Source organism: Lissotriton vulgaris, chromosome 5, assembly GCF_964263255.1.
Source record: "Lissotriton vulgaris chromosome 5, aLisVul1.2, whole genome shotgun sequence".
NCBI classification, from domain to species: domain Eukaryota; kingdom Metazoa; phylum Chordata; class Amphibia; order Caudata; family Salamandridae; genus Lissotriton; species Lissotriton vulgaris.
Window position 1 is genome coordinate 1,993,354,863 of NC_141693.1, and position 114,218 is coordinate 1,993,469,080.

General features: G+C 52.0%; 2 protein-coding genes and 1 pseudogene across 4 annotated transcripts; 2 read left to right on the top strand and 1 right to left on the bottom strand.

Moving 5' to 3' along the window:
• The first annotated feature begins 1,529 nt into the window (after positions 1-1,529).
• LOC147717973 (U6 snRNA phosphodiesterase 1 pseudogene) lies at positions 1,530-2,601 on the top strand (annotated as a pseudogene).
• Positions 2,602-14,854: 12,253 nt separating this feature from the next.
• On the bottom strand, positions 14,855-106,404 carry SPACA9 (sperm acrosome associated 9). Of its 3 annotated transcripts, XM_086924756.1 has the most exons (5): positions 106,304-106,404; positions 74,707-74,860; positions 61,660-61,862; positions 27,025-27,307; positions 14,855-14,922 (listed from the first exon to the last, which is right to left on the bottom strand). In XM_086924756.1, exons 2-5 carry the CDS (start codon positions 74,848-74,850, stop codon positions 14,911-14,913), a joined length of 642 nt encoding a protein of 213 aa, XP_086780882.1. In that variant the 5' UTR covers positions 74,851-74,860; positions 106,304-106,404; the 3' UTR covers positions 14,855-14,910. The 3 variants fall into 3 exon arrangements, with proteins under 3 accessions (XP_086780882.1, XP_086780880.1, XP_086780881.1); XM_086924754.1 differs by lacking the exon at positions 14,855-14,922 and having other exon boundaries at positions 26,831-27,307; XM_086924755.1 differs by lacking the exon at positions 14,855-14,922 and having other exon boundaries at positions 26,831-27,307; positions 74,707-74,874; positions 106,304-106,364.
• Positions 106,405-106,917: 513 nt separating this feature from the next.
• On the top strand, positions 106,918-110,701 carry CEP97 (centrosomal protein 97). Its single transcript, XM_086924757.1, has 2 exons — positions 106,918-107,016; positions 107,846-110,701. Exon 2 carries the CDS (start codon positions 107,894-107,896, stop codon positions 110,357-110,359), a length of 2,466 nt encoding a protein of 821 aa, XP_086780883.1. The 5' UTR covers positions 106,918-107,016; positions 107,846-107,893; the 3' UTR covers positions 110,360-110,701.
• The last annotated feature ends 3,517 nt before the right edge of the window (positions 110,702-114,218 follow it).

Below are 114,218 nucleotides of genomic sequence, written 5' to 3' on the forward strand. Positions count from 1 at the left end.
CCACTGCAGCCGAAGTCTCCAAGTATTTGAAGGCCATGAAAAACGACAGTGCTCCTCGGCCCAATGACCTGCCAGCAGGGGCATTCAAATGCGCTCTGGAAGAGTGGGCCGAACTTTTGGCCGCGATATATAACAACGTGTTTACGACCTGTCAGCTACCAGATTCATGGCTAAGTTCGATCTTATGCCCCATATTTAAGAAAGGAAACCCCACGCTCCCAGCTAACTATCGACTTTTTGCCCTACTAGATCTTGAGGCGAAGGCATATGCCCGGTGTCGTCTTAAGTTTTTAGAAAAATGGGTAGCAGAAAACAACATTCTGCCATACTTCCAAACAGGGTTTCAATCTTCGGCCTCCACCATAGATAACATCACAACCTTGGCCATTCTGAGTCAACAAGCAGCACAAAAAAATCATCTTCCACTCTACTGCTGCTTTATAGACTTCAGCGCGGCCTTTGACAAAGTGTCTCGCAACATTCTATGGAGGAAACTGGATAAATGGGGGATTCCACAGAGCCTGCTAGGAGCCCTTTCTCCTTGCACAAGAACACCTGGGTGCAAATTAAAACTGGCCCAAAGACAGTCTCCAGAAAAATTGCAATTGGAGACTGTTTAAAGCAAGGCTGTGTTCTTGCGCCTCTTTTGTTTAATCTCTACACTGCTGACTTGGGGACATTTCTGGAGAAAAGCAATCTTCTTCCGCCAAAATTGGGCCTTGCTAAAAGGAATCTGCATATTCTACAATATGCTGACGATATTGTCATAATGGACCAGGCAAAATCGGGGCTCCAACGAGCGCTAAGCAAGCTCCATACATATAACACCGCCAACGCCTTAAAAATCAATCCGGATAAGACCAAGGTTCTGATATTCGGCAGCTGTAAGAACAAGAGAAGTCTAAGGTGGCACATTGGGCCTGCAAAGATCAATTCAACTACAAAATATAATTATTTGGGAGTTTGGTTTTGCGAGTCTTCTAGACCATCAGCTCACCTAGCTGCCTTGAAAAAAAGAGCAGGTGCAATAACATACTCCCTGACCCGACTAAACCAGACCCTGAGCAGCCCCTCCGCAGAACCCATTTTGAAGGTGATCAAAGCTACACTACTCCCTGCCTTAAACTATGGGCATCAGGCCTTCCCTGGTGCATGCTCTGCTAGTCTTGACCTCGCCCAAGTTTCCACCTACAAAAACATCTTTCATCTTTCGAAATTCATTCAGAGGGCAAGACTACGTCTGGAGCTGGGCCTACAAAGACAACCCATTTATTGCAAGGCAGATACTCTGAAATATTTTATAAGGTCATTTAAAACTGCAGATACGCCAGTCCATGGCGATGCTCTGTGCTTGTTCAGCCTTCGCATTATTTGATGTTCGCCCTGAAAAGTGCCGCAAGTTGATGCCAAATGTCGCCTTCTAAAAGATTCTCAACAAAAATTAGGCTGTATTTACGAACTGTACATTTGAGAAGGGAATAGCTGGGCACCTTATTCATGAGTATCTGCGTGGGGACTCCAGCGTACCCATGAGTGCTGAGGTACTGGTGGACTACAGTAGCAGTAGTTCAGAGGATGAGTCGTCCTTGACAGAGACCCCAAGTTTTCTTGGTTTTTTAAGGGGCAGCAGCTCTAAAGGTGATAATGGGAACCCTGCAAAAACTTCCCCCGTGGAGGGCGTCCAAGTGCGGTCAAGCGGGGCCCTGCTGCCACCGAGAGAGCTTCCTCGGCTCCCTGTTCCAGAAAGTGTGTTGCGCATGTTCCAAGATAACCCAGAAGATCAGGCCCCCGAAGACATTCACAAACATGGCGGACGAGTGCGCAGCTTCCCTCACGAACGAGGCAACTGGGCAACATATGTCTATGCACCGTATGAACCTGTAGAGGAATTCCCTGACCTTGTGGACATGCTCTTATCTAATGCTCACAAATATGGTGTTGTACTGACTAAGATGGTGGAGTTTCACATCAGCCTGTCACGAACTGTGGTTCTTCGACATCACTGGATAAGCTTGTTTGTCCAATCCCTCAGAGATAGACTTTTGCCCACCCACGGGTTCTTTTGCATTGCCAACAAACTGAAGGTTTACACAAATGAAGAGCAAAACAGGACTTTTATTGGGTTAGAGGTCTCGTCTGGCTATTCTGAGCTGCAGGACCTCATCTGTGAGGTCAACTGAGTCCTGCAAGATTTTGATCTGGAAACCTTCTATGAGGATCCCTCCTTCCATCTTAGCCTGGGCTGGTGTGTCGGGGACGCAACTGGAAAACTGAATGTGAAGTGCCTACAGGAACTTCAGGAAGCAGTTGATGGGTTTGAGGACTCTGCAATCCTGCTAAGGCTTCAGGTTGAAGAGGTCCGCTGCAAAGCTGGCAACAAGATCGTCTACATCCCCCTGCAGTGAATATATGCCCTGTCACCGTGCCAACTTCTTTGATCAGATGTGACCTCACCGCTGTGTTCAGTGACTTTGCATGGTTTATGTTCCTTCCTTATGGATTGGGTGCAGCCTGAACATTGGCAACCGTGGGCAGGTGTTGTATTTGCCTATTCTGCTGTTGAAGAAATTCAGATACTGAGATCTTGCTATTTCATACGTAACTCTGATACTTCAAAAGGGTGAATCTAAAATATCTTTTAATACAAATAAAAACAAATATTTAAAAAAAAAAAGCTGCAGATACTACCTTAAAATCCCGGCTAAAAGAAACCTTTGCCAGTCCTGGAAATCCATGGAATCGTCGGATTACAAAGGCCATAAAAACGCTAGAGATCGACAACTCACTACTAACTTCAGACACTATTCCATATCCAGTCTGGAAAAAAGTTATCAATAAGCAGGTGAAACTAATCTCCCATCGGATGGCCCTCCAGGCTTTAAAAACACCTATTGTCTTGCTCCCCCTGAATATCTCATACCATCCTGGGGTACCGCAATCTTATTTGCTGGAAAATCTAAATGCAGTGGCTCGGAAGAACATAATGTTCATGCGCCTCCTAGGCCTGCGCTCTACGGCCTTTTACAGATGGGCGCCTTCAAAGGAGGGGGGGGGGGGGGCTGCAGACTGTGCACCTATCACACTGAATCATGGTTGCATCTTTTGTGCTGTGTCCCTGTCATGGATGCCCCTAGAAGATTACTCTTAAAACCCGTATTTTTAAAATGGGGCATTAGGTCATGCTGGGAGGCAACGGCCCTGTGTTTTACTTCTTCAGACATTCAAGCGCTCGCAAGGATTGGAAAGTTTGTAAGACTCCTGGGCAATCTTCTTTCACCCTCTTTGGCCCCAGTGCTTCCAGCTCCCCCCCACCCCCTCCAAAAAACTCATTACAGATTATTATTTTTTTGTCCCCTGGTTTAGCACCTCCTGTTTTAATCTATTTTATTTCTGGACTAGCTCAGTAGTGTGATCACACTGGTAACTATAAGACTGCTTTTATATGCATAGACTTGTTAATCCTGATAGTGTGTTTTTCCAGTTTCACTTTTTAATAGAACTGTGCTAATGCTGATATTTTATAGCAATGGTTTTAATTAACTGCGCTAATCAAATAAACTTGAAACTTGGCTAAAAAGGGTGTGGTATGCAGATCTTTGGAGCTTCTTCCTCAGTCTTGTGCTTAGATTGCTGTCCGGGGTGGACCATCATTCTCAGTCCAAGGGGCTGGTACCACCTTAGTCTCAAAGGCATCCACCTTGATGATTGGAGGTTGAGCTCCTTTATCTGCCAGACGGGGTGGTGGGCGTCATCCTGTCAGCTCGTAGCCGCGCGACAAAATCCACTTATTCTGGAAGATGGAACAATTTTGTTTCATGGTGCACAGTCAACATTGTGGACCATTTATGGGCCCGACTGAGGCAGTTCCTCATGTTTTCGCACTATAACTACGAGAGGCTGTGCAGTGGTCAGTGTGTAAGAGTAACTTCTAGACTTCTGCCTGCAGATTCCTTATCTTAGAATATTCCCCAGGTGTCAGACTGAGTCTGGAAAATTTTGAGCAATCTCCGTGCGTGCCGGTAGGATGTAATTTATGTTCAACATAGTATAATATGTGCTGGAAGTGACACGCGCGGTGCCTATATAGGTGCTGACCTCCGTTCCTCCTTTTACGAGACATTAGTGCAGATCTGAACGAGCTCTCCACAGTAATTATTTGACTGGCTTTTATGACCTTTTGTTGAAGTCTAGTCTGCTTTTTTTTTTTCTTACTGTTTTTTTGGGGTGACGTCCCCTAAGAAACCTACTGGGTTCAGTCCTTGTGGTGTCTGTCACAGACTGATGTCGGACGGATCCCCACTTGGTGTGACTGGTGCTTGGGGCAGGACCACAACTGCAGTCTGTGCTGATTGTAAGACCATGAACCCCAAGGCTTTCTGCAAGCGGGCCATGAAACATTTGGCTGCTTGTCACAAGACTGTGCTGCTCCTGGTCCTGTTGATGGGAGGTCTTGGGATGCTCCTAGAATCTATCTTCATTGCGATCTCGGACTTCTTCAGGTAAGTCTCACAAGAAGTTGTCCAAGAAGCCGAAGCGCTATTAGGCTTCTTCATGTTGTGCCCATTCTTCGAACGACATGAGGGACATTGGGTCCGCTTCACACTTCCTGGAGCTGGAGCGACCTCCACCCAACTATGAGAATTTCCGGAGCCTCATTTTTGGGCAGCAAAACCCCTCTGCAGGACCTTCCAAATACCATGGCTTTGAAAGGGTCTCCGACTGGGTCTACCCATGGAGCCAGTTGGGCCCTCAAGATTTGTTTGTGAATTCGGATCGGCTCCGGCTGCGACTTCGCAACATCCCCTGGGAACTGGTCCAGTGGTGCTGTTTCCTGTGGCGCTGAGCCCATTGTAAATCTTAACTCTGATACAAAGCTGGACTGCCATTGCTAACTCAGTCTCCAGCACTGACTGGCAGAGTCCATGGGCAATGGCACCTGGTACGAGGACTTGGATGACACAAGTGTTCTGAACACCTTAGCAGACACTAGCTTCCTCACTCCTCTCACTGTAGGTACAGTGGAAGGAACTTATTTTTTGATGGTAGTCTGGAGGGCAGTTGAGGTCCTGGACCTGCAGCTACCTATGGTTGACAACCAGGGTCTTGACAGAGGTACTTCAGCCTGGGATATCCTTATCAGCACTCTTACTTCCCTTTAAATGAAGCCCTCCCATATGTGCTTCCCTTTGGCTTTACCGCCGCCCCTCGGGTGTTCACAAAAGTGATGATGGTGGTTGCGGCTCATCTGTGGTAGTCAGGGGTCCCAGTCTTCCCCTACCTTGATGACTGGCTGTTGAAGGCGGGCTCGACCCATACAGTAGTCTCCCACTTTCAGACTATGGCAGACCTTTTGCTGGGGTTCATGATGAGCATGCCAAAGTCACTCCGACTCCTTCCCTGATGCTCCCTTTCATTCGAGCAGTTCTGGATACAGTGCAGTTTCTGGCTTATTCGCCAGAACAGTAAGTCTAAGATGTTAAGGCTATGAGTCAGATGTTTCTGCCTCTGTCTTGGATTTTGCTAAGGCTGACGCTGAGGCTGCTGGGTCTCATGGCCTCCTGCTGGTAAAGAATGCCCATTGACAGGTGGGCCCTGAGGTGGGATCTGAAGTCCCTGTGATAACAGCATCAGGGCAATCTCTCTGTTCTGGTCCAGAAACCAAAGGGAAGTGCAAAAGATATGCAGCGGTGGCTAACAGCCCACGATTGGGTCGACAGCAAATCCCGCTTTCTTCCCTACCCAGAGCTCACAGTAGAGATGTATGCATCACTTCTGGTCTGTGGCGGAGTCTCAGCTCCACATCACCTTATTGGAACAGAGAGCAGTTTTCTTGGCTTTGAACGCCCTTCTTCCATCAAAAGAAGGCTGGTTCATGTGTCCACGGACAAAACCACTGCTATGAGTTATTGGAACAAGCAGGGTAGAGTGGGGTCGTGGATTCTGTGTCTAGAGGCTCTGCATCTCTGGATGAAAAATCAGGACATATTCCTGGTGGTTAAACATCTGGTGGGCTTACTGAACACCAGAGAAGACTAACACCACCACCATCTGTGTTTTGCAGATTAAGACTGGCTTCTTCGTCCAGAGGTGGTGTAAGTTCTCTTCAGATACTGGGGAGCACCTTGGTTAGATCTATTCGGCTCCACCGAGCACACGCAATGTCAGCACTTCTGCGTGCTGGAGTTTCCAAGGCGGCTCATGCTCTGAGTTGCATTTCATCCCTAGTGACGTTTGGGAACAGGCCTTTTCTTCAATGCCACTATGGTCCAGAGTTCTCAAGAAGATCAAGACCCGAAAGGAGTGCTGTCGTTTTACATCAATGATTCAGAAAAGGGGGTGGTGATGGACAGAGTTTCTGAATTAAGCAGAATACTCCTACCCAGTCAACAGATCAGGGCTTGATCCATCACCGTTTTTTTAGCTCACTGCACCATCCCAGCTCAGAACCTGGCTACATGCAAATTAGTCTGTCCCTGTCCCAGTGCATCATGGGAACAGGGCAAACCAAACTACCAAGCCAATTCTTTCACTGGGAAGGAAACAAGCTTCCGGGGACCGGTTTCTGGCATTACAGCCGTCATCGGCCCGGCTTGCTTGAATCCTGATGGTGCAATGAGCAAGGGACTCACATCTGAGTGTACCCTTCCACGCTTATGGTGGCCAAAAAAGATTCAGAAAAGGGGGTCCCCGGAAGCTTGTCTCCTTTCTGGTGAAGAATTGGCTTGGCTGTTTAGTCTGCCCTGTTCCCATGATGCACTGGGCCAGGGACAGACTGATTTGCATATAGCCAGGTTCTGAGCTGGGATGGTGCAGTGAGCTAAATAACGGTGATGGATCAAGCCCTGATCTTTGGACTGGGTAAGAGTGGTCTGCTTAATTCAGACACTCTGTTCATCACCACCCCCTTTTCTGAATCGTCGTTTTACATCAGTCATACCATCGACTTCCGGGTGGACGATCCACTCTTTGTTGGTTTTACAGTTGTGAAGAAAGGCAAAGGAGTACAAAAAAATCCCAGTTGTAGTTGCGGCTGTATTAACATCTGCTACGCAATGGCTTGAAATAAGCCCCTTTAGGGCATAAGAGGTCATCCACCAGAGCTAAAGCTGCAACCCTTGGAGGAGGGGAGGTAACGGGATGGGGGGGGCGCGGGGGGAGTTATGGATGTTGTCAGGCAGTTAGATGGGCATTGCTGCACATGTTTGCCAAACATTACTGCTTAGACAGTTCTGGCGCAGTGGGCACTTTGCCTGTTTGCTTCAGCCGGGCGTCTTAGGTTACCACAGTTTCTTCTCTGGGGAGTGATTGCTTTGGTATCTATTCTAAGGTAAGGAATCTGTGGCTAGAAGTCTCCCTCTGATGTGTTGGAATGGGTAAATACGATGAGTTCATGTCATGCTGAGTCCTGCATGAGAGGTCTGTGGTGTTAATGCCGTGGAGTGGTTTAGAGGAGTTCATGTCATCCTGAGTCCTGCATGAGAGGTCGGCCAGTCTCCTAGGAGGATGACACCAATAGGCAGCCAGCCTCCGGAGAAGAGCGAGCGTTCGAAGACTAATCCACGGCCGGACCTATGTGTGGAGCCGTCGAGTCCGCCGCCTGAGGCAGGACGTCGATCCCATCCGGCGCCGAGGGAGACGCCGGACAGGGCTCCCCGGAGTCACACCGTGTCAGGGACCGGAGTGGGGCCGGTGCCTAACTGGCCCGGGGCGGCGCGGGAACGACGCTGACTCGACCTCTGCCGAGGTAGCCTTCCGCTTGGAGGATCGAGAAGGGCCTGGGGAGTGAGACGAAGCCCTCAGTCAGCCGCGTCCCAGAATGTAGCGGAGGTCACCCGGCAACCCATGTGGCGGTGCCAGGGATGATTCCACCTACGAACTCACTCTCCGAGGCAGCCGCCTGTGGAGAGAAAGGGACGAGAGGGGCCCGGAAAGAGACGAGGAGTCCCCACCCAGCCTCGACCTGGAGCGGGACGAGGAGGGTCCATTGACCCCTGTGGCTAGGCACGGTCCAGCCGCTACCGGCGCCGTAGCGGCGTCACCTCTGCCTTAAACAGGACCACCCTGCCCAAGGAATGAGAGAGGCTCGAAGAATGCGACCCGAGCCCCGGCGACACCACAGGGACCACTGCTGGAGTTTGGGCGAGGCAGAGGTGCCGTGGTCTGAAGGAGGGACCCCAGAGGGGATACACTCCAGCAGTACCACATCCTCCAAGCCTGGATCCGAGCCAGTTGGTGCCGGGCCGGAGCCGCAGGCAGCGCTGTGGAGGGCCCCGCGCAAGACCAGAGATCCGCTGACGCCCCAGGAAGAGGAGGAGGAGGAGGAGGAGACGCCAGCGAGGCCTAAAAAGCCGCTGTGTATGTCTCCATCTGGACTCTCTACGTCCCATCACCGGGAAACGGTGGATAGTGCGACATGCGGGCCGCATCACTCGCGGAGATCCCACGCCCCCGGTAGGCTGAAAAACAGCCCCCAGGGACAAACTGCGACACTTACCCACCGGGGAGCGACGCTCACTTGACATCGGAGAAGGGCGATGACAACGACGGCGGCTGTACCTGAAGCCGTCCGCCAAAGCTGAACGAGGGGAGGACGTCGACCTGGAGAGAAACGCCGGGAGAAGTTTCATCCGGTGCTCCCGCTGCGACTTTGGCTTAAACTGTTGGCACGCTTCACAATCTGTGGTGCCGTGATCCTCCCCCAAACACCACATACAAATGAGGTGAGGGTCTGTCGCCAACATAAGACGCCCACACGACGTGCAAGTCTTGAAGCCCGAAGGCATTTGCACACTGTTCCACCAAGGAAGAGACAAGGGGAAGAAAAAAGGGCCCACAATAGGCCCGTAGCAAGGCCCGGATCCGCGTTGCACGTGGAAAAGGAAAATAAACTGACCTCGGCGTGGCAGGGCGGGTCTTATGCGACCTTGCTGATGTAACTTGCGCGGACGACGCCTGGGTGGAGTCTCGTGATGCCGCCCCGCCCCCGGCGCGCAGGGATGCTGTGGAAAAAAGTTTTCCGGATCCAGTCTCACGCCTGGGGATAATTCTACGTGAAGGAATCTGCGGCTAGTAGTCTCTATCAGATACTTTGTACACCCAGAGACTTTCTACAGATGCATTCTGTTTAGACTCCCAGCAACTGTGCTTAATTAAACCAACTTTTCCTGTTTTGCCAAAAAACCTCTTGTCTCTTCATTTTTTTAAGGTAATTCATATCTGAGCAACAGATGAACAAATTACTTACCGCATTATTTGGTAGAGAGACTAACTGCAGATTACTCCCCCTCCCCCTTCTGCGAACATTATTTCCTTTACAACTAAAGAGATCCTTCAGGATACCACTCTGGCACACTAGTCATTCCTCCTCAGTTTGGCTCCAGTCTTTCTGGTGTGGAAAAGCCATCAAGAACTGAAGTCAGTGTGCTGGGGTGGCGCTTTAATAGGCTCTGCCCATGTTACTTCTAGTGCAGACAACACGATCTACCAGCATGGAAGAGAGTTGCTCAAAAATTTCTAGATCCAGTCTGATTCCTGGGGAATATTCGAAGATAAGGTACCTGCGGCTAGATAGTCTCTACCAGATAAGGTGCAACCAAAGGTATGCAACGGGTTTGTTTGGCTACAATGTCTGCATTCTCCCGGTCTCCCATACCAGCCTTCTCCCGTCGAGTTCTCTATTGTGATGAAGTTCTTTATGGAGTTGGCACGTCTATACCCCTTAACTCCTTTTGTTGTTCCCCAGTGGAAACTAAATCCTGTTTTACGGTTTTTGGTGGGGGTCTTCGTTTGGGCCCACTTTATGCTGTCAGGTGCGTTTGTCGACCATCAAAACTGTCCGCTTGGTGGCCATCGCATTGGCAAAGTGGGTTAGTGAACTGCAGGCCTGAACGCCGGTTCCAACTTTTTTTCCCTGACAAACTGGTGTTGCCAACCAAGGCTGTTTTCCTTCTGAAAGTGGTTACTCCCTTCCACCTGGGTCTGTCCATTACCCTCCCATCCTTCTCTCCTCTGTCCCACAAAGGAAGAGGAACGGCTGCATCGCCTGGACCCAGGCAGGTGGTCAGTTTTGTTATTAAATCTCTACCATACTAGAGACTTTGTGAGCTCCTACACTGGTGTTTCCAAAATGCTACTTATTTCAGATTTTTCCAAGATGGATTTTCCAATGGCCCCTTGCATGTTACTCTTTGGGTCTGTAGCCCTGAGCAGGCTTGCATGCTAGTTGTTGGGCCCAAAAGGTGTGCCTCTCTGGGTGGCACCCTGGATGTTGCTCTTGTCACTCTGTAAGATTGGCGGATATGTATATTGTGGCATTTATTAGGGCTCTCAGCCGAGTACCATGAAACTCTATCACTCTTCCATTCAAGAAAGAATACAAGGAAACACTGCCACGGTTCCATTCAGCTGGACTATGCTGTTTTGTCAAGTAACGCATAGGTCAATTTTATTTTGTTAGAAAAGAAAATCCTTAAAAATATAAATGTGATCACACTCTGCATCCATCTTGGGATTTGATCATGTTTACATATACAAAATATTCAAAATTAGACAATAATTTAAACGGTTTTCCTTAAGAGACTGCATTCATAAGATTCTGTTCAATGTACAATTCTGTTAAAATTGAGGTAAAATGTTCATGCAATATGTCCATTTAGAAATGCTCCTGTTAAAAAAAGGTGCACCTTTCTCAGGTGTTGAGGATGTAGTCTTCTGCTCTAACCAAGTTAATAATTTAAGAAGCAAGTTACTTGTAATGTCATCGTTGTGCCCCCACACCAGTGAAAATAATTAAATGCAACAGGGACAGCCCTAATTCTACTTGTAGACCGGTAAATATGTAAAACAAAAGTTTTGTGTGGAATGAAGAGTCAATCACAAAATTAATTTGTCAAAGGCAACAATTAATGATCATTTCATGATGATATAAGTAAACCTGACCCCTTATAACATTATATTTGCAACTTCGATGAAATGTGTCCAGTTCTTAGGGGATCGCACAGTGAAGTATAAACAACCACTGTAATAGTGCATATAAAAGAGCAGACAAACAATAGAACATTCCACTGAATTCGCCAACTTCAGCAAATAAATTTAGAAACACACCTAATCCAAATTGGATGGTGTCCTCTTCCAGGTAAGCCTTGGAGTGGAGACATTAACTTAGGTGAACTGCTGCATCAGGAAGACCGGAGCCAACTTGCAAGATAAGGTAGGATTTTTCATTGGCACACACAAGTGCTGTCCTCCTTGGGGGGGGTGGGGGGGGGGGGTGAGGCTTGGATGGCTCAGGACACAAAGCCCCTTGGGGATATAACCAGTGTAATAGGAGACTGGGAGCCTCAGGTTGGATAGGTGGGTGAGCAGGAAGTAGAATGGAAACAGCAGATGTACTTCAGAACACCTACCACAAGACAGACTTGGCCTGACCCCTCACCTAACCTAATAGAAAGAGAGAGGCCCCTGAGTGGCACAGACAGTCTGCATGTTCCCAAGTGTAGCTGATTTTTCCCTGTGCCTCCAAAACACATTGTTACTTGTACAACACCACTTAGTCCCCCTACATCATCATTGGAATATGTATTATTAAAATATATATATGTATGTGTATATATATATGTCCCAGGCTCATAAATGTATGGAAACATCACAGTCCTCAACCTTAGCATTTGAATTTACGTGTTCACAATAGCAGTAGCTTCCTGGAAGAGCTCTCACACAATACTTTGGTCCTGGCACGTCAGGCTGAGTTTGGCATCTGGCCTGCTGTTTGTTGCAGAACCTCTGGTTATGCAAGATAATCATGGTATCTAGCAAGCTGTGTGTGACTGCCCCTCAGCCAAGGGACATGGTGCGGCTGCAGAGTGCTGAATGAGACCTTACCTACTGCTTGCATGGTGTAGTGCCCTGGGAGTCTATCCACATGTTCAGCACAGCTTGAAAGGCTGTGCTTCATACTCGAGTAATACAAAGCCCCCCCCCCCCCCCCCGTTCTTCACTCCCAGGGACTCAGTATTATTCCATCCCAAACTCCCACAGGAATTTCCACAACCGCTTGCACAGTCTCCAAAGCAGATCTGCTGGACAGAACTCTGAGGCACAAACTGCCTTCAATGGCCCCCTTCGATCCATAGGGTCGGTATATTTCTCATTGGGGTGTAGCGCATGGGGTCGGTATATTTCTCATTGGGGTGCGGTGGATGGCTACAGAGGCTGGGATACTTAGCCTCATCACAAGATGATAGGGCCCAGAGACTCTGGTTTGTGCAATAAACTGAGCACCGGTAGCCGGCGCTCAAGCTGCTCCTGCAGGGCAATGTTCAGCATTTCCATATCCTGTGCTCCAATCCTGCGTACTAGAAACAACCTTTCTCTCCTCGTTCCCTTGTGGTGTATTTTTCTTGGAGAAATATATATGCTTCAGATCTGTGGGCTGGGTGTAATCACACAATAGGATGAGAAGTAGGAAACCTTCTAGGGGACATTCCATTACACCTCCTGCATTTTAATCTGATGGCCATTCTTTGAGCAAACAGCCCTATACGTCAAACCTAATTCCCTCATTTGTCGTCATATTATGCATATGTTCCATGTAAAATTAAAGTGTGGAATGAATTAAATAATTTCTGTAGGAGGTTTGCTCTTCCTGCAGGACCATTCCAGATTTATGTACCCATTTTGTTGAACCCTATATTTTTGCTGGCTGTAGAACTCTATATTTTACCCTGGCTAACCAGTGATAAAGTGCATGTGCTCTCCTTTTCAATACAGTGAAATTGGCATATTCAACTCACCTATAACTCTCTAGCATGTGGCACAAAGTGTAACCAGGGCCTGTAAATTCACAAGTGGATTACAGCACCCATTACAGTGCTGCTGCAAACGACTGGGGGCCTACCATTTGTAGCCTGGCTGTTTCATGTTTAAACTGCAAATTCGTCCTGTCAAAATAACCACTTTTGAAAGTTCAAAACCTTCCTTCTAAACATTTGTCGCTCTTATGTAGGCCCTATTGCCCCTAAGGCAGGGCATGATATTTAATACTAGGACATTTATGAATTTAATATTAAACATGGCTTTACGGTGAAAAAGCCCCAAAAGATATTGTCACTATAATAAGGCTAGCAGTTCTGTAGGAAACCAATAGTTTACATTAGTACATTTAATAATTTGAATTTCAGTTAAGAAACGGCTAGAAAAATAATGATGCAACTATTTGGAATAGCTGTTAAAAATCCAATTCAATGGTGTAGTGTGATTTTTTGATAAATATTAAAGAAAATGTACTTTTAGAAAGTTACTTTTCCCTCTGCCTAAAGCCTATTGCGGCCCATTTGCTCTCCCACTAACTTTACAAACCAGACACTTTCTTTTATGGCCTGCAAATCGGGTACGACTGAAATAAAAGGACTGAAAGGTTCACAGCGCTAACCCTGTCGTGACAGTCATTGCCATGTGTTTATGGTGTAAATGGACCTTCAATATCGATCATTTGCATTTGATGTTCTCTGTGCATAACATTGTATCTAGCTTCTTATGTTATTGAAAAGAAAGGCCATGATTACAAGTTTCAAGGTAATGGGGTAAGGATGAAACCACATTGGCTTTGTAGGCTCAGCCTGATAAAAAAAAAACATGGAGATTGAGACTTGGCTGCTGCCACCAAAGTTTGTACTATTTTTGTTCCACCCTGTTTTCCTGACCAGAAGCATATTATTTTGTCCCCCCAACCCCCGCCCAGAACTTTTAATCAGGTGGAGCAAAATAAAAGCATGCAGTAATTTCAGTCCATCCAGGTTATAATCGGGGCCTGTGTGGAAGAGGGTATAATTACAGTCCTACTTTTATGTCGGTGAAATTGCCCAGTTTTGTATGGGAAGTCTGGCCACCCTACATAGACCCCCCCCCCCTTCATCCCTCTTCAGGCAAGTGCAGTCACTCCCTGCACCTGATTGCAAGGGGCTATCTCTACCCTCTTTAAAGTGCCGGCGGCTGCTGCCCAAACTGTGAAATACGGACGGCTTGTAAACAGCCACTTCATACTCCAACGGAATGCATTCAAGTAACCAAATATTTACTCTTAAGTCTGGACACTGCTTCCAATTAACGTGATTGATCTAACACTAAAACTGTTTTAGGAGTAAAGGTCAGACATTAGTAATAAGGTAAATGTTTAGGGGAGTGGGGTTGAGATAATGGTAAAAGTAATGTTGAATGTAGGTTGACAAGGGAAAGAAAGACGTGATTAAAGTGTGGAAGTATTGGTTTGTATCCCCCTGCTAATAAAACTGCATAGTTTGGTCCTCCTATAGCGCCTGGGGTGCAACCATCCAACTGCATGCAGTCCTGAATTTGTAAAAAGAAAGTGCCAGGGCATTCTCAGGAGACCCCTGCCGCACTCGGCCCTGCCAGTGCTCCCAACTATGGAATCAATACAAGTACTAACCATCGCACTGTGAGAAGAACCTATCCCAGGCCACCCAAAGCTATAATGATGGTGTGAGGGGCAGATGTTATTCAGCTTTAATGTATATTAGCTTATTAAATACTGTTGTGCTTATCTCAAAATTTGATAGACAGTGCCACCATGTGGTGGACTGCCACTAGAGTCAGTGCTGACAGTTAAGTGCTGGTGCTGAGCACCAGAAACCACCAGCTTAAATTAAGCACTGGCTGCAGGGCTCTCACTACACTCGCCCTCCACCCTGAGTGCCTGAAAAGATGCCCTAATGGAGGAGTGGTCCATTTCACCCCCCAGGAGGAGGGTTTCGGAGCAGAAAGTTCTGGTTATCTGTGAGTTAGAGAGCATCACATCCATTATTGGCGAGAACAGATTCACTGAAACACTGCAATGGCCAGATGTTGCAGACAGGTTTATTCTGGAGGACGTTCCCATATTGGAGACCGAGGCACTCAGATCAGAATCTGCCGGGGAGGGAAACACAGCATGAGCAAGGAGGCAGCTGGCAACATCTTATAAGTGCATTATTATTACATATAGATCTAAATTGCAGCACGTATACACACACATGGGGCCCGGACGTGTAAGTGGGACTGTACCATAGTGTAGAACAGAGAGGGGAAACTCTGCTTTTCACACAGACTGTACCATGGTACACAGCAAATAGAGGGAAATCTGAACATGTTAGGAGCTTTGTATATGGGGCTATACCATATGCAGTGCAGTAGGGATGGCCAAGTACAGAGAGGGCAATAAAGACAATACGGATCTTTACATACTATACCATGGTGTATAGTACAGACGGAGATAGCAGCACATGATACCGCTTTGTAGATGGGAGTGTACCGCGGCGTAGACAGAGGTGGGGTCTTACCAAGTTATGGAGCTTTGCAAATGGATGGGACTGTACCATGATGTTCAGGACAGATGGGAGAATCTTAGCCTATGCTACTTTGCAGATAGGACTGTACCATGGTGTGCAATACAGAGAGGGGAGTCCACCCCTGTTTTGTAGCTTAGCACATGGCCAATGCCATGGTGTAAAGATTGGAGAGAGGAATCCGAGAATGTCATGCAGCCTTCGACATCACACTTTACCAGGGTACAGGGCACGAGGAGGAACCGGCTTGTTTTACTGCAGTGAATGTGGGTTGGGGCCACTCATCACAAAGTGGAGCAATCTAAGCACACTATTCAGCGCCGGAGGAGGACTATATACACCATGGTATAGTGCACATTTACAAAGCTATGGAATATATTAGAGAGAGGGAATATGAGCAGGACTGTACCATTTGAATGCCACATAGGGACATTCAAAAGGTACTGTACATTGAAGGCTTGCATAGCTCACAGGAAACCCATGAAATCCATATACTTGTATAGAAGGTTGTACCAATGTAAGGTGCAAAAAGGGGAATCGTGGCATGGGATAGGACTGCCCTACGCTGCGTGTACTGTAATCTGCGGAGGTGTGTCAGTCAGCACTGCACTGCTCTACATTGGGTTTATTTATTTATTTACAGAGTTTTATATAGCGCAAAGTTGACCTGGTTTCGGATATCAGAGCGCTTTACATAGCACCAGTTGCATCACTGATTTGCCCAGAATCACAGGATGTTCAGTATCATTGCCCAGACTCTAACCTGGTTTCCTAGATTTAAGGTCTACCGCCCTAGCCGTTAGGCCACCTCCTCTCCCTTGATTTGTGTTGGAATGCACCACTGTGTGGTTTTCTTGCCTCTTCATAACTTTTCGGTCTTAGAATAGGGCCCCACTAGGCGGTTCCCTCTAAGGTACGTGGGACACGGTGATAGACTGCAAAGTCTCTAACCTGATCTTTGGGAGAGAGTCACATGGGGTCCTATGAACAGCAGGATGTGCCCACCTATCTTGTAGCGTAGGATTTGTTGCTGTTTTGATAGGCACCAAGGCTCTATCAACACCGGCTGAATGCTGGGAATTTCAAACGTCCTGGCAGCGTCATCTTAGGATTCTCTGGAGTCGTGGATATATATTTGGGAGGCGTGGAGTAAACAATGTTGCAATAAGGCAGCCTCAGTAGTACTAGCGGCTGGGGGCCATGATCCGGTTGTTCCATGTAAGGGAGCAGGAAGACTCTTGACGTCATTAGCTGATAGTTCCTGTTATTGTGAATACTATAGTGTGTCTTTTGCAGGATAGCTTTGGGTTGAAATGGACTTGAAAGCCTTTGACTTCTTTTGCAGGAGTTTGGTTTGCTACAGATTATGAGCCCTGTGATCTTCCGCCAATGTTTCACATTGTCACCTAGTTGTTGCTAGAAAGGCCTATCATTCATATACATTTGAACTTACAAACTTCGCTGTTCAATTACCTTTGCCAGCGGCTGCATACAACTACTGGCGACAAGGAGACCTGTGGGACATCCCAGGCATCCTGTGGAACCACTGATTGGGATCTCTTAGTTTGAACTCCAATAGAGACTTCCGCATCCCTGTAGGACCACACCAGAGACCCCAGGCCACCGTCCTGTGTGCTCCAGCAGTGCTTTGTGGACCTCTATATCACTACCTGATGAGCAGGACCTATGCTTGTCCTGCATCAAGAGCCTGAAGCAGGTTCTCCCCAAGATCATCTGAAGTAGGTTTGAGACCCTCTGAACCCGACTATTGGTCGTGGAGGATATTCTTCACTTCTGCATGGTATGGGCGTGGACGCCAGGACCTTCATTGGGAATGAAGCTCAGAGACTGGTGCTGTGCTCCCCCAGCTCTCTGAAGGTCTGCCCTGAGCTTCCTCAGCACCAGAGATATTGTAACCTCCTTGAGAGCGCAGGAAGCCGAGCTCTGTTGAATGCATTGATTAATGACTGGAATGATGAGAGGAGCCATAGCTTTGTTTTGGGTGGCAAAGCTGGGCCTGGCTGAATAGGTAGGTGGAATACTTTTTTTTTCCCACCCTTGCTGAGTCCTTGAGTGATGGGACCTTGGTAGAGGACATTTGTAAAGTAAATGTAAATTGATACTTGTATAGCGCACTACTCACCCGCAAGGGTCTCAAGGCGCTTGTACGAACACCGCTGTGGAACCCATCCTGGCTTTCCCTGTGAGGCGTCCACTCCTGGGCACCCCCAAGGTGGAGGCCAGGCATCCTTAGCGTTGTGGGGGCCGTTGTGGAGATTAAGCAAGCTATTGCCCAGAGTTGCAGAGTGGGACTCCATGATTGGAATAGGCACTGAGACGAGAATTATCAGATCCGTGGAATTTTGAGCCCAAGACCTGCCGAGGCGGGGAATTGAACCCTGGTCCCGGGCTAGACCTCTGCACACTTCTCCACTGTGCAGTGTAAAGTGCAATCTAGCGAGGGGGCAGCAGTGTGTTGAAGGGGGTGGTGTAGCCCTGCAATACGATTGATGATCGTTTAAACGAGTCTGCATATTCCCTGGGAGCTAGACTCCTATTCTATGGGCCGGTAGCCCTTTCTGAAGCACTGCATTCAGTCCCTTTATGAACTGAAGAAGAAAGGAAGTAGTTCTAATATTGGTAGAGATGACGTTCCAGCTTCTATGTGTATCACTGGAGTAGGCCTTTTCATGTTTTTTATTTATAATATGTGCACTGAATACCCAAGATGGTTATTTTGCTGGCTAGGTATGCAGGCGTACCGTTTCTGGTGGCTTTGCACGTAATGTATCTTTTCTTACTTGTTAAAATATGATGCAGGATCAGAGCGGCCGATAATGGACTTGCCTGTCTGTTGGGGTGATGTGGTCCAGCTTCTTCAGGCCTTTGATGAAACCTGCAGCAGCACGCAGCTTTCAGGAGCCAAACTGGTGTCTGCAAGCTGTTGAGCTGAGTACAGTGTTGATCCAGAGATGTTTACACAGATATAGGAACCAAAAATATCGTGGGACTAAATATCGTATCTGAAGAAACAGGTTGTGATAGATTCCTCACCTTAGAATTACCCTCCGGCGTCAGACTGGATCCGGAAAGATTTTGTCAGCAGTACCCCTGCGCGTCGGCAGGCATCGTGGTGCAGCTCCACATGCATCGTTGGCGTCGTCGCCGGGATGACATCGCTGGAGCTACTTAGACATGCCCACGTGCGCTGACGTCTGTTCTTTATTTTTCCAGGCCAGCAAGCACAGATCCGGGAAGAGCAAGTACCCCCCCAGTCACTTTTTGACTGAGTTTTTTCGAGGCCTTTTAACTAATTTCTTCTGAGTTGATCGACTCCTGGTGTCGGAGGGATGCCCGGTTTTAAGAACTGCGGGGACTGTCACTGCATGTGTCTCTACCGCACCGCATGTGTCTCTACTACCTGGGGTGCGACCACAACTCCAAGTCATGCCCTGACTCCCGGGCCAGGGTGCCAAAGACTTTGTGGGAGCAATCCCGAAAGTTGCTGGAAGTCCGGCAGTCGGCTCCGCGCCGCTCAAGGTCCCCGTCCCGTGGAAGGTCGAAAGACCGGTCGCGGAGCCGTCCCCATCGTTCGTCTGGATCTAAGTCTTCACACTCTGGGTCAGGTAAGTCGAAGCATTCCAAAAAGAAGTTGATGAAGCGGCGTCGCTCTTCGACTTCCCGTCGCAACTGAGGGTGCGGGTGTTGCCATGACTGCGGCTCCGGTATTGCTACCCCCACGGCTTTGGCGGAGCCTGCGATGTCGCCCCCGGCCTACCCACCTTTTCCGGGTCCATCGGCGATGCCTGCTCAGGTGCAAGAGTATCTTGCTACCATGGCCTGACTCTTTGGGCGGTCTGGTCCCGCTGGTGCATCTTTGGGCCCCACGGGCCCGACTGCGGGCCCTGTCCTTCTGTCGCCGGTGTCTCCGGCCTCTGCGCTGCTGTCGGCTTTGGCCCCGATGCCGCAGGACCACCCTGGATCTGGGCTCGGATCCCGAGCGACACCGGTCCACCTCAGAACACCTCCACCATTATCGAATCCCCCTCCGGCACCACCTCCAACGTCGTCCGGTGTGGACGTTGACCCCGGTTTCCGCCCTGAACAGGAGGTGGCGCCGGATCGGCATTGCTCGACGCCAATGAGGCCTTTCTACCCCTACGTCCGTCCTCCTTATTTTCAGCCTGTTTCACAGACTTCGGAGGAAGGGGAGGACTGGGAGGAGTCTGAGGACCCTCACACAACAGTGTGACTAAGATCCGGACTGGGCAGAGGACTTGGGGGATGCCCGCGGTCTCAACACCTCACCTGACCTTGGCATGCTGTCTCCTTCTTCCGTGGCTATGGAGGAGGGAGCAAGTTATGCAATGGTGTTGCGTAGTGTGGCCGAGACCCTTCACCTCAAACTCCCTACAGTGGCCGTCAGGACTAACCTCCTGACAGAAGTGCCTCAGCCGGCGGCAACCTCTTCTGAGCCCTTGCTGCCTTTCAATGACGTGCTTTCAGACGTTCTTTTGGGCATTTGCTCAAGGCCCAACACAGGGGATCCTGTGGAGAGGAACATGGCCTGACTCCATCGCCCAGCTCCGGGCGACCCCCTCTTCCTCTCCCAACACCCCACTCCTCAGAGCTTGGTTGTCCAAGCCTCTGCTTCCCAGAGTGCGTTCCCTTTCGCACCTCCGGATAGGGAATCCAAGAAGCTGGAGCAGCTTGGGAAAAGACTGTTTTCGTCTGCCAACTTAGGGCTGCGGTCGGTGAACATCGCATGCCTCTTGGACCGTTATTCCCACTCTGAGTGGGACAAGGTTGCGCAGGGGTTGCCCACTGTCCGGAGGAGGCCTGACAGTACTCTCCCAAGCTATAGCATCTGGGAGAGATGCAGCTAAGTTCACCATTTGTTGTGGGCTTGACACTGCCAACTCGCTGGGCAGGGGGATTTCCACGATTGTGGCGCTTCGGCGCCACAACTGTCTGAGGACAACTGTCTTCTCGGGGGATGTCCAGAACACTCTGATGGACATGCCCTTTGATGGCATTCACCTTTTTGGCTGTTAGGCAGATAGTGCATTGGTGCACTTTAAGGACTCACGGGCTACGCCCAAGTCCTGGGGCCTGTTGGTCACTCTGCCTCCTCCGGCTTCTTCTTTTCGCTCCTTTCGCGGCCGTGGTAGGGGTGCCCCAACATGTTCATTTCAGAGCCACAGGCCCGCGAAACAACAACCTCAGCACGGCTGAGGACGTGGAAACCGCTAAGGCGGCTCTGGGGGCCAGAGGGGTGGGTCAGTCCACCTCCACCCCGCAGCATCCACTTCCAAGCCTTCCTAGTCCGTCCTTTCAGGCCCATCAGACGCCAGTGGGCGGCAGGATTCGCCATCATCTCCCCCACTGGTGCAACATCACCTCGGACAAGTGGGTGCTGCAAATAATCCAAAGGGGCTACTCCCTCCCCTTCGAGACTACCCCTCCAGCCATGCCACCTCAATACCACCGCATGTTGCGGGACCATCTTGCCCTTCTTCAGCAGAAAGTCACGGCCCTCTTGGCGAAGAGGGCAATTGAGCGCATTCCTGGGCCAGAAGTAGGTTGTGGTTGTTATTCCTGCAACTTTCTGGTCCCCAAGAGGGACAAAGGCCAGCGTCCTATCTTAGACCTCAGGAAGGTCAACTGCTTCCTCCGGAAGGAGAAGTTCAAGATGTTGATGCTAGCTCAGGTCTTGTCTGCCCTCGACCCTGGAGACTGGTAGCGCTGGACTTGCAGGACCCATATTTCCACATCCCGGACCCACCGGCATGACCTGCGGCTCACGGTAGGCCACAAGCACTTTCAGTTTACCGTGCTCCCTTTCAGCCTTACCAGTACCCCTTGGGTGTTCACGAAAGTGATGGCAGTGGTCGCAGCTCATCTGCGTAGATCAGGGGTTCCAGTCTTCCCCCTATCTTGACGACTGGTTGTTGAAGGCAGGCTCGCCCCAGGCAGTTGTCTCCCACCTCCAGACTACGGCCGACCTCCTACATTTGCTGGGATCTCCATCAACGTGCCGAAGTCGCACCTGATTCCCTCTCAAAAGCTCCTCTTCATCGGAGCGGTTCTGGACTCAGCGCAGTTTTGGGTTTATCCTCCCGAGCAGTGAGTCCGGGATATTCTGGTTATGATTCGGATCTTTCAGCCTCTATCTCAAGAGTGCTCCCTTTGAGCCACTTCACAACTGTTCTCTTCGCCTTCTCACTTTAAAGACAGCTTTCCAGGTGGCCATCACCTCTGCCAGAAGAGTGAGTGAGCTCCAGGCTTTCTTCTAAACCTCCTTTTCTCTCTGTCCACCCGGACAAAGTGGTTCTCAGGACTCGTCTATCTTTTCTGTGAAAAGTCGTCACTGCCTTTCACATCGGGCAGACCATCACTTTGCCCACCTTCTTTCCGCCTCTGCATCCCTCAAAAGAGGAAGAGAGCCTCCATCATTTGGACCCAAAACGTGTGCTCTCCAGTTCCGGGTGGATGACCAGCTCTTTGTTGGCTACCTGAGCGCCAAGAAAGATTGGGCCGTGCACAAATGGACCATCTCTCGATGGGTTGTTCTGTGCATAAAGGCTTGTTATTCTTTGGATAAAAAGGAGCCTCTGCTGGGACTGCGTGCACATTATACCAGGGCGACGGCAGCCACTACTGCTTTGGGATGGGGAGTTCCCTTGCATGACATCTGTCAGGCAGCTGTTTACCAAGCATTACTGCCTGGACAGCCAAGTCCGAAGAGACCGCTTCTTTGGCCGTTCTGTTCTCCAGGACTTTCTGGTGTGATCTTGGTTCGCAGACCCACCACCGGGGTTGGTATTTCTGGGGTATCTATTCTAAGGTAAGGAATCTATCACTAAGTGTTTCTTTTTAGATGCCCAAGTTACTTACCTTACATTAGTGATAGATTCCTTTACACCCCACCCATCCTCCCCCTTCTGCAAACTGATTTCTAAGGTTAAGGTCATCCCTTTCAGGGCCTTAGTTTCAAGGCACCAAGGGTCAGTTTCTTGCATGGCTATGCGTTTCTGGTGCGGAAAGTCGTGTACAGAACTGACGTCAGTGCGCGTGTGGGCACGTCTAAGTAGCTCCAGCGACGTCATCTAGGTGCCAATGACTCACGCGGAGCCGTACGAAGACGCCTACCAATGAGCAGGGGTACTGCTGACAAAACTTTCCAGATCCAGTCTGACGCCTGGGGGTAATTCTATCACTACTATTGTTTCTTACAGATATATTGTTACCTAAGGTAACTTGTGCGTCAAGAATATTGAGGACAAAATATCATGAAGGTAAGTTTTTCTAGGTAAGCAACGTTTTACTATATGTAACTCCACTTATATATTTATAAGTATACTCGTCACAGTACATATATTTTCAAGGTGCTTAGATGTGGTGTTAAGAATAGTAAATCTATACTTACCCATTTGCACTTGCCTTCTTGATATTTTGGCCCTCTGTATTTTTGATATGATATTCTGTGCGCACAATATTTTTGGTTCAGATATTCTGTCAGTGAGCCCATCCAGGTGAGACGTGAAAGGCTTACTCCGTTCTTCTGCAGTTAGCTTCATATAAGAAGAGATTCACTGTTCAGGATGGAGCAGGTGCTCCATCTTGGTCGTTTTGGCACTGTGTTCTTTGAAGAAGATGTCAATGTTAAAGGTCAAACCAAGTGACTTTGCTCTGGCTGTCAAGTGGTCAGGAGGAGGGTGGAGGAGCAGCAGTCCAGGTGTGTTGTGGAAACACAGGCTTCAGACTGGTTGTTAGGTGCTGTTGGCAAGCAGGAGGAATTTAGTTTTGGTTGGGTCGAGATTTTGGCAGTCGCTTCACATCAAACTCTGGATGAGATTGAGGCAGGTTTGTAGTCACTGGATATGGGTAGTCAGGCAAGAGTTAGGGAGACAGTGCACACGTTAATCTGAAATGTATGCATATGTGGCTTTGAAAGAGGCTAGCAGGTTCATGTAGTGTTGAATAATGAGGGAGTTTTTTATGTTTAATACGTCTGTCTGACTCTTCGAACATTGTATGTGTTCCTTCTATAGCATGAACCTAGACAAAAGACAGCAGAACGCTGTTCCGGGTCGAAAACGAACTTCAAGTCAACGAGTGATACGAGAGGTATCCACTTTGTTGTCTGGTATTGCATTGTGATGCAGTGTTCGTTTAAGAGGCGAACGCTTAACTCCTTGCCAAATTGTAATCATCTCTATAATTGATTAGTCATCTAACCCATGTGGGACATGTAGTGGGTGGTGTTTTTTTTTTCAGGGTTGCCTTCCAAGTGCATGGTCACATGACCTTTACAAACAACTTTTTCAGAAAAGGCCATGGTCTTTTTCAATTGCGGGTTAGTTTGCCACCTCCCCCCTCTTTTTAGGTTGCGCCTAGCGCAGCGCACGTGCGCTGCTCTAGGAAATCGGCCTTTTGGAATCACTCTGGACCTTCCACAAGCTCGTGCTTGTCGCTTTTTTTCCAGCATTATTCCTACTGGGCTTTGCTTGCGTCTTTCTAAAAAGACAGCATGCAATTGGGCAAAGGCAGTTCATGTCCCACCTTTCCCAGTAAATTTATCCGCCCACGGCCTACAGCTTGCGTGAGCGAGCAGTGGTGCCAACTGGTCAGGATCATGTTTATGATTAGCGCAGTCGCCAAGCGGCCGCGCTTGTTTATTTTTCTCTGTCACCCAAATCGTTTATTTCAAGTGAACATTCATACAAACGGCCGTTTCAACACTAGCACATGATCATCACCGCTTGAAATTTCAAGTGTCTGCATTTGTAAAGTATAAAATAAATACTTGGCTACTGTAAAACGTAAAAACAGCGCTCCAGAGACACCACCGTAATCTTTAAATAAGCCCCTGGAATTCATCAGAAGCCCTCCTGCCTTTGCAAAACGTTCTAAAACTAGTGCCTGGGAGGCTATTAGTGGCCTAACAGCTAGAGCAGTCGACTGGAGAATCGTGTTTGAGTCTCGGAAGAGAAGCTCATCATCCAGTGATTCTATGCAAATCACTTGATCTTCCCGTGCCTCCGGCCGTGCTTGTTTGTTTTTCTGTACGTCACCCAAATAGTTTATTTCAAGTAAACCGTCATCCAAATGGCGGTTTCAACACCAGCACATGATCATCACCGCTTGAAGAAATTTTGTGTAGCTGCATTTGTAAAGTATAAAATAAATACTTGACTACCGTAAAACCTTAAAAAAGCACTACAAAGACACCGCCGTAATCTTTACATAAGCCCTGGAATTCATCTGAAGCCCTACGGACGTTAGAATGTAATTTTTGGTGAAAAACTGCTCTGCAGGGTGCGTGCGTGCAAACTTCTGCCAGTTTAATTTGCTACCCTGGTATTAGTATTGTTAATAGGTATCCTGCAGTTTAGGTGTACAAAATAACACTTTAAATAAGTACTTCTCAATCCAGGTCTACAATATGCCAAATAAATGTGTTAAAGCTTCCACACACAATAATGTAAAGCATAACTACAAACATACAAGGTCCCTAAGGTGACACCTATTGGCTCTGCCAATACTTGTTTGATGTTAGTGTCAAGGTGTAACGGTCTGCACCTAACCCTATATTGAGAGAGTGGTCGAATGGTTTTAAGATATTCAATTGCTCCTCTGCTATCGTGTGAAGTTGAGTTGATGTCGTATGCTCTCGAGTAGTTCTCCCAGCCTTAATGGAAGGTGGTGGAGCGCTCTTGCGATGCTGCAAGGGGGTTTATTCCCTCTCTGCCTGCACAGGTAGCCCTGGTAGGACCAAAGCATCACAGCCCACGCTAAGCGGAGAGATTCAATATAGATCCAATCAGGATCTATATTAACGTTTAGAGGACTGCCTGTGAGTACCTGGCTCGAGGGGCGCCCTGCTCTATCAGTCTGGAGGAGTGACTGCTTCTTCAGCTTACTTGTTCTGTCCTTTTTCAAACATGGATTAAACGCTCTTCATCCTCCGAACAGCAGAACTTTTTCTGGTGAGGATTGGAAGGGCTACACAAGGTCTGCCTGAGTAAGGTGGAAGAGGTGTAGCGCAGCAACCAGGGTGCCTGACTCCAGACTACGGGGTTTACGGTACGATCCCCGGCGGCAGGTTAGTCCAGCACCATGTGACTCTGGGCAATAGCTTCCTTAATCTTCCCCGATGGCCCCCAGCGCCAGGACACCACTTTGGAGGTAGCTGTGCACTTTACAAATACTGTTATTTCATTTAAGGTGGACCTCTATCCTGGTTTCCGACACACTACTGCTGCTAAGCCCGATGACGCTGGGCTCGAGGAACAATGCTAGACTATGTGAAATGGTGGCTAAGAGCCAGCATCCTCCAGCTGAGGTCAATATACTTTCTGAATAGATTGGGGGAATGTGGGCATGTTAATACATACATGGTGGATTGTACCGTGGTGCATAGGGCAGAGGGCTCAGGCAAGTTTGTAGCATTGCATGTGCGAGTGTACCATGGTGTATAGTGTGTTGACATGTCAGATTGAACCATGGTTTTTTGAGGCACTTGCTAGTTGTACATCATTACAGGTGGGATTATACGAAGATGTGAACCACCATCTAGAATCTTAAGCGAGCTTTACCATTGTGCGATGTATTCAACTGAGGGGTGTCTTACCTTGCTCAGTAGCACATCATTTGTAAAGCGTACACTATAAACTAAATTATCTTGCTCAATCCTTCTTTCAGTTTAACAAGTCTGGAAGGAAGATAGTCAAGCCACCCCTGTTTAGATATGAACCTGTCACCTGCAAGTTGCACAGACTTCTACAGCAAATGCTTGAGTTGACGAGGTACAAATACTGCCCTGGCAGACATTTGGCAGACAGTATAGTGACACCGCCAGTGATGTCCAGAGCCTTGGGTATGTTTTATGAGCCAATTATTAATGTGCCAATATTTCTTTCCCAGTGGGACCTGCTGCCTGTTAACATTATGGGCCCGATTCACAGAACTAACTTAAGACAAAATCCTAAACTTACTACCATTTTGGTATTCACAGAAGGCACTTATTCATTTCGGTATTCACAGAAGTTAGGAGTCCTAACTTTAGGACTCGTAAATGCCTCCTGTGAATACCGAAAGTCTTAAAGTTAGAATTTTTCTCGATTTAGGAGTAGTAAAGTTAGGAGTCCTAACTTTACTACTCCTAACCTGAGAAAAATCCTAACTTTAAGACTTTCGGTATTCACAGGAGGCATTTACGAGTCCTAAAGTTAGGACTCCTAACTTCTGTGAATATCGAAATGAGTAAGTGCCTTCTGTGAATACCAAAATGGTAGTATGTTTTGGATTTTGTCTTAAGCTAGTTCTGTGAATCAGGCCCTATGTTATTGGGGGGCACCAGCTGGGAACAGGAAGCGGCCAAAGAGCTGAGAGTACTGTGGGTCCACAGCCTCGGTTTCTTCCAGGGTCGCCTTTCATGATGAAATAGGACTCCACGTTGAGTGTAGCTCGATGTTGAGTCATGCTTCATCATCGCTCATGAACCTCTCAAGATACCATGGCTGGAGAACTACAGCAGCATCTAGGCAAGTGACCTTTCCTTTGAGCATTTGCCTGTTTCCCCAAGTGCCATGCCATTGCTCAAGCTGATGGAATGAGGGTTATGTCATCAGAAGTGGTAGCGGCTGTTGGGTTTCCAGACTGGCCTAAAGCGTTTCCTCACCCCGCCAGTTGGCACGCAGGGCTTGGTGGGCGACTTGGTTGTTGTAACACCAGTTTGTACGCCTGTGCTGTGGCATTCCATGAAGTCTGGAGTATTCGCTTTCTTCGGGACAGGACAGGTTCCATTGGAGCTCTTCTCCAAGTGAGCTGTCGGCTTGGGTTTCTCGAGTGTGGCAATGGCACGCTTCAGGTTGTCCACTACGGTGGGGACCAGACTCACAATGCCTCCATACCAGTTCTTGGCCTCATCGACGCTCAGGTGGTTCACCTCATCATGGGGAAACCTGCAGGAAAGAAGTGAGAAGAACGAACAAGTCATATATTGGAAATAAAGGTCCTCACATGCAGGAGTCGCAAAATGTGTGACCGTGAAGGCACTTATAAGTGACCAGAGAGATTAAGTGTGCATGACAGTAAAGATCTCTACAGATTGTCACAACTGCTCAAGAGCTGGGACTTCCCCAGAGTAGCATGCCTGCCCAAGTGTCGAGGTTTCCCCAGGGTGAAACAACTGTCTAGGAGCTGAGCCTTCCCCAGAGTAGCATACCTGCCTGAGAGCCGAGGCTTCCCCAGAGTTAAACAACTGCCAAAGCGCTGAGACTTCCACAATGTAGAATACCTGCCCAAAAGCTGAGGCTTCCCAAGAGCTACGGTTCCCCCTAAATAGGACAACTATAAAAGACTCTGGGAATTTCCCAGAGTAAACTAATAGCCCAAGAGCTGGGGCGGCCCCAGACTGTAACAACTGCCCAAGAGCTCAAACTTCAGAAGAGCAGATAAACTGCTCATGAGCTGGGGCTTCCTGCAGAGTGAACTAACTGCTCAGGGGCCAAGACTTCCCCAAAGTAGTGGAGCAACTACTCAGTAGCTGAGTCTTCTACAGAGTAGTGCAACAGCTCAAGACCTGAAACTTCCCCTGAGTGCAACAACTACCCAAAAGCTGAGGCTTCCCAGAGTGAAACATTTCCACAGAAGGGAACCACTGGCCAAGACCCGATGCTTCCTTAGAGTGGAACAAATGCCCCAGAGCTGAGACTGCCGACGAGTAGTGGAACAACTGCCCCAAGTGTTGCATCTTTTCTAGAGTAGAAGAACTGCTGAAAGGCGGAGATGTCCCCAGAGTGGAACAAATGCCCAAGAGTAGATGCTTTGCGAGAGTAGCAGAACAACTGCCCAAGAGGCGAGGCTTCTCCAGAGTGGAACAACTGTCCAAGAGCCGAGGCTTCTCCAGAGTGGAACAACTGTCCAAGAGCCGAGGCTTCCCCAGAGTGGAACAACTGCCCAAGAGCAGAGGCTCCCCAGAGTGGAACAACTGCCCAAGAGCAGAGACTTCCCCAAAGTAGAATACCTGCCCAAGAGCGGAGGCTTCCCCAGAGTGGAACAACTGCCCAAGAGCTGAGACTTCCCCGAAGTAGAATACCCGCCTAAGAGCCGAGGCCTCCCCTGAGTGGAACAACTGCCCAAGAGCTGAGACTTCCCCGAAGTAGAATACCTGCCTGAGAGCCGAGGCTTCCCCAGAGTGGAACAACTGCCCAAGAGATGAGACTTCCCCGAAGTAGAATACCTGCCCAAGAGCCGAGGCTTCCCCAGAGTGGAACAACTGCCCAAGAGCCGAGGCTCCCCAGAGTGGAACAATTGCCCAAGAGCTGAGACTTCCCCGAAGTAGAATACCTGCCCAAGAGCCGAGGCTTCCCCAGAGTGGAACAACTGCCCAAGAGCTGAGACTTCCCCGAAGTAGAATACCTGCCCAAGAGCGGAGGCTTCTCCAGAGTGGAACAACTGCCCAAGAGCTGAGACTTCCACGAAGTAGAATACCTGCCCAAGAGCGGAGGCTTCCCCAGAGTGGAACAACTGCCCAAGAGCTGAGACTTCCCCGAAGTAGAATACCTGCCTGAGAGCCAAGGCTTCTCCAGAGTGGAACAACTGCCCAAGAGCAGAGCTTCCCCAGAAGTAGAATACCTGCCCAAGGGCGGAGGCTTCTCCAGAGTGGAACAACTGCCCAAGAGCTGAGACTTCCCCCGAAGTAGAATACCTGCCTAAGAGCCGAGGCTTCCCCAGAGTGGAACAACTGCTCAAGAACTGAGACTTCCCCCGAAGTAGAATACCTGCCTAAGAGCCAAGGCTTCCCCAGAGTGGAACAACTGCCCAAGAGCTGAGACTTCCCCCGAAGTAGAATATCTGCCTAAGAGCCGAGGCTTCCCCAGAGTGGAACAAGTGCCCAAGAGCTGAAACTTCCCCGAAGTAGAATACCTGCCTGAGAGCCGAAGCTTCCCCAGAGTGGAACAACTGCCCAAGAGCTGAAACTTCCCCAAAGTAGAATACCTGCCTGAGAGCCGAGGCTTCCCCAGAGTGGAACAACTGCTCAAGAGCTGAGACTTCCCCCGAAGTAGAATACCTGCCCAAGAGCCGAGGCTTCCCCAGAGTGTAACAACTGCCCAAGAGCTGAGACTTCCGCCGAAGTAGAATACCTGCCTAAGAGCCGAGGCTTCCCCAGAGTGGAACAACTGCTCAAGAACTGAGACTTCTCCCGAAGTAGAATACCTGCCTAAGAGCCAAGGCTTCCCCAGAGTGGAACAACTGCCCAAGAGCTGAGACTTCCCTGAAGTAGAATACCTGCCTAAGAGCCGAGGCTTCCCCAGAGTGGAACAACTGCCCAAGAGCTGAAACTTCCCCAAAGTAGAATACCTGCCTAGGAGCCGAGGCTTCCCCAGAGTGGAACAACTGCCCAAGAGCTGAGACTTCCCCGAAGTAGAATACCTGCCCAAGAGCGGAGGCTTCTCCAGAGTGGAACAACTGCCCAAGAGCTGAGACTTCCCCAAAGTAGAATACCTGCCCAACAGCGGAGACTTCCCTGAAGTAGAATACCTGCCCAAGAGCTGAGACTTCCCCAAAGTAGAATACCTGCCCAAGAGCGAAGGCTTCTTAAGAGTGGAACAACTGCCCAAGAGCAGAGGTTACCCAGAGTGGAACAACTGCCCAAGAGCCGAGGCTCCCCAGAGTGGAACAACTGCCCAAGAGCCGAGGCTCCCCAGAGTGGAACAACTGCTCAAGAGCTGAGACTTCCCCCGAAGTAGAATACCTGCCTAAGAGCCGAGGCTTCCCCAGAGTGGAACAACTGCTCAAGAACTGAGACTTCCCCCGAAGTAGAATACCTGCCTGAGAGCCGAGGCTTCCCCAGAGTGGAACAACTGCTCAAGAACTGAGACTTCCCCCGAAGTAGAATACCTGCCTAAGAGCCAAGGCTTCCCCAGAGTGGAACAACTGCCCAAGAGCTGAGACTTCCCTGAAGTAGAATACCTGCCTAAGAGCCGAGGCTTCCCCAGAGTGGAACAACTGCCCAAGAGCTGAAACTTCCCCAAAGTAGAATACCTGCCTAAGAGCCGAGGCTTCCCCAGAGTGGAACAACTGCCCAAGAGCTGAGACTTCCCCGAAGTAGAATACCTGCCCAAGAGCGGAGGCTTCTCCAGAGTGGAACAACTGCCCAAGAGCTGAGACTTCCCCAAAGTAGAATACCTGCCCAAGAGCGGAGGCTTCTTCAGAGTGGAACAACTGCCCAAGAGCTGAGACTTCCCCAAAGTAGAATACCTGCCCAAGAGCCGAGGCCTCCCCTGAGTGGAACAACTGCCCAAGAGCTGAGACTTCCCCGAAGTAGAATACCTGCCTGAGAGCCGAGGCTTCCCCAGAGTGGAACAACTGCCCAAGAGATGAGACTTCCCCCGAAGTAGAATACCTGCCTGAGAGCCGAGGCTTCCCCAGAGTGGAACAACTGCCCAAGAGCTGAGACTTCCCCAAAGTAGAATACCTGCCCGAGAGCGGAGGCTTCTCCAGAGTGGAACAACTGCCCAAGAGCTGAGACTTCCCCAAAGTAGAATACCTGCCCAAGAGCCGAGGCTTCCCCAGAGTGGAACAACTGCCCAAGAGCTGAGACTTCCCCGAAGTAGAATACCTGCCTGAGAGCCGAGGCTTCCCCAGAGTGGAACAACTGCTCAAGAACTGAGACTTCCCCCGAAGTAGAATACCTGCCTGAGAGCCGAGGCTTCCCCAGAGTGGAACAACTGCCCAAGAGCTGAGACTTCCCCGAAGTAGAATACCTGCCCAAGAGCCGAGGCTTCCCCAGAGTGGAACAACTGCCCAAGAGCTGAGACTTCCCCAAAGTAGAATACCTGCCCAAGAGCGGAGGCTTCTCCAGAGTGGAACAACTGCCCAAGAGCTGAGACTTCCCCGAAGTAGAATACCTGCCCAAGAGCGGAGGCTTCTCATGAGTGGAACAACTGCCCAAGAGCTGAGACTTCCCCAAAGTAGAATACCTGCCCAAGAGCGGAGGCTTCTCCAGAGTGGAACAACTGCCCAAGAGCTGAGACTTCCCCCGAAGTAGAATACCTGCCTAAGAGCCGAGGCTTCCCCAGAGTGGAACAACTGCCCAAGAGCTGAAACTTCCCCGAAGTAGAATACCTGCCTGAGAGCCGAGGCTTCCCCAGAGTGGAACAACTGCCCAAGAGCTGAAACTTCCCCAAAGTAGAATACCTGCCTGAGAGCCGAGGCTTCCCCAGAGTGGAACAACTGCCCAAGAGCTGAGACTTCCCCGAAGTAGAATACCTGCCCAAGAGCGGAGGCTTCTCCAGAGTGGAACAACTGCCCAAGAGCTGAGACTTCCCCAAAGTAGAATACCTGCCCAACAGCGGAGACTTCCCTGAAGTAGAATACCTGCCCAAGAGCTGAGACTTCCCCAAAGTAGAATACCTGCCCAAGAGCGAAGGCTTCTTAAGAGTGGAACAACTGCCCAAGAGCCGAGGCTCCCCAGAGTGGAACAACTGCCCAAGAGCCGAGGCTCCCCAGAGTGGAACAACTGCCCAAGAGCTGAGACTTCCCCCGAAGTAGAATACCTGCCTAAGAGCCGAGGCTTCCCCAGAGTGGAACAACTGCTCAAGAACTGAGACTTCCCCCGAAGTAGAATACCTGCCTGAGAGCCGAGGCTTCCCCAGAGTGGAACAACTGCTCAAGAACTGAGACTTCCCCCGAAGTAGAATACCTGCCTAAGAGCCAAGGCTTCCCCAGAGTGGAACAACTGCCCAAGAGCTGAGACTTCCCCGAAGTAGAATACCTGCCTGAGAGCCAAGGCTTCTCCAGAGTGTAACAACTGCCCAAGAGCTGAGACTTCCCCCGAAGTAGAATACCTGCCTAAGAGCCGAGGCTTCCCCAGAGTGGAACAACTGCTCAAGAACTGAGACTTCCCCCGAAGTAGAATACCTGCCTAAGAGCCAAGGCTTCCCCAGAGTGGAACAACTGCCCAAGAGCTGAGACTTCCCTGAAGTAGAATACCTGCCCAAGAGCGGAGGCTTCTCCAGAGTGGAACAACTGCCCAAGAGCAGAGCTTCCCCAGAAGTAGAATACCTGCCCAAGAGCGGAGGCTTCTCCAGAGTGGAACAACTGCCCAAGAGCTGAGACTTCCCCCGAAGTAGAATACCTGCCTAAGAGCCGAGGCTTCCCCAGAGTGGAACAACTGCCCAAGAGCTGAAACTTCCCCGAAGTAGAATACCTGCCTGAGAGCCGAGGCTTCCCCAGAGTGGAACAACTGCCCAAGAGCTGAAACTTCCCCAAAGTAGAATACCTGCCTGAGAGCCGAGGCTTCCCCAGAGTGGAACAACTGCCCAAGAGCTGAGACTTCCCCGAAGTAGAATACCTGCCCAAGAGCGGAGGCTTCTCCAGAGTGGAACAACTGCCCAAGAGCTGAGACTTCCCCAAAGTAGAATACCTGCCCAACAGCGGAGACTTCCCTGAAGTAGAATACCTGCCCAAGAGCTGAGACTTCCCCAAAGTAGAATACCTGCCCAAGAGCGAAGGCTTCTTAAGAGTGGAACAACTGCCCAAGAGCCGAGGCTCCCCAGAGTGGAACAACTGCCCAAGAGCCGAGGCTCCCCAGAGTGGAACAACTGCCCAAGAGCTGAGACTTCCCCCGAAGTAGAATACCTGCCTAAGAGCCGAGGCTTCCCCAGAGTGGAACAACTGCTCAAGAACTGAGACTTCCCCCGAAGTAGAATACCTGCCTGAGAGCCGAGGCTTCCCCAGAGTGGAACAACTGCTCAAGAACTGAGACTTCCCCCGAAGTAGAATACCTGCCTAAGAGCCAAGGCTTCCCCAGAGTGGAACAACTGCCCAAGAGCTGAGACTTCCCTGAAGTAGAATACCTGCCTAAGAGCCGAGGCTTCCCCAGAGTGGAACAACTGCCCAAGAGCTGAAACTTCCCCAAAGTAGAATACCTGCCTAAGAGCCGAGGCTTCCCCAGAGTGGAACAACTGCCCAAGAGCTGAGACTTCCCCGAAGTAGAATACCTGCCCAAGAGCGGAGGCTTCTCCAGAGTGGAACAACTGCCCAAGAGCTGAGACTTCCCCAAAGTAGAATACCTGCCCAAGAGCGGAGGCTTCTCCAGAGTGGAACAACTGCCTAAGAGCTGAGACTTCCCCAAAGTAGAATACCTGCCCAAGAGCCGAGGCCTCCCCTGAGTGGAACAACTGCCCAAGAGCTGAGACTTCCCCGAAGTAGAATACCTGCCTGAGAGCCGAGGCTTCCCCAGAGTGGAACAACTGCCCAAGAGATGAGACTTCCCCCGAAGTAGAATACCTGCCTGAGAGCCGAGGCTTCCCCAGAGTGGAACAACTGCCCAAGAGCTGAGACTTCTCCAAAGTAGAATACCTGCCCAAGAGCGGAGGCTTCTCCAGAGTGGAACAACTGCCCAAGAGCTGAGACTTCCCCAAAGTAGAATACCTGCCCAAGAGCCGAGGCTTCCCCAGAGTGGAACAACTGCCCAAGAGCTGAGACTTCCCCGAAGTAGAATACCTGCCTGAGAGCCGAGGCTTCCCCAGAGTGGAACAACTGCTCAAGAACTGAGACTTCCCTCGAAGTAGAATACCTGCCTGAGAGCCGAGGCTTCCCCAGAGTGGAACAACTGCCCAAGAGCTGAGACTTCCCCGAAGTAGAATACCTGCCCAAGAGCCGAGGCTTCCCCAGAGTGGAACAACTGCCCAAGAGCTGAGACTTCCCCAAAGTAGAATACCTGCCCAAGAGCGGAGGCTTCTCCAGAGTGGAACAACTGCCCAAGAGCTGAGACTTCCCCCGAAGTAGAATACCTGCCTAAGAGCCGAGGCCTCCCCTGAGTGGAACAACTGCCCAAGAGCTGAGACTTCCCCAAAGTAGAATACCTGCCTAAGAGCCGAGGCTTCCCCAGAGTGGAACAACTGCCCAAGAGCTGAGACTTCCCCAAAGTAGAATACCTGCCCAAGAGCGGAGGCTTCTCCAGAGTGGAACAACTGCCCAAGAGCTGAGACTTCCCCAAAGTAGAATACCTGCCCAAGAGCCAGGCCTCCCCTGAGTGGAACAACTGCCCAAGAGCTGAGACTTCCCCGAAGTAGAATACCTGCCTGAGAGCCAAGGCTTCCCCAGAGTGGAACAACTGCTCAAGAACTGAGATTTCCCCAAAGTAGTATACCTGCCCAAGAGCGGAGGCTTCTCCAGAGTGGAACAACTGCCCAAGAGATGAGACTTCCCCCGAAGTAGAATACCTGCCTAAGAGCCGAGGCTTCCCCAGAGTGGAACAACTGCCCAAGAACTGAGACTTCCCCAAAGTAGAATACCTGCCCAAGAGCGGAGGCTTCTCCAGAGTGGAACAACTGCCCAAGAGCTGAGACTTCCCCAAAGTAGAATACCTGCCCAAGATCCGAGGCTTCCCCAGAGTGGAACAACTGCCCAAGAGCTGAGACTTCCCCGAAGTAGAATACCTGCCTGAGAGCCGAGGCTTCCCCAGAGTGGAACAACTGCTCAAGAACTGAGACTTCCCCCGAAGTAGAATACCTGCCTGAGAGCCGAGGCTTCCCCAGAGTGGAACAACTGCCCAAGAGCTGAGACTTCCCCGAAGTAGAATACCTGCCCAAGAGCCGAGGCTTCCCCAGAGTGTAACAACTGCCCAAGAGCTGAGACTTCCCTGAAGTAGAATACCTGCCTAAGAGCCGAGGCTCCCCAGAGTGGAACATTTGCACAGAATGGAAAAACTGCCCAGTGGAAGGAATGCTCCCAGCACTAACGCTCCTCCAGAGTTGAGCTGCCCAAGACCTGATGTTTCAAAGTAGAACAATTTCCCCCAGACAGAGGCTTCCAAAAGAGTTGGACTTACTATCTGCCAAGTGGACTGCTCAAGTGGTCTCCCAAGCAGTCGGCTTTCTTGAGCATAAAACAACTGCAGCCAGAGGTAAGCCTTCTCCAGCCTGGAACTTTCCTCCACACAAGTAAGCCTTTTCCAGTGATTGCCTTGAATTACGAAACTTCTCCCATATAGAAAAGCTACCCCCCATCCCCACAGTGAGTCTTCTCCCACATAGACCCTTCTCCACAGTGGAACAAGTGCCTCCAGCGGTAAGCCTTCTCCCACGTAGAACAACTGACCCCAGTGGTAAGCCTTCTCCCACGTAGAACTGACCCCAGTGGAAAGCCTTCTCCTACGTAGAACAACTGACCCCAGTGGTAAGCCTTCTCCCACATAGAACATCTGACCCCAGTGGTAAGCCCTCTCCCACATACAACTGATCGCAGTGGTAAGCCTTCTCCCATGTAGAACAACTCACCCCAGTGGTAAGCCTTCTCCCATGTACAACTGACCCCAGAGGTGAGCCTTCTCCCACGTAGAACTACCGACCCCACTGGTGAGCCTTCTCCCACGTAGAATTACCGACCCCAGTGGTGAGCCTTCTCCCACGTAGAATTACCGACCCCAGTGGTGAGCCTTCTCCCACGTACAACTGACCGCAGTGGTAAGCCTTCTCCCACATAGAACAACTCACCCCAGTGGTAAGCCTTCTCCCATGTACTACTGACCCCAGTGGTGAGCCTTCTCCCACGTAGAACAACTGACCACAGTAGTGAGCCTTCTCCCATGTAGAACTGACCCCAGTGGTAAGCCTTCTCCCATGTAGAACAACTGACGCCAGTGGTAAGCCTTCTCCCACGTAGAACAACTGACCCCAGTGGTAAGCCTTCTCCCATGTAGAACAACTGACGCCAGTGGTAAGCCTTCTCCCACATAGCACAACTGACCCCAGTGGTAAGCCTTCTCCCACATAGAACATCTGACCCCAGTGGTAAGCCTTCTCCCACATAGCACAACTGACCCCAGTGGTAAGCCTTCTCCCACATAGCACACTGACCCCAGTTGTAAGCCTTCTCCCACATAGCACAACTGACCCCAGTGGTAAGCCTTCTCCCACATAGAACATCTGACCCGAGTGGTAAGCTTTCTCCCATGTACAACTGACCCCAGTGGTAAACCTTCTCCAATGTAGAACAACTGACTACAGTAGTGAGCCTTCTCCCATGTAGAACAACTGACGCCAGTGGTAAGCCTTCTCCCACGTAGAACAACTGACCCCAGTGGTAAGCCTTCTCCCACGTACAACTGACCCCAGTGGTGAGCCTTCTCCCACATACAACTGACCCCAGTGGTGAGCCTTCTCCCACATACAACTGACCCCAGTGGTGAGCCTTCTCCCACATACAACTGACCCCAGTGGTGAGCCTTCTCCCACATACAACTGACCCCAGTGGTAAGGCTTATTCCACGTAGAACTACCGACCCCACTGGTGAGCCTTCTCCCACGTAGAATTACCGACCCCAGTGGTGAGCCTTCTCCCACGTAGAATTACCGACCCCAGTGGTGAGCCTTCTCCCACGTACAACTGACCGCAGTGGTAAGCCTTCTCCCACATAGAACAACTCACCCCAGTGGTAAGCCTTCTCCCATGTACTACTGACCCCAGTGGTGAGCCTTCTCCCACGTAGAACAACTGACCACAGTAGTGAGCCTTCTCCCATGTAGAACTGACCCCAGTGGTAAGCCTTCTCCCATGTAGAACAACTGACGCCAGTGGTAAGCCTTCTCCCACGTAGAACAACTGACCCCAGTGGTAAGCCTTCTCCCATGTAGAACAACTGACGCCAGTGGTAAGCCTTCTCCCACATAGCACAACTGACCCCAGTGGTAAGCCTTCTCCCACATAGAACATCTGACCCCAGTGGTAAGCCTTCTCCCACATAGCACAACTGACCCCAGTGGTAAGCCTTCTCCCACATAGCACACTGACCCCAGTTGTAAGCCTTCTCCCACATAGCACAACTGACCCCAGTGGTAAGCCTTCTCCCACATAGAACATCTGACCCGAGTGGTAAGCTTTCTCCCATGTACAACTGACCCCAGTGGTAAACCTTCTCCAATGTAGAACAACTGACTACAGTAGTGAGCCTTCTCCCATGTAGAACAACTGACGCCAGTGGTAAGCCTTCTCCCACGTAGAACAACTGACCCCAGTGGTAAGCCTTCTCCCACGTACAACTGACCCCAGTGGTGAGCCTTCTCCCACATACAACTGACCCCAGTGGTGAGCCTTCTCCCACATACAACTGACCCCAGTGGTGAGCCTTCTCCCACATACAACTGACCCCAGTGGTGAGCCTTCTCCCACATACAACTGACCCCAGTGGTGAGCCTTCTCCCACATACAACTGACCCCAGTGGTGAGCCTTCTCCCACATACAACTGACCCCAGTGGTAAGGCTTATTCCACGTAGAACAACTGACCCCAGTGGTAAGCCTTCTCTCATGTAGAACAACTGACCCCAGTAGTGAGCCTTCTCCCACATAGCACAACTGACCCCAGTGGTAAGCCTTCTCCCACATAGAACATCTGACCCGAGTGGTAAGCTTTCTCCCATGTACAACTGACCCCAGTGGTAAACCTTCTCCAATGTAGAACAACTGACTACAGTAGTGAGCCTTCTCCCATGTAGAACAACTGACGCCAGTGGTAAGCCTTCTCCCACGTAGAACAACTGACCCCAGTGGTAAGCCTTCTCTCATGTAGAACAACTGACCCCAGTAGTGAGCCTTCTCCCTCATGGAATAATTTCCCCCAGTGAGACTCTTCCCCAGTGTGGGACAACTGCTCCCAGCTGTAAGCGTTCTCCCTCACCAAGTGCCAATCCATATATGGCAATCGGTCAATTAGGATTTATAAAGTGCGGCAAATCACCGGTGAGTGTCTCAAGGCACTGGAGTTGCTAGCTGCTTCGCCGAGAAAGCTGTGAAAAACGAGGAAAAAGCAGGAGAAAGCAGTCAGAAAACAAGGGAGGAAGAAGAGCAGTGGAAGCAGCACAGGATAGCTGGGCCAGGGCTCAGTCCCCTTAACCTGTTTGCGAGCATGGGCACTTTGCAGCTATAATAACCATGACTGGACAGTCATGTTTATTGTGTATCTAACAATTGTTGTCAACAACCCCAACACATGGGGAGCGTGTCCGGCAGCCGAATAAAATGGCCGATGCCTAGGGAAGCTCTGGACCGCCACAACCTTCCCCACCCATCCAATCACTCATCCGAGGCGGTGAGCGATAATAAACATTAGCCAATGCGACGGAAAGCGGCAAGCACCGATTCAGCCTGTTTTGATGTTCGCAGCCTTGGAATTGCCTGAGATCGATCGTCTGCAACGTCTGCGGCCTGCCCTTTGAACAGAAGCAGGGGCCTCGAGTGATCTGCTGGCCCGGGGGCATGGCGACTCCTCCTGCGCCTCTCCGGGCAAAACGAGGTGGTGTCGGCGCCCGGAGCAGGGTCCGCACTGGTGAGCTCTTGTGGGAGATACCAGAACACCTGATTGCTGGAGTCACCCCTGGTGGAGTGATCGGCGAAGCCTGATGGCTGGATCCAGAGTTCCCGCGAGGGAGGAAGAAAGAGGGCACCTCATCGTGCCGGGACAAGGACCATACGTGGCATGCTCGTACATGCCTGAAGGCACTATACAGTACCTCCTCTGTGTCCCTGCACGACTAATGGTGGCATCGCCGCCTCTGAGGCAGCCGTCCCCTACACCCTGCTGAGTCACAAGTGCAGTCGCAGACCCAGTGGGGGCCCTGCATTGTGAGGCCTCGCTCAGCCCCTGAATTAATGAAAGCTTCATCCGTGGTACTACAGGGGAGGATAGAACTGACGCAGACCGCAAAACCAAACCTCCTGGGAGACGAGAGTGACCCAATTTGCCTTATCCATTTGTGCTGACTTTAGCGCTCTGGGCCCCTCCCCCCTCCCTCCCTGGTCTGCCGCTTACTTTTTTACTTTTGCCGCGTGGGCCTCAGCATATGCTTCATCTGGGTCTACAGCGCCCTTGCCGCCACTGGATTAAAGATGGCCCCTAACAGGTTTCTCAAACCCTAGTGTGCGTTGTCCATCCTGGGCGGACTGGAAGACCTCTTGTTGCGGCTCCAAGACTCCTTCACATCAAGGCGCAATATTTATCGACACAAGCCCCCCCCCCCCCCCCCCCCCCCCCCCTTCTTGACACAACCGGCTAGCCGGCCGAAGAACAATAAGCAGCCTGCTTGGGGGGGAGGAAACCAGACACACTGGCAGGTGGCGGTGAGTACTACCGCCTGAGTTGTCACAAAACCAACCGCTCAACTATTATCTGGTACCATGGGAGGCCGGGGTCAGCGTGGCGTGCACCAGACAAAACTGGACAAATACGCCTGTGCCAAGTGGAAACCTGGACCAACCGGAACATGCGGCGGTGCCAACCTGGGACCACGCAGGAAAACCAAACGAAGAAGCCACGTTGCAGGAGATCATACCAACGCTTAATAAGGTGCACTGCTCCCTCGAGTCAAGGATAGACACTGTGGCTACAGAACTCACGCTGATATGGGCAAATTTCTGCAAACTGAGCACAAAGGTATCGGAGGTAGAAACGGCAACGGCTGGCCTCTCTGTGGACACGGCTGCCCTCAAGAGACAAGTGATGCACTTAGAAACCGAAAACAAAACCATGGCAGCAAAACTAGATGATTTTGAAGGCCACTCCAGGTGCAACAATGTGCGCATTTTGGGCGTGCCAGAGGAAATGGGTGGCCCTGCGGTTGACCTTTTTGTAGAAGACCTAATCAAAAACCACTTGCTGCCTTGAGGTCTTTCGCAATACTTCTCTGTTGAGAGAGCCCACCGAGTCCCATGGGGCTGACCCATCCGGGTGCACCCAGACACATTTTTGCCCGTATCTTCAATTTTAGGGGTCGTGACCTCATTCTGCAGACGGCCCAAATAGATCCTCCGGTGCAGTACAAACACAGCACAATCTTGTTCTTTCCCGACTACACAGCTGTCGTAGCTAAACAAAGGCAAACGTTTGTGGCAATCAAGAAAGAACTTTGTGCTTGTGACCTCAAATACTCCATGATATTCCCCTCGAGGTTAAGGATGGTGGCTGACGGGAAGGTGTGGTTCTTCACGTCCCCAGAGGACGCCCAAGATTGGCTTGATGGGTGACGGCAGGTCGCCATTCGTTGAAGATCCGGAAGAGATAACTAGCATGAATGGCAGATGCACCTCAGTCAAAGCAGCAGGAGGAGAGACTCCTACGCGACAGCACCAATAATGTCAAATAACTGGCAAACATGCTAGAATTTCTCTCAGGGTCAGAGCCTCAGACACTCTCTCACGAACTACGAAGTTTCTCAGAGGGATATCTAGATGGAGGCAAGAATCCCCTGATTGACGTTCAAGACTGAAAATAAGGGACCGCCAGACCACTCTCTCCGAATGGTCCCTCAGATGCCCACAGCTAACAATGCCATTTGCTGTACTGCCTTTGAACACTGTGCTGGGGCTCTGAGAGACTTATGATCGTTCCAGACGACCCACGTACAACCGATAGACACACCGCAACAGAAAAGAAATGTGGACTGGGGTGGGTTACCGGGGTGGATCCTTCCCCCACTAAGGTTTTGAACAATGGGAACCAGGCACTCTGCAAGGTTGGGGAGGCGGGTAGTTTTTAAAACGTCATGCAGGGAGTGGGGTGGGGCAACTGTTTTTTGTTCTCAGTTTTGGTTTGTTTTCTTTTGTGGTTCTTGTTCAGATTTATGGTATGACAATTTCATCTCAGTGGGAGACCGCACCTTATACGTCAGAAGCACTGCTATGGCTTCCACAGTCCTAATGTCACATGCAACCACACACCCTAACCTGGTTACTCTCCAGTCAACACAGGCTCAAAACTTGCCATTCATTTCCTGGAATGTGAATGGCCTCCGAGATAAAGTGACGAGAGGCTTAGGGTTCCAATTTCTTAAGCGCGGAGCCCTTGCGGTAGTACTCCTGCAGGAAACCCACCTGGTAGGCACCACCTGTAAGGCCCCCGATAGATGGGGTTTCAAATTAATAGTGCATTTAGAATTTTCCACGGGCTCCACATGCTGGGATACAATCACCCCTCCTGATTAAACGTACATACACAGATGGCCAAGGCCGCTTCGCAGCTGCAGCATGCCAATGGGAGGGACATTTGCTCAACATAGTTGCGGCCTATATTCCCCCGTGCTTCACTCAGTAGCACTCCCGGCACTTGAAGCGTTTCTGCTCAGTCTCCTGGAAGGAGAGCTAATACTGGGAGCTGACTTCAATGCGACCCTCAATGATGATCTTGACAGCACGCCTCCGCGTCCACAACACCATTCCCACTCCATCTGCACGGACTTCCTGGAGACAATTGGCCTCGTGGATGTCTGGCGATCTCACTTCCCACATGCATGCCAATACACGTACCACTCTGGAGCACACAACAGTCTTTCTAGGATAGATCTTGTCTTGTCATCCGCAGATAATGTAGGGAGCTTTGTGGAAATAACACATTTACCGCGACAAATCTCGGATCACTCGCCCATGTCAGCTAAATTCCCACAAAACACATCCACACACCGTTGCATATTCCCAATCTACCCAGGCTCAAAAATCCCAAAATTTGGAAAGGCCTGTTCAAAGCCACAAAACACTCAACCAAAATGTGTCATCTGTTTCCTCACCCCTCACTCTCTGGGAAGCCTTCAAAACGGTCCTACAGGGACAAGCCATCCCCCTAATTACAGACTATGAAAGGGAGAAGACGCACACGACCTCAATGCTCGAACACGAGCTACAAGCACTAGAAATTCAACACTCTCACGATTGTTCCGACCTCAATACACATCTACTCCAGCTCTGGTATACAAAGAATATTTATGGGAGGATGCTAACACCCGATTAGCAGCCACGCGCCACACCATGTATGAAGTAGGAGATAAAGCCGGCCAGCTACTGGCATGACAAACAGGAACGTGTGAGCTGCTGGCTAGCAGAGCTACGCCTGTGCCAGGTGTGCTGGTGACGGACCCCAAAGTCATAGCAGAAATATTAGCGTGCCACTACACCAAGGTTTACTCCCCAGCACTTTCGATAGAACAAGAGGAGGCAGAGATGTTTCTCAAAGAGATCCGCCTTCCCACGCTAGCGGAAGACGACTCCAAACTATTAGTCAGAGCTCACTACAGAGGAGTTAACGTTGGCAATAGGGAGCATACAGTCAGGGAAAGCCCTGGGACTGAATGGCATTCCTATCGAACTATTTAAGAAAAGCGCAACTACTCTCATCCCCGATTTGTTTGCAAAGTATAACGCCAGCTTAGACAGAGGTGAACTGCCTAAAGATCAAAGAACTGCAACTATTGTGGCCATACATAAACCTGGTAAGCCAGCCCAGGACTGTGCTTCCTACAGACCCATCTCCCTCATCAACGCAGAAGCTAAGATCTTGGCAAACGTTTTAGCAAATAGACTCACATCTCACCTCACTACCCTGGTTCACCCTGACCAGTCAGGATAGATCCCTCGCAGGAACACAGCCCAAAATTTAAGGCGACTCAACAGCGTACTAGGCTGTAAACATACGATACAGGAAGAAGCTGTGATATTGTCCATAGATGCCCATATGACCTTTGATACAGTGGAGTGACTGTTCCTATTTGCAGTCCTCACGCGGTTTGGTTTCGGACCTGTATTCGGCTCATGGGTAAGACTGCTCTACACGAAACCTCTGGCGCATGTAGTGGCGAACGGGCACATTTCGAAAGAATTCCCTTTAGGGCGAGGCACAAGACGGGGATGCCCGCTATCGCCGCTGCTTTTTGCACTGGTTTTAGAGCTACTCACGGCATTGATACGACAAGACACGGATACTCGCGGCCTTCGCTGGACGGAGGGCTGCGAGGATCGCATATCCCTATACACCGTCCTTCCAGAGGCTTCCCCCTTGGAAGACAGGCTATTGACTGAACACATGCACAAAAAAGCCACGTCCCTAACATATCGGACACGCACAGCCAGGAGCCCCTGTGCATCAGTCTTCGACCCACGCACAGTCAGGAGATCCTGGACCTCCGTGTTGGGTACACGCACAGCCACAAGCCCCTGAACATAAGTGTTGGGCACATGCACAGCGAAGGAGCTCCTGGACATCAGTGTTGCACACATGCACAGCCAGTACTACCTGAACATCAGTGTTGGACACACACACAGCCAGTAGCACATGAACATCATTGTTGTGCACACGCAGAGCCAGGAGACCCTGTGCATCAGTTTTGTGCGCACACAGAGCCAGGAGATCCTGTGCATCAGTGTTGGGCAGACATACAGCCAGGAGCCCAAGAGTATCAGTGGTGGGCACACGCACAGATTGGAGTCTCTGCTTCAGTGTTGGGCACATGCACAGACAGGAGGTCCTGGACATCAGTGTTGGATCCACGCACAGAAAGGAACCCCTGAACATTAGTGTTGGCCACACGCACCGCCAGGAGCTCCTGGACATCAGTGTTAGGCACACGCACAGCCAGGAGCTGCTGCACATCAGTGTTAGGCACACGCACAGCCAGGAGCTGCTGCACATCAGTGTTAGGCACACGCACAGCCAGGAGCTGCTGTACATCAGTGTTAGGCACATGCACAGCCAGGAGCTGCTGCACATCAGTGTTAGGCACACGCACAGCCAGGAGCTGCTGTACATCAGTGTTGGCCACACACACCGCCAGGAGCTCATGGACATCAGTGTTGGCCACACGCACCGCCAGGAGCTGCTGCACATCAGTGTTAGGCACACGCACAGCCAGGAGCTGCTGTACATCAGTGTTAGGCACACGCACAGCCAGGAGCTGCTGCACATCAGTGTTAGGCACACGCACAGCCAGGAGCTGCTGCACATCAGTGTTGGCCACACGCACAGCCAGGAGCTGCTGCACATCAGTGTTAGGCACACGCACAGCCAGGAGCTGCTGTACATCAGAGTTGGCCACACACACCGCCAGGAGCTCATGGACATCAGTGTTGGCCACACGCACCGCCAGGAGCTGCTGCACATCAGTGTTGGCCACACGCACAGCCAGGACCCCTAAGCATTAGTGTTGGGCACACGCACCGCCAGGAGCTGCTGCACATCAGTGTTAGGCACACGCACAGCCAGGAGCTGCTGTACATCAGTGTTGGCCACACACACCGCCAGGAGCTCATGGACATCAGTGTTGGCCACACGCACCGCCAGGAGCTGCTGCACATCAGTGTTGGCCACACGCACAGCCAGGACCCCTAAGCATTAGTGTTGGGCACACGCACCGCCAGGAGCTGCTGCACATCAGTGTTAGGCACACGCACAGCCAGGTTCTGAAACTGGGATGGTGCAGTGAGCTAAAAAACGGTGTTGGATCTAGCCCTGATCTCTTGACTGGGTGAGAGCTTTCTGCTGAATTCAGAGACTCTGTCCCTCACCACCCCTTGTTGTAAATATTTTTGTCCACCCTAAGCGTGGAAGGGTATTCTCAGATGTGAGACCCTTGCTCATTGCACCATCAGGATTCAAGCAAACCGGGCCGAAGACGGCTGTAATGCCAGAAACCGGTCCCCGGGAGCTTGTTTCCTTCCCAGTGTAAGAATTGGCTTTTGTAGTTTGGTTTGCCCTGTTCCCATCATGCACTGGGACAGGAACAGACTAATTTGCATACAGCCAGGTTCTGAAACTGGGATGGTGCAGTGAGCTAAAAAACGGTGTTGGATCTAGCCCTGATCTCTTGACTGGGTGAGAGCTTTCTGCTGAATTCAGAGACTCTGTCCCTCACCACCCCTTGTTGTAAATATTTTTGTCCACCCTAAGCGTGGAAGGGTATTCTCAGATGTGAGACCCTTGCTCATTGCACCATCAGGATTCAAGCAAACCGGGCCGAAGACGGCTGTAATGCCAGAAACCGGTCCCCGGGAGCTTGTTTCCTTCCCAGTGTAAGAATTGGCTTTTGTAGTTTGGTTTGCCCTGTTCCCATCATGCACTGGGACAGGAACAGACTAATTTGCATACAGCCAGGTTCTGAAACTGGGATGGTGCAGTGAGCTAAAAAACGGTGTTGGATCTAGCCCTGATCTCTTGACTGGGTGAGAGCTTTCTGCTGAATTCAGAGACTCTGTCCCTCACCACCCCTTGTTGTAAATATTTTTGTCCACCCTAAGCGTGGAAGGGTATTCTCAGATGTGAGACCCTTGCTCATTGCACCATCAGGATTCAAGCAAACCGGGCCGAAGACGGCTGTAATGCCAGAAACCGGTCCCCGGGAGCTTGTTTCCTTCCCAGTGTAAGAATTGGCTTTTGTAGTTTGGTTTGCCCTGTTCCCATCATGCACTGGGACAGGAACAGACTAATTTGCATACAGCCAGGTTCTGAAACTGGGATGGTGCAGTGAGCTAAAAAACGGTGTTGGATCTAGCCCTGATCTCTTGACTGGGTGAGAGCTTTCTGCTGAATTCAGAGACTCTGTCCCTCACCACCCCTTGTTGTAAATATTTTTGTCCACCCTAAGCGTGGAAGGGTATTCTCAGATGTGAGACCCTTGCTCATTGCACCATCAGGATTCAAGCAAACCGGGCCGAAGACGGCTGTAATGCCAGAAACCGGTCCCCGGGAGCTTGTTTCCTTCCCAGTGTAAGAATTGGCTTTTGTAGTTTGGTTTGCCCTGTTCCCATCATGCACTGGGACAGGAACAGACTAATTTGCATACAGCCAGGTTCTGAAACTGGGATGGTGCAGTGAGCTAAAAAACGGTGTTGGATCTAGCCCTGATCTCTTGACTGGGTGAGAGCTTTCTGCTGAATTCAGAGACTCTGTCCCTCACCACCCCTTGTTGTAAATATTTTTGTCCACCCTAAGCGTGGAAGGGTATTCTCAGATGTGAGACCCTTGCTCATTGCACCATCAGGATTCAAGCAAACCGGGCCGAAGACGGCTGTAATGCCAGAAACCGGTCCCCGGGAGCTTGTTTCCTTCCCAGTGTAAGAATTGGCTTTTGTAGTTTGGTTTGCCCTGTTCCCATCATGCACTGGGACAGGAACAGACTAATTTGCATACAGCCAGGTTCTGAAACTGGGATGGTGCAGTGAGCTAAAAAACGGTGTTGGATCTAGCCCTGATCTCTTGACTGGGTGAGAGCTTTCTGCTGAATTCAGAGACTCTGTCCCTCACCACCCCTTGTTGTAAATATTTTTGTCCACCCTAAGCGTGGAAGGGTATTCTCAGATGTGAGACCCTTGCTCATTGCACCATCAGGATTCAAGCAAACCGGGCCGAAGACGGCTGTAATGCCAGAAACCGGTCCCCGGGAGCTTGTTTCCTTCCCAGTGTAAGAATTGGCTTTTGTAGTTTGGTTTGCCCTGTTCCCATCATGCACTGGGACAGGAACAGACTAATTTGCATACAGCCAGGTTCTGAAACTGGGATGGTGCAGTGAGCTAAAAAACGGTGTTGGATCTAGCCCTGATCTCTTGACTGGGTGAGAGCTTTCTGCTGAATTCAGAGACTCTGTCCCTCACCACCCCTTGTTGTAAGTACATCAGTGTTAGGCACATGCACAGCCAGGAGCTGCTGCACATCAGTGTTAGGCACACGCACAGCCAGGAGCTGCTGTACATCAGTGTTGGCCACACACACCGCCAGGAGCTCATGGACATCAGTGTTGGCCACACGCACCGCCAGGAGCTGCTGCACATCAGTGTTAGGCACACGCACAGCCAGGAGCTGCTGTACATCAGTGTTAGGCACACGCACAGCCAGGAGCTGCTGCACATCAGTGTTAGGCACACGCACAGCCAGGAGCTGCTGCACATCAGTGTTGGCCACACGCACAGCCAGGAGCTGCTGCACATCAGTGTTAGGCACACGCACAGCCAGGAGCTGCTGTACATCAGTGTTGGCCACACACACCGCCAGGAGCTCATGGACATCAGTGTTGGCCACACGCACCGCCAGGAGCTGCTGCACATCAGTGTTGGCCACACGCACAGCCAGGACCCCTAAGCATTAGTGTTGGGCACACGCACCGCCAGGAGCTGCTGCACATCAGTGTTAGGCACACGCACAGCCAGGAGCTGCTGTACATCAGTGTTGGCCACACACACCGCCAGGAGCTCATGGACATCAGTGTTGGCCACACGCACCGCCAGGAGCTGCTGCACATCAGTGTTGGCCACACGCACAGCCAGGACCCCTAAGCATTAGTGTTGGGCACACGCACCGCCAGGAGCTGCTGCACATCAGTGTTAGGCACACACACAGCCAGGAGCTGCTGTACATCAGTGTTGGCCACACACACCGCCAGGAGCTCATGGACATCAGTGTTGGCCACACGCACCGCCAGGAGCTGCTGCACATCAGTGTTGGCCACACGCACAGCCAAGACCCCTAAGCATTAGTGTTGGGCACATGCACAGCGATGAGCTCCTGGATATCAGTATTGAGTACACGCAAAGCCAGGAGGCCCTGAACATACATACTGGGCGCACATACAGCCAAGATAGGAGCCCCTGGACATCAGTGTTGGGCCCTTGCACAGTCAGAAGCCCCTGGACATCAGTGTTGGGCACACGCACAGCCAGGAGCCCCTGAAGTCACAGCAGGCAGGTGCAGTGCTGCAAGAGTGTAGCAGCTGAAGAAGCACACACTGATGCTTCAGCAGGCAGCAGTGTGTTCTTGAAACAGCAAGGTGCACTGGAGGCAGGAATGTGCACTGGGGTGCAGTGTGTACTGGAGGTAGCAGTGTGCACTGGAGTCACAGCAGGCAGGTGCAGTGTTTTTGCAGGAGTGCAGCTAAAGAAACACACAGACGCTTCAGCAGGCTGCTTGATGTACTAAAACAGGCAGTTATGTATGCATGTTACAAACTGGAGCCAGCAGTGGGCACAGGAGGCAGGAGTGGGCACAGGAGGCAGGAGTGGGCACAGGAGGCAGGAGTGGGCACAGGAGGCAGGAGTGTTAACAGGAAGCAGGAGTGCACCCCGGAGGCAGCACTGTGCACTGGAGGCAGCAGACAGGCGCAGTGTTGTTGCAGGAGTGTGCACTGGAGGCAGCAGTGCGCACTGGAGGCAGCAGACAGGCGCAGTGTTGTTGCAGGAGTGTGCACTGGAGGCAGCAGTGCCCACTGGAGGCAGCAGACAGGTGCAGTGTTGTTGCAGGAGTGTGCACTGGAGGCAGCAGACAGGCGCAGTGTTGTTGCAGGAGTGTGCACTGGAGGCAGCAGTGCGCACTGGAGGCAGCAGACAGGCGCAGTGTTGCAGGAGTGTGCACTGGAGGCAGCAGTGCGCACTGGAGGCAGCAGACAGGCGCAGTGTTGTTGCAGGAGTGTGCACTGGAGGCAGCAGTGCCCACTGGAGGCAGCAGACAGGCGCAGTGTTGTTGCAGGAGTGTGCACTGGAGGCAGCAGACAGGCGCAGTGTTGTTGCAGGAGTGCAGCTGTTGAAGAAGCACACATTGACGCCTCAGCAGGCAGGGAGCTGCATGTGCGAACAGTAGGCAGCAGTCATCTACAAGGATGTTACCGCAGTCAGGTGTATGCACTGATGCTGCAAGGGACAAGCAGAAGAAGTTACAGGCGGCAAGTAACAATCTTGTACTGCGAAGGCAGCCCAAGCAAGTTTGATTAGGTGAATTTCTATTTCAATAACCTCCTCATGTTTACCCCTATTTTGGGGGGAGAGAGAGACTCCAGGACTGTGCCTTGTAGCGGCTGTTGTTGGTACTGCAGCCAGATCACGTGGGAGCTCACAATCTCATGTAAAACATGGGAAATATGTTTCCCTAAAGCAAGAATTCGTTTTATGATCGCCATGAACTAGTGGCCGGAACACTGTGTGGCTATGAATGATTCCACCGCCACCGAAAGCAACCACGCTTCGTTATTGGCCTAAAACTAACAGACTCCTGTATGCGAACCTTGACAAGATAGCATGCGTATTTCCATCACTGCTGAACCGAAACACTCTCATGCAGCTCAGGGTGGACCACGAGTATTCCAAGGAGCCAAGCCAGCAGCATTTATTGAAGCAGGAGGCGCAGTGCTGCAGGCTTCAATACATCAGGATTAGCAAAGGGCTGCTCTGAAGGAATCCCACTACACACCGGGATCAGTGCAGCAGGTTTTAGGATATTTTGCATCCAGTATTTTTTCTAATTTATTTTGAGGTACACTCATCATAAGTTGGCTAATAGTAAAATCTGATTGCGACAGTGCTTAGAAATAGAAGATTAATGTAAATTTCTACATAAAACAAGTGTTAGAAATGGGATTTCCGGTTGGCTAAGGCTTGCGCCAAAGCCAGGCAGAAACCACCACTCTAGTCAGGGCAAGGGAGTTACACGCCAAAGATAACCCCTGCTCACCCTCTAGGCAACGTGACGCGAGCAGTAAGGCTTATCCCGGAGGCAATGTAAGTTAAGTATTTGCGCACGCACCCCAACAACAACACCCAAGGCCCACCACAAAGGAAACTCCACACAAGGTTATATACAAAAATAGCCTTTGTATTATATCAAACACATTAGATAAGAAACATACACTTTACAATGTGCCATAGGCACGGGCGGAATTTAAAGGGGATATGTGTACAGGACAGGGCCACATGGACCACTGCCAGGAATAAGCACTTTCAGAACTAGCACTTGGCAGAATTAGCACTTTGTAGGAATAATAATTAGCACATAGAACATATAATTGTAGCACCAAATAACAAATTTAGCACACAACCAGTTACTACTGGCAAGAGGTAAGTACCACCTACGCAATCCTAACTGCCTTAGGAAAATATCACGCAGGGAATCATGAACTCACTAGTAGGACCTATATTAGGAAAAACAACCTCCCAAGTATCGCATACATTCAGAGGTATAAAGCATTACACATGATGAAGGAATCACATTAGGCAGGTATCACATTTGCGCCAGAATCACAGTAGGCAAGAACTTGTACCCCACGCAAGGGCACAACACATGAAAAGGTCCCCAGGCCAACTTGGCCTCTTAGGGGCTGAAACGCCCTGTGTCCAGCAAAGTCAGGGCAGGCTGCGTAGGCAGCCAAAGAAGAATTTGCAAGGCCTAAACAAAGCACCTGCCCATTAAGTGCTGGGCAGCTGGAGGACTGAGCCTGGCACCAGTATGCCTCCTGGCTCTCCTGTGGGGGCTCTGAACAAACAATAGGGCCCAAGAACATGGGGAGCATCAGGGCTCAAGGCTCAAGACACAAAATGCCCCCAGGAGCCTCTCAGGCTCCGATTACACTGTTGCCCCTCATGTTGGAGCCTCTCGGTCTCGGAATAACAAGAGGCTCCTGTCGTTAGTGGGGCCCCGTTGGCTCTAGACAAGAATGCCCCAGAGACCCAATTCCGTTGGAGTACCCCCTCTGGGGACTCTGAAGCAAATTATGCCCCCGGAGCCCTCGTGGGCTCTAAACAAAATGTCCCCTTCGTTGGAGTCCCACTCGGGGGACTCGAAGTGGCCAAATACCCCCTGAGCCTTGTGGGCAATAAACCACAATGAGCCCAGGAACCACGTGGGCTCACCACAACAATGCCCCAGGATCGCCAGAAGAAATGCCCTGCACAGGTGGAGCCTCATGGGCTCTGAAGAAATGCCCCTGCAATCGGTGGAGCCCGACAGGCTCAGAATAAACAAACATCATATAAAGTAAAGGAGGCCCCCTTATCTTGTTAATCTGGGACAGGGGAGTAATAATAAGGAACAAGAAGAGTCCCCTTGGCAAACCATAAAGATGGTTATTGAACGCTGAACTCCGGAAACGCCGCCGGAATAGGAGCAGGGAGGCCGAATCCAAAGAAACAGACAATGTGAGAAAAACCCCATGCTTAACAGATATATGAGCAAAGAAAGCCAATTAAAAGGGCGTTTGTCAACTATGTGCCAGTCAATTAAATCTGGCAAATTTTACTAAACAATATCGGTGGCTCCTATTACCAGAGTGTGAGCCCCATTACCAATAAGCAGAAGATACCAGAATTCCTTCAAATATATTGAGAATTCTTAAAGGAAGCAGTACACCTAAACCCGGATCATACAATCGGGCCCCTGTTCTTCCCTGATTAATCTGGAGGAAACATATAATCTCAGAACTGGTTCTGAAGAAGGTTGTTCATTAGTTTCTTCAAACCGAAACGCTGCGTCGACCCCTGTTCTTGTGAACATTTTAAACAAAATTGTCTTTTTTGTGTATATGTTTTGACTTTATATGGTTTCAATCAACTGAAAAGGTTTTTAAAATTCATGTAAGAAAATTTCTCTTTTGAATAAACGCACATATGTATTTTTGATAACACCTCTGCCTGTCTTGTCTCGTTAATAATGAGTAATTCTATGTGATATCTATTAATTGCTTTACTGTGTGGGTATATATTGAGTTGGATGTCTCTGTAAATTGTGAGGTTTTGATCCATTGTGAGATTGGTATTCTCAAAAACAGGTTGGGGGCACTACCAGATTAACAATAATCATCTTTATGGTTAGCCGAGGGGACTCTTCTTGTTCCTCAGAATAAACTAATACCCCAGCACTGCAAAAACGGAGCCTCACTCACCGGCTGTCTAGGCCGGACGCCTCCTCCAGTGCGGGCGTGGGGCTCTCCCTCACAACACGAGAGCCCCGCCAGTCACTGAGGCACTCCTCCGGTTCTTCGGGCGCCGTCCAGTGCGGGCGGGCTCTCGCCTGGACTCTCCTTCTTGGCCCCCTCTGGCTGAGTGCACCAGAGCGTGGGGTGAGCTCCCGTCAAGCTTCCGGCTTCCCCTGGGTAGTGCGTGCGGCCGACGCCCCAACCGCGATCAAGTTGCCATTTTCCTACGACCATGAGGACGCTCCTTCAGTTGCCGGGCAACTCCCAGCGCGAGCACCAATCCATGCGCGGCTCCCCTCTGACGTCAGCGGGGAGCCAGTGTGGTGCTCCGGGGACTCTTGGGCCGGCAGCGGTAAACGGGGCACATGAGGGGTGGGCTCCCTCTAATTAAAGATACACAAAAGCGGGGTGGGCACCCGCGTATTACCAAACAGGCAGCAGCCAGTAAAACCGTGAAGCACTTTCCTTCACAGAGCGCATGGTGGGCTCCTGCTTCACCAGCGGAGCACGGGGGAATCATTAGACAGTGGCCCAGAGCTGCAAAGGCACAAATAGGGGCGCTCATATAAGCGCGAGGGCAAAAGTCACCAGCCTTCTCCTTAAAAAGCGCTCCCAGGGGTAAGAAAAGTGCTCCTGCGCCGGAAATGAAGCGCCTTCAGGGCACTAGGGCTGAAGGTCCCACCAAGTCCAAAGAAGAGTTCTCTAGGAAGGTGAGGGTGGGGGGCAAAGGCTGGGCCCAGGGGCCAGCTCACAGGGCCCTACAGGCAGGGAGGCAGCACCCAGTGGCGGTCCTCCTGGTGCCCAGCAGCAGGCCCCCTCCAAGATAGGATCAGGTAGAGAACACCTTGTATAAGGTCACAGCCCCTTCTTATACCAAGAAATCCTACAAGGGTGCAGCAAGGGGCGAACCAGATACAACTGGTTCCTGAGCACTTTGTTTTGCTCAGCCCCTCTGCCTATTCACAGGATGGGTAGGGTCATCAGTCGCACCACAGGGGGAGGAGCCAGCATTATGTGGGGGGAAAACCCAGCCCTATTCAGGTCCCAGGTGCACTCCTCCCTCACATCAATCATGCAGATCTCTCCACTCACCACCAGGGCAGATCCATCCTGACTCCTGGAGCCAGGCTCACCAGCCAGCTCCAGCCAATCCCAAGCCAGACAGGCAATTCACATAAATTGCACAGACATGCCAACTTCTAGAAGTGGCACTTCCACACTAGACACAATAACGCCACACACATCATTGCGCAGCATTCAATCACACGAGTCCACACATACCAAACTGGAGCCTGCACTCCCCACGCATCAGGAACTAACATGGACACATACATTCCCCATGCATTCCTACGGGAGGGCAGGCCAACCTTACCACACGCATGCACTTTACCCTGGGACACAGTGGTAAAGTGTGCAGAAGCAAAAAAATCACTAACACCATGTCACAATTAAAAGCAAAACGTGAACCTGCCAGAAGGGCCAAGTCCAACAAGTTATCTACTTTTGTTAGGATATCAGATTGTGTGCCTGTAAAATTCATCAGAAGTTTTACATGCATCACCATAACAATGTGCCTGGTTCCTGGAAGCTCAGCTAGTAAGAGTGCAGAACAGGGAGGTCTTCAGGAGGATATAAAAGTGTTAGAGTTGAACTGTAAATGAGGTAGCTTTCGGTAGAGAGCTGGTTATGATGTTTGCTGCTACAGTTCCTGCATTCAATGGTGGAGGTTGCCTCCAAGACTTCTTTCCATGCTGAACTGCTGAGGGCATCACTGAGAGGCTTCTACTGCCCAGGCCAGCATCCGCAAAGTTTGAAAGACTGTCAGGTGTGCAATGTCTTAGTGTCTGGTCTTCACACAATCCAAGGACAGAAGGAAGATGACCTGAACGAGGCTACCTGCCTGGACTGCACGCCGCAAACTGAGGGCGCGAACTATAAAAACCAGTGGTCCAGGTAAACACAGCTCGATTTGCAAGTGGTGGAGTTTTTGTGTCCTAAAGAGTGTGACTCCGGGGCAGGAATAAAAGACACATGCCTGATTTTCTTTTCTCAGATCGGTCCTCGTTTTGTTTGAAGCTCATGAAATCTAATGCCTGCGACACCGAAGATCACACCTGACGGACTACCTCGAGCATCTTTTTTTTGTTTACGTTAATCTCAGGGAGACCACCTCCTAATGACGTAAATTGGCAAAAAGTACAACAATTTAGGTATAATGGAGGGGAATATGAGGACCAACTAAATGGTGCAGAGTCAGGCTTGGCGACATAAGAGAAACTGTCTCTAAAGAAGGGCAAAGCGACTGCAGTGGAGCAGATCATGCAACAATCTAGGAGGAATACACTACCTTCCCAAACTGAACCAAAGCTTCCATCTCTTTCCTAGAAAACTGAAGACAACAGCTTAAGAGTCAACGGCTTGCTAAGATCATCAGAGTGTTGGGATATTCCCCAGCTCTGGGCAAATCTGATGTACCGTCAGCGCTATAAACCAACTTTAGTATATTTATTTATCCTACAGAAAACAAATGCTAGTCATTAGTGTAGCTAGAGTGTATATGCAAATTGTAAGGTTGAAGCAACACCGCCTCAGGTTTCGGATTGACATTTCAAGCACTTGTATTTGTCTTGTGAGGGACTTCTGGTAACTACCTATGAACTCTAAAATCAGGAAATTATCTGCTTTGTATTGGTCGTCTACACCAGTTCTTGTTTCATTCGTATTTTTTCATTCAAAAACATAGTTTATTTGAACAATGTTTATAGTAAATAATTTTTATTTGTTTAGCAAATGTTTTCAAATTTGTAGACAATATGTATAGATTCTTTAACTTTTTCATACAATTTTACATTCATTGGATGTTTCACATTAACACCAACTTTTCATTCTTTTTATTTATGAATAATACAAATATTATACTTTTTCAATATTTGTTAATGTAAAACATTTCTAAAAACATTACAATCTTTAAGCTTTTTGTACATTTTTTACAAAATATAATTATCAGTTGTATTTATTTATTGCACAGCTTTTTATGATTGAACAATCCTTTTTATTTCAATTATTCATCCACTTTTTACCATTTCCTTTATTTTGAGGTCCGTTTTGTATAATGATGACTCTGCAGAGTAGCAGTTTCTCATTGCTGTTCTCTGGTACAAGTAAATCAATTTCTTTTTGGATCTCTAAGGTTAGTTTGCGTCGAGCAAGGTGGTTGATTGTTAATGAGTTTAGTATTTGTATGTTAATGTAATTTTCTGTATGTAGTTAGTGTAAGGCCAGTGTAGTTGTTCATAGTGCATGTGGTAGGCCTAATTATATTTATTTGATATGTATTTTTATTGTAAGAAAACATGTTGTATAGTAACTATTTTTAGGCATTTTGACGTGTTACTATTTGTGTGTGGAATGTTTGTTTCGAGGGTGGGTTTTTGTGTTTTCCTATACCAGGTATTTTTTTGGGAAGGTGCTGAGGTTTTTTTGAATTTATTTTTACAAAGAAAAGCAGTGCAGAGTGATAAGAATGAAGTAATAATGTATTATTTATAGAAATGTTTCGGCTGCTCTCATTTAAATTTTCTAACTTAGTTTTTAGTTTGAGTCATTTTCTGGTGATATTTTTATATTACTATTCTGGCAGTTATGTCAAGGTAGGGTAGGCAATTGTTATTAGTATATAATGACATTTTGCATGGTAGTATTTTGTTTAGTTTGTTTAGATATTTATGGTTTTAGTTGTGTTGGGGATTGTTCTAGCCTTAGCACTTATAGCTAAATTAACCCCTTCCATGCGTCGGACGGCGTGTGTGTTGGACGGCCGGGGGCCATCCAAATCACGCACGCATCATTTTTTTCAGCACAAAGGTCCTATTTTTCCATTATTTTTAGAAATTGGTGGTGTGACTTCTTCCACCTTTTCCTACAAAGGATCTGTGCCACTCTTCCACTGCATGTTAGTTTTTGCTTCTTGAGGGATGATGCTATCATAGACAATCCACCATGGAACATTACATTTGAGTTGGTGCCTGTGTTCTGTTCAGTGCAGGCAGTCAACCTACTGGCCTTCAAAATAGTCACTTAGTGGTGATTGTTTGATTTAATTACTTTGGTAGTATGGGGATTCTATGGACATGATATGGTGTTTGGTTACTTCCGTGACCGGGATGTAGGCTAAAATAATGTTTTTTGATAAACACATTTTTACTGATTTTAATGATTTGACAAAAAAGACACCAGCCAGTCATCACGACACCATGAAAGTCCAGGAGTACATACGAGGTTTTGTGTGACCCAGTATACAGACATTAATAAATAGAAAGCAACATGGATTTGGACATTCCCTTCGGGACTAAACCATACCCCCCAATCATTTCACCCAGACCCTACGATATTTCTTGGGACACCCGCGTGCCTCATACATGATTTTTTTCTTGCGTGGCACACCAATCAACCCTAGTCCACCAGCGTCCAACACTCAGGGGTTCAGGGCATTTCCAGGAGGCCGCTATGTCCCTTTTGGCTACCACCATAGCTGTAGTGAAAAACAACTTCTCGTTCCGAAACCCATTCAACCCGTCAGTAATACCCAGGATTGTGTTTAGGGTTGTGAAGAATCTCCCACCCCAGTATCTCGGTAAGTTCTTCCTCGATATCCCCTCCAGAACCGCGTCAGGTGGGGGCATGCCCACACCATGTTGAGAAAATCAGCTTAATCGTGACCGCACCTAGTACAACCAGAGGTCGGGCGAAATCGTGCTCGGTGAAGGCGCCCCTGTAGTGAGGTAGGCTGCATGTAAATAATAGAGCTGTACCAAGCGTAACGTGGCGGAGGCGGGGACCGTCCTAGGGGCCATAAGGGCATCGCGCCAGTCCTCCTCCTACCCATTCCTCCAATTGAGCTCGCAGTAGTTCCAGGGAAGTAGGGGTATTATTGATCAGTGTGCGAGAGATGCTACCCTTCCCCAGGTCCCCCATGATCTGTGCCTGTTGTGAGGTGTGTATGTTGCAATTATAGGTACCTGTAGAACTGCAATTGATGCAGGGAATATCTACTTTAAAAGGTCTTCGAAGGAACGCATGTGATTCACCCACCCATACATCGCCTACTTGTGAGATACCTATGAGATCCCATGCCCGGAAGCCCACTAACCTCTTTGATCCAGGTCCCCTGCCACAAGGCTGTACATTGAGTCAGTGTGTGTCCGGCCACTTGATGTGTCGCAATGTGGCCCGCCAGGCCAATAACTATGAGCGCATAACCTGTGGTAAGTGGAATGGGATAGGATCCCCATACAACATGGAATGAACCTTGGTTAGGCCCAGTTCAAGCCTGTAAGCTGTGTCAGACCATCCCCCGTCGAACTAGTCATGTATACAGAGTAGGCACGTGGCGAGATAGTAAAGATATAAGTGAGTCATCCCCAGACCCGGTCAAACGATGGGATCCTACAGACATTCCGCGTCAGTCGGGCTCTACCTTTCGCCCAAAGGAACTTATTTGCCATGCTATCCAATTCGCTGAACCAGGTCCTGGGGAAACACAGGGGGGTATTTTGAAGAATGTAAAGGAACAGGGAGAGTACCATCATTTTAAAGAGGGCGACCCTCCCCATGGGGTTCAGGGGCAATGTTTGCCACTTCTGGAGGTCCGCCTTGGCCCGTCTCACCAGGGGAGCGACATTGAGGGCCCAGCTAAGCTCGGGGAGTAAAGTCATCCATGTCTCCATGTGTTTGAATGATTGACGGCGAAGCGGTATAGTGGACTGCCAGTCGAAGCATTCTCGGGACAGGTGGAGGGGAACTAGGACAGATTTATCTGGATTCAACCGAAGGCCAGAGGCTCGTTTAAAGGCGTGCAGGATGCGGAGACAGTGGGGACCTGACCGGGCGAGGTCAGCTAAGTAGATGAGGACATCGTCCGCATAAAGGGCGATTTTGTCAGTTTCGGTGTTGGGCCAATCCCATCCCCGCATGTGTTCGCATGATCGTATCAAGGATGCCAAGGGCTCCATTACCAAAGCAAAAAGCAGGGGGGAAGGGGACAACCCTGCCTTGTTCCGCTGCAGACCAAAAAGGGCTCCGATAGGACCCCATTCACCAGGAACCGAGCCAGTGGATGAGCGTTAAGAACCCTGACCATGGAGGGAAAGGGGACAACCCTGCCTTGTTCCCCTGCAGACCAAAAAGGGCTCCGATAGGACCCAATTCACCAGGAACCGAGCCCGTGGATGAGTGTAAAGAACGCTGACCATGGCACAAAAGCGGGACTGAATCCCAACTTCTCAAGAACATCCACCAGAAACCCCCAGTACACTGAATCAAAAGCCTTCTCATAGTCTACAAGAAGAATAGCTAGATATGGGGTAAGGAGGTGGTTGTGGGCCGAGGCCAATTGCAGTCTACGGAGGCAGTGCCGGGTACCTCATGAGGGCATGAACCCGCAATGGTCGGGATAAACCAGCACGGATAGATGGGGTTTGAGCCGCTGGACGAGGACCGTGGCAAACAGTTTTACATCGGTATTGATGAGGGAGATAGGGTGGTAATCCGCACAATGTGGTGAGGGCAGCTGAGACTTGGGAAGAACCACAATAGTCACCATGTCCATTTCTTGGGGGAATGAACCATTTTCAACAGCCTCTCGAAACAATTCAGCAAGAGGAGTATTGAGAGTGTCCTGGTCATGAGCATAATATTCTTGAGGGAGGCCGTCTGGGCCTGAAGCCTTGCCAGAGGAAATAAGGGTGATCGCCTCCCCAATTTCTTCGTGGGTGATGGGGCGGTATAGGTCGTCCTGGATGATGGGGTCAAGGTGGCCGTTCCCGACCTCACATTATTTCGATTTTACAACTCAGGAGAGAAGTGGCATATAAAGTATATAGTATTTTTTTGGGGGGGGACGGGGACTTCTTATGCAAATTATGCATTTATTGTATATTCCATACCAAGGGCCAGATTACGATGCTGGTCAGAACGACTGCTGTGGTCCTGTTGGATGCAGTCGGACCACCGCAGTCTGGTATGAATCAGTCTGTCCAACCGGCGGATTACCATGAATGCATTGTGTACTCCGACCGACTGCTGACAGACTGTCGACTCAGATAGCCTTTCTCCGACCACCGAGATGTCTGTTGGAGAAAACAGCAGCCATAGGGCAGTAGAGGGATCTCCGACCACCAGCCGGATTACGATGTGGGTTTCTGACGACCCAACGGTGGCAGTCCAACAGACTGCCTCGAGCCGTTGTAGACATAGGTTCTGGGGTGCATACTCACCCAAATCAGCTTCTCCCCAGCAGTCTCCAATGCAGATCCCTTTCTCCAGGTACCCCTAAACCTGAGCAGCTGAACCCCGATGACTACGACCTTGTGGGAGCTGGAGTCCAGGTAAGTCCTTCTGCGGTATGTACTCCATTAACTGGACTGTGCACATTTCACCACACTCCAGCATTGGGTTACCTGGGGCACAAGGCATATCACCAAATATGCCATGCATGTGTGTATAAGTCACATGTTTTCTGTGATTTTGTACGCATTTGCAGCGACATATTCGGGGATATTTGCACCGTTGTAGATTTGACCGCCGCGTTAGCAGCGGTTGCATCGTAATACAGTGGGGGGCACTTCCCGGCATCGGCGTTCAGAAAGGGCTCACATAGACGCCGATCATAATCAGGCCCAAGTGTTGATTTGTGACGGGGTCTCTAAAAACCTTGATAAAAATGGTGGTTGACCCTTGTATGGCTGTGTGGGTGCACTTTCAGATTTGTTCAAATGATAGATTGTTCTAAATCAATGATCTTTAGGGGGATTGAAATAGTTTTTACATTTGATTACTGTTGCGAGGTACTTAGCTTGTATGGTGGTAATGCTTGTATTAAAAGAGGCATTTGTGTTACGATTTTGCCCGTTTATAGTGTATGTTTCTGTAAATGGCCCTTGGGAACTGTTTAAATGTCCTGTTCACCATCTAAGTTTTGCACTGTGTTTCGGATTAGGAAATTATTCTTAGTTGTACAGATAAGGAAGCTTTGTTTTATATTTGCATTGACATGCAGAATTATTGGTTAATATGTGCTATTGTTGAAATTTGGGGGTTGGGTGGCTTCTACTTCTCTGTATGTTTCTGGTGCTCTTGGTGTTTCTGTAGCAACCCCCCTTGTCCTAGTTATTGGTTTTCAGTGGAAGAAATTTGCCCAGTTGCTTCTTCAGGAACTTATGGATTTATATTTTAGTAGAGTTCCTGTGATCTCTTGTGAGCTTGTGCTCGCTTCTCAAGTCCTGTTGGACATTTCAAACTTGACTTTTAGACCCTTTGGGAGGGTGACTGTGTTCAATTACACTTTCAACAATACCTTTTTTATGGTGGGCATACCGAAGCAAGCATTGGAGTAATATTTTGTGCACTTCAATGTGTTCTTTCACTAGAAGTGCTTTCTTTATTATATGTTTATCCGTTATAACTTACCAGTTGATTGCCCTTTTGTGATTTGATATAAATTGAGTTTCTTGCATTTTATTTGTGGATTACAGAATTATTATTATAAATGTTATTTCTATGTACATTAGAAGTTATGATGGCATTTTCATACCATGTTTTACATTATTTACTTACATTTTTGAAGTATACTCTTTTTTCAGGCTAATAGGCATTGTGTTTGTTCGGTAGCTCTTATATTTCTTTTGGCTAATCATTTTTTTTATTGTTCAGAAGGAAAAATGTACAGTTACATCCATACCATAAGCCGTCTACTTCCTCCATCCCTGCATGCTGCTGCTGTCGTCCTGTATCGGTACATACTCCAGCTCCTTCAGTACAGTTACATCCATACCATAGGCCGTCTGCTTACTATATCCCTGCATCCTGCTTCCATCCTCCTGTACCATCAGTACATACTCCAACTGCCTTCAGTGCAGAGACATCCATACCATAAGCCGTCTACTTCATGGAGAAGTGTGGCTCAATGGTTAGAGCGGCAGACCCAGATGCAGAGGTCTGGCCCGGACCAGGGTTCAATTCCCGTCCTGGCGGGTCTTAGGCTCAATTTCCCCGGACCTGATTTTCTCGCCTTGGTGCCTATTCTAATCATGGGTCCCACTCTGCAACTCTGGGCAATAGCTTGCTTAATCTCCACAATGACCCCAACAGCGCTAGGATGCCTGGCTTCACCTTGGGGGTGCCCAGGAGTGGGTACTTCACGGGGATAGGCCAGGAAGGGTTCCACAGCGGTATGTGTACAGTGCCTTGAGACTCCTTTGGGGGTGATACATGCGCTATATAAGCACTACATTTACATTACATTACTTCCTCTATCGCTGCATGCTGCTGACGTCGGATGTAACTGTACTGAAGGCAGCCTGAGTATGTACTGATGATACAGGATGACAGCAGAAGGATGCAGGGATAGAGGAAGTAGATGGCATTGGGTACAATGCTACAGTACTGATGGCAGGCCAGACTATGTGAGGAATGAGTACAACTGGTGCGAGGGGGAGCAGCAGAAGGTACCGGCGGTGATAACGAATGCTATCTGCGTTGGGTGCTGAGGTTACAGAAGGCAGGAATGAGTACGCACTGATGCAAGGTGGAGCAGCAGTAGGTACCGGCGGCGACAAGTGACGCGGTTAATGTTGGGTGCGGATGTATGTTACTAAAGGCAGGCAGGTGTTGATGCTGCAGGAGACACACATCTAAAAGTACTCATTTCACAGGCAGCAGTATGCACTTACCGTACAGCCCAGACCAGGGCAGTGGCCTGTGAAGTACAAGCATTTCCTTACTTTACAAACCAAGACAACATTAACCTGGTTATAGAGCTCCTACCTGGCACGGATGCAGGTTAGGTCATTTTGCAGGCTGAGGAGGGTCTTGACGATGGTAAGCGCACCCCCCGCAGTCCTCACTTCGGTCTCCATCTTTTCCAGTGCCAGGGCAAAGTCCAGCAGGTCTCGGCACAGGTCCAGGAACTGTTTTATGATCCGCTGGTCGGTGGTGTGAAAGCAGTGGTTCTCCAGATAGTAATGTACCTGGGGGTGTGAAACCACAACAAGTGAGCACCAGCTACCTGCAGCTCATTGACTATCAGGTGGAGAACAACTGGCCAATTACATCATCACCTCTGGGAGATTGTAACTACACATTCTGGTACCAGCTTACAGTTCAAAGTCCCTGGCTGTGAAAAATGTGAAATAAACCACAAGCCCAAGTATGTGCAGTGATAATGCCCCTCCTCGCCCTGCACAATTTCACCTGGGCTAACCACCTCAAATACATACTATAGTGACACAACTCATTGGGTGGAAAGTGATAGTGGTGCCACCATGCCTATGATTGACTTTATAAACTGCCCACAGGTCCTCTCTTACCTCTCCCTGGTGAGTCTTAAAATTATTTATAACGTGCAACAAATGCCCAAGGGTGTCTTGGCACTAGCATATACAAGGTTAGCGACAAAGGTAGATTGTAAGTGAATTAAAAGCCAATAATGCAAGCAAAACCTGAGCGAATACTGCAGTGCAAAAGGCAAAGAATTCAGTTGTTTCCTGAAGCAAGTCAGATTGGTCTGATTTTTTTAACTGGCAGGCAGTTTATTCCAGAGTTTGCACATATGCCTGGTAGCTTGAACAGCTGGACAGCAAGCCCTTTAAACTTTCACCATCATTTCTTCATGGACCATAATACTCCCCAGCAGCGGATTCTGGGCAAGGGTGTTGGGGCTATGCCCCTTTAACATTCACAGTAAAAACAAAAGCAATCATAGCAATGCTAAATGAGTTTTCATTTAAAAAAAGACACACTTGTAAGTTGCTAGAATGGGGGGCACTGCCCCACTCACCAGCGTTGTTGCTGTGATCAATAACATATTAATAACACCAATAGCAGACACGTGACTCACAGTGCTTTCACTGCTTGCTCTTGCTCCCCTGGGTGAGCCCAAATTCTAAGTATTTGCCAGGCTGACAATCCCACAGCCCAGTCGAACGGCTTTTAATGCTGGATATGGTATTAAAAATGCACAGCAGCCCAAGTCCTGTATGTATCAGGAGAGTAGGTTTCAATTGTGCAGCAGGGCCACTGCAGTTTCACCGTGTCCGGGAGTGCCATAGGGTGCTACATGACTGCCTTTAGCCTTACATACGCTTCCACCACACACCCCTGCATCAATGTACATGAAACCTTTTTGAAAGCATTTTACCCTTTATTTTTAATAGTATTCACATGTGAGTGAGTACCGATGTTTCATATGAGCAACTGGGGTCATCCCTGAAAGCATCATTAAGACTGGTAGGCACAACATCATGGCAGCAACTACCAACAGAAAGAGTCCACCCCAGGTTCCAGACAGAGAACTCAGAACCCCAGAATCCCCTACATTGTATCCCTACTCACCCCCTTCCTTCACAAAAATAAAATAAAGATAACCGAATAAAGAGTAAAACATTAAAATGAACATAAATTTAAAATATGCAAAATGAACTGTACAAAACATATAATATTACACATTCAGCACTTATAACAAGCTAACAAAAACACAAAATGTATGACAAACATCTACAGCATTAACATAGTATTTAGGTAGTGCATTTCGTAATCCTAAACTTCACAGCACTGGACCTTGTTCTACATGAAACTCTCTTCTCGCCGTCGAGCCCATCATCTGTTCGTGCCCCCATTTTCCTACCAACATACTCAGTTTTGGATTAGGGCACTACTGAAACAAAATTGTAAATTGATACTTGTATAGCGCACTACTCACCCGCAAGGGTCTGAAGGCGCTTGTATGAATACTGCTGTGGAACCCATCCTGGCTTTCCCTGTGAGGCGTCCACTCCTGGGCACCCCCAAGGTGGAGGCCAGGCATCCTTAGCGTTGTGGGGGCCGTTGTGGAGATTAAGCAAGCTATTGCCCAGAGTTGCAGAGTGGGACTCCATGATTGAAATAGGCACTGAGGCGAGAATTATCAGGTCCGTGGAATTTTTGAGGCCAAGACCCGCCGAGGCGGGGAATTGAACCCTGGTCCCAGGCTAGACCTCTGCATCAGGGTCTGCCGCTCTAATCATTGAGCCACACTTCTCCACTTGTTCCACGTTTTACCGATTTCCAACACTACTATGTGATCCTTCACTTCCTACACTCGGATAGGTGCAGAAAAGCCTGATAAGCACTTGTCGACAAACCAGGCCTCTTAACCCCTTCCATGCTCATGACGAGCTCAGCTCAGTGGAGCTGTGCTCATGACGAGCTGAGCTCGTCATAACGGCTGCGGCCCGTCCACGTGCGGTTAATTCCCCGCCTGTGCGGGAGGATTAATCAGTGGGCGGGTCTATGACGAGCCCAGCTCGTCATGAGCACGGCTCCACTGTGAGTCAGGATGAGCTGGGCTCGTCACGAGCACAGCGGCTCCGCAGACCCCCACTCCCACTCACCCTCACCGTGGGGGGAATTACCCCCGCTGCGAAGGTGTTAATCCTTACGAAGTCTCCGACCGGAGTTGTCAAAGTCCTATGACAATCGTTCTTTGTACTATATTTCTCCAGTACTGCAATCCTTACTTCCACCACACTTGCCATTTGTACCATATCGACAGCTTTCCTAGACATCCAAGCATTGCTTAATTTAGACCCTGCAACCCTGCCTCTCAACAAGGAAAAAGGAGATATGTGTTGGGTAGTTCATATTGTCCATAAGAAATCATCAATTGCCTCTTTCCAATGCAACCCATTGATGAGCGCAAGTGGTAACTGGATATAAGTTGGGCACCATTATCGGTCACTAATTTCACGGGGAAACCCTCTCTCAGAAACACTCCCCTGAAGAATCTAATGACAGCATCAGAATTTATATGGTCCAAAAATTTCACTTCAGGCCATTTAGTCATGTAATCTACCAAAACCAAAGCATATTTTGGTTTACTACCTGTAACCCCAAAAATCCCAGACATAGAAAATGCCACTTTACTCCAAGGTGTATTTTGAACTAGGATAGGGTTGACAGAGAGGGGTATGTCACCTGCGATTTATCACTGAGGACACACATGCAACAATCTCGAACATGTTCAATAGCTTTCAGGCCACTAAAAATCCTCCCTAACTCTCCGCTTCATGGCAAGAATCCCAAGATGCCCTTCAAGGGCTAAATCCAAAATTGTTTTGCATAGACACCCCAGGAAAATCAACTGTTCACTCCTGTGCACAATGTTCCCATCAATAGACAACTTCTCCTCCACTCTTTTGTAAGGAATTAATGCCTCTGGAGTATTCTTGATAATAGGTCAACCATTCACCACAAAATGTGTCACTGCTTGTAACTCCTTATCATTCAACCCAGCTTCCAACCACTCCTGACCAGACAAAGCCCCCTTCAGAGTGGCATTAACTGAACTCATAAAACATACAATCTCAAGACCATCAATCACTTCCTGTGATTCTTCACTCCACCCAATGGCAATCTAGAGAGACAATCAGCTACATAATGCTTAGCCCCATTTGTAATGATTCTTGCAATCTGTTTTGCCATTTGGCAATACGCGGGGTAGCCCTTCCTCCTAGTTTTGTGGTGAAAACATCCATCAAGGGTTTGTGGTCCATCCTTAAAACAAATTCCTTCCCCTAAAAGAGGTTTTTGAAATGTTACACACCTCACCACATAGTCAAAACTTATTTTTCTGTGTGGAATATGGGACTTCAGGTCCCCTTAAAGTTCTTGAAGTGAAAGCAATGGTTTCTTCCCATCCATTACCCCTTTTTTGCATAAGCACTGCACTAGGTCCTACATTACCAGCATTGGTGGAGATGACGCACAAATCATTGATGTCAAAAGGTTTAAGAGGGTGAGCGCTCACTATTTCCTTCTTGATTGATTCGAAAATCACTTCACATTCTTTGTTTCACAAATATTTCACTTTTTTTTGGAGCTTATGCAAACTTGCGGTTTTATCTGAAAAATTGTTACATTTGGTATAGTATTCTACCAGCCTGAAGAATGAGCGAAGCTGGTCTTTTTCTCTTGGTTTAAGCGCGCCACAAATAGCATCTAAAAGCTTCACTTTTGGTTCAACCCCTCCCCCCAATACATGATGACCCAAATAATCCACACCTACCTGGAAAAATGTACATTTGTCTTTTTTTTAGGGGTAAATCCACTACCTTTAATGATCTCTACCACACCCCTTACTCTGTCGTCGTGTTCTCCACTCTGTTGCACCAAATATCAACATGTCATCTTGGAAAAACAGGACTCCTTTGGTGTTCTTAAATTAACTGTTCATCCGCCATTGGAACACGGCTGATGCAGAAGCCAAGCCAAATGGCATACGGACGGACATAGCTATATGCTCCTTCAGACGTAATGAACAATGTTCGGTGCCTAGAATCCGTACTCAACTTGATTTGATGATAAGCTGAGGATACATCTACAAAAGTGAGGAATCTAGCACCACCCAAAGTTGCCAGCATTTCATTAATGTTGGGTAAAGAGTGGTGATCCACCCAAATGTTAGAATTTACATCTCTCCGATCCATACAACGTCTTGAAGACTTATCAGCTTTATGCACTAGCACTATGAGGTCCAACCATTCTGCCCTTCAATGGGTTCAACTATGCCTAAAGAACGCAATCTTTCTAATTTGAATCTCAATTCCTCATGCAAATTTAATGGCACTTTGCGTACCTTGTGGGTCTTCACCCGTGCATTGTCTTTTACAATTATGCAATGCTAGAAATCCTTGAGCTTTCCAAATTTCTCATCAAGAACCTCATGGTAATCCTTGCTCCACTCCTTTGCATTTACATGACTGTCCTGACTTGAATTGTGGCGACTTGGCAGTAGTTGTGCACAATACATTCTACTCATTTTTTGCTTAGATAATATCATTTCAGGATTATTGGGGTCCAAAATAATTCCCCTTGCTCATCCTAACCCTACAAATTTGCAAAATCCTTGACAATGTAGACCAGTCCCACAGCACATTTTAAATCCAATTAGAATCAAGTTTACCCACAACCTCCACTCTTTTGCCACTCTTTTGCCCCATATGAAAATATTTGTATGCAAGATTGATGCACTGCAATGTCCCCAAATTCACCAATATCCCTCACATTCAATAATGTGAAAGGAGAACCAGAGTCTGCCAAAAATGTAACACCTATTATTCACAGAGATTACGCGGGATGGGGAGCTTTCCTTTTGCGTGCCCCCTCTATGGGTGATATTTCAACAACCCCACTCCCTTCCTGGCTCGATGAAGATTACATTAGTTCAACATTGCTATCCTCATCGGAGTTAATACCATTTTCCTCAATACTTTTGACAGCCTTCAAAGGAGCGGTTCTTTGTCCAGAATTTGCTACGCATGTGTGCAAAGTGCCCTTTCTCGCCACATTTAAAACAGGTTCCATTTACAGCAGAACACAATTTAGCATTTCCTTGATGGGACTTGCTGCTACAGCGGAAATCTGAATATTCATTCTTCTCACTCTTTGTCATGGATGTTAAAACTTCAGAATTACGGAGAATACTAGCACCCGCTCCTTTTCTGGTTTGTTCCGAATTGGGTTTCACATTCAGTAGTTACACTTCATGGATATTTTCATCTCGGATTTCTCTACAGTTGCCTGTAGCAGCCAGTGTTCTGAGTGCAGCAGCAAAATCATCAATTGACACTCCAGAAATTTGGGAGCGTTGAAGAAACTTGTGCCGTTCTACTATAATGTTTTTCATAGGATTAAATCTTGTCTCCAATGTGTTGATAAGGATCCATATTCATCAATCACAGTTGAGAAATCACCCTCTTCTACTCCGACTGGGAGGACACTAACTATTTCCAAAGGCAGAGCTTTCAATAGGTTTCTTCTTCCTAACCAAAATATATATCAGAAGCGGGTTTTTTTCTTCTTTTTTTATGTAAATGTGTCTCCATCAATTGCTTCTAAATAAGCTTCATAGGTTTCTTTCCACTGTTGCCCGAGAGGAGTACCAGGTACTTGAAGAAATGGTGGTGGTGCCAATATTCTTTCCATGAGGTGACCGTACGTGGGTGAGTTGTTGCCACCTCGTACATAAGATGAGACTTTGCGCAAGTTTCACCATTTTCCTTTTTAAAACTTTTCCAGGAAGCACTCCAAATCCAGTTGTGGAAACAGTGTGGAGTTAATAACACTGATAATAATATGTAGTATTAACTTAAATTAAGGTATGCCCGTCACCGACTGTTGATGCAGATTAGTATTTTGCACAAACCAGGGTGTACATGGCAACAATAGTGAATGTAAGCCTCCTCCTAAATTCACAGGTGTGCCTGTCACCGTAAGTCAGTGCAAGCCTTTTATCAATTTCACATATACAGGTGTGCCTGTTACTGTCAATGCAGGCTTTTCAATGATGTAATGCGCATAAGGTTTAATGAATTGTCCCCCAATTAAAGATGGATGCCACGATGCACTCTGTACATGTGTTTCTATCAGAAATAGGGCACACTTTGGGAGAGTTCCCAACTCCCTGAAATGGATGTTATGTTATGTTATTAGTTTGTATGAGCGCGACAGCTGCCCCAGCAAAGAGGCGTCCCGGCGCTAGCGATCAATAAAGGTGGTATAGATGGAGCGGGCCAAACCGGGCACGAAGCCCTAAGAAGAGGAGAACAGGAAGGTCTTCACAGCTTTACGAAAAGCAAGCAGATTCTCAATACCGCGGATGGCAACCGGAAGGGAATTCCTGAGCCTGGCTCACAGCACCCGAAAAGAGCGTCCACCCATACGGCAGAGCCTGCTCCTAGGGACAATTGCAAGGTTCTGACCAAGGGAGCGTAGATTGCTTTGCGGGACATAAGGAGCCAAAAGAGGGCGCAAAATGGCCGGGCTCTGAAGCTTGAGAATTTTGAATGCCAGACAAAGTGCCTTAAATTTAATACGAGATTCCACTGGGAGCCAGTGCAATTTTTTAATCGTAGTTCTGGCAGAGCATCTCCGGGGAAGACCAACCAGGGTCCTTGCAGCAGAATTCTGAACTCTCTGTAAACAGGCTACTTCAGTTTTGTTGGCACCTAACAGTAAAATGCTGGGTTAGTCTAAGCGTGACAAGATGATAGCTTGAACCACAAGCTGACGCATAGCGGGTTCAAAGAAGCCCAAGATGGGGAGGAGGCTCCTTAACAGGCCTACACAAGTCGCAGCCACTCTCTTGGTGTGGGTCTGGAGGCCCAGTGAGGAATCCATCCAGACACCCAAGTTTTTCACTGAAGCCTTAGAACAGGCATCAGACCCAAAGAGGGAGGCCACCAGTGCTCGTACCACAAGGCCGTATTCTTCCCCAACAGCAGAATCTCCATTTTAACGGCATTCAGGTGGACACAGTTGTTGGTCATCCAGTGAGCAGCTGCAGCTATTCCGTCCCTAAATCTTATAGCAGCGACAGATGGACTCTCAGAGAGTGTGACGACCAGCTGAGTATCATCAGCATATGATACCAACGTCAAGCCCCACTCTCTGGCAATCGCTGCAAGTGGCTGCACATAAAGATTAAAAAGGGACGGGCTAAGTGCTGAGCCCTGGGGGACACCCTGACCGATATGGTGAGACTTGGACAGGAAAGGAGGGGCAGTAACCCGAAAAGATCTGTCCTGAAGGAATGACCGGAACCATTCTAGGGCTCAACCCCTAATACCAAATTCCTCCAGGCGGCAGAGCAGGATCCCGTGCAACACCGTGTCAAAGGCAGCGCTGAGATCAAACAGGATCAGCGCTGCACTCTGACCGGCGTCGAGGATCTCTCTGAGGTATTCAGTAGTAGCCAACAATGTAGATTCTGTGCTGTGGCCCGGTCTGAACCCATTTTGAGATGGGTCCAGGATATCATTTTGGTGCACAAATTGTTCAAGCACAGAGTTGGCATGGGCTTCAGCGAGTTTACCCACCTAAGGGAGGAGGGATATTGGCCTAAAATTCTCCGGTTTGGATGGATCTAGCGTCGTTTTTTTTTTTATAATCGGGGAGACCCAAGCCTGTTTCCAAGCATCAGGAACTGTTGCCGTGGAAAAGGACAGGTTAAGAAGAGATCTAAGGGGTAACAGAAAAAAATTCAGGGAATCAACAAATTGGACAGGCCGCATAGGATCTGCCGGGCTCCCAGATTTAACTTTTTTGCAGATTATAGCCAATTCATCGGCAGTAATCTCAGGGATACAGGCCAGGACCGCCCCCTCAGTACTAAGGCTAGTAAAAGTACAGGACTCAGAAGAGTGCTGCGGAAAGGAGCTATATATGGTGTTTACCTTCTCTACAAAGAAAGTGGCCAGATCCTCACACTGCTGTGCCGAGGTGATATTGGAAGATGGAGCTCTACTATTTTGAAGCTCTTGTACAAGTTTGAACAGACATTTGGTGGGGTTGGGGCTGACCTTAATTTCTTCAGAATAAAAAGCGGCACGCACGGAACAGATGGCCTTATGATAAAGTTTCAGCTTGGCCAAGTACAGCCGTTTATGCTCATCCCTATATTCACACCTCCATAGGCGTTCAGCTCTCTTACACTCTTTCCTCAAGGCTCTAAGGCAATCATTATACCGAGGGTGGGATGGGGACCTACGCCCTTTGGTCCATTCGGCAGGGGCAAGGTCATCAAGTCCCTTCACAATCCAATCCTGGAAAATGGAATAAGCGGCGTTGACATCTGGCTCATCCCCACCAGGAAACATCCCCAATGTAGACTGGAGACCGTCAGATTTAAGTTTGTGCCACGGTCTTTTGAGGACCCGGTTCAACCCCATGGTTTTGAAAGGTTCCCTGACCTGCATGGTAGCTTTAATCAGGAAGTGATCCGTCCAACCCATAGATTTAGGGACGTCCACCCTAAGCTCCAAGATATTTGAAAAGAGAGGGTCGAGTATGTGCCCCGCCACATGTGTGGGAGTGTGTATAAAAGATTCCAATTGCAGGGCCGCTAAATCACTTAAAAGATTCCTGATGGTAACGTCATGATTCTGGTCAAAATGGAGATTTAAGTCTCCTAGGACAGTAAAATTGGACGGTCCTATTACTAGGGAACTCGCTACCGCTAGTAAAGTTTGAATGAACTTTGAGGCAGGTCCCGGGGGGCGATAAATATAAAGTCCAGAGAACGTAAACTGCGGACTAAAAGCTATCTGGAATCTGTCGCATTCGCAGTCACAGATGTCAGCTCTAATAAAGGAGCAGGTATATTGCTCCTTGAAAATAACAGCGATCCCACCACCTCATGTCTCTCTATTAATTAGTTTGATCAAATAGCCATCAGGGAGAGTGAGGTTGGGCAGGCTAGTATCAGCGTCATGTAACCAGGTCTCGCAAACAAAAAGAACATCAGGTGTTTCCTCAAGCAGGAGTGCCTGAATATCTAAATAATGCTTGGCGAGGGACCTCATATTCAGCTGCAGGACGGTCAGCTGAGTAAGCTTATCTGCCCCCGCTCTCTGTCCGACCAAGCCGGGCCGAGGTAGGGCAAAACAACATGAATCACAAGCAAAGCTCGAATCCCCAACACAAGTCGGCGAGTTATCACAAACCTGGCCGTTATTCAATGAGCGTAGTGTCTGAGTATCGGACTCCCATAGGGTCAGAACCAGGGATTCTGGCGAGAGGCGATGACTTGGCGCGGACGGGCTTGCCTTTGGCGCGCCTTCGGTGCGCCGCCGGCGCGCCCGCTGCGCCGTCGGGGAATGCCTCATCTTATAGGTAGAGGAGGGTGGGAGGCAGCCGCAACTAGAGCGCCAACCCAGTCTTCCCGGAAAATGGCATCCACCCGACCCTCGCACCAGCTCCAAATCGGCTGTGCGGGGCAGAATATCGGGTAAGGACGGTGTCAGAGTGCCTAATAATTCTAGTCTGGGCAAACACACAGTGCAAATAAGCAGTATTTAAAATAAGCAATGAGCGAGGAGGTCGCTATAAAAAGTGCAAATATAAAAAATTAAGCAGCAGAGAAATACTACAGCTCCTGAATAGCTCGCAGCCCCTGGAAACGCTACAGGGGAGAACCAAACAACCACACAATTGATATCAGAAATACATGGGAAAACGTCAGCTTCATAAGGAGGGGGGCTTAACTAGACTGTTGGAAGAATAGGAGCCCTTTACGATGGCAACTGGAGTGTACGCACAAGTGCCCGGCGGGGCACCAAACTGGATAGCGATTAAGCTACGGTGCATACACCCACCTGAATAGGTCATAAACTGGTCCTCACAAGTAGAACAAGGCTCACAAAGGTGAGCAGGAACTCCAATGATCAAAGCAGCACTCAGAGACGCTGCAGTCTATGAGAATGCAGTATGATGCGCAAACAGGTCCTGGCACAGACGAGGACAGAGGCACTGCAAAGAGGAATGTTGGAGCGGACAAATTGTTGTCACTGAAAGGATGCTCCAGATACAGTGATGAGAGCAGGTACTCCATTACCCTAACAGCTCAACGTTCCGCAGCAACTGCCAACAGAAGGAACCCACCCTAGGTTCCATGCAAGGGACTCAGAACCCCAGAATCCCCTACCTTCCATCCCTACTGATAAGCAGTGTCTGGAAGCTGCCAGCTGGAATTGAGAGCACATTCTGGGTACAAAGTGTAAAGTCAGAGTGCAAAGTTGCAGGAGTTGTTGGGGCAGAGTGCACAATTAAGGAGAAGACTGAAGGGCGAGGGATTGAGGCAGAGTGACCAGTTGGGGGGGGTGGTGAAGAAGCGGTCAAAGTACCTGCAGAGGAGTGAGCAGGGGTCAACTGAAGAACTGCTAAAAGATGCACTGCAGAGGGTTCGGGTAGGCTAATATGAAAGGGCATGAAAAGTGGGAGGGCATGAAAAGAGTCAGGGTGGCATGAAAAGCAGTAACTTAAGACCTGCACATCACTCTGAAAGGACATGTACCTATTGCTTTTTGTTTTTTTTTATTTTAAAAAATTGGGCTGAAAATGCAGCTTTTTATCCCATTTTTGTTAAATAAGATTTGCACAAGAAATGGCGACTATCATCCTAAAAAATTGCTGTGCTCCCCCCATGGACCAAGCACAGCCACACCACTCACAACCCTCACCAGCTGCCACTGACATTTCCATAATACTCTCTAGTCTCAATTCAGAATAAGGCCTTCCACTGACCAACTCTCGTCACCTTCCCCAGTTTTGTCATATTCTGCAGTCTTGTAAAATGTAATCTATTTTGCAGAATGCTCTGTTGCTTTGTATTTAGGTTTGTGCTCAATGAATCCCATCGATGCATCTGACCTTGGATCCTCTCTTCTGGGTTACGGGTTTTTAGGTTTTGTGATTCAGGTCACTTTTTTGATGAAAAATGAGCCACTGTGGCCCAGAGCCAGAGAGTTGCCCTCTACAGGAACTAAGAAAGAGGGCAGATTTACCAGGCTCGGCGTGATGCCATGATGCATCCAGTCTAGCACATCTGTAAACAAAGTCTGGTAAGCCCAAAACTTCACATGAATTGCCTGGATCAGCCAAACTCTTTACCACAGACGATCATTGACCACAGAACTAGCACCTTAGTAGGAAGCCCCATATTTGCATTAGTTTGGATGTGTGCATCACAATTGGGAGGAGATGGGTGAGGTTAGCCAGGCAGTGCCCAATGTCCATACCCCTGCATTTCCTTCCACACATTGGGCAAATGTGCCAGGTCTCATTTGGTGGCCCTACACATCGCAACTCGGGTCACCAAATCCCGAGTGCCCCTTATGGCACCAGTTCTTTGGGAAGGTGGAACAAGAAGTGAGGGATCAAATCTTTGACGTCATGTCCAGGTAGCAATGCAAGGATTAGGCGAGTAGCCAATTCGTCCTGTAGAACGTTTGCAGCTGGTCCCCTGCCTCCGGGCCATCGCAGGCCATCCTCCTTCCTCTGATCTGGGGCTAGGTTCAGTGTAACAAAAGGTCCTTCCTTCTTCCTGTGTGTGCCTCCAATGTCCTCTAGATGTTCTTTGCTTCACAATGGTTCCAGAGGAATAGGGGAAGCAGAGGAGTAATGCAGGAGGACATTCTATAACAGGAGAGACAGCAGTCACTAACTGCCACTAAATGCTACCACCTTAGGAGCTAGTACCATAGAGAGTGGAAACCCCAAACTCTGTACCTTCATCTCACATGTAACCAAACCATTGCACTTGTCAACCATACCTACAGTCCCCACCTCTGGTGCCTCGCTGAGGATCACAAACAGGAAACCTTATAATTGAGTCAAATTATCATCAGACGATGTTCTTCGAAAGATCTGCAAAAGGACACTGAAAGTGGCAGACAACCCACAACACAAAACTCAGTAACATATCAGCAGATGCCGGACAGGTATCTGCTCCACCTTCAGGTGTTCTTCAACTCTTCTTATGGATAATTTCAAGGTGCGAAGAGGGCTATCTGAGTGGCACAGTTGTTTCTACTCTGAAGACAGGATGAAGCCAATAGGTTCAGATTAGGAGGTGACAATCTATTAGATCAGGCTCAATGTTTACTACAGGAGTTCAGCGCTAGAGAAGGTTTCTATGATTACTGTTCTAGGTGAGAATGTGCAATCCATGCATCCCCCAACACCTCCCAGGTTGTACCCCTTTTGGGAAGGGATGTCCCTTTCTATATCCATGGAAGCGCAGACTCACCAATGAAGGAGGTTCCCACAGGAACACTAGGGCCCACATAGGGGATTTTACTGGAAAGCCTTGGACACGAGAGGTCTCTGGGGCTCCCTAAAGAAGGGACGCCTGCACACCATGCACTCCTGTTCTTGCTGTAAATGCTATGCAGCACCCTGGTCATTTAAATGGTGTGGGATCATCATATGGTACATGGGAGTGGTTGGTTCTTCTGCCTACTGTGAGTGAACTTGGAAAGTGTAGAAAGCCCTCCTCACCTGTGCTAGGTTGACCACGGGTTTGATCATCTCTCGTGCACTCTCACGACAGCGGTCAAGAGCGGCGATGAAAATAAACTGCTGCTGATGGAAGATCTTGCAGCGCTGCTCCAGGTTCTTCAGGTTCTGCTTCACCTCACACATGGTGCCAGATCTACAGAGAAGGAACTGAAGCTAAAGTAAGGCCTTGAGGAATTATACATAATGCCATGACCCACACAGACCAGCATGCAACCCTACAGACAAGCACAGGACCTTAAAGAGGAGCCGGGACTATACAGATAAGAACTGAGCCGTAAAGAGAAGGCTGAAGCAAACAGACAAGCACAGAACCTTAAAGAGGAGCCTGGAGTAAACAAACATAGAACCTTAAGGAGGAGCCTGGAGTAAACAAACATAGAACCTTAAGGAGGAGCCTGGAGTAAACAAACATAGAACCTTAAAGAGGAGCCTGGATTACACAGATAAGAACTGAGCCGTAAAGAGAAGGCTGAAGCAAACAGACAAGCACAGAACCTTAAAGAGGAGCCTGGAGTAAACAAACATAGAACCTTAAGGAGGAGCCTGGAGTAAACAAACATAGAACCTTAAGGAGGAGCCTGGAGTAAACAAACATAGAACCTTAAAGAGGAGCCTGGATTACACAGATAAGAACTGAGCCGTAAAGAGAAGGCTGAAGCAAACAGACAAGCACAGGACCTTAAAGAGGAGCCTGGATTACACAGATAAGAACCGAGTTGTAAAGAGAAGGCTGAAGCAAACAGACAAGTACAGAACCTTAAAGAGGAGCCTGGAGTAAACAAACACAGAACCTTACAGAGGAGCCCAGAGTAAACAAACACAGAACCTCAAAGAGGAGCCTGGAGTAAACAAACACAGAACCTTAAAGAGGAGCCCAGAGTAAACAAACACAGAACCTCAAAGAGGAGCCCGGAGTAAACAAACACAGAACCTTAAAGAGGAGCCCGGAGTAAACAAACACAGAACCTTAAAGAGGAGCCTGGAGTAAAAAACAGAACCTTAAAGAGGAGCCCGGAGTAAACAACCATAGAACCTTAAAGAGGAGCCTGGAGTAAACAAACACAGAACCTTAAAGAGGAGCCTGGAGTAAAAAACAGAACCTTAAAGAGGAGCCTGGAGTAAAAAACAGAACCTAAAAAACAGAACCTTAAAGAGGAGCCCCGAGTAAACAACCATAGAACCTTAAAGAGGAGCCTGGAGTAAACAAACACAGAACCTTAAAGAGGAGCCTGGAGTAAACAAACATAGAACCTTAAAGAGGAGCCTGGAGTAAAAAACAGAACCTTAAAGAGGAGCCCGGAGTAAACAACCATAGAACCTTAAAGAGGAGCCTGGAGTAAACAAACACAGAACCTTAAAGAGGAGCCTGGAGTAAAAAACAGAACCTTAAAGAGGAGCCTGGAGTAAAAAACAGAACCTTAAAGAGGAGCCGGGAGTAAACAACCATAGAACCTTAAAGAGGAGCCTGGAGTAAACAAACACAGAACCTTAAAGAGGAGCCAGGAGTAAAAAACAGAACCTTAAAGAGGAGCCCGGAGTAAACAAACATAGAACCTTAAAGAGGAGCCTGGAGTATACAAACATAGAACCTTAAAGAGGAGCCAGGAGTATACAAACACAGAACCTTAAAGAGGAGCCTGGAGTAAACAAACATAGAACCTTAAAGGGAGAGCCTGGAGTAAACAAACATAGAACCTTAAAGAGGAGCCTGGAGTAAACAAACATAGAACCTTAACCCCTCCCCTGCTGATGACGGAACCGCTCCGTCATCAGCTACAGTTGAGCTGTGCTGATGACGGAGCGGTTCTGTCATGGCCCGGCCGCCGCGCCTGCGCGGCGCTGATTTCGCGCCTGCACGGCAGGTTTAATGAGCGGGGCGGATCATGACGGAACCGCTCCGTCACCAGCAGAGCTCAACTGTAGCTGGTGACGGAGCGGTTCTGTCACCAGCATGCGGCGGCCGCGCGGCCGCCCCGCCCCTTTAGCGCTGCGGCGGAATAGCCACCGCAGCGAAAGGGTTAAAGAGGAGCCTGGGGTAAACAAACATAGAACCTTAAAGAGGAGCCTGGAGTAAACAAACACAGAACCTTAAAGAGGAGCCTGGAGTAAACAAACATAGAACCTTAAAGAGGAGCCTGGGGTAAACAAACATAGAACCTTAAAGAGGAGCCTGGAGTAAACAAACACAGAACCTTAAAGAGGAGCCTGGAGTCAACAAACATAGAACCTTAAAGAGGAGCCTGGAGTATACAAACATAGAACCTTAAAGAGGAGCCAGGAGTATACAAACACAGAACCTTAAAGAGGAGCCTGGAGTAAACAAACATAGAACCTTAAAGGGAGAGCCTGGAGTAAACAAACATAGAACCTTAAAGAGGAGCCTGGAGTAAACAAACATAGAACCTTAACCCCTCCCCTGCTGATGACGGAACCGCTCCGTCATCAGCTACAGTTGAGCTGTGCTGATGACGGAGCGGTTCTGTCATGGCCCGGCCGCCGCGCCTGCGCGGCGCTGATTTCGCGCCTGCACGGCAGGTTTAATGAGCGGGGCGGATCATGACGGAACCGCTCCGTCACCAGCAGAGCTCAACTGTAGCTGGTGACGGAGCGGTTCTGTCACCAGCATGCGGCGGCCGCGCGGCCGCCCCGCCCCTTTAGCGCTGCGGCGGAATAGCCGCCGCAGCGAAAGGGTTAAAGAGGAGCCTGGGGTAAACAAACATAGAACCTTAAAGAGGAGCCTGGAGTAAACAAACACAGAACCTTAAAGAGGAGCCTGGAGTAAACAAACATAGAACCTTAAAGAGGAGCCTGGGGTAAACAAACATAGAACCTTAAAGAGGAGCCTGGAGTAAACAAACACAGAACCTTAAAGAGGAGCCTGGAGTCAACAAACATAGAACCTTAAAGAGGAGCCTGGAGTAAACAAACAACCTTAAAGAGGAGCCTGGAGTAAACAAACACAGAACCTTAAAGAGGAGTCTGGAGTAAAAAACAGAACCTTAAAGAGGAGCCTGGAGTAAAAAACAGAACCTTAAAGAGGAGCCCGGAGTAAACAACCATAGAACCTTAAAGAGGAGCCTGGAGTAAACAAACACAGAACCTTAAAGAGGAGCCAGGAGTAAAAAACAGAACCTTATAGAGGAGCCCGGAGTAAACAAACATAGAACCTTAAAGAGGAGCCTGGAGTAAACAAACACAGAACCTTAAAGAGGAGCCAGGAGTATACAAACACAGAACCTTAAAGAGGAGCCTGGAGTAAACAAACATAGAACCTTAAAGAGGAGCCTGGAGTATACAAACATAGAACCTTAAAGAGGAGCCAGGAGTATACAAACACAGAACCTTAAAGAGGAGCCTGGAGTAAACAAACATAGAACCTTAAAGAGGAGCCTGGAGTAAAAAACAGAACCTTAAAGAGGAGCCCGGAGTAAACAAACATAGAACTTTAAAGAGGAGCCTGGAGTATACAAACATAGAACCTTAAAGAGGAGCCAGGAGTAAACAAACACAGAACCTTAAAGAGGAGCCTGGGGTAAACAAACATAGAACCTTAAAGGGAGAGCCTGGAGTAAACAAACATAGAACCTTAAAGAGGAGCCTGGAGTAAACAAACATAGAACCTTAACCCCTCCCCTGCTGATGACGGAACCGCTCCGTCATCAGCTACAGTTGAGCTGTGCTGATGACGGAGCGGTTCCGTCATGGCCCGGCCGCCGCGCCTGCGCGGCGCTGATTTCGCGCCTGCACGGCAGGTTTAATGAGCGGGGCGGGTCATGACGGAACCGCTCCGTCACCAGCACAGCTCAACTGTAGCTGGTGACGGAGCGGTTCTATCACCAGCATGCGGCGGCCGCGCGGCCGCCCCGCCCCTTTAGCGCTGCGGCGGAATAGCCACCGCAGCGAAAGGGTTAAAGAGGAGCCTGGGGTAAACAAACATAGAACCTTAAAGAGGAGCCTGGAGTAAACAAACACAGAACCTTAAAGAGGAGCCTGGAGTAAACAAACATAGAACCTTAAAGAGGAGCCTGGGGTAAACAAACATAGAACCTTAAAGAGGAGCCTGGAGTAAACAAACACAGAACCTTAAAGAGGAGCCTGGAGTAAACAAACATAGAACCTTAAAGAGGAGCCTGGGGTAAACAAACATAGATCCTTAAAGAGGAGCCTGGGGTAAACAAACATAGAACCTTACAGAGGAGCCGGGAGTAAACAAACATAGAACCTTAAAGAGGAGCCTGGAGTAAACAAATATAGAACCTTACAGAGGAGCCGGGAGTAAACAAACATAGAACCTTACAGAGGAGCCGGGAGTAAACAAACATAGAACCTTAAAGAGGAGCCTGGAGTAAACAAACATAGAACATTAAAGAGGAGCCTGGAGTAAACAAACATAGAACCTTAAAGAGGAGCCTGGGGTAAACAAACATAGAACCTTACAGAGGAGCCGGGAGTAAACAAACATAAAACCTTAAAGAGGAGCCTGGGGTAAACAAACATAGAACCTTACAGAGGAGCCGGGAGTAAACAAACATAGAACCTTAAAGAGGAGCCTGGAGTAAACAAATATAGAACCTTACAGAGGAGCCGGGAGTAAACAAACATAGAACCTTACAGAGGAGCCGGGAGTAAACAAACATAGAACCTTACAGAGGAGCCGGGAGTAAACAAACATAGAACCTTAAAGAGGAGCCGGGAGTAAACAAACATAGAACCTTACAGAGGAGCCTGGTGTAAACAAACATAGAACCTTAAGGAGGAGCCTGGAGTAAACAAACATAGAACCTTACAGAGGAGCCGGGAATAAACAAACATAGAACCTTAAAGAGGAGCCGGGAGTAAACAAACATAGAACCTTACAGAGGAGCCTGGTGTAAACAAACATAGAACCTTAAGGAGGAGCCTGGAGTAAACAAACATAGAACCTTACAGAGGAGCCGGGAGTAAACAAACATAGAACCTTAAAGAGGAGCCTGGAGTAAACAAACATAGAACATTAAAGAGGAGCCTGGGCCACACAGACAAATACGGAACTTTAAAGAAGAGCGTGTAGCATACACACAAGCACAGTATGTTAAAGACTGGTCTGGAGCGTATCAACACAGAACCTAAAAAGAGGAGCCTGGAGCACACCTACAAGCCCAGAACCTTAAAGACGAGTCTGGGTCATAAACAAGCATAGAATATTGAATACAAGCCTGGAGCATAGACAAGCACGAAACATTAAAGACAAGCCTTGAGCATACAAACAAACAAACACAGAAACCTAACGAGAAGCATAGAGCATAGAGACACGCACATACCTTTAAAGATGAGCCTGGAGCAAAGAGACAACCACAGAACCTTGAAGACTACTCTGGAGCATAGAGACAAACACAGAACCTTGAAGACTGCTCTACTCTGGAGCATAGAGACAAACACAGAACCTTGAAGACTACTCTGGAGCATAGAGACAAACACAGAACCTTGAAGACTACTCTGGAGCATAGAGACAAACACAGAACCTTGAAGACTAGTCTGGAGCATAGAGACAAGCACAGAACCTTAAAGACAAGGCTGGGCCATACTGACAAGCACACAAACTTAAAGACAAGTCTGGGGCATATACCAAAGAACTGAACCTTAAAGACGAGTCTGGAGCATAGAGACAAGCACAGAACCTTAAAGACAAGGCTGGGCCATACTGACAAGCACACAAACTTAAAGACAAGTCTGGGGCATATACAAAAGAACTGAACCTTAAAGACGAGTCTGGAGCACAGAGACAAGCACAGAACCTTAAAGACAAGGCTGGGCCATACTGACAAGCACACAAACTTAAAGACAAGTCTGGGGCATATACAAAAGAACTGAACCTTAAAGACGAGTCTGGAGCATAGAGACAAGCACAGAACCTTAAAGACAAGGCTGGGCCATACTGACAAGCACACAACCTTAAAGACAAGTCTGGAGCTGACACAAAAGAACTGAACCTTAAAGACGAGCCTGAAGCACAGAGACGAGCACAAAAGCTTAAAGATTAGTCTGAAGAATACACACAAGAACAGAACCATAAAAAGAAGCCTGGAGCATACAAACTAACACAGAACTTTCAAGACAAGCCTAGAGCATAAGGATAAGAGCTGAACCTTATAGACGAGTCTGGGGCATACAGACAAGCATGGGACCTTAAAGCAAAGCCTAGAGCCTACAGATAAGCATAGTACCTTAAAGACACGTCGGGAGCATACAGACCAGCAAAGAACCTTAAAGACGAGACTAGAGCATACCGCCAATCACAGTACCTTAAAGACGAGTCTGGAGCATAACGACAAGCACAGAATTTAAAAGATGACCCTGTAGTATAACAACAAGCACAGTACCTTAAAGATTAATCTGGAGCATAGAGACAATTATAGAACTTTAAAGACGAGTCTGGAGCACAGAGACAAGCAAAAAAGCTTAAAGACGAGTCTGGGGCATACACACAGAACAGAACCATAAAACAAGCCTGGAGCGTACAAACAAGCACAGAACCTCAAACAAGAGCCTGGAGCGTACAGACAAGCAAGGACCTTAAAGACAAGCCTAGAGCATTTAGACAAGCAGCAAACCTTAACGAGGATCCTAGAGCATACATATAAGCATAGTACTTTAAAGATTAATCAGGAGCATAGAGACTACCACGGAACCTTAAAGACAAGTCTGGAGCATACATACAAGAACAGAACCATAAAACCAGCCTGGAGCATACAGACAAGAGCAAACCTTAAAGAGGAGCCTAGAGCCTACAGATAAGCATAGTACCTTAAAGACGCGTCTGGAGCATACAGCCAAACAAAGAACCTTAAAGACGAGCCTAGAGCATAACGACAAGCACAGAATTTAAAAGATGAACCTGTAGTATAACAACAAGCACAGTACCTTAAAGATTAATCTGGAGCATAGAGACAATTATAGAACCTTAAAGCATAGAGACAAGCACAAAAGCTTAAAGACGAGTCTGGAGCATACACACAGAGCAGAAACATAAAGAGAAGCACAGAACCTTAAAAATGAGCCTGGAGCACACAGACATGCACAGAGCCTTAAACAAGCCTGGAGCATACTGATATGCATTGACCCTTAAAGGCGAACCTGACGCACAAAGTCAAGCACAGAAACTTAAAGAAAAGCCTAGAGCATGCCGACAAGCACAGAAACTTAAAGACAAGTTTTGGATCATATAGATAAGCATTGAATCTTGAAGGCAAGCTTGGAGTATACAGACAAGTACAGAACCTTAAAGACGAGCCTAGAGCATACAGACAAGCATAGGCCTATAAAAATGAGTCTGGAACATAGAGACACGCACGGTCCCTTAAAGAGGAGTCTGGAGCATATAGACAAGCACAGAACATTAAAGAAGATCCTGGAGCACACAGAAAAGCACAGAACATTAAAGGTGAGTCTGAAGCATAAAGACAAACACAGAACCTTAAAGACAAATTCTGGAGTGTACAGGCAAGCTCAGAATCTTAAAGGCAAGCCTGGAGCATACCATCAAGCATTGTAACTTAAAGATGAGCATGGAGCATACTGACAAGTACAGAACCTCAAAGGTAAGCCTGTAGCATAAAACCAAGCACAGAATCTTTTAAAGACGAGTCTGGAGCATATAGACAAAAACATAATCGTAAGTTTGAGCCTGAAGCGTAAAGACAAGCACAGAACCGTAAAGTCGTGCTTAGGAGCCTAGAACATACAGACATTGACAGAACCTCAAAGACGAGTCTGGAGCATAGAAACAAGCACAGCACCTTAAAGATGAAACTACAGCATAGAGACAAATACAGTATCTTAAAGATAAGTCTGGAGCACACAGACAAGACCGGAACACTTAAAGGTAAGTCTGGAGCATACAGACAAGAACAGAACCTTACAGACGAGCCTGGAGCATACTGACAAAAAACAAGCACAGTACCTTAAAGACCAGTCTGGAGCATAAATACATAGTATCTGAAAGAGGAACCTGGAGCACATTGACAAACAATGAACCTTAAAGGCAAGTTCTGGAGTATACAGGCAAGCTCAGAATCTTAAAGGCAAGCCTGGAGCATAGAGACAAGCGTAGAACCTTAAAGACGAACCCGGAGCATAGAGACAAGCACAGAACCTTAAAGATGAGCCTGGAGCATAAACATAAGCAGAGAGCCATAAATATTAGTCTGGAACAAAGACAAGCACAGAACGTTTGACGTGAGCTTGGATGGTAAAGATCTCCACAGACTCACACAGGCCAGCCAGGAAAATAACAATGTAGTGTGAGACAAATCAGAGAGGTCTGGTGGCTTCGCGGACTAATGCCTCCACTGTAGGGGCCTGTCTTCGACTTCATGGTCACAGGTTCGTATCCCAAAAGGTCTGCTCACCCTTTTATCCTTCTGAGGTCAATAAAATGAGTACCATTGAATTGAGTAAAAAAAAACATTGTTATTCAGCACCAGGATGCTTATGGGTGAACGTGTGCATTACAAATACACGTCTTATGTTAGGTCATCTGGAACCATAATTAACCGTCCAGAACCCTACAGACCTGGCCATGAATGTCATTTAGCGGCCACAGCTGCGACCTCGGGCTTTCCACTTGCGGACCCTGGCATTGCCTTTGTGACCCCTGGACTCAGAGGTGGCAAAATCACTTCAGGAACATAGTCCTTATGGACTTCGGCTGGGGCTTCACTTTCCTCGTTTTCAGTCCGGTTTTTATTACACTAATAGTGAATGTTATCATTGTATTCACTATAAGTGTAATAAAATATGGATTACTATTAGCTGGAATAAGAGCCTAGCTGGCAGCTGAGGTAAGTAAAAAAGCTTTTTAATATAAGTTGTGTGCATGCTTGCTGGTTACAGTGAGTTTATGTAAGAGTGTGCATATGAGTGAATGTGTAAGAGTGTGTGTGTGTGTGTGTGTGAATGCAAAGGTCAAATGGCGTGTGATGTCACTTCCACTACCCCTAGCATTTTGGTGAATTGACATCCATGGGTCAGGCAAGAACAATATATGTCATTTCTGACACCCCCAACTATATTATCCTTGATCTGGTAGGGCTGTCCATAGTCATACCGGTCAGCCCAGAACCATACAGGACATCTCGGAAACACAGATACTAGCCCGAAACCAGATAACCCAGAGGCACACTAGCAGCTCAGTATGACACCGACCACCACGAGACCAAGAAGAACAACCCGGAAGCATGTAGAGTTATCTGGAACTAAACAAACGGCCCCGGTCATTACAGACTAGTCTCAAACCATAAGGATCAGTCCTGGGCACGACCCGCACGACCCAAATAAACCCAACCATGCTGGTGACCAAGAGTCCCACTGCAGAGCTCATCTGACATCCTACACCTAATCCAACCAATCTGACAAATGTCAGCAAAAGCTAGGACTGTCACACACCCTGAAAGATGCCCCTGTCCTGGGCAAACCTGTCCGGACGTTCCTGTTCGCCCGGATACAAAATAATGCTTTGTTTTTATCATGTGCTTGTTTCCAGCGCCTTTAAGTTTTGCAGAGCTATGAAAAAATAAACATCAAGGCTTTTCCAACCTATGGTACTCATTGAATCGTCCTCGGAAGGATGAGATGCTGAATGGCCGCTGGCATTCAAATCTGTGATCTGCAAGTTACATATAAATCTCTGCGGCAGTGGCATTAACCCAATAAGCTATCTCACCAGTGCGGTTATTACTGCGCACTTTCCCACCCAAACTCTAGTCCTGTCGGGATGTATAACGGTCCCCTTGTCAGGAGACACTCAGACCCTTTTTCACCTCCATCCCATGCCGACATTGTGGTTTGGGGCTGCAGCCCGACGATGCCACTCTGCAGATGTCTCGGATCCCTGTCTAACACCATCTGATTGAGGCCACGGGCTGTGCCCCTACAATATCCTTTAGTGCTCGTAGAAGATACAGGGTAGTCAAGCCACTCTCTCTGCTGACCCTGCATGCGTCCTGCTAAGTCATCCTGGGCACAGTTCGGGTAGTCTCTCAGTACAAGCAGTGACACTAGATTCGATGTGGCGGATGCACTGACCATCAGTGCAGCCCCTCAGTGCATTAGGCCACCTATCTACTCGCCTTCCCTGCAGACACCCCGTGCGCTCCTGGGCAGCCTCCCCTGCAGACACCCCGTGTGCTCTTGGGCTGCTTCCCCTGCAGACACCCCGCGCGCTCCTGGGCTGCCTCCCCTGCAGACACCCCGTGCGCTCTTGGGCTGCCTCCCCTGCAGACACCCCGTGCGCTCTTGGGCTGCCTCCCCTGCAGACACCCCGTGCGCTCTTGGGCTGCCTCCCCCTGCAGACACCCCGTGCGCTCCTGGGCAGCCTCCCCTGCAGACACCCCGTGCGCTCTTGGGCAGCCTCCCCTGCAGACACCCGTGCGCTCTTGGGCAGCCTCCCCTGCAGACTCCCCGTGCGCTCTTGGGCAGCCTCCCCTGCAGACACCCCGTGCGCTCTTGGGCTGCCTCCCCTGCAGACACCCCGTGCGCTCCTGGGCAGCCTCCCCTGCAGACACCCCTGTGCGCTCTTGGGCTGCCTCCCCTGCAGACACCCCGTGCGCTCTTGGGCTGCCTCCCCCTGCAGACACCCCGTGCGCTCCTGGGCTGCCTCCCCTGCAGACACCCCGTGCGCTCCTGGGCAGCCTCCCCTGCAGACTCCCCGTGGGCTCCTGGGCTGCCTCCCCTGAAGACACCCCGTGCGCTCTTGGGCTGCCTCCCCTGCAGACACACCGTGCGCTCCTGGGCTGCCTCCCCTGCAGACACCCCGTGCGCTCCTGGGCAGCCTCCCCTGCAGACACCCCGTGCGCTCTTGGGCAGCCTCCCCTGCAGACACCCCGTGCGCTCCTGGGCTGCCTCCCCTGCAGACACCCCGTGCGCTCCTGGGCTGCCTCCCCTGCAGACTCCCCGTGCGCTCTTGGGCTGCCTCCCCTGCAGACACCCCGTGGGCTCATTGGCTGCCTCCCCTGCAGACACCCCGTGCGCTCCTGGGCTGCCTCCCCTGCAGACACCCCTCCCCTGCAGACACCCCGTGCGCTCTTGGGCTGCCTCCCCTGCAGACACCCCGTGCGCTCTTGGGCTGCCTCCCCTGCTGACACCCCGTGCGCTCTTGGGCTGCCTCCCCTGCAGACACCCCGTGCGCTCTTGGGCTGCCTCCCCTGCAGACACCCCGTGCGCTCTTGGGCTGCCTCCCCTGCAGACACCCCGTGCGCTCCTGGGCTGCCTCCCCTGCAGACACCCCGTGCGCTCCTGGGCAGCCTCCCCTGCAGTCATCCCGTGCGCTCTTGGGCAGCCTCCCCTGCAGACACCCCTCCCCTGCAGACACCCCGTGCCTCTCCTGGGCTGCCTCCCCTGCAGACACCCCTCCCCTGCAGACACCCCGTGCGCTCCTGGGCTGCCTCCCCAGCAGACACCCTGTGCGCTCCTGGGCTGCCTCCCCTGCAGACACCCCTCCCCTGCAGACACCCCGTGCGCTCCTGGGCAGCCTCCCTTGCAGACACCCCTCCCCTGCAGACACCCCGTGCGCTCCTGGGCTGCCTCCCCTGCAGACACCCCGTGCGCTCTTGGGCTGCCTCCCCTGCAGACACCCCGTGCGCTCCTGGGCTGCCTCCCCTGCAGACACCCCGTGCGCTCCTGGGCTGCCTCCCCTGCAGACACCCCGTGCGCTCCTGGGCTGCCTCCCTTGCAGACACCCCGTGCGCTCTTGGGCTGCCTCCCCTGCAGACACTCCGTGCGCTCTTGGGCAGCCTCCCCTGCAGACACCCCCGTGCGCTCCTGGGCTGCCTCCCCTGCAGACACCCCGTGCGCTCCTGGGCTGCCTCCCCCTGCAGACACCCCGTGCGCTCTTGGGCTGCCTCCCCTGCAGACACCCCGTGCGCTCCTGGGCAGCCTCACCTGCAGACACCCCGTGCGCTCCTGGGCTGCCTCCCCTGCAGACACCCTGTGGGCTCTTTGGCTGCCTCCCCCTGCAGACACCCCGTGCGCTCCTGGGCAGCCTCCCCTGCAGACACCCCATGCGCTCCTGGGCAGCCTCCCCTGCAGACACCCCATGCGCTCCTGGGCAGCCTCCCCTGCAGACACCCGCGCGCTCCTGGGCAGCCTCCCCTGCAGACACCCCATGCGCTCCTGGGCAGCCTCCCCTGCAGACACCTGCGCGCTCCTGGGCTGCCTCCCCTGCAGACACCCCCCGTGCGCTCTTGGGCTGCCTCCCCTGCAGACACCCCGTGCGCTCCTGGGCTGCCTCCGCTGCAGACACCCCGTGCGCTCCTGGGCTGCCTCTCCTGCAGACACCCCATGTGCTCCTGGGCAGCCTCCCCTGCAGACACCCCATGCGCTCTTGGGCAGCCTCCCCTGCAGACACCCCTCCCCTGCAGACACCCCGTGCGCTCCTGGGCAGCCTCCCCTGCAGACACCCCGTGCGCTCCTGGGCTGCCTCCCCTGCAGACACCCCGTGCGCTCCTGGGCTGGCTCCGCTGCAGACACCCCGTGCGCTCCTGGGCTGCCTCCCCTGCAGACAACCCGTGCGCTCCTGGGCTGCCTCCCCTGCAGACACCCCATGCGCTCCTGGGCAGCCTCCCCTGCAGACACCCCATGCGCTCTTGGGAAGCCTCCCCTGCAGACACCCCTCCCCTGCAGACACCCCGTGCGCTCCTGGGCTGCCTCCCCTGCAGACACCCCGTGCGCTCTTGGGCTGGCTCCGCTGCAGACACCCCGTGCGCTCCTGGGCAGCCTCCCCTGCAGACACCCCGTGCGCTCTTGGGCTGGCTCCGCTGCAGACACCCCGCGCGCTCCTGGGCTGCATCCCCTGCAGACACCCCGTGCACTCCTGGGCAGCCTTCCCTGCAGACACCCCGAGCGCTCCTGGGCAGCCTCCCCTGCAGACACCCCATGCGCTCCTGGGCAGCCTCCCCTGCAGACACCCCATGCGCTCTTGGGCTGCCTCCTCCTGCAGACACCCCGTGCGCTCCTGGGCTGCCTCCCCTGCAGACACCCCGTGCGCTCCTGGGCAGCCTCCCCTGCAGACACCCCGTGCGCTCCTGGGCTGCCTCCCCTGCAGACACCCCGTGCGCTCCTGGGCAGCCTCCCCTGCAGACACCCCGTGCGCTCCTGGGCAGCCTCCCCTGCAGACACCCCATGCGCTCCTGGGCAGCCTCCCCTGCAGACACCCCATGCGCTCCTGGGCAGCCTCCCCTGCAGACACCCACGCGCTCCTGGGCTGCATCCCCTGCAGACACCCCGTGCGCTCTTGGGCTGCCTCCCCTGCAGACACCCCGTGCGCTCTTGGGCAGCCTCCCCTGCAGACACCCCGTGCGCTCCTGGGCTGCCTCCCCTGCAGACACCCCGTGCGCTCCTGGGCAGCCTCCCCTGCAGACACCCCGTGCGCTCCTGGGCTGCCTCCCCCTGCAGACTCCCCGTGCGCTCCTGGGCAGCCTCCCCTGCAGACACCCCGTGCGCTCCTGGGCAGCCTCCCCTGCAGACTCCCTGTGCGCTCCTGGGCTGCCTCCCTTGCAGACACCCCGTGCGCTCCTGGGCTGCCTCCCCTACAGACTCCCCGTGCGCTCTTGGGCTGCCTCCCCTGCAGACACCCCGTGCGCTCCTGGGCTGCCTCCCCTGCAGACATCCCGTGCGCTCCTGGGCTGCCTCCCCTGCAGACACCCCGTGCGCTCCTGGGCTGCCTCCCCTGCAGACACCCCGTGCGCTCCTGGGCTGCCTCCCCCTGCAGACTCCCCGTGCGCTCTTGGGCTGCCTCCCCTGCAGACACCCCGTGCGCTCCTGGGCAGCCTCCCCTGCAGACACCCCTGTGCGCTCCTGGGCTGCCTCCCCTGCAGACTCCCCGTGCGCTCCTGGGCTGCCTCCCCTGCAGACACCCCGTGCGCTCCTGGGCTGCCTCCCCTGCAGACTCCCCGTGCGCTCTTGGGCTGCCTCCCCTGCAGACACCCCGTGGGCTCTTTGGCTGCCTCCCCTGCAGACACCCCGTGCGCTCTTGGGCAGCCCCCCCCCTGCAGACTCCCCATGCGCTCCTGGGCTGCCTCCCCTGCAGACACCCCGTGCGCTCCTGGGCTGCCTCCCCTGCAGACTCCCCGTGCGCTCCTGGGCTGCCTCCTCTGCAGACACCCCGGGGGCTCCTGGGCTGCCTCCTCTGCAGACACCCCGTGCGCTCTTGGGCAGCCTCCCCTGCAGACACCCCGTGCGCTCTTGGGCTGCCTCCCCTGCAGACACCCCGTGCGCTCCTGGGCTGCCTCCCCTGCAGACACCCCGTGCGCTCCTGGGCTGCCTCCCCTGCAGACACCCCGTGCGCTCTTGGGCTGCCTCCCCCTGCAGACACCCCGTGCGCTCCTGGGCTGCCTCCCCTGCAGACACCCCGTGCGCTCCTGGGCTGCCTCCCCTGCAGACACCCCGTGCGCTCCTGGGCTGCCTCCCCTGCAGACACCCCGTGCGCTCTTGGGCTGCCTCCCCTGCAGACACCCCGTGCGCTCCTGGGCTGCCTCCCCTGCAGACTCCCCGTGCGCTCTTGGGCTGCCTCCCCTGCAGACACCCCGTGGGCTCATTGGCTGCCTCCCCTGCAGACACCCCGTGGGCTCATTGGCTGCCTCCCCTGCAGACACCCCGTGCGCTCCTGGGCTGCCTCCCCTGCAGACTCCCCGTGCGCTCTTGGGCTGCCTCCCCTGCAGACACCCCGTGGGCTCATTGGCTGCCTCCCCTGCAGACACCCCGTGCGCTCTTGGGCAGCCTCCCCTGCAGACACCCCGTGCGCTCCTGGGCTGCCTCCCCTGCAGACACCCCGTGCGCTCCTGGGCAGCCTCCCCTGCAGACTCCCCGTGCGCTCCTGGGCTGCCTCCCCTGCAGACACCCCGTGCGCTCCTGGGCAGCCTCCCCTGCAGACTCCCCGTGCGCTCCTGGGCTGCCTCCCTTGCAGACACCCCGTGCGCTCCTGGGCTGCCTCCCCTGCCGACTCCCCGTGCGCTCTTGGGCTGCCTCCCCTGCAGACACCCCGTGCGCTCCTGGGCTGCCTCCCCTGCAGACACCCCGTGCGCTCCTGGGCTGCCTCCCCCTGCAGACTCCCCGTGCGCTCTTGGGCTGCCTCCCCTGCAGACTCCCTGTGCGCTCCTGGGCTGCCTCCCCTGCGCTCCTGGGCTGCCTCCCCTGCAGACTCCCCGTGCGCTCTTGGGCTGCCTCCCCTGCAGACACCCCGTGGGCTCTTTGGCTGCCTCCCCTGCAGACACCCCGTGCGCTCTTGGGCAGCCCCCCCCCTGCAGACTCCCCGTGCGCTCCTGGGCTGCCTCCCCTGCAGACACCCCGTGCGCTCCTGGGCAGCCTCCCCTGCAGACTCCCCGTGCGCTCCTGGGCTGCCTCCTCTGCAGACACCCCGTGCGCTCCTGGGCTGCCTCCTCTGCAGACACCCCGTGCGCTCTTGGGCAGCCTCCCCTGCAGACACCCCGTGCGCTCTTGGGCTGCCTCCCCTGCAGACACCCCGTGCGCTCCTGGGCTGCCTCCCCTGCAAACACCCCGTGCGCTCCTGGGCTGCCTCCCCTGCAGACACCCCGTGCGCTCCTGGGCTGCCTCCCCTGCAGACACCCCGTGCGCTCTTGGGCTGCCTCCCCTGCAGACACCCCGTGCGCTCCTGGGCTGCCTCCCCTGCAGACACCCCGTGCGCTCCTGGGCAGCCTCCCCTGCAGACACCCCGTGCGCTCCTGGGCTGCCTCCCCCTGCAGACTCCCCGTGCGCTCCTGGGCTGCCTCCCCTGCAGACTCCCCGTGCGCTCCTGGGCTGCCTCCCCTGCAGACACCCCGTGCGCTCTTGGGCTGCCTCCCCTGCAGACACCCCATGCGCTCCTGGGCAGCCTCCGCTGCAGACACCCCGTGCGACTGCGCTGCCTCCCCTGCAGACACCCCGTGCGCTCCTGGGCTGCCTCCCCTGCAGACACCCCGTGCGCTCTTGGGCTGCCTCCCCTGCAGACACCTTGTGCGCTCTTGGGCTGCCTCCCCTCCTAATTCTAGGGCTGCCCAGGAGCGCATGGGGTGTCTGCAGGGGAGGCTGCCCAGGAGCGCACAGGGTGTCTGCAGGGGAGGCAGCCCAAGAGCGCACGGGGTGTCTGCAGGGGAGGCAGCCCAGGAGCGCACGGGGTGTCTGCAGGGGAGGCAGCGCAGTCGAACGGGGTGTCTGCAGGGGAGGCTGCCCAGGAGCGCATGGGGTGTCTGCAGGGGAGGCAGTCCAGGAGCGCACGGGGTGTCTGCAGGGGAGGCACCCCGTGCGCTCTTGGGCTGCCTCCTCCTGCAGACACCCCGTGCGCTCCTGGGCTGCCTCCCCTGCAGACACCCCGCGCGCTCCTGGGCTGCCTCCCCTGCAGACACCCCGTGCGCTCCTGGGCAGCCTCCCCTGCAGACACCCCATGCGCTCCTGGGCAGCCTCCGCTGCAGACACCCCGTGCGACTGCGCTGCCTCCCCTGCAGACACCCCGTGCGCTCCTGGGCAGCCTCCCCTGCAGACACCCCATGCGCTCCTGGGCAGCCTCCCCTGCAGACACCCCATGCGCTCCTGGGCAGCCTCCCCTGCAGACACCCGCGCGCTCCTGGGCTGCATCCCCTGCAGACACCCGGTGCGCTTTTGGGCTGCCTCCCCTGCAGACACCCCGTGCGCTCTTGGGCAGCCTCCCCTGCAGACACCCCGTGCGCTCCTGGGCTGCCTCCCCTGCAGACACCCCGTGCGCTCCTGGGCAGCCTCCCCTGCAGACACCCCGTGCGCTCCTGGGCTGCCTCCCCCTGCAGACTCCCCGTGCGCTCCTGGGCTGCCTCCCCTGCAGACACCCCGTGCGCTCCTGGGCAGCCTCCCCTGCAGACTCCCCGTGCGCTCCTGGGCTGCCTCCCTTGCAGACACCCCGTGCGCTCCTGGGCTGCCTCCCCTGCAGACTCCCCGTGCGCTCTTGGGCTGCCTCCCCTGCAGACACCCCGTGCGCTCCTGGGCTGCCTCCCCTGCAGACACCCCGTGCGCTCCTGGGCTGCCTCCCCCTGCAGACTCCCCGAGCGCTCTTGGGCTGCCTCCCCTGCAGACTCCCCGTGCGCTCCTGGGCTGCCTCCCCTGCGCTCCTGGGCTGCCTCCCCTGCAGACTCCCCGTGCGCTCTTGGGCTGCCTCCCCTGCAGACACCCCGTGGGCTCTTTGGCTGCCTCCCCTGCAGACACCCCGTGCGCTCTTGGGCAGCCCCCCCCCTGCAGACTCCCCGTGCGCTCCTGGGCTGCCTCCCCTGCAGACACCCCGTGCGCTCCTGGGCAGCCTCCCCTGCAGACTCCCCGTGCGCTCCTGGGCTGCCTCCTCTGCAGACACCCCGTGCGCTCCTGGGCTGCCTCCTCTGCAGACACCCCGTGCGCTCTTGGGCAGCCTCCCCTGCAGACACCCCGTGCGCTCTTGGGCTGCCTCCCCTGCAGACACCCCGTGCGCTCCTGGGCTGCCTCCCCTGCAAACACCCCGTGCGCTCCTGGGCTGCCTCCCCTGCAGACACCCCGTGCGCTCCTGGGCTGCCTCTCTGCAGACACCCCGTGCGCTCTTGGGCTGCCTCCCCTGCAGACACCCCGTGCGCTCCTGGGCTGCCTCCCCTGCAGACACCCCGTGCGCTCCTGGGCAGCCTCCCCTGCAGACACCCCGTGCGCTCCTGGGCTGCCTCCCCTGCAGACACCCCGTGCGCTCTTGGGCTGCCTCCCCCTGCAGACACCCCGTGCGCTCCTGGGCTGCCTCCCCTGCAGACACCCCGTGCGCTCCTGGGCTGCCTCCCCTGCGCTCCTGGGCTGCCTCCCCTGCAGACACCCCGTGCGCTCCTGGGCTGCCTCCCCTGCAGACACCCCGTGCGCTCCTGGGCTGCCTCCCCTGCAGACACCCCGTGCGCTCTTGGGCTGCCTCCCCTGCAGACACCCCGTGCGCTCCTGGGCTGCCTCCCCTGCAGACTCCCCGTGCGCTCTTGGGCTGCCTCCCCTGCAGACACCCCGTGGGCTCATTGGCTGCCTCCCCTGCAGACACCCCGTGGGCTCATTGGCTGCCTCCCCTGCAGACACCCCGTGCGCTCCTGGGCTGCCTCCCCTGCAGACTCCCCGTGCGCTCTTGGGCTGCCTCCCCTGCAGACACCCCGTGGGCTCATTGGCTGCCTCCCCTGCAGACACCCCGTGCGCTCTTGGGCAGCCTCCCCTGCAGACACCCCGTGCGCTCCTGGGCTGCCTCCCCTGCAGACACCCCGTGCGCTCCTGGGCAGCCTCCCCTGCAGACTCCCCGTGCGCTCCTGGGCTGCCTCCCCTGCAGACACCCCGTGCGCTCCTGGGCAGCCTCCCCTGCAGACTCCCCGTGCGCTCCTGGGCTGCCTCCCTTGCAGACACCCCGTGCGCTCCTGGGCTGCCTCCCCTGCCGACTCCCCGTGCGCTCTTGGGCTGCCTCCCCTGCAGACACCCCGTGCGCTCCTGGGCTGCCTCCCCTGCAGACACCCCGTGCGCTCCTGGGCTGCCTCCCCCTGCAGACTCCCCGTGCGCTCTTGGGCTGCCTCCCCTGCAGACTCCCTGTGCGCTCCTGGGCTGCCTCCCCTGCGCTCCTGGGCTGCCTCCCCTGCAGACTCCCCGTGCGCTCTTGGGCTGCCTCCCCTGCAGACACCCCGTGGGCTCTTTGGCTGCCTCCCCTGCAGACACCCCGTGCGCTCTTGGGCAGCCCCCCCCCTGCAGACTCCCCGTGCGCTCCTGGGCTGCCTCCCCTGCAGACACCCCGTGCGCTCCTGGGCAGCCTCCCCTGCAGACTCCCCGTGCGCTCCTGGGCTGCCTCCTCTGCAGACACCCTGTGCGCTCCTGGGCTGCCTCCTCTGCAGACACCCCGTGCGCTCTTGGGCAGCCTCCCCTGCAGACACCCCGTGCGCTCTTGGGCTGCCTCCCCTGCAGACACCCCGTGCGCTCCTGGGCTGCCTCCCCTGCAAACACCCCGTGCGCTCCTGGGCTGCCTCCCCTGCAGACACCCCGTGCGCTCCTGGGCTGCCTCCCCTGCAGACACCCGTGCGCTCTTGGGCTGCCTCCCCTGCAGACACCCCGTGCGCTCCTGGGCTGCCTCCCCTGCAGACACCCCGTGCGCTCCTGGGCAGCCTCCCCTGCAGACACCCCGTGCGCTCCTGGGCTGCCTCCCCCTGCAGACTCCCCGTGCGCTCCTGGGCTGCCTCCCCTGCAGACTCCCCGTGCGCTCCTGGGCTGCCTCCCCTGCAGACACCCCGTGCGCTCTTGGGCTGCCTCCCCTGCAGACACCCCATGCGCTCCTGGGCAGCCTCCGCTGCAGACACCCCGTGCGACTGCGCTGCCTCCCCTGCAGACACCCCGTGCGCTCCTGGGCTGCCTCCCCTGCAGACACCCCGTGCGCTCTTGGGCTGCCTCCCCTGCAGACACCCCGTGCGCTCTTGGGCTGCCTCCCCTCCTAATTCTAGGGCTGCCCAGGAGCGCATGGGGTGTCTGCAGGGGAGGCTGCCCAGGAGCGCACGGGGTGTCTGCAGGGGAGGCAGCGCAGTCGAACGGGGTGTCTGCAGGGGAGGCTGCCCAGGAGCGCATGGGGTGTCTGCAGGGGAGGCAGCCCAAGAGCGCACGGGGTGTCTGCAGGGGAGGCAGTCCAGGAGCGCACGGGGTGTCTGCAGGGGAGGCACCCCGTGCGCTCTTGGGCTGCCTCCTCCTGCAGACACCCCGTGCGCTCCTGGGCTGCCTCCCCTGCAGACACCCCGCGCGCTCCTGGGCTGCCTCCCCTGCAGACACCCCGTGCGCTCCTGGGCAGCCTCCCCTGCAGACACCCCATGCGCTCCTGGGCAGCCTCCGCTGCAGACACCCCGTGCGACTGCGCTGCCTCCCCTGCAGACACCCCGTGCGCTCCTGGGCAGCCTCCCCTGCAGACACCCCATGCGCTCCTGGGCAGCCTCCCCTGCAGACACCCCATGCGCTCCTGGGCAGCCTCCCCTGCAGACACCCGCGCGCTCCTGGGCTGCATCCCCTGCAGACACCCGGTGCGCTCTTGGGCTGCCTCCCCTGCAGACACCCCGTGCGCTCTTGGGCAGCCTCCCCTGCAGACACCCCGTGCGCTCCTGGGCTGCCTCCCCTGCAGACACCCCGTGCGCTCCTGGGCAGCCTCCCCTGCAGACACCCCGTGCGCTCCTGGGCTGCCTCCCCCTGCAGACTCCCCGTGCGCTCCTGGGCTGCCTCCCCTGCAGACACCCCGTGCGCTCCTGGGCAGCCTCCCCTGCAGACTCCCCGTGCGCTCCTGGGCTGCCTCCCTTGCAGACACCCCGTGCGCTCCTGGGCTGCCTCCCCTGCAGACTCCCCGTGCGCTCTTGGGCTGCCTCCCCTGCAGACACCCCGTGCGCTCCTGGGCTGCCTCCCCTGCAGACACCCCGTGCGCTCCTGGGCTGCCTCCCCCTGCAGACTCCCCGTGCGCTCTTGGGCTGCCTCCCCTGCAGACTCCCCGTGCGCTCCTGGGCTGCCTCCCCTGCGCTCCTGGGCTGCCTCCCCTGCAGACTCCCCGTGCGCTCTTGGGCTGCCTCCCCTGCAGACACCCCGTGGGCTCTTTGGCTGCCTCCCCTGCAGACACCCCGTGCGCTCTTGGGCAGCCCCCCCCCTGCAGACTCCCCGTGCGCTCCTGGGCTGCCTCCCCTGCAGACACCCCGTGCGCTCCTGGGCAGCCTCCCCTGCAGACTCCCCGTGCGCTCCTGGGCTGCCTCCTCTGCAGACACCCCGTGCGCTCCTGGGCTGCCTCCTCTGCAGACACCCCGTGCGCTCTTGGGCAGCCTCCCCTGCAGACACCCCGTGCGCTCTTGGGCTGCCTCCCCTGCAGACACCCCGTGCGCTCCTGGGCTGCCTCCCCTGCAAACACCCCGTGCGCTCCTGGGCTGCCTCCCCTGCAGACACCCCGTGCGCTCCTGGGCTGCCTCTCTGCAGACACCCCGTGCGCTCTTGGGCTGCCTCCCCTGCAGACACCCCGTGCGCTCCTGGGCTGCCTCCCCTGCAGACACCCCGTGCGCTCCTGGGCAGCCTCCCCTGCAGACACCCCGTGCGCTCCTGGGCTGCCTCCCCCTGCAGACTCCCCGTGCGCTCCTGGGCTGCCTCCCCTGCAGACTCCCCGTGCGCTCCTGGGCTGCCTCCCCTGCAGACACCCCGTGCGCTCCTGGGCAGCCTCCCCTGCAGACTCCCCGTGCGCTCCTGGGCTGCCTCCCCTGCAGACACCCCGTGCGCTCCTGGGCTGCCTCCCCTGCAGACTCCCCGTGCGCTCTTGGGCTGCCTCCCCTGCAGACACCCCGTGCGCTCTTGGGCAGCCCCCCCCCTGCAGACTCCCCGTGCGCTCCTGGGCTGCCTCCCCTGCAGACACCCCGTGCGCTCCTGGGCAGCCTCCCCTGCAGACACCCCGTGCGCTCCTGGGCTGCCTCCTCTGCAGACACCCCGTGCGCTCCTGGGCTGCCTCCTCTGCAGACACTCCGTGCGCTCTTGGGCAGCCTCCCCTGCAGACACCCCGTGCGCTCTTGGGCTGCCTCCCCTGCAGACACCCCGTGCGCTCCTGGGCTGCCTCCCCTGCAGACACCCCGTGGGCTCTTTGGCTGCCTCCCCTGCAGACACCCCGTGCGCTCTTGGGCAGCCCCCCCCCCTGCAGACTCCCCGTGCGCTCCTGGGCTGCCTCCCCTGCAGACACCCCGTGCGCTCCTGGGCAGCCTCCCCTGCAGACTCCCCGTGCGCTCCTGGGCTGCCTCCTCTGCAGACACCCCGTGCGCTCCTGGGCTGCCTCCTCTGCAGACACCCCGTGCGCTCCTGGGCTGCCTCCCCTGCAGACACCCCGTGCGCTCCTGGGCTGCCTCCCCTGCAGACACCCCGTGCGCTCCTGGGCTGCCTCCCCTGCAGACACCCCGTGCGCTCCTGGGCAGCCTCCCCTGCAGACTCCCCGTGCGCTCCTGGGCTGCCTCCTCTGCAGACACCCCGTGCGCTCCTGGGCAGCCTCCCCTGCAGACTCCCCGTGCGCTCCTGGGCTGCCTCCTCTGCAGACACCCCGTGCGCTCCTGGGCTGCCTCCCCTGCAGACACCCCGTGCGCTCCTGGGCAGCCTCCCCTGCAGACTCCCCGTGCGCTCCTGGGCTGCCTCCTCTGCAGACACCCCGTGCGCTCCTGGGCTGCCTCCTCTGCAGACACCCCGTGCGCTCTTGGGCAGCCTCCCCTGCAGACACCCCGTGCGCTCTTGGGCTGCCTCCCCTGCAGACACCCCGTGCGCTCCTGGGCTGCCTCCCCTGCAAACACCCCGTGCGCTCCTGGGCTGCCTCCCCTGCAGACACCCCGTGCGCTCCTGGGCTGCCTCTCTGCAGACACCCCGTGCGCTCTTGGGCTGCCTCCCCTGCAGACACCCCGTGCGCTCCTGGGCTGCCTCCCCTGCAGACACCCCGTGCGCTCCTGGGCAGCCTCCCCTGCAGACACCCCGTGCGCTCCTGGGCTGCCTCCCCCTGCAGACTCCCCGTGCGCTCCTGGGCTGCCTCCCCTGCAGACTCCCCGTGCGCTCCTGGGCTGCCTCCCCTGCAGACACCCCGTGCGCTCCTGGGCAGCCTCCCCTGCAGACTCCCCGTGCGCTCCTGGGCTGCCTCCCCTGCAGACACCCCGTGCGCTCCTGGGCTGCCTCCCCTGCAGACACCCCATGCGCTCCTGGGCTGCCTCCCCTGCAGACTCCCCGTGCGCTCTTGGGCTGCCTCCCCTGCAGACACCCCGTGCGCTCTTGGGCAGCCCCCCCCCTGCAGACTCCCCGTGCGCTCCTGGGCTGCCTCCCCTGCAGACACCCCGTGCGCTCCTGGGCAGCCTCCTGTTAGACGGACCGGGAGGGTCGGCCGAGATTACGGGGAGAGGTCTCCAGGGAGAGCCGTCTCCAACGACTGTACAGATAAGTAACTTCCCCCCCCACAGACGGACACCACACAAGATTGAAGGTTAACGAGACTTTATATGCACTTCTTAGGTTACGTTGATATAATACAAGGAGGTCTGGACTCAGGGGTCCCCTCGGTTCTGATCTCTGGTTGAGGAAAAGGGTAGCGGGACAGTCTTAGTTACCAATGAGTTCAATAGCTCTCAATCCTCGAGCTCGGCGTGGTTGCTGATCGGGCCGTGGGGGAGCCAAGCAGGTCCCGAGATGGATGAAGGGTGGTCGACGGGCCGTGGAGAAGCCAAGCAGATCCCGAGATGGATGAAGGATGGTCGACGGGCCGTGGAGAAGCCAAGCAGATCCCGAGATGGATGAAGGATGGTCGACGGGCCGTGGAGAAGCCAAGCAGGTCCCGATGCAGATGACAGTTACAACGGTCCGCGGCCTCGCCAGCAGATCCGGACGACGGTGAAGGATGAAGGTTACGACGGCTGTGGCAGCGCCACCAGGCAGGATGATGGTGCACAGGACAGAGCTACGGCAGCGCCAGTAGTCCGTCCAGGATGAGTTCTTCTTTCGTCTCTCGACTCCAAGATACAACTGCCTTCCTGTTCTGGAGCTGCCCCAGTTATAGGGCTGGCGTGCTTTGATGTCCGGACCCTCGCACTTGGAGGTCGGGAGGTCCGGGATGAGGGAGTCCAGACACCCAGCAGGGGGGTGGAGCCAGCGCCCGGGGAGGCGATGGGCGAGCGGCACTGGCCGGGGGAGAACCATCGACACCTCTTTCTCCCATTGACTGGCCAAGTAGCTCGCTCACCTCCTGGGTGGAGGGTGGTGCCGGAATGTCTGAGGCCGGCTAGGCCCAGGGTTGAGGTCGATCGGGGGCCAGGCGGCCTCGTGGCGAAGTGTCCAAGATGGCGGCCCGGGCTGGGCGCGTGGGTCGGCCGTGGATCGGACCCACGAGGTTATCATGCTCGGGGGCAGGTGTCCCTGAGGGGACGTAGGACGTGCAATGGTGGTGTGTGGTGCTTGTATGACTGGCTCGGGCTTGGTCGAGCCGGGGGAGAGCGGCCCGTCACGTGGCCTGTCCAACATGCGTCCCCCCCAGCTGAAGGCGGGGAGAGTTACCCATCCTCTTGGGGACTCTCTTCGTCGAGGCGGAAAAACCGGGACAGGCCATCCGCGTTGGCGTGGTCAGACCCAGGCCGGTGTTCAACGGTAAAGTCCATACCTTGCAAGGAGATGGACCAGCGTAGCAGTTTTGGGTTTTCCCCCCGCATATGCATCAACCACTGCAGGGGTCGGTGGTCAGTCTGCACCCGGAAGTGGGTGCCAAAAAGGTAGGGTCGGAGCTTCTTGAGGGCCCATACCACAGCGAAGGCTTCCCTCTCTATGGTGCTCCAGCGTTGCTCCCGTGGTAGGAGTCTCCGGCTGATGAAGGCCACCGGTTGATCAAGGCCTTCGGTGTTCACCTGGGACAGGACCGCCCCAATGCCCTGGTCGGAGGCGTCCGTCTGGACGACGAACTCCCGGCTGTAGTCTGGGGCCTGGAGTACAGGAGCGGAACACATGGCGGCCTTTAGCTGTTCGAAGGCCGCTTGACACTCTGGGGTCCAGTTCACCTTCTTGGGCTGATTTTTCGACGTGAGTTCGGTGAGAGGCCCCACGATGGTACCATAGTCTTTCACGAACCTTCGGTAGTAGCCCGTGAGGCCCAGGAAGGCTCGCACCTCAGTTTGAGTGTTAGGGGGTTGCCAGTTCTGGATGGCGGCAATTTTCAGTTGAAGAGGGGCCACTAGACCGCTTCCCACTTGGTGTCCGAGGTAGGTCACTGACCCTTGTCCAATTTGACATTTGCTGGCCTTGATCGTGAGGCCAGCTCGCTGAAGGGCTTGCAACACTGCTTGGAGGTGGTGGAGGTGCTCGGTCCAGTGGTGGCTGTACACAGCGATGTCATCCAGGTAGGCGGCGCTGAACTCTTCGAGCCCCGCCAGGACCTGATTGACGAGCCGTTGGAAAGTCGCTGGGGCATTTTTCATGCCGAAGGGCATGACCGTGAAGTGATAGTGGCCATCGGGGGTGGAGAAGGCAGAACGTTCTTGTGCTCGGGGTGTGAGGCCGATCTGCCAATAGCCTGCCGTTAGATCGAAGATGCTGAGGTAGCGGGCAGCGCCCATTCGGTCGACCAGTTCATCTGCCCGGGGGATGGGGTGTGCGTCCGTTCTGGTGACTTCATTCAGGCCCCGGTAGTCGACACAGAACCGGAGTTCGGGTGTGGTTCCGGGGGCGGCTGCTTTGGGGACCAGTACGACCGGGCTGGCCCATGGACTGTCGGAGGGCTCGATGACCCCGAGCGTGAGCATCTTAGTTACTTCCGTCTGGATGCAGGCCCGTACCCGATCAGGTACGCGGTAGGCCCGGTGGCGGATAGGAGGGCTGTCTCCGGTGTCCACATCGTGCACACACCAGGAAGTGACACCTGGGGTGAGGGAGAACAGGCTGGCAAATCGTGATAGGAGGGCTTGGCACTCTTGGCGTTGTTCCTGGGTGAGGGTCTCCGAGAGTCGGACCCCATCCACGGAGCCGTCTTGCTCCTGGGTCCGCAAGAGGTCAGGGAGAGGCTCGGAGTCGTCCTCAACCCCGTTGTCTGTGGCCATCAAGAGGCTGAGTTCTGTTCGTGCAAAGTGGGGTTTCAGTCTGTTGGTGTGGAGGACTCGGAGCGGATTCCGGGCAGACTCCATATCGATCAGATAGGTGGCGGGTCCCTTGCGCTCGATTACCTTGAAGGGTCCCGTCCATTTGTCTTGGAGAGCGCACGGTTCTGTGGGGGACATTACCCAGACCTGTTGCCCCGGCTCGAATTCAATAGATGAGGCGTTCTGGTCATACCATCTCTTCATGTCCTCTTGACTGGCCTCTAGGTTGGCTTTCGCTAGGTCTCTGAACCGCTGGGACTGGTTGCGGAGGGTGAGGAGGTACCGGAAGACATCTGGAGGACTCTTGGCCGGAGGCAACTCCCAGCCTTCTTTGATCAGGCTGAGTGGCCCCCGTACTGGGTGCCCATAGAGCAGCTCGAATGGGCTGAAGCCTAGGGACTTCTGTGGGACCTCCCGGTAGGCGAAGAGGAGGCACGGCAGCAGCACGTCCCACTGGCGACGGAGGGGTTCTTCCAATCCCCCGATCATCCCTTTTAGTGTGCGATTGAACCGCTCAACAAGTCCGTTTCCTTGGGGGTGATAGGGGGTCGTGAAGCGGTAGGTGACCCCACACTGTTGCCAGAGGGACTTCATGTATTTGGAAATAAAGTTCGTGCCTCTGTCACTGACGACTTCTCGGGGGAACCCCACACGGGAGAAGATCCCCATCAGGGCCCTGCCGACCACTGGGGCTGTGACGGTCCGGAGAGGAATAGCCTCAGGGTAGCGGGTGGCGTGGTCCACTAGTACTAGGATGAAGCGATGGCCTTGTCTTGTACGTGGGTCTAGGGGTCCCACAATGTCTATTCCGACCCTCTCAAATGGGGTCGTGACTACGGGAAAGGGTTGTAGGGGGGCCTTTAATTTGCGGCCGCTCTTCCCACTGGCTTGGCACGTGGGGCAAGATCGGCAATGCTGGTGCACATCGTTTCTCATTTTTGGCCAGAAGAAGTGGGTCACTAGGCGGCTGTAGGTTTTATCTTGTCCCAGGTGCCCTGCCAGGGGGACATCGTGGGCCAGATTTAGCAGGAAGTCTCTAAAGCGGAGTGGCACCACTAGTACTCGGTTGGCCCCCAGCTCGGCGATTCGTTGCTCGCTGTACAGTAGGTCATTGTCCCAGTAGACCCAATGAGTTCCGGAGGTATCCCCTGCGCTTTGGGCGAGCGCTTGTTGTCGGAGTCCCTCAAGGGAGGGACAGGTCTTCTGCTCCTGACGAAATTGTTCTTGTGTGGGCCCCCCTTCTTGAGCCCACTGGTCGAGATTAGCAAGGTCGGAAGGTTGAGCAGGCTCGAGGGGGATGCCCTGGTCGGGGGTCTCGGCGGGGGCGACCGGAGGCGGAGGCGCCGGCCATTCTGGTTCTTCCGGGTGATGGTTGGCACGGGCGGCCATAGACCGGGTGGTGACGCACGCCCAGTCTGGGACGCCCAACATCCCCAAGTGTTCTTTTCGCTCCACGGCTGCCCACGGGGAGCTTTCCAGGTCATTTCCGAGGAGGCAGTCCACGGGGGCGTCGTCTCGGACCGTTACTTTCAACATGCCGGAGACCCCTCCCCACTCAAAGGGGACGCAGGCCATCCGACACAGACTCTCCGAGTTGTCGGCTGATCGTACAGGGCAGAGAATGTTCGGTAGATATTGCTCTGGGGTCACCAGATGACAGCGGACGGCTGTCACACTGGCCCCGGTGTCTCGGAGGGCTTCGGCCCGTTGTCCATTGATGCTCACCCATTGGCCGTACTTTTGGGTGTTAGCGGGTAGGGGGACCCGCGGGACCATGTCTCTTCCTCCTAAGCACGCGAGAGTCATGGCGGCTGGCTCCCACCCTTGATACTCTTGCTCGTCTGTTTCTTGTTCCTCGGAGATCTGTTCTTCCCCTAGTGCCGCGGCGGCCACCTGGCGGGGTCTTGGGCTCTGATACTGCGGGCAGCTTGGGTCATTTGCATAGTGGCCGACTCGTTGGCATCGGTGACATGTAACATTGGCTCTGTATCCCGGTCGCGCCGGGGTGCTGCCCCGGTTGGCCGGGGGGGTGGTGCTGGTAGTGGGGGCGGCCGGAGTGTTGTCTCTTCCTCGTCCTTGGCCCCCTCCTCCTCCTCTGGATCGGTGGTGACCATTGTTGTTCCTGTTCTGCTCGTAGGACCCATTCCGGCCCACTCGGGTGATCTCCCACCGGTCAGCTTCGGCTGCGAGCTGCCGGGGATCGGTTAACTTGCTGTCGAGGAGGTGTTGGCGTAGTTCAATGAAGCAGTTGTTGGACAGATGCTCCCATACCATCAGATTGAACAACTGCTCGTAGGTCGTGACGTTGTTCCCTCTGATCCAGCCTTCGAAGGCTCGGCTAAAGTACGTTACATAGTCCACCCAAGTTGTACCTGGAATGCGTGTGCAGTCTCGGAACCTCTGACGGTACATCTCGGGCGTGAGGCCATAGCGAGTGAGGAGGGCCGCTTTCATATGGTCGTAGGAGGTCATCTGGTGGTCTGGGAGCTGTAACAGAGTATCGCGGCCCTCATTGAGGAATTTGCCCCATAGGCCGGCTCCCCAGTCGGCTCTATCGATCCGGTGCGCAGTCATCGCGATTTCATATGCTTTAAACCATTGCTGGATGTCGTCTTCTCGAAAATATTCTCGGACCACATCCTTGGGGATGTGCACTTTTTTGTCCGTGGTCCCGGGGGTGGACGGTCTGTCGGGCACCCCTAATTCTTTATTCTGTTTGCGCAGGTTGATCTCGGCTAGGTTCCGCTCGTGCTCGTACGTTAGTCTTTTTTCCTCGAGCTCCCTTTGCCTCTGTTTCTCCTCTCTTTCTTCTCGGAGGCGAAGGTGCTCTAAGTTTATTTTTTGCTCGGCCAATTTGAGTTCTATGTCCATCTTGAGTCGGGCCATTTCAAGTTCGTGTAGTCGGGCTTTTTCTCTTTCTTGGATCTCGTCTTGCGAGAGACCCGTTCTTTGCTCTTCAGGGGCCGTGTTGGTCTTTTTCGCGGTGCTTTGCTCCGGGGCTTCGACCTCCCCGGTCTCTGCCCAAGATTCTAGGGCATGCTTAAAATCGTCCTTGGTACTTAGTCCGGTGGTAGCGATACCTAGTTCGATGCAGAACTGCTTTAGTTCACGATGGCTGTATTCCTCTAGCTTTTCCATTTGGAACTTCTCAGTTGATCCGCTCTCTTTAGTCGACATTGTTGTTCGTTGTGGGGTGAGCTACTCTCTGTACGTTATGCGGTGATTCGGATCGCGCCGCTGGCCACCAATGTTAGACGGACCGGGAGGGTCGGCCGAGATTACGGGGAGAGGTCTCCAGGGAGAGCCGTCTCCAACGACTGTACAGATAAGTAACTTCCCCCCCCACAGACGGACACCACACAAGATTGAAGGTTAACGAGACTTTATATGCACTTCTTAGGTTACGTTGATATAATACAAGGAGGTCTGGACTCAGGGGTCCCCTCGGTTCTGATCTCTGGTTGAGGAAAAGGGTAGCGGGACAGTCTTAGTTACCAATGAGTTCAATAGCTCTCAATCCTCGAGCTCGGCGTGGTTGCTGATCGGGCCGTGGGGGAGCCAAGCAGGTCCCGAGATGGATGAAGGGTGGTCGACGGGCCGTGGAGAAGCCAAGCAGATCCCGAGATGGATGAAGGATGGTCGACGGGCCGTGGAGAAGCCAAGCAGATCCCGAGATGGATGAAGGATGGTCGACGGGCCGTGGAGAAGCCAAGCAGGTCCCGATGCAGATGACAGTTACAACGGTCCGCGGCCTCGCCAGCAGATCCGGACGACGGTGAAGGATGAAGGTTACGACGGCTGTGGCAGCGCCACCAGGCAGGATGATGGTGCACAGGACAGAGCTACGGCAGCGCCAGTAGTCCGTCCAGGATGAGTTCTTCTTTCGTCTCTCGACTCCAAGATACAACTGCCTTCCTGTTCTGGAGCTGCCCCAGTTATAGGGCTGGCGTGCTTTGATGTCCGGACCCTCGCACTTGGAGGTCGGGAGGTCCGGGATGAGGGAGTCCAGACACCCAGCAGGGGGGTGGAGCCAGCGCCCGGGGAGGCGATGGGCGAGCGGCACTGGCCGGGGGAGAACCATCGACACCTCTTTCTCCCATTGACTGGCCAAGTAGCTCGCTCACCTCCTGGGTGGAGGGTGGTGCCGGAATGTCTGAGGCCGGCTAGGCCCAGGGTTGAGGTCGATCGGGGGCCAGGCGGCCTCGTGGCGAAGTGTCCAAGATGGCGGCCCGGGCTGGGCGCGTGGGTCGGCCGTGGATCGGACCCACGAGGTTATCATGCTCGGGGGCAGGTGTCCCTGAGGGGACGTAGGACGTGCAATGGTGGTGTGTGGTGCTTGTATGACTGGCTCGGGCTTGGTCGAGCCGGGGGAGAGCGGCCCGTCACGTGGCCTGTCCAACACCTCCCCTGCAGACACCCCGTGCGCTCCTGGGCTGCCTCCTCTGCAGACACTCCGTGCGCTCTTGGGCAGCCTCCCCTGCAGACACCCCGTGCGCTCTTGGGCAGCCCCCCCCCCTGCAGACTCCCCGTGCGCTCCTGGGCTGCCTCCCCTGCAGACACCCCGTGCGCTCCTGGGCAGCCTCCCCTGCAGACTCCCCGTGCGCTCCTGGGCTGCCTCCTCTGCAGACACCCCGTGCGCTCCTGGGCAGCCTCCCCTGCAGACTCCCCGTGCGCTCCTGGGCTGCCTCCCCTGCAGACACCCCGTGCGCTCCTGGGCTGCCTCCCCTGCAGACACCCCGTGCGCTCCTGGGCAGCCTCCCCTGCAGACTCCCCGTGCGCTCCTGGGCTGCCTCCTCTGCAGACACCCCGTGCGCTCCTGGGCAGCCTCCCCTGCAGACTCCCCGTGCGCTCCTGGGCTGCCTCCTCTGCAGACACCCCGTGCGCTCCTGGGCTGCCTCCTCTGCAGACACCCCGTGCGCTCCTGGGCTGCCTCCTCTGCAGACACCCGGTGCGCTCTTGGGCAGCCTCCCCTGCAGACACCCCGTGCGCTCTTGGGCTGCCTCCCCTGCAGACACCCCGCGCGCTCCTGGGCAGCCTCCCCTGCAGACACCCCTCCCCTGCAGACACCCCTCCCCTGCAGACACCCCGTGCGCTCCTGGGCTGCCTCCCCTGCAGACACCCCGTGCGCTCCTGGGCAGCCTCCCCTGCAGACACCCCGTGCGCTCCTGGGCTGCCTCCCCCTGCAGACTCCCCGTGCGCTCTTGGGCTGTCTCCCCTCCTAATTCTAGGCTCTCGCGCGGGGCAGGGCCAGCTACGGCAGTCCATAGCCTGGGCTTTAAATGGACAGGTACTGTAGGGTAGTGCGTTCCTGCCCTTATTTAAAGTTGCAAACGGGTACTCTGCAAAGTGAGCACCAGCACTTCCATATTTCCATTTAAACCACTGTGACCATGTGGCGCCCCACCTGTATGGGTTCTCCCCTGGTTCATTTACAAGGTACTCGTGGGCAGCCCCGGAAAGTGCCACAAACAACATGCATGTCGTTTGACGTTCAGTGAACCACCCACCCCCATCCCCATCCCCAACCTGTGGGTGTGTATATCGTGGACTCTCCTTTTCGGGTTTAATACTCTTTGTACCTGTATTCTCCTTCCTCCCTTTTTAACCTCCCTTCCTTCCTCTGCTTTTTTCCCCTATATGAATTTGTTTGCATTCTTACTGATGTATATACCTTATCTTAATGCTGTTATATCTTATATTTATGTCCAATAAGTTCTCTTTTAAAACTTAAAAAAATATATATTCTTAATACCTTTGGGAAGACCCTAAACCCAAGCCTTGTGCTTTGCTGTTAGCTGAATGATTGCACTGATACACACGGCTCATCCCATGCTGACACTTGGTGTGATCTTGGGCACTCTGAGTCCCAGCACACACTCCCCGCCCTCTCACTCCCCTGCCGGCCCTGTGCGGCAGCCCCACGCTCTCCCTGCCCTGCTGGTAGTGTGTGTGCTCCTGCTCGGACGCCCGCACACACCCATTACCTCGGCTCGTGCCCTCCGGGCTCGCCTCAGCTCTTCCCCTCCACGAGTCTGCAGCACACTGCCTGGGCGGGGCCGGCCCGGCCCGCGGCTGTTGACTGCCGTTGCCTGGTAACCTTGTGACGTCACAACTATGCGTCGAAGTCCTCAGCCGCAGCGGGATAAATTGGCTCGATTTTTGAAGGGAGACAGGAAGCCGCCTCCTTATACTAGAGAAGCAAGACGCCATCTTGGAAAAGGAAGGACAGGACATATCTAGAATGCAAAGAATGTCTTGTCACTCAAAAGCTGCCCTTTGAGTCTCTTTATTACTCCAGTCTACTGCACTGCCTGTATAAAAACTACTTATATGTTACTTGGAATATAGGTATATTTTCCGTGATACTTCAACAATTAATGAATACGTTCACAAAAGTATTACTGTACAATTATTTTACAAGTCACACAGTACTAAATTGACTTCTTTTAGTCCTGAGGTGAATACAATTACTTATGTTTGCCATTATCAGGTAGTTTGGAGTATAAACGCCTGCGTTCATAGATGGCCGCCTCGTGTGCCCCTTCGGGGATTTCTTAGAAGCGAGCCTCTTGTCTAAGCCCTTCTTCTATTTCTAACTGCAACACCTCAGACTCCTGCAGAAGCTGTCCGAGGCGGATGGGGGTGAAGCTACCTGTCTTATAGCGAGCAGGAGCTACCAAACCTTCGGCCTGGCCAGGTAAATAGCTCGTGGAGAGCAGGCGAGGCTGTCATATTCTTGCTAAGCTGTAGAATTTAGCATCGGTGGGGTCTGCATTGACCCCATTAATGCCATTTGTCTAAATAACATATCTGCATTGCTACCAAGTGACCTTCATGTCATTTGTTTGTTCTTAATTAGGGTGACTACATGGATCTATATTACCCGGGAATCACTTTGCTTTTACCTATCGTTATTTTGGATGTGTTGGTCCGAATGACTCAGTAGAAATTAACCAAGACTACAACTCCCAGAATTCACTTTTAATTTGAAGCAAAAGATGGGAATGGAAAAGTGGTGTCGTGATGATAGGGAGCCATCTGGTCACCATTGTCCTGGGATGATGCTTACGTTTTAGACAGTACAACGTTGCTTTCAAGGGCTTATAGCTTCTCTTTTGCCATTATAAGCGGAGCTACAAGATTTAGCACAAAAGTGCCAGTGTGGAAAAAAAGACCGTCCGATTGAATGTATTTTATTTACTTGATTAACAGGTATTATTAAAGACTATATGACTTGTGTTCCACATGTTGAGAAGAAGCCATTTTTTTACATTAGGGAAAGGTTCCAAGTCTTCACTGTCTTAATGTACTGCTCTGAGGTCCTATCAAAATGAATATACAATTTTTGTAGTGTTGTCTGTCCTTCATGCTATAAACAATCAATGCTGGGGGTTGCATTGTTCTTAAGATAAAGACTAGAATAATACCTTACAAATGTTTCTTAGAGGCTATGTTGTTGCTAAGTGGGTGTTAGAGCAATGTACTTATTTTGACCCTAACCTTGGTCTCATTTGTGCTTAAAACAGGTTCCAACATTGGGAAATACTGAAAGTGGTGGAGTTAGCAGCAGAAGGATGGCAGGGAACAACGAGGCTGCAGTGGCAGCCTGGGAAGGAGGCAAGTGCAGTCAAGGCGAGAAAAGAAAGAGTCAGGATAATGGGCAGGACTCTGCAACTAGTCCCAGAGGAGATGTCGGCGCTGTAATTGACCTCTCAGGTCAGGGACTGCAGAAACTGGGCCCATCTTTACCCTGTCCTGCAGACACACACACCCTGATTCTGGATAAGAACCAAATAATTAAACTTGAACATCTGGAAAAGTTCAAGAACCTGAAGCAGCTTTCTGTGGCGAATAACAGACTGGTGCGGATGATGGGTGTTGCTAAACTCACCTGCCTCCGAGTTCTGAACCTCCCCCATAACAGTATCGGTTATGTGGAAGGGTTGAGAGATCTGGGACATTTAGAGTGGCTGAATCTGGCTGGAAATAACCTTAAGACGATCGATCAGATAAACATCTGTACATCACTCCGTCATCTTGATTTATCAGACAATAATCTCTCTCAAACAGGAGACCTTTCCAAACTGACCAATCTAAATACACTGCTTCTCCATGGCAACAACATTACCTCACTACGTGCAGCATCTGTTTGCCTACCCCACAGTCTGACCATTATTTCACTGGCAGAAAATGAGATCCGAGATTTAAATGAGATTTCCTTCTTGGCGTCCCTCCTGGAATTGGAACAACTGTCAATTATGAACAATCCATGTGTGATGGCAACACCCTCACTACCCGGGTTTGACTATCGGCCCTACGTAGTCAGCTGGTGTCTGAGCCTTAAAGTGTTGGATGGATATGTGGTTTCTCAGAAAGAAAGTTTGAAAGCAGAATGGCTTTACAGCCAAGGTAAAGGAAGATCCTATCGGCCTGGTCAGCATGTACATTTAGTCCAGTACCTGGCTTCCGTCTGTCCTTTGACCGCCACAGCTGGGCTGCAGACAACAGAGGATGCAAAACTCGAAAAAATATTGAATAAACAGAGGTATCACCAGCGACAGCTAATGCACCAATGCAGTAAAAAAACTAAAACTTTATTGCCTAATTCAGATAGAGATCTGACCTTTTCTTCACACTATCAAAGTATGTCCCATGGACAACATTCTACAATTGAAAATGAATCTGTTTGTTTAGAATCTTGGATTGCAACAAACTCCTCTGGTGATCGCCCCCATACTATAAGGAATTTCATTCCAAATGGAGGCCACACTGTTAGATCTCACCCAAATGATCTCTATTTGGAAGATATCCAAACAGATGAAGACAAATTGAACTGCAGTCTTCTCTCCTCTGAGTCCACTTTTATGCCTGTCGCTTCAGGTCTATCCCCAGTTTCTCCCAGTGGTGACGATTGCATGTCTGGAATTAATAGTGAGCAACATACTAATATTCTGGATTTTGTCAAAAATCTTGAAGGTGGTGAGGGAAAACAAGACTCGGCATCTGGAGATACAGTGGATCAGAAACCTGAAGAGCAAAGACCATGTGAACTACTCCCTGTTGCAAGTCCAGCAAACTCTTTCAAAAATGATATTCCTAGATTTAGCAACTGCCCAGGTTGCTGCTTAGTGTCTGCGGAAGGCATCCAAGTGAACACGCCTACAACTGTTGAGAAAACATTGCCAAATATCATTTGTTCCAAAGAAAGCAGTGGCAAACTGTCAGATTGTAGGGTGGAGGATTCTTATGAACTGTCTGTGCCTATGGAGGAGGCTGCTCATTGGCTTTCACAAAGGAATGAAGCAGCCACTAAGCTGCAGGCATGTTGGAGAGGATTCCACACAAGAAATTATCACCCAAAAGCTCAGAAGGTCCGATATGAAATCCGTCTGAGCAGAATGCAAGAACACATCCTTTTTTTAAGGGCGCAAGTGTCACAGCTACAAAAAGAAAACGAAGAAGAAAGGATCCAGAGGATGGTGCAAGAGGCGGCAGTTAAGCTGCTTTGGAGCAACGTCCAGACTCTTCAGCAGTGGCAACTTTCTGTAAATCAGCGACTTGACGGTACCAGTCAGCCAAGTGTTCGGATGACTAGTTCTTGTCCATCGCATTGGTCAGTGCATTCGTCAAGTCCAAGTTCAGAGACGACTTGCAACCATGCCTGTTGTTCGGAGATCAAACATGAACTTTCATCATCCGACATGCCAGACTCTGGCTTCCACTCAATTTTCGCAGATCAAACTGACAGTAAGGATCGAATATCTTTCAGTTCGAGAACCGTCGCAGGGAGTCGAGAATCTGGGCATTCAGACGACAATGTCAACCATCACGACACAGCGGATCCAGAGAGTCTGTTGGAAATTAAACAAAAAGACAATGGTGAGTGTCCAAGTGACAGCTCCAACAGTGACCAAGACAGTAGTCTCCTCCAACAGTATTTAAAGACAGTGGAGCAGCTGGCGGAGGGCGATGATGTAACCAGCTGCAGTGATCAGACTGAAGACAGTAGGGTCCATGCCAGTGATTTGCTGGAAATTTAGAATTTTCATTGCCTGACATGGATTGTATTGAGGAGTCTTGCATATACCAAGCACTTTTGAAAGGGTATTCACATACCTTAGACCAGTCAGTTACGGGAAAGACAAAAGTAAGCAAAGGGAAAGTTAAATTTCCTTCCATATTTCAGTCGCTGGATTTGCTGCAGAATATTATTCCTTGAGAAATTGCCACAAAATCTATTGCACAAAATGCAAAAACACAACTCATTATTTTTTTTAAATATTACACAGTAGTTTTAGACTATGCACAATAGAATTATTATTTGTCTGGAACGTTGCGTATGAAAAATAAATAAAAAATACAAATAAATGCCAAAATAACAATTTGAAGCCTATTATTTATTCTGGGCATATATAATCTGGTCAAATAGATTTTTTTTGTTTAATAAAATATTTCAATGTTTTTATTAGAATGTGCCAATTTGAGTTAAGTCGTCAGAGGTTTGTCAAATACAATTGAACAATTCAGTTTTCTTTGCATTCTCTCTACACTACTTTATTCAGCTGTGACAGGTGATTTTTCTTACCAACCTGTACATATTTGCTTGCAGGTTTTTTCTGCTGTAGCTGGTTACTGAGTCATCTACATGCCTTCAGTCACAAGCAGCCTGACTGCACAGGCTCCTTCAACCTAAGTGTGTGCCATTGTAAACCAGCATTGGCAAGGCCAAAAGGTCTCGCCTATGCCAGAGCTATTGGCTTTACCAATGTCTTTTAGCCATGTTATACAGCAGTGTGGTGGCTTATAGTAGCGTAGGGTGGAGTGGCATAGAGGGTTCGGAGTGGCGCAGAGTCGAGTATCCTAGTGTGGAGTGAAATAACGTAGAGTGGTGTAGAGTAGAAAGAATGGTGTAGAGTGGAGTAGTACAGTTGAGGGTGTAAGTAAATATAGTATTGATGGAGACAGCAGATAGAGCGAGTTTAACATAAATGAGAAGCTGTATACCTGTGTTAAAACTAGGAAAGCACATTGCTCATCCAGGAATAATACGGAAATGCTTATAAGTTCAAGTTTGGCATTTGTATAGCGCGCTACTCACCCATAGGGTCTCAAGGTGCTTGAGGGAGGGGGGAAGTTACTTATCAAATATCCAGGTTTTAAGTTGTTTTCTGAATGAGAGGTGGTTTTGAGTAAGGTGGAGGTGGGTGGGGAGGGAGTTCCAGGTTTTGGCCGCAAGGTAGGAGAAGGATCTTCCCCCCCATGGTGGACCTGTGGATGCGTGGTATTGCGGCGAGGGCTTGATTGGACGATCAAAGTTTGCGGGTGGGGGTGTAAAAGGAAAGAAGCGTGTTGAGGCATTCGGGTCCTAGATCATATAGGGTTTTGTGTGCGTGGGTGAGGAGACGGAACGTTATTCTCTTGCTGACGGGAAGCCAGTGGAGGTCTTTCAGGTGACTGGAAATGTGCGCTCTTCGGGGGACATCTAGAATGAGTCTGGCTGAGGCATTTTGGATACGTTGGAGTTTTTTCTGTATTTTGGCTGTGGTTCCGGCATACAGGGTGTTTCCGTAGTCTAGTCGGCTAGTGACCAATGCGTGGGTAACCGTCTTTCTTGTTTCGGTGGGGATCCAACGGAAGATTTTCTTGAGCATGCGTAGGATGTTGAAGCATGAGGAAGAGACGGCGTTGACTTGTTTAGTCATCGATAGGGAGGAGTCTAGGATGAAGCCCAGATTACGTGCGTGGTCCGTAGGTGTGGGTGCGTTTCCCAGAGCCGGTGGCCACCATGAGTTATCCCAAGCGGAGGGGGATGATCCTAATATGAGGACTTCCGTTTTATCCGAGTTAAGTTTTATGCGGCTGTTCCTCATCCACTCGGCCACTTCTTTCATCCCTTCGTGTAGATTGGTTTTGGCGGGAGAGGATCAGCTGGGTGTCGTCTGCGTAGGAGATGATGTTGAGGTTGTGTTGCCGAGCGATGGATGCGAGGGGACTCATGTAGACGTTGAAGAGTGTGGGACTGAGTGATGAACCTTGAGGTACGCCGCAGATGACTTCGGTGGCCTCTGATCTGAAGGGGGGAGGCGGACTCTTTGGGTTCTTCCTGCGAGGAACGAGATGATCCATTTCAGTGCTTTTCCTTGAATTCCGATGTTGCTGAGGCGATGTATAAGGGTGCTATGACAGACTGTCAAAAGCTGCTGAGAGGTCAAGAAGGATGAGGGCAACTGTTTCTCCATTGTCCAATAGTTTTCGGATGTCGTCTGTTGCTGCGATGAGGGCGGTCTCGGTGCTGTGTTTGGCTCGGAATCCGGACTGTGATGGGTCGAGTGATTTGTTGGATTCGAGGAAGGCTGCTAGTTGACTGTTGACCGCTTTCTCAATGACTTTGCCAGGGAAAGGGAGGAGCAAGATAGTGCTGTAGTTTTTAAGTTCTGTGGGGTCTGCTGTGGGTTTCTTCAGGAGGGCGCTGAGTTCGGCGTGTTTCCAGCTTTCCGGGAAGGTCGAGGAGTTGAAGGAGCAGTTGATGACGTCTCGAAGGTGGGGAGCGATGATGGAGTCTGCTTTGTTGAAAATGTGGTGGGGACATGGGTTGGTTGGCGATCCTGAGTGGATGGAGTTCCTCAGGCGGATGGTTTCTTCAGTGGTGACTGGGTTCCAGTTGCAGAGGTTGTTAGGAGGGGGTTTTAGGTCGGAGGTGGGTGGGGTGGACTGGTCACCGGACTGGTTTACGAAGCTGTTGTGTATGTCGGCGATTTTGTTGTAGAAGAATGAGGCTAGGGAGTCGCAGAGATCTTGGGAGGGAGTGATGTCGTTGGTGCCGGCAGAGGGGTTGGTAAATTCTTTTACTATGTTGAACAGTTCCTTGCTGCTGTGGGCGGCATTGTCGAGACGATCCCTGAATGCTGTTTTCTTAGTGGATCGGATCAGTTGATGGTGTTTGCGGGTGGTGTTCTTGAAAGTGGCTAGGCTTTCGGTGGTTGGGTTTCTTTTCCAGGCTTTTTCGAGGGAGCGGCATGTCTTCTTGGATTTCTTAAGTTCATCATTGAACCAGGGGGCTTTTTTGTGACCTTGCTTGGTAGGGTTGTTTTTCAGAGGTGCTAATTCGTCAGCGCTGCGGGTGATCCATTGTGCAAGGTTGGTGGATGCTTGGTTTGGGTCTGATGAATGGTCAGGAGGGTGTTGGCGGAGCGATGTGAAAAGTTGGTCGGTGGTGATTTTGTTCCAGTTTCTGCAGGGAATTTGTTGTGGGTGGTTGTGGGTCGTAGTCTTTTTGTAGTTGAAGTGCACGCAGCTGTGGTCTGTCCAATGGAGAGCTGTGGTGTGATTGAAAGAGATGTATTTGCTGGATGAGAAGATCGGGCCGAGCGTGTGTCCGGCATAATGTGTGGGGGTGTCAACAAGTTGTTTGAGTCCGAGATTTGCGAGGTTGTCCAAAAGGGTGGTAGTGTTGTTGTCATTGTTCTTTTCCAGGTGGAAGTTGAGGTCACCTAGTAGAATGTAGTCCTTGGAGGGTAGGGCGTGTGGGCTGATAAAGTCAGTGAAGTCTTCGCTAAATTGTGTGCGTGGTCCTGGAGGTCTGAAGATGAGGGTGCCTCTGAGTGTGGTCTTGTGGTCGATGTGAATCTGGAAGTGGAGGTGTTCGGCGGTTGTGAGGTTGTCGTCGGAACTGGTTGTGATGCGGATGGTGTTCTTATGGACGATGGCGATGCCTCCTCCTGTTTGGTTGGTGCGGTCTTTACGGATAATCTTGTAGCCGTCAGGGATGGCTATGGCGATGTCGGGCGTTGATGAGGAGTTCATCCAAGTTTCTGCGAGAAAGGCGACGTCCGGTGATGTGGTGTCAAGTAGATTCCAAAGTTGAATGGCGTGTTTGTGGACTGAGCGGGTGTTGAGAAG

What these genes read in the sequence shown, in the direction of transcription:
- SPACA9 (XM_086924754.1), bottom strand. Translation starts at nt 74,850, where the DNA reads ATGTGTGAGGTGAAGCAGAACCTGAAGAACCTGGAGCAGCGCTGCAAG. An exon ending in CCGTGGTCAACCTAGCACAG is followed by an intron (nt 61,863 to 74,706) that starts GTGAGGAGGGCT and finishes TCACACCCCCAG; the next exon opens with GTACATTACTATCTGGAGAA. An exon ending in CTAACCTGCATCCGTGCCAG is followed by an intron (nt 27,308 to 61,659) that starts GTAGGAGCTCTA and finishes TCTTTCCTGCAG; the next exon opens with GTTTCCCCATGATGAGGTGA.
- CEP97 (XM_086924757.1), top strand. Translation starts at nt 107,894, where the DNA reads ATGGCAGGGAACAACGAGGCTGCAGTGGCAGCCTGGGAAGGAGGCAAG.